The 144179-nt window shown below is 36.0% G+C and overlaps 1 protein-coding gene and 1 pseudogene across 1 annotated transcript; both read left to right on the forward strand.

The window, feature by feature from the left end:
• Window positions 1-5905: 5905 nt before the first annotated feature.
• PLCZ1 (phospholipase C zeta 1) lies at window positions 5906-77740 on the forward strand. Its single transcript, XM_043968214.1, has 11 exons — window positions 5906-5975; window positions 10054-10255; window positions 12159-12303; window positions 22195-22344; window positions 25106-25294; window positions 30188-30344; window positions 47352-47468; window positions 50310-50479; window positions 56168-56285; window positions 70951-71100; window positions 77064-77740. Exons 1-11 carry the CDS (start codon window positions 5921-5923, stop codon window positions 77147-77149), a joined length of 1539 nt encoding a protein of 512 aa, XP_043824149.1. The 5' UTR covers window positions 5906-5920; the 3' UTR covers window positions 77150-77740.
• On the forward strand, window positions 67026-69797 carry LOC122727948 (annotated as a pseudogene).
• Window positions 77741-144179: the final 66439 nt, after the last annotated feature.

The raw sequence follows: 144179 nt of genomic DNA on the forward strand, positions 1-144179 counted from the left end.
AGATAATTTTAGGTTTTATGTAAGGAGAACTTTCTCATAAGAACAACCCCATGATTGAATGATTGACCCTGGGAAATAATAGGCTCCCTCCTACGGGGGTCTTCAATCAAATTATGGTTGATCATTTGCTATGTATGCTACAGAGTGCATTTTCTTTCAGGATAGATTTATATGGCCCCTGATGTCCCTTCAGATTCCAAAATTCTATGATTGTGTGTCTGTCTGTTTTTAAAAAGTACATTTTCATTAAGCATCAGGCAAGAAGATTGCTTTTCTAAAACCCATTTACAACCCACCCCCCAAAACCATGACTTAAACTAATTTCATTGTATGCCAAATATGGAAATTCTTGAAAAATGAATAGAATCAGAATTAGTAGATAAAATTGTTGTCCTTTATGAACCTTAGCATCATAGTATTGATGAGACCATATCAAAATTTTATACTAGATCTTTCTTATTATATTTTTTCCAAGTTGTACATTATTATCTACTTTTGTTCTTTTGAGCTTAGAACTATTTTTTTATGTCTCACAGTGTAGTGTGATAGAACAAGAATGACAGAGTCAAGATAAAATTCTAATTCTGCTACTTCAGTGTCTGTGTGATTTGGGGGCAATATGTTTCATAGATCTGAGCCTCATTTTTCTAATCTGTATAATGGGAGTCATAGTAGATGCCAAGTCTATCTTGTAGCATTTTTTATGAGGACTGAATGACTCAATACATTAATTTTCATTAAATAGTTGGGAAGTTAAATGATTGGATACTTAGAACTATATTATAATTAACAGGACAATACACCTGCTATCTTCTATAATATTCCCTGTTTTTGTATATATAGTACTTGAGGGGCAGCTAGGTGGGACAGTGGATAGAGCACTAGCCCTGAAGGTTGAAGGACCTGAAGTTCAAATCTCACCTCAGGTACTAAGACACTGAGTAAGTCACTTAACCCCAGTTGCCTTAAACATTTGGGGCCATCTCCAGTCCTGATATCTTTTATCTTGCCACTGGTCCCAGACGGTTTTGGAGGTGAGAGTGAGGTTGTTGGTCTTGCACAGCTCTCCCTCACTTAAATCCAATTCACTGCAAGCCATGACATCACCCCAATGTCATGACATTACCTTTGATAATGAAGGACAAAAACCAATAATATATAGTACTATAATGAATTGATTTTTCTTCATTTCTTTTAGTTCTCCTCTCCCTACCTTCTTTAGGCTTCATTTTGCCTGTTGTGTTTTTATCCCCTTTCTTTTTCACTGTTCATCATTTTCCATTTTACTTCTCTCCATCTTTGCTATCTTTCTTTTCTCTGTTCCTCTTCGCTTCTCTGCGCTTGATCTCTTATAGGACTTATTTTTGCTCTGCTCTCTGTCTGTCTGTCTGTCTGTCTTTCTCTCTCTTGGTTCATCAACCAATCATTATGTTTCTTTGAACTCAGGGTCTTGGGAGTTATTGAATTGAACTCTCATAGAATTTCCTTCTGTTTTTTGAACTTTGAATCAGGAATCCTCAGCATTATAATTTCTCCGCAAGTGTCAATCTCGATTTAATGTATTTGTGGGAAAACCAGATTACTTGAGGGGTTTAGTTATTCCAATTAATCAAGATTTAACTTTTCTTTAACATAATTTTATATGAACCAGTCTTAAATATAGTGAGATTCAGATATTTAATAATTTACACTGGTATTCATATGAGTTTGTCAAGATTAATGAGATTTTATTGTACAGTGCTAAAAAAACAACCTGGTGGGAGTGGTGAAAAATTCAATATGAGTCAACAGTTTGATATTGTAGTTAAGGGAGCTAATGTCATTTTGGGCTTCATTAAGGGATGCATAGCATCTAGGAAAGAGAAGGTATGGAATAGCCATTTGTTCTTCATTCCTCTTTCCTCCCCCAATATTTTTCAAGTTTCTAGATTTTTGGGGGGCTACATATGAATTTCAATATTATTTTGTCTAACCTTTGGTAGCTTGAACTGTATAACACTAAATCTATAAACCAGCTTAGATAGTTCATAAGTTTTATTATTTTGGCACAGTCCAACTTCAAGCAAGAAATATCACTCTAATTATTGAAATAACCAAAGTAAAAAAGGAATAAGGTGAATACATAACAAAGGTATAGAAAATCATCAGATTATCTAGAAAATATCAAATACCCAAATTAAAACAACATGAAATAGAGAATTTGTTCCAATTTAGGAAAATGAAATTGCACAAGCCATGAAGGTAATTTTGCTAATTTGTCTAAAGACTGTTTGGTGATAGGTTGTTTGAAACTTCTGTTTCATGTCATGTTAATTTAGACATTTTATATTTTTATAGGTTCTAATAAACTGACAAGCACTAGTCAAAATAATAACAAAATCCACTGGGAGGAACAAAAGGTCTAGAATCTGAATGAATGAATGAATGAAAAAGCATTTATTTGCTAATTGTGTGCAAAGCATTGTGCTAAGCACTAGTGATATAAATAGAAAAAAAGCAAAACAGTACCTGTTCTCAAGGAATTAATTTTTATAGGGGAAGGCAACAAATGTAGGAGTTTTTACTTTCATGTCAGATTGAAAGACTCAGTGGTTCTTAGGGCACAGAAGTAAAGAAGATAGTAAGCATGTCCTTTAATAGCATTTCCACTGATAAAACTATATCCATTTCTGACATTTAAATCAGTGATAAAAATCATGAACTACTTGGGGAAGAATTTCCTATTGAATAGTATATCTGGGAAAAGTGGAAAGCACTTTGGGGGAGGGTAAATAGATTTAGATCAGAATATTATATCATAAATAACAAAAGCTCAAAAATGTATCTGTGTTCCAAACACAAATGGTTTAAAATTTAGGCAAGATCAGATAATTTTAATAACTATGTCTAAGGAGAATCCTTAATAAAAAAAAGGAATCAAGAAGAAATCACAAAAAAGAAGAATTCTTATTACCTGAAATTGAAAAGATTGTGGAGAAAATAAATGTAGTTAACAAATAAAATTAAAGCATTTATTGGGAAACATCTTTTAGTCAAATATTTCTTATAAGGATCTAATATACAATATATAGGAAATCAATACAAATATATTGGAGGCAAATGGTTAATCAGGAATTGATACCAGTGATTAAAAAAAAAGGAGATAGTGAGAAAGTACCTAGTTACTCTCGATGAGTTCAAGTCATCAAATCCAGGTAAACTATTCTGTGATCCTGAATTAGCAGATGTAATTGTTGAGCCACCATCTCAGAAAGATCATGAGTAATGACAGGGTATAATTTCAACATTGAAGAAGGGCAAGTTTCCAGACTTTCTAAAATAAGAGAAAGAGAAGGGGGAGAGAGAAGAGAAAAAGTTATAAATTACAATAAATTTGACTTTAATATCTAATATATTTTGAGAATATATAATGAATATGCAGAAATGCCAACAGTGATCACAAAGAACTTAATACGGTATGAACAAAGGCAAGTCATATCATACTAAACTTTATCTTTTGAAATAGCATACTGTAGATGAGTGGAATTTTGTAGATGTAATTCAACTAAATTTTAGCAAAAACATGTGGCAGTCTCTCATGCTATATAGTCTTTGAGAAAAAACGGGAAGAACTGAACTAGGTGTTGCAACCTTGGAGTTGCCTCACTCCTCTCCACTTCACATATATCCAATCTATTGTTACATTGCATTGTTTCTACTATCACAACATCTTTTATCCATGTCCTTTCTCCACTCACACAGTCACTCTGGTACATGATCTAATCACTTCACATTTGGACTATTGTTTCCCTGCCTCAAGTCTCTGCCCACTTCAGTTCATCCTCTACTCAACTGACAAAATGATTTTCCTAAAGCACAAGTCCATGTTCTCCCCTACTAAGTAAACTCAAATCACTTTCTAATATCTCCAGAATAAAATATGCAATTCTAGCTTTGTAATATAGTTTTATATCTGATATTGCTAGGCCACCTTCCTTTGCATTTTTTTCATTAGTCCCCTTGATAGTCTTCACCTTTTGTTCCTCCAGATGAATTTTGTTATTATTTTTTCTAGCCCCATAAAACATCACCTTCTTTTGACTTTCCTGGATTCCTTTAAGACTCAGTTCAATGACTGCCTTCTTCAAGAGGACTTTCCCACTATGACTCCCCCTCCCACTGCCAGTTATTGCCTTTTCCGTGAGATTACTGAGATTGCCTCCCATTGACACTACTATGTTTTGAATCCATGAAGTTGTTTGTGTATTGCTTCCCCCATTAGAATCCAAGCTTGTTGAAGCTGAGGACTGAACTTTTGCCTTTATTTAGATCCCCAGAATTTAGTACAGTTCCTGCCGCATATCAAGAGCTTAATAAATACTTGTTGATTGATTAACATGTGATAATACAGCTAGATGAACTCAGAACTGTTGGAATGATTGGATTCAAAGCCTAATTCATTAATGGCTATGTTTCTATTTGGACTTTCTAGCCCTATGTCATTTAACATGCTTACTTTGATAAAGGTATATATGCCATGCTTATCAAATTTTCAAATGGTACAAATATTGGAAGAACAAAAAAATTACATAAGAGATTCGGTGTCAAAGATAATCTCAATAGTCTAAAGTATTTGGCTGAATCTAATTTGTTCTGAAGTTTAGTAGGGATAAATGTTAAGTCTTATGCTTTGAAAAATCAGTTGTGTATAAGTAAAAAATCAGAGAAGTATAGCTTGATGATGTTTTATCTAGAAACAATATAGGAGTTCTCATAGACTGCTAGCTGATTATGAGTCAACAGTATGGCTGATAAAAAGCTAACATAATCTGCATTAGGAGAAGCATAGTATTAAATACTGGGGAGATGATAGACTCCCTGTATTCTGATCAGATCAAATCTAGAATTTTACTTCCAGTTCTGGGATCAAACTCTAAGAAGAAAAGTGATAGACTGGATGGTATCCAGAGGACATCAACCATAGTTATGGTTGTTCCTGCCTTCATAATATCATTCTTCTGTTCTATTCCTACCTATCACCCTGATCTTGTTCCTCATTCTTTCAAGTATGGAATTATAAAGAACAAGTGTCTCTTTATGCAACTCCTTCCTCTAACCTCATGCCCAGATGTTTTACATGTGACTATTAAATTACTTTTCTTAAAGCTGTTTTCATTATGTCATTTGCCTACTTAGAAAAGGCTACAGGGCTTCCCCATTACCTACAGGGTAAAGTACAAATTTAGATTGTCATTTAAAATCCTCTTCAGTATGGCTCCAGTGTGCCATCTGAACTTTATCATCTACTATGCCTCAACCTCCAGTTTTTATTTCTACTCACTGTTTCCTAAGTATATTTTGTACATGACTTCCTCCATGTCTTTTGTCATGCCACTGTCCCATCTGGAATGTATTCACTTTTCTTGTTTGTTTATCCATACTTTATTAGTTTTTCAAGGGTCATTTCTATACCCAACTCTTTCATGAACTTCCCTGACCACTCCAACTGATTCTTTGTCTTTTGAAAGATTTTGTCACTTATTGTCTTGTTTTTCTATTTATTTGAAACTTGATAATATACTAACTTCAATTGTTGTTTTACATAAGATGCTTCATATTTCTGTGTAGGTTTTTAACAGTAACATTTAATTTTCTTTAAAATTTAACACATTTTGTACATAAGATACATCAAAATATGCATTTTTTGTAAAAAAAAAAGCACATGTGACTCCATAAGTTCTTTTTTTTCTTTTTTTTTTTTTAGTAGGAAAATGACAGGCAAAAGAGTGGAAAAATAACCATAGAAGAATTTAGAGCCATTTATCGAAATTTTGCCTACAGAGAAGAAGTTGTTGAGATTTTCAATGCCTATTCTCCAAACCACAAAATTCTGTCTGAACAAAATCTGACAGAATTTCTCAAACAAGAACAACATGCTGATATGAGTAAAACCATTGCCTCTGAAATAATTCAAAAATATGAGCCCATTGAAGAAGGTATAATCTATGCTTAACTTGCTTTAGTGTTTACCCTGTGAAGATTTAAGTTATATATGAAATATTTTTATCAGTCAGTAGTACTGAACTGAAATTTAATGATGGCCCATATTTATTTGCATGAAAATAGTAGCATTGCATATTAAAATATTCTCCTATGTACAAAATTGACCATGTTTTATATATAACCTTTCTTCTCAAGGAATACCCTTCTTTCCTTTAACTCTTGCTTACAATACATACTTTCTTTTTTTCTCTATGTGTCTATTGTCTCTCTTGTTCCCATTTTCACCCTTTCCTCCTATTTTCCTCCTTTCTTTCCACTCTCTTTCCTTATCTATGACCACCACATATGCCTTATATTCAATGTATTTCCTTCTCTCAGGTATATCATTTTGGAGACCACCTATGATAGATAGCTAGATTGACAGTTCAGGGTCTCCCAAAGGATACTCAGTGGTCTGTTCCTTTCTTTTCTAGCCCATATTCAAGGGTGGCAAGCTGGATAAAAATGATATAGGTATATAGTAATATATGATATATAATGTTATTATTGTTGTTTGGTCATTCAGTCAGGACCTCATTGACCATACTCTTCCTGGGATTTTCTTGGCAAAGATACTGGAGTGGTTTGACATTTCCTTCTTCAGTGAATTAAGACTAATAATGGTTAAAGAACTTTTCCCAGGTTCATATAGCTAGTAAACGTCCGAGGCTGGGTTTGAACTCAAGTCTTCTTGACTCCAGGCCCAGTGCTCCTTCCACTAAGTCATCTAGTAGCCATGCTATATAGTAATAATATATAAATACTCTGTGTGCTCAAAATTATGTACATTCAAAAGTGAAGCTACAATATACCCATCTGAGAACATGTTTAATTACTTTATTTTATCCTGAACCATAATGTTTCCTTAATCATAGGTTCACGATCATTCTGATTCTTATGGACTATTAACATTTCTGCTGGTTGATAGTTAATGTGGACTATTAGCATATCTGATATTTGGTTCTATTTACCTAGTCTCTAAACTGTTCTATGACAGCACACTTCAAAGCCAAGCATTCCAGTTTGTGCATTGGATGGCAAGTCTCACTGTCAATAGATCTTCTACTGGGGAATGCTGCGGTAGATAATTGTTTCATAGCCTTACTCAGGACAAAAGGCTTCAATGGACTTTCGTGGACCAATCCTGATTTATGTATAATAAGGCAATTAACAAAGTCTTTGAAAGCTTTTTCACATTTGTCTGTCTAGTAATCTCTATATGACTTCATAGCATTTAGAAAAATGTAACCTTTCCCACTTTTTTTTCTGATTCTCTCCTATCACATATCTATGAGTGAGATTATTTAATAGTTTAGTCATAGCAGCAGACGGTAAAAACTTGTGATAATAGCCTCCCAAACCCTAGAAATGTTCATAAATCTTACATCATTTTGGATGTGGTCAGTACATTTTCTCAGTCAGTTTTATGTCTTGCTAATATCCTGTGATTTAGGGGCAGCTATATGGCGTAGTGGATAGAGCACCGGCCCTGGAGTCAGGAGGACCTGAGTTCAAATCCAGCCGCAGACACTTAACACTTACTAGCTGTGTGACCCTGGGCAAGTCACTTAACCCCAATTGCCTCACCAAAAAAAAATATCCTGTGATTTACACACTTAACAGAGGCTCTAAAAAACTGGCACTTGTCAACTGATAGCCTCACACTAGCCTTCTCTCTAGCTGATCTAACATTTTCATCAGAACATCCTCATGTTCTCTCAGTAGCTTTTCAAAAGCAATGTGATTATCTACATACAATGACATTTCCAGAAAATGAATATTTCTTGCTATTTTTTCCATTGGTCACTGGAAAGTATCCCATGACACTGAGATGCCTTGGTGCATACATTCAAATTGGTAATAATCAAATTGGGAAGATGAAAACTGTTGTCTTTATCATCTATCATAGGAATCTGAATTTATTCATGCTCTAAATCTAATACCAACATTGAAAGTTACTGGCAGCCTAAGAAATAATCTGGGGCACCTTGAACCCTTGGTGTAGTATACATTTTAATTTAAATTTAAATTTTAAAATTTAATTTAATTATAGATAGTGCTTTTACAATTGTCTTACCAAATACTTGGAGGCAGCATAATGTGTAGGTTGCAGGCCATAGAAGAGAAGAACAAATGTTGGGGGTGGCAGTAGGAGTTGATAGTTCAAGGATAGCCTTATATTTGCCTATTTAGCAATATTCAGATAATGTAGTAATCTTCAATTTTTGTTTTACTCTGACATCTACATCTTTGTTAGGTACCTTCAAATATAATATGTTATAATTGTTCTGTCTTTTTTTTTTTTTGAGGCAAAATAGATTGTTAACCGACCTCAAATCTGGGAAGTTCTGGATTCAAATATTGCAATTTTAAAATTTTTTTTGTTTTTTGTTTTTTTGCAGGGCAATGAGGGTTAAACGACTTGCCCAGGGTCACAAAGCTAGTAAGTGTCAAGTGTCTGAGGTTGGATTTGAACTCAGGTCCTCCTGAATCCAGGGGCACCACCTAGCTCCCCTCAATTATTGCATTTTAAGACAATAATGACTGTGTCACCCTAGGCAAGTCACTAATACTTTCATTGCTCTATTCAGTTCTTTAAGACTATAGTTTACAGAGAAGCCTGCATGGTTAGGAGGAATTTACTCCCTGAGAGTTTCCTATACAAATGAAATCACAGGTCCAGTTGCTATTGAATTTTTCACCCTTATTTTTGTCTATTCATTCACTGGAGAAACACTTATTATGCTCTTTTTATGTTTGAGACTTCATAAATAGACACTCTTAACACTCATCCCTTGGTTACTATACACTTTACAGGCTTACTAAAGTAAAAAAGAATTCTGGTTCTATTATCTAAGATATTGACTAGTCCCAATTTCACTTCCATTTTAACATCATCCACAAACAACAAATACATTGAATTCCTACTTTGCACCAGGAAACAACTATTGTTATTTATTTCCCCACATTTTGAAATATACTTAAATATATCAGTTCTACTGATTAGATGAGGACAAAGGGCTATAAACACTTATAAATTATAGCTGTTATGATTTATGTGTTTGGTACCATACAATATCATGTCCTTGAATTTACACAGCCTTTGACATAGAACTGTGCAAAATGAAGGTCTCATTATACTAGGTGTTATCAGTGGTTACAGTACATGAAGAAGAAACTACCCTTGCACTCAAAATGTTTATAAAAAACAAGCAAACTCTTCACAGTAAAGAAGATACCTAATGGAAGTGTGTATGTATAGTGGTGTACCTTTTTTTTTAAAAAAATTTAAAGTAAAAGAGGGGTTCCTGGAAAATTATGTTAGTTGATTTTCTTCCTTAATTATAATTGAAAATGCCCTAGGAAAACTTGCTAGATAATAGAGTCCCATGGCAAATACTTTTGAAAACTAAAAACTAAATAGTAAAGTAATACTTTAAAATAATAGTTTACCACTTGAAAAATAAAATGATCTTTTCTGGAATTTAAGTTAAGGGAGGTGCATATGGCATGGGGCACTTAGGTGGCAGAGTAGATAGAGGATCTGAAGTCAGTAAGAGATACTATCTAGGTGACCTTGAGCAAGTTATATAATCTTCATAGACCTAAATTTCCTCACATCTAAAATTAGGATAATAATGGCACCTACTTCTCAGAATTGTTGTGAAGATCAGATGAAACAGTATATGCAAAGGACTTTGTAAGCCTTAGATAACTATATAAATGCTAGCTATTATATTTTAAAATACTGGAACAAATTTATCTAGATTTTTTATACTTTGCTTCCTTATTATCAAATAATAATTAATCACTTGAGGTAATTAACTGAGAAATTTTATTGAATTAATTTTGGACTAGAAGATCTTAGCATTAACATTAAAATTTGTATACCAGGGCAATTGGAAATTCTAGCAATTTTAACTGAGTATTAATATTTTAGGGATAACATCCAGCACTAAGTATATTTGAAATAAACATTCTTTTCATTGATAAAAATAATTTTTGCTTTCTTTTTAACATTTTTTTTTGTAGCAAAAAAAACCCATCAGATGACAATTGAAGGATTTATAAGATACATGAACTCAGATGACTGCTTGCTATTTAAAAAGGGTTGCGCACATGTTTATCATGATATGACTCATCCTTTAAGTGATTACTTTATTTCAACTTCTCATAACACCTACCTGATTTCTGGGCAGTTAATAGGGCCAAGTGACCTTTGGGGCTATGCAAGGTATTTATTTTTTATTTAATTTAATTTGAAATACAACCTAAAAAACAGCTAGCTCCTGACCCATGCTCTTACCACAAGCGGACATTGACAGGCGTGCACAAAAGGAATGTGCTTGGCATCTCACTGGAGCAGGTAGGCAAGGAATATTACTATCTGTGTGCCTCATAACCACCTAGCTTCCTAGTGAAATATTTGACAAGTTTCTTACATAAGTCCTTGTCTATGCCCACTGACCAGTTGGGGGTTAAAAAAGTTATTTCTGGCTTAATAGTTATGAAGTTATTATGAAGAGAAAGGAAAGATTGGATTCCTACTTTGACTCCCTCCTACCACTGAAACTAGTTAGTGTTTAAGCCAGGGCCTGATATGGTTTATATATCATATATCAATATGTATGTATGTGTGTATATATGTATGCATGCATGTCTATAAAACCTTCTGTGAAATCCAGTGATTATGTAAAATTCTAAATTTTTAAATATAATCTCAGACCAATTTAATGAATAGAAATGTTTTCCATTTAGATAGCACATAATGATTTTTAGAAGTACATTCATGTATATTATTCTATTTGCTACCTATTGAAACAAATCTTTACAATTTTGAAAAATCCCTATTGATTTACACACTATCATCACAATTATGCCACTGATATGAAGAGGAATGTCAAATTGGAACCAATTTTCAAAATTTACATAAAAAGATAGGTATTTATAAAACATGCTTTCTAGTAGTAAAAGTGTGATGAATTCAAGTCTATAAAATACTTTGAATTTACAACTAGAATTCAGGTCTAGTGTAATGATACCAAGGGTTTTATTCCAATAAATAACACAAGCCAGTAATTGGAACCTTGCTGGATAATAGATTTTAGAAATTCAGTGGAATAGGAAGTGCTCTATGGCTCTTTGATGGAGCCCAAACCCAATACCAATAAAGAATGTCTAAACAAAAGCACTTACTAATAATCTCTTCACCTCCAGTTGCAGAGAATGTGTGAATCAGAAAGGTGAGAAAGTGAGCTTCAGAGTAAGCCTCTGATACATCATTCTTAGAGGTGATGTTTTCTAAAATCAGCCTGGAGTAGAAACAGGGCAAAATCATGACATAGATGAAGCTCAGCTTTGACTGTGCCAGCATCAACATTCTGTCTTTTACACTTTCAGTGGTCCCTAAAAACATTCCCCTTACCTGGCTCCCCTCCAGGATTCCTAACACCTCTCCATTTTACTTATGATCAAAATCTGCCTCCTGGGCAAAATTGGATAAATTCAGTTTCACTGAGATGTAAATGACTAAGGAGATAATCACAAAAGAGTAGAAAATTTTAGAGTTGCAAAAAATTATCTTATTTTGGAAGTATTCACAGTTTAACAAGAACCTTAAGCCAAAGGAGGAAAAAAAAATCTGACTATGGAATCAGCATGATAATAATATAACATAACAGTGGCAGAGATACTGGAGTGGTTTGACATTTCCTTCTCCAATTCATTTTATGGATGAGAAAACTGAGGCAAACAGGGTTTAATGATCAGATTTGAACTCAGGAAGATGAGTTCCTGACTCCAGGCAGGGTGCTCTAGCCATTGCACCACCTAGCTGCCCAAATGAAACCTAAGTAGAAAAAAATTGAACATCTGAAGAGGTGGGAGATAAAGGGAAATTTTTGACCTCATCCCAATTCAGGTCCTTCTAGTGTACCTTTGCTGATTTCCCAAAAGCCTTGTAATCCTCAGAATACCAGACTTGCCTAAATATTAGGACAAATGTAAAAATGCATTTATTTCGAAAGGAAAAAAAGTGTTCTTGGGGATGATCTGCTATTATAGATACTTTCTTACACTACTCACTTCCCTATAGTGTTGAGATAGTATGAGATGTATTTTGTTTTCATTTTATTCAGTGCCCTCGTGAAGGGATGTCGTTGTTTAGAAATTGACTGCTGGAATGGATCACAAAATGAACCTGTTGTATATCATGGGCATACATTAACAAGCAAGATTCTGTTTAAAACTGTCATCCAGGTGATCAACAAGTATGCATTTATGGTATGTATGTACTGTTGTTAAATGTAATTACCTAATCCAAGCTCTTAGTTGTAGTATTAGCTTTGAACAACAATGCTTAGGTTAGATTATTAGATAAAGAGGCAAGTATATTTTATCAACATTACAGATTCATGGACTCTGAGTAGGAAGAGACCGTAGAGAAGCCCTAGTTCAGCCTATACCTGAAATAGTAATACCCCTACAGCATATCTGACAGGTAGCAATTCATTTTTGCTTGAACATTTCCAGGGAGGGGGAACTCACCACCTCCTAAAGTTATGGTATTTCATTTTTGGATTACTCTAATTAGGAATTTCCTACTATTGAGTCTAGATTTTCCTCCTTGCAACATTTACCCAATTCTCCAAGTTCTACCCTATTTGAACTAAGCAGAAGTCCAATTTCTCTTCCATATGACAAGACCTTAAAATTCTTTAAAACAATTTTCATGTCCTTCTCTAAAACTTCTCCAAGTGAAAGATACTCATTTGCTTCAACAGACCCTCATATGAGATTTTTCTTCATCATCCTGCTTGCCCTGCTTTGAATGCTCTCCTTCTTATCAAAATAGTGGCCATTTTGAACACAAAACTTCAGATGTTGTCTGCCAAGGGCTTAGTATAGCAGGACTCTCACTTCCTGACATTTTGGGGTACTAAGCCTCTCTTAATGCAGCCCAAGATCACATTAGCTTTTCTTGGTTGCTACATCGCATTGTTGACACATATTGGACTTGCACTAAAATCCTATAATTTAATCTGTATCTTAATAATATAGTTTAATCCTACAACCTATAAGAGACACAGAGCTTGTTTTATTCTTTGTATTTATGTCCCCAGCCTAATAGACATCTATTACATATTTATTGATTGAATGCTTGATTAAGCACATCTCTTCAATATCTCTTGCACTGTTCCCTTTTCACTACTCTCATAACCACTCCTATAGTTCAGGGCTCACCATCCCTTATCTACAAGATTCAGTCAATCAATCAATCAATCAATCAATCAAAAATTTTTTTTTGTATTTGATCCTGGAGGCTATAGAGAGGCACTGGAATTTACTAAGGGGCAGGGCATGACATGGGCAGACTTGTTGTGCTTTAGGGAAATTCTCTTTGCTACCTGAATGGAGGATGAATTGGAATGGGGGGAGAGAGGCAGGCAGACCCACCAGGAGGCTTTTACAGTTGAGATGGTGAGGGCCTACACTAGAGTGGTGGTAGTGTCAGAGGAGAGAAGGAGGCCTAGAGAAGAGATGTTGTGAAGGTGAAATTTACAGGCTTAGCAACAGATTGAATATGGATGGAGTGTGTATGTGTGGGTGAGAGATAGTGAGGATCTGAGGATGACAAATAGGGTGCAAGCCTGAGGGATTGGGAGGATAGTGTCAAACTTAAATAAAAAAGGGGCCACTAAATCATACATAAGAATCTCTGAAGGCCATGTGTTGACTAAGAAAAGTAACTTTTTTTTTTTTTTGGTGGGGCAATAAGGGTTAAGTGACTTGACCAGGGTCACACAGCTAGTAAGTGTCAAGTGTCTGAAGCCAGATTTGAACTCCTGAATTCAGGGCTGGTGCTTTATCCACTGTGCCACCTAGCTGCCCCCAGAAAATCACATTTTTAAGAAAACCTTCAATATTATCTATATATGCTATGATATTTTTATTTATTTTGTTAAGAATTTCTCCATTACATTTTAATCCAATTTGCCATTCTGGAGTGTTGTGGTCATATCCTTGAAACCTCTGCTTTACAATAATAAGGAAGTTAGGAGGGAGGAGAAAATTTACAGGGGGAAACATTGAGTTCAGTTTTTTGAGATGGACATATAGTTCAAGATGGCTGAAAGGCAGGTGAAGGTACAAGATTTGGGTTGATAAAGAGATTAGGGCAAATAGGTAGATGTGAGAATCAGTTAACAATAGGGGTGGTAATTAAATCCATGAGAGCTGATGAAATCACCAAGTGAAATAGTATAGAGGAAGAAGAGAAAAGGGTACAGACAGAACCCAGTGGACACCTATAATTAGAGGGTGTGGTCTGGGAGATAATTCAGTAAAAGAGACAGAGGAGTGGTCAGATAGGTAGGAAGAGAACCAGGAAAGGGTGGAGCCCCTCAAACCTAGAGAGAATAGAATATCAAGGAGGAAAGAATGATCAACCTTGTCAAAGGCTACAGAGAGGTCAAGAGGATAAGGATTGAGAAGAGACCACTGAATTTGGCAGTTAACAGATTAATTAAGAGAACCACAATTCTTTATCTTGTGATCTAATAGCCATCTATATGCAACAGTAAACACACTGGTTTCTCCTACACTAATCAAAGCCACAAGAACAGTCTTAATAAATTTTGCAAAGCCAATTTATAAGGTGAGGCAGATTTCCCCCTTTTCATTTTCTTTCACTCCCTCTGCCAATTATAATGCAATAAGATAAAGTGCATAGCTTGGAGCAGAGGTAACAGAAAATATGTATCTCTATAATCACTGTCCTAAAGCCCCTGGGAAAAGAGCATCACGAATGTATATAATAGAGAGGATCTTTCTCAAACATAAGAGGAAAGCTGGAAATCATCAACTGATCTCACACCTCAACTCCATGCACATATAGATGGTGGAAACTCAATTTTACAGGTAGCCCCAAAGAATTGCACACAGGTCTTAAGCCCTCTACAGCCTCAGAGGACTCCAAGCAAAATTCTCTAATAAATGTCATTGGGATACATATTTTTTATATATTCTTTTCCTTTTCTGATCAGTCCCCTAGTTTACCACAAAATGAGTTATTTAGAAAAACATTTGCTGCCAAGTAATAATGAAAAATGATCAGAAAGCCTTGATTAATTTTTAGGTACTCCATAATTCTCAGAGATAAAACATCACTGGAAAAATAATGGTGTTTAACAGTATGTGGGGTGTGTGTGTGTGTGTGTGTGTGTTTGTGTGTGATCATGGAGTACTTTAGTTTCACTGCAAAAAATGCCCATTTAAAAAAATCCTATCTAGACCTTTTCTTCCATTTCTTTATTTCTTGGTATACCTTATTGCCCATAGGCAATTACTGTCTAAGATATGTGAACTGATGCACTAACTCAACAACTCTCCACCCAACCACATTTCATAATTTTTGTAATGTGCATTCTTCATCTCTTTGGTATTTCCTGTGCCAATTATTAGATCAGTCTCTTGATTGTCTATAGATCTAATTTGAGGGCCTATGCAATATCTTGAACTACATCAATCTTGACATTCTCATTATAAATAAAACCAGAACATGACCATACATTGTAGTTAAATAAAAGGGTAGCTCACTAATTTCTCCTGCTAGGCATACAAGGAGTTTGTATAAGTGTGTTCTTGTACTCAAAGATGACAGCTTTCATATGGATGTAAATACTATGGAATTCTTCTTTCAAGAATTATTGATTCATATCCTTTGTGTGTGTGTGTGTATGTATGTATGTATACACACATATAAATTTGGGTACTGGCTCTTAGTTTTACATGTTTGAGTAATTTTCATACATATAAAATGCATATATGTATATTATACTGGATACTAGACTCTTATTAGAGATAACTTCATGTAAAGATTTTTTTCACTTGATGGTTCTTTTTGTCCTAACTATACTAATTTAATCTATGCAAAATATTTTCAATTTTATGTAATTGAAATTATTTATCTTTTGTCATTATCCTTCTCTCTTGTTTAGGCTAGAACTCTCATTCTAATCATAGTTCTGGAAATCATGTGAGCTTATTTTCATCTGAATTCTTGATTCTGTGGCCATTACTATTCAGGTCACAAAACTACTTTGCATTTATTGTTGCATGTGGTATAAGGTACAGAGGCATTGTGGTATAATGAATACAGAACCAATCTTAGAGTCAGAAGAATATAAATTTAAACCCTACCTTTGATATATATTGTCTGTGTAAACCTGAACAAATAATTTAACCTCTCAGTGAGCACTTGTTCTTTAAAATTATAATTTGCTGTGAAGTTATTGACCTGGCTTAGTAGAGGGAGTTTTTGCATTGGGACTTCCTTATACTAATGAAATCATAGGTCTGATCCTACAAAATGTTATAATTTATTGGCCTTAGCCCAATTTTTGCCAAACCACTTCCCATATTTTCTAAATGTTCTTGCTGAATAGGGAGTTCTTTTTCAAGTAATTTTTTGTTCTAAGTAAATGAGTCAATTGTTTCTGATTCTTGTTTGTCTATTTGCTTTCACTGATCTACTTTTCCATTTTTTAAAAACCAATAGTAAGTAGTTTTAATGATTCCAGCTTTATAATATCATTTGAAGTCTGGAAGAGCTATTCCCCCTTTATTCCTAACTTTTCCCCCTTATTTTCTTTGAGATTCTGGACTTTGTTCCTCTGAATGAATTTTTTTATTTGTTTAACTCTACAAAGTACCTATTGGCATTCTAATTGGTATAACTCTAAACCCATAAATTAATTTAAGTTGTATGTTTGTTGGTATATCATATATTATGTATATCACTTATATATAAAATTGTCATGGCTCAATTATGCACAATGATTATTTTTCTAATTCCTTAAGTAATTTTATATGTCTTTAAAAAGTGCTTTGTAATTGCAGTTATGAAAGTCTAGAGTATGCCTTAGTAGATTGACTCTCAAAAAGTTAATGCATTTTGTAGGTGCTTTGAATGGAACTTCTTTTTTTATTATTATTATTTCCTTCCAGATTTGGTTATTGCTATGTCTACATGCTGATAAATTTCATAAATTGACTTTGTGTGCTACTACTTTACTGAAGATTAGATTCTTTGCTATTTCTCTTGGGTTTTCTAAGTAAATCATTATGCAATTTGAAAATAGAGATAATTTTGTCTCCATTTCCTATGTTTATGCCTTTAATTCCTTTCTCCTATTTTATTGCTGCAGTTAGCATTTCTAGAATTATGTGAAAAAAACCAATGAGGAGAGGGAGCTTTCTTGTTTTACTCCTGTGTTTTATTGAGAAAGCTTTTAGTATAGCTCCATTGCAAAATATGTTACTCTCTTCTAACCAGAGAACAATGCTTGCCCTCACCCTTGAATCTTCTATTGCACTCATCCCCCACCCTCCATTAGGTTGTCAAATCTTATTGATTCTATTTTCATTATATTCCTTGAATCCATCCTCATTTTTCCTATTCCTCATACTATCTTTTTTTAAAGTAATAAACATTTTTATTTATAGTTTTGGGTTTCAATTTTTATTCCTCCTTCCCCTCACCCTTCCCTGAGATGGTAAGCAATAAGATATAGGTTATACATGTATGATTATGTAAAACATTACTATATTAGTCATTTTGCATAAGAAAACTTGAATAAAAGAAAAAAAATGAAAGAAAGTGAAAAATAGCATGCTTCAGTCTGTATTCCACCAACATCAGTTCTTTCTTTGGAGGTGGATAGTATATTTCATCAATAGTCCTTTGGGATTGCCTTGGATCATTGTATTGTTGAGAAAAGTCATTCACAGTTCTTTATCAAACAATATTGCTGTCTCTGTGTACAATGTTCTCTTGGTTCAGCTCACTTCACTATACATCAGTTCATAAAAGTCTTTCTAGGCCTTTCTGAAGTCATCCTGCTTGTCATTTCTTATAGCACAATAATATTCCATCAGCATCACATACCACAGCTTGTTTAGCCATTCCCCAATTGATGGGCATTCCTTTGATTTCCAGTTCTTAGCCACCACAAACAGAGTTGCTATAAATATTTTTGTACAAATATGCCTTTTTCTCTTTTTGGGGATGTCTTTGGGATATAAACCTAGCAGTGGTATTGCTGAATCAAAGGGTATGCACAGTTCTATAGCCCACTGGCCATAGTTCCAAATTGCTTTCTAGAATGGTTAGATCTTATAACAACTCCACCAACAGTGGATTAGCATCCCAGCTTTCCCACATCCCTTCCAACATCCAATATTTTCCATTTTTGTTATATTTGCCACTCTGATAGGTATGAGGTGATACCTCAGTGTTGTTTTAATTTGCATTTCTCTGATCAATAATTATCCAGATAATTTTTTTCATATGATTATAGATAGCTTTGATTTCTTTGAAAACTTCCTGATCATATCCTTTGACCATTTATCAATTGGGGAATGACTTGTATTTTTATAAATTTGACTCAGTTATCTATATATTTGAAATGAGACCTTTATCAGAGATATTTGTTTCAAAATTTTTTTCCCAGTTCTCTGCTTCCTTTGTAATATTGGTTATATTAGTTTTGTTTGTGCAAAAACTTTTTAATTTTATATAATCAAAATTATCTATTTTACATTTAATTTTACTTTCTATATCTTCTTTGGTCTTGACTTTTTCCTCTGCCCATAAATCTGACAGATAAATGATTCCATATTCTCTTAATTTGCTTATGGTATCATCCTTTATGTCTAAATCATGTACTTATTTTTACCTTATTTTAGAATACATTGTGAGATGTTGGTTTATACGTAGTTTCTGCCATGCTGTTTTCCAGTTTTCCCAGAAGTTTTTGTCAAATAATGAGCTTTTGTTCCAAAAGCTTGGCTTTGGTGCTTATCATATACTAGATTACTATAGTAATTTACTATAGTATAATTTGTGCCTATTCTATTCCACTGATTCACCTCTCTATTTCTAGCCAGTACCAGATTACTTGGATAATTACTGTTTTATAATACATTTTGAGAACTGGTACTGCTAGACCACATTCTTTTGTAACTTTTTTCATTGATTCCCATGATACCCTTGAACTTTTGTTTTTCCGGATGAATTTTGTTATTATTTTTTCTAGATCTCTAAAATATGTTTTTGATAGTTTGATTGGTATAGCACTAAATAAATTAACTTAGGTAGGATTGTCATTTTTATTATATTGGCTTGGCCTACCCATGAGCAATCAATATTTTTCCAGTTGTTTAGATATGATTTTATTTGTGTGAATCATAGTCGCTATCTTAATTCAGGTATTTATTACATTTTATCTGGACTGTAGTAATTGCTTCCTATTTGAACTCCCTCCTTCTGTTTTTCTCTCTCCAATCCACTCTTTTTATTTTTTAATTTTTTTAGTGAGGCAATTGGGGTTAAGTGACTTGCCCAGGGTCACACAGCTAGTAAGTGTTAAATGTCTAAGGTCGGATTTGAATTCAGATACTCCTGACTCCAGGGCTGGTGCTCAATCCACAGCACCACCTAGCTGCTCCCTCCAATCCACTCTTTATAGAGCTGTCAAAATAATTTGTCTAAGGCACAAATCTGGCCATATCATTCCTCTGCTCAGTGTTTCCATATTGCCACTAAGAAAAATTCAAACTCTTCAGCTTTGCTTTTAGAGCCTCTACATTCTGGATTCAATTTAACATTTCCAAATTTATCTCATATCAATCCCCTTCACTTATACTATATTCTACTTACATCAATCAACTACACCAACTATTCCTGATTCTCAGCATTCCAGATATAACAGGGGTTTGATAACTGATTGACATTCTGAGACTTTTTTAAGTTCACAGGGAAAAACATTCCCTTGCATTCCTGAAAGTGATTTGACTTTTTTGTGCTTTGATTTGGGAGGGGGTAATTGAGTCACACTTGGGAGTTTTAAGGCAAATGATGATGAAGATGTCTATGACAACAATAATAATGATAAGCTAGCATTTATATAGCATCTACTGTGTGGCAGGCACTGTCCTAAGGGCTTTACAAGTATTTCATTTGGTCCTCACAATAGCCCAGGTAATTAGGTGTTATTATCTCTGTTTTACAGTTACAGAAACTCAGATAAACAGGGTTTAAATGACTTATCTGAGGTTATACAGCTAGTGCCTGAGGCTGGATTTGAACTCAGTTCTTCCTTACTACTTGTCCAACACTATCTACTATACTACCTAGTTGCCAAGATGCCTAGCTGCATCTCAGAAAAAAGAACTCAGGGTGAGGGCCTCCAGGAGCCTCAGTCCAAGTACTTTGTTCTGAGATACCTGGAGAAGTCAGACAATCCACTTTGACCTCTCCCTTTTCTTATTCTACTTTTCCCACTCCTTATGTATTCTCTTCTTGATGTTTTTCTGTCAGGTATTGCCCCTCTATAAACAATTACTGTTTAGATCATTATGTCCCGAGTAGGACTGGAGATGATATCTCCCTGTTGCTTCCCATCAGTCTGCTTTGTTATAGGCTGTATATGTCTATTAAAACTCAGGTGTGACGCATATCTTTTCCAGTGCAAAGACTGAAATAGTTAAAATCATTTTAAGGGCTTCAAGGGAATGCTGATTCCCCCTTAAAGTACAAATCTCAGTGTAGCCTGTATTCTGTGAACTCATTATTGCAAAGTGTATCTGGCTATATTAAACCTGAGTTCATTTTCTTTAATATTATAAGCTTGGGTACCTATTCTGGGTGTGTTTGCCACCAGTGCCCAGCTGCTCAGTTCCATTTAACCAATTAGCTTTTACAAAGGAATATTAACTTCTAAGACATAGCAAGAATAGCAGTAGAAATATCTCTTCCCCTCCGTCCCCCACCAAGAACCTTAGAGGCACAATTCTTCCCTTTATCATCTTTGTCACTGGGGAGAATGAACTCAAGTTTAATATAGTTTTTACATAGTATCGATCTTACCAAATTCATATTTAAATATGGCATAACTAATAGCTTAGTTCTTTCCTTAGCTATCATTGAGATGAGTTCTTGCTCCTTGAGGTACTGATGCTGGGTTGTCTGAAAAAACTCATCACGGACTCAACTCCTAGACTCCTAGATGACTTACTGTCCTAACCTCTTGAAACTCACAATGTTGTAGACTCCAGATTAATTTACTTCACCTAAAGTGAAAATTAAGGCAAAGGATCGATGCCTGTTTTCATGTTCTGTTTTCATGGGGCCACATGTTGGCCTCAGCTGGGGTCTCAGATAGGGGAGAAAGTCTGAGTCTTTTCCCATTATACTATGAAGAGGCTGCTATTAAAACATGTGGTTAGCATACAGTAATCACTTACAGAATGCTTAGTCATGCTCCAGTTTCTATAAAGAACTTCCTTTATATGTCATCCCAGCTGTCCCAGAAACAACTCTCCATAGCCTCTTTTTCTGTGAGGAATTGCATCAGCGGGACTCTGACTGTGCATTCAGGGACTGGGCTCATTGGTCTGCCCTCTGTCACACCAGAATGCTTATTAGTTCTCAAATGCCTACTGTCTATGCCTCTTCTCTATCCCTTTGGACAGATTGTCTCCTCAAACCTGGAATGACTTCTTCATCTCCACCTTGTAGAAATCCTGGTAGGTTTCAAGGCTCAACTTAGGTGCCAACTTCTATGGGAAACCTCTCCTGATTAGTGCTTTCTTTATTGGAAAATTACATTGTACTTATTTATCTATGAACATGCTATCATCTTCCAGTAGAATGTAAACTCCTGGAGAGCTTTGTCTTTATTTCTCTTTGTATCCCTATGAATTACACGTGGTACATGTTTAATAGATGTTGATTGAATTAACAGAACCCTCGAGAATGTCACCTTTACTTTAAATGAACCTCTTGATTTTCCCTTTTTGTTGTTGTGTGTGTGGGGGGTACTTTTATCTGCACATAATTATTTTCATCACTTGTTTCAATTCCCCATTATTTTGGAAGTTTATGTTTAAAAAAGGAAGTATCAAATAATTGTTTTCTCTTTATCTAAATTGTGTTGACTCTCTCTCCCCTCTTTTTTTGTTTGATCAAACCCACAAGAACTTCTCTTGTTCCCTTGTCCAAGGTACCCAAACTTTTAAAATATATGAAAAACCCAAAGTATTTATATGATTATTTTCAATAAAATTATTTTTTCTTTTTGGTGACTAATCTTAATCATAATCTCTTTTTAGGCATCTGACTACCCAGTGGTGCTCTCTCTAGAAAATCACTGCTCCCCTCAGCAACAAGAAATAATAGCAAATAATCTGCAAAGTATTCTTGGGGATACACTTCTTTCTGATGTGCTTGAAAAATTTCCAAATGAATTACCTTCACCTGAGGTAACTGTAGCATAGGTTAATAGAGCTTTGTAAATATAAGAATGCTTTCATTTTCTTCTCTCTCCAATCCTTCTTCCACACCACTGTCCAATGTGAAACGTTTATGATTCCAGCAATTCAGGTTTTTGAGCTAAGTTTGTGATGATTTGATTTACTCTTTTAGAATTTTAGACTTCTTATATTTTCACTGTGATCCTGATTATGCTGGCTATACTGATCGTAACTCTTCAGTTAGGATTTCAATTAAAGATATATTTATAATGTGAATATATACCTAACATCAAAATTATTTCAGTATAATAGAGAGAAAAGTGGTCCTCAACTTGTGTTCACACTTCTAAGTTATGTGATCATAAACAAACCACTTCACCCCAAGGTTGGGGCCTGTTTCATTTTTGCTTTTTGTCTGCAGTGCCAAATATAATTTCTGGCACTTAGTAAGTGCTAAACAAATGCTTGTTGATTAATAAATGAACTATTCTTACCCACTGCTACCTCATTTGTGAAATGGGGATAATAATACCATTGCTACTTAAATCGCAGGTTTATTGAGAAGATAAAATGAAGGTGTATTGTGTGAAAGCACTTTGTAACTATAAGTGCTATGCTACTATAAGTTAACTAATCATTTAAATTAATTATTAATAATGTTCGCCAGAACAAAAGTTTGAAATAAATATTATGGAGGGCATTCCAATTTCACACTATTTTTTTTGTCAAACAGACACAAAACCCATTTTGCCTCCTAGATATCCAGTAATTTATTGTCTAAATTTCATAAGCAATTTTTTCCTGTCTATTCTCTACCTTTATTATACAAGCTGCATTTGGTGCTAATTATATCTACACTAGGCAAAGATTTTCACAAATGTATATAGTTTGATTCAAGATACTTCCCTATTCCTGTTTTGATTATGTGGATAATTATTCATTTAATTTCATTTAATTCCACAAACATAATAAAATAAAACTCTTCAGTTTAGCATTTACCTTAGCAGTTTTTTTTAAAATCACATTAATGCCCTTGAGGCATTCTATTCCCTAAGCAAACTGTCTTATTTGCTGTTCCTCAAATTCAACGTTCCGTTTATCATCTTGATACCTTTTCATGTCTTTTGGTACCTGAAATGCAGCACCTCTTTACCTGTATCTCTTAGAATTCTTTTTCTTTTTTGAAACTCAGTTTATTTACATTCTCCTATGAAAAGGTTTTTCTCATTCCCCTTAGTTACTGGTGCTTTCTCCTTCCTCAAATTATCTTATAGTTACATGTTGAATTCTTCCTTATCCTCCAGGAAAATGTAAGCTCTTTGAGGATAGGGACTAATTTTTTTTCTTATATATCCAGTGTCTAGCATAATGCCTTATTACATAATTTCATTACATATTACTTGCTACATTTATTTATTTCACAAAAGGTAATGAATAAATGCTGCTCAAATAAACTGAATTTATAAAACCATAATAAACTATTGAATAGAATAAAGGCAAAGGAGGGAGGAGAACATGTAGTCCTCTGTAGTCCTTGGCTTCCTTGAAGGGAAACTGTCAAATAACTGTCAAGTCAAGGAAAACTTTTCATGCTGAGATTTTAGGTCAAGTCAATAAAAAGTGGTCAATTTCTTCTGAAAAAAAAAATGCTATTGGGATTTGTAGGAAGAAGAAACTGTGTCCAGTATGGGGGGGAGATGCATTAGGGAAACTTTCTTGAAGGAACTGATCATTTAGATTGATACTGGAGGATGTTTAGGATTTAGATAGGTGGACATGGGTGTAAGGCATTCTGGGTGAGGTAGAGACACAACATGAGCATATCTGCAGAGGTTCAGAAAGCCTAGGATTTGTACGGAAATCAAATTTGTTGAGATAATAGGGTACATATACAAAAGTAATGGGAAATAAATATGGAAAATTGATTGGGGCCAATACATGTAGGATTTTCAATGCCAAGTTGAAAAATTTGAATTTCTCGTGGTAGGCAATGAGGAATCACTGAAGAATATTGAATAGGGGTCTGACATGAATGAATAAATGAACAAATGAATCATTAAAGCTCTGCTTTAGAAGATTAATCTAGTAATAGTACCTAGGATGTCTCAGATTAGATTTCAAAGAGACAAGAAGAACATGGACTGATTCAGAAGCTACTTTAATAGTATTAAAGACCTGTACTAAGGGGAAATAGAACTAATTTGATCAATTGAGGAGAAAGAAGCAATGGGATTTGGTAAATGACTAGATACATGAGTGAGAGAGGAGGGAAGGAAACAAAGGTTTTGAGCCTGGGAGATTAGTAGAATAATGTCATTAATGGAAAAGGGAAAGAATGTACAAATAATCAGTTGCTACATCTCCTAGCTACATCTCCTAAAAATATTTTCTGTAAGCCTGTTGTTTAAGCTTTTATCCTCTCTCTTTATAAACATTAAAAATTGTCTTATTGACCCAATTTTTTCCACCACCAACTGACACTAATCCCTAGCAGCTTAGATTCTATTTCTGCTACTCTACTGAAACTATTCCCTCAAAATTTTCCACTGATGACCTAACCCTTACCTCAACAGGAAGAATGGAGTTTGTGACATAAGCTAAAGTATAGTGTTTACACAGGTAGCCTATACCAGCTATCATCTTTGTTTATATATTGCAAATTTTCATTATTTTAGCTAATTAAATATCATTAGATGCTTTTCAATTATTATGTTTATGAAGAATTATTAAAAATGAATTATTGTACCTACCATTCAACTTATGTCCACAGGCACTGAAGTTCAAAATACTAGTAAAAAATAAGAAAATTGGAACAATAGAGGAGACAGTTGAAAGAATAGGCAGTGACAAACATGGTCAGATAGTAGAATATGAAGAAGATGAAGAAGATGAGGATGATGAAGATGATTCAAAAGAACATATTAATTCACCTATTGTTAAAGAGAGCAAAGAAAAAGAGGTAGAAGAAAGACCAGCTCTAATGAAGCATTTCATTGGTTATCCTAAAAAAAAACAGGTAAGAAAAAAATTATCAATGAGCTGAAGATTTTTTCCTTACTATTCCCTTCAAATTATATATTGGTTTCAAACATAAAGAGGCGTTGAAGGCAGCTAGGTGGTGTGGTGGATAGAGTGTTAGACCTGGGTCGAAGAAGATCTCAGTTTAAATACTTTCACAGATACTAGCTTTGTGACCCTGGACAAGTTATTTAATTTCTTCCTCAGTTTATCCCAGGGTAGTCATGAGGATAAAAAAGTAAAGTGCTTTCTAGCATTGTATAAATATCAGCTATTATGATTTTGAAGAATTTTTTTTTTACCTATCAGAGGAACCTGAGTGCAATGGTCAAGTTTTATTTTGAATTAGTTGATATCAGAGAAAAGATTATGCCTCCTTTCCAAAGTTATGTTTCATATATATGTATATGTATATACATATATATAAAATGTATCATGTATGTAAATATTATACACATAAATATCTCACAAATAAATTAGATGTTATAGGAAAAAAATGGTTTGGGTTGACAGTGCACCTGGAATAAGAATTGAACAAGAGGACAGACTAGGTTGAACTTGTGCACTTCTTGTAATGATCTCAAGCTCTTCCCTAAAACAAAGATCCATTAAAAAATGTCCATGGTGTAGTAGATAGAAAACTGATCTTGGAGCCCAAAAGGTCTTCATTCAAGTCACAACTCCGTCACATAATAGCCATGTGATCTTGGGTAAGTCACTTAAGTTGCTCTAGACAATATTGCAGAAGATTCTGACTTGCAAGGGTAGAGGGGGTTTCTTCATTGGACAGCTCCCTATCTACTGAAATCACAGGTCTAGTCCCAATCTCTCTTATTTCCTGTAAAGTTAAATGGTTGTGAATCATGGAATACTAGAATATCAGAAGAATTAAAATTGTGGGTCACCCTAAACACAACAGGACAAGTACATTAAATTGTGAGGAGGCAGCGATGGATTGCCAATTTAAGCTTTTTGAGGGCAGGGATATTTTTGTCTTTGCATCTCCATTGGCCAACAAAGAATCTGATACATAGAAGTATTAATTAATGCCTTTTGAGTGATTGAATGAGAAATCCCACCAGAGAAATAGCCTAAAATATATCCACAGAGAAATATAGGACTGAAAAATAAGTTTAGCTTGTTATGTGGTGAGGATGAAGGAAAATTGATGGACAGCCTATATACTCCATGATATCTGTGAAATATTGAGAGAAAGAGAGTGGGAAGGAGGGAGGGAGGAGACACACACACACACACACACACACACACACACACACACACACATTGATTTTCCCAGTACATTGGCCAGATTCCTGGTGGAGAATTTGGGAGAGAACAATGCTAAGAGCCATGTAGGATGAAAGGATAGGGATGGATTGTGATTTGTACCATTTATTGGAGAAGATCAGTGATCCGATGAAAAACAAACAAAAATCTATCTAGCATGTTATTGATGAACTTAGGTACCAGGGCGAACACTTCTGAGGCAGATCTTCATTAGAGAATTAGGGCCTAGTGGATGACAGTGACAGGTGTGCTTCTCTGATATGCTTCCATTAAATAATGTTCTCTTTTCCATGTAGTTTGTGGGTGAAATCACTCAATTTTGTCTCCCAATCTCAGGGCAGCTTTCATCATACATCTTTAACTGTCAGCAATGAAAAAACAGAACTATAGATATTTAGAGTAACTGAATCATCTCAGCATTAGTCACAATCTTTGTCTAACTGCTTGATTTGTAAGATATTCACATCTGACTAAATGTCCATACTTCCTCCCCCTATGCCCATATACTAATCAGGCTTCTTCTTTCCCAGGTCCATTTCAACCCAGTTCTCTCAGCACCTGGTGTGTTCCCCTTACCTATGCTTTTTCCTATCCCGGCAAAATATTCCCCTACATCCGTGAAACTATTAATTCCTGACCTCCTTAATTCAAATGACCTCCATCACTTTATCACTTAAGATATATAGCTACGTGTTCATACCTTAAATCTCATCATATCTCCAAATGAGAACCTGGAAGTATGTATGTACAAATATACACATGAGCATATGTATATACACATGCAAACACACACATACATGTATATTATAAAAGCTTTCTCTCTTTCCAGTTCTATTCTTCAGATCACATCAACATAATATCCCATCCTGTACTGGCAGTAATAATAGTTTCCTCCCAAGTACACTAGAATAAACTCTTACCTATCCAACCTCTCCTTCTTAGTCTCCTCTGATGAATATTTATCCAGGTTATGTCCACTAATCCTATGTGTCCCCCAGGGCTCTATCTTCTTCTTCTTCTGTACTATTTTACTTGGTAATTTCATCAGCTCTCATAGATTCAATAATCATCTGTATGATGATGATTCTCAAATCTTCTTAGCTAGGTCTAACCTCTCTGCTGTCCTCTAGTCTGACATCTTCCAACTGTCTATTGGATATTTCAACGTAGATGTCCCATATGCACCTTAAAAATCAACATGCCCAAAACTGAACTGAACTTTTCCCCAAAACTCTGCCCCCTCCTAAACTTGTCTGTTGTTGGCCATCCTCCTCCTCCTCTAAGGTCACTACCTAGGTATCAATCTCAAGTCCTCACTCTCACTTCCACCTCCCCCTCCATCTCTTCATATCCATGTTATTGCCAAGGCTCATTCATAACATTTTATAATATCTTCTTGGGGCTGCTAGGTGGCACAGTGGATAGAGCACCAGCCTTGGATTCAGGAGGACCTGAGTTCAAATCTGACCTCAGATGCTTAACACTTACTAGCTGTGTGACCCTGGGCAAGTCACTTAACCCCAACTGCCTTACAAAAAAAAAAGAAAAAAAATCTTCTTGAATATATACTCTTCTTTCCTCTGATACTGTCACCATCTTGGTTCAGGCTCTAATTTCTTCAGCTCAGTTTATTACAATAGTTTGCTGCTTGGTCTTCCTGCCACAAATTTATCCCTACTCCAGTCCATCCTCCATTCAGTCATTAAAATGATTTTCCTAAAGCACAAGTATGACCGTCCTCCCCGCCCCCCCCCCCGCCCTGCCCCCCCTCAATAAAACCTAGTGGCTTTTTTTTTTTTTTTTTTTTTTTTAGTGAGGCAATTGGGGTTAAGTGACTTGCCCAGGGTCACACAGCTAGTAAGTGTTAAGTGTCTGAGTCCAGATTTGAACTCAGGTTCTCCTGAATCCAGGGCTGGTGCTCTATCCATTGCGCCACCTAGCTGCCCCAAACCTAGTGGCTTTTTGTCATCTCAGAATAAATATAAAATCCTTTGTTTGACATTCAAAGGCCTTCATAACCTAGACTTCCCTCCCCACTCTAGTTTTCTTATACTTTACAACTGCCCCTCCCCCAATCTGCTCTATGATTCAATGACACAGGCCTCTCTCGCTGTTCCTCAAACAAGACACTTTATTCCCCTGACTCTGGGCATTTCCACTGGCTGTCCCTTGAGCTTTTAATGCCCTTCCTTCTCTTCTCTGCCTCCTGGCTTCCCAACTAAAGACACTGCTAAACTCCTACTTTCTCCACAAAAGTTTTCCAATCTCTCTTAATTCTAGTACATTCCCTCTGTTGATTATTTCCTGTTTATATTGTATATAGTTTGATTGTAAATAGTTGTTTGCATGTCATCTCCCCCACTAGACTGTGGGCTTGTTGAGGGCAAGGGATGTCTTTTGTCTTTCTTTGTATCCCCAGTGCTCAGCACAATGCCTGCCTGACATAGAGGAGACTCTTAATCAATAGTTCTTGATGAGGAAGATGATGATGAGACAGAAAATGAAACATTAAGAACTTAAATGATTTGTCTATGATCACACAATTAGTATCAGAAGCAGATTCAAACTCAGGCCTCTATAATCAGTGTGCCATAACATGCTGCCTCTTGAACCATACAGATTTAGCCTGTAGAGAAATAAAAAGAAAATAACCAAGTGGCTGTTTCTTCAGGAATAATAATAGTAACCAATCTTGGGACACAGGAACAGAAGGAACTGAAAATAGTTTCTTTTATAGCTAGAGAAGTACTCTTTAGATATGCCTTGATGTTCTCAAAGTCATAACAAAATTACCTCTTATTTAGATAGCTTTAATATTTACAAAGTGATTTCCTTGCCAGAACCTTTTGCAAGTGTTATCCTCATTTGAGAGAAGAAGAAACCAGTTTCAAGAGGTTAAGTGATTGACTTGTTAATGATGGCACAACTGCTAATTATTGGATACAAGATTCAAACCAAGGTCTTGAATTCAAGTCCATTTTGCCACTGATAAAAGGAGAGAGCCTTGGAAAAGACCAATATGTTCAATGTCCAGGAAGCAGAACTACATTTTTTTCCTCATTACAAAAAAGAAAGGCCTCAGTGTTCTGCAATGTTATATAAGGTTACAAATATACCCTCTAATGACTGGGCATAAGGGAAATCACATGTCTTTTGATTCCAAATCCAGCTCTCTTTTTACTCTACCACGATGCTAGCTACTTCTCTGGTACCTACAAACTATCATAGACCCACAGGATGAAAAGGAAATTCATCTCCTTGATGAGAAGGAACATGACTTATTGGGGGAAAAAAGGAAAGATTTAGCATCTTTGGGTAACATCTGTTATGATGTATTATATAATGTATAATTGTTCTGTTTTATATTAACATTATTTATTTTATATTTGCAAAAGAAGTACATTGACTAAAATTATTTTCTATAGGATAATTTTTGCCAACAATCAAGACCACAGATTTGAAAGTGTAGTTCCTTGATTTGAAAAAAAAAAGTTTTTCTTTCAAAGAACTTATGAAACATTGTGAAATAATTGTATTCTATTTATAGACCAGGAAGGTAAAAATAGCATTGGAGCTGTCAGATCTTGTCATTTACACCAAAGCCGAGAGGTTCAAAGGCTTCCATCATGCTCAACTTTACCAGAAATTCAATGAGAATAATTCTATTGGGGAGTTACTTGCAAGAAAACTTTCAAAACAGAAAGGTAATATCAAATTGTTTGCCTTCTCAATGAGGGAGAGAAGAGGGAGGAAAGGAGGAAGGGAGGGAGAGAACTTGTAATTAAAATTTTTCAAAAATTAATGTTAAAATTTCTTTTACATGTTATTGGAAAAATAAAATATTGAAAAAAACCCCCAAAACCCCAGAAAGGAAATTTCTTTTGATTTAGCCATATTGTGTTTATAGTCTATATTTATTCATAACACATTTACTTAATATCTGGTTTTATTGCTAAATTATTAAGAGAGGTTTGTTTCTATGTATATATTTATGCATGAAATATTCTTAATTTCATAGAAGACACTATTTTTAATAAACTAATGTTTTAAAAAGCATGTGCTTTGAGTTAGGCCCAAATAATTTTATTTGGCAGGACTTATAGACATAAATATTGGCTTTATGTTTTTTTAAAATTAATAATATTAAAGCAAATAAATAAAGTTATTTTTTGTTGTTTTGTTTTGTTTTTTGAGGGGCAATGAGGGTTAAGTGACTTGCCCAGGGTCACACAGCTAGTAAGTGTCAAATGTCTGAGGCCACATTTGAACTCAGGTCCTCCTGAATCCAGGGACCATGCTTTATCCACTGTGCCACCTAGCTGCCCCCAAGAAAGTATTTTGATAACAATACTTCCTTTAATTATCTAGTGGTTTAAGCTTTCCTTAGAAAAAATTTCATTTTTAACTTCATTTTATCTCTATAATATTATACTATACTATGCTGTATTATACTGCACTATTAATATACCACTAATACTAATTAACATTTATAACATTTACTATATTTACACTGTGCTTTGTGCTTTATAATTATTATCTCATTTGATTCTCACAACAACTCTGGGAGGTTGGTGCTATTATTATCCTCATTTTAGAGTTGAGGAAATTGAGGCAAATAGAAGTTAAGTGACTTTCCCAGGGTCACCCAACTAGTATCTGAGGCCAGATTTGAACTGAGGTTTTATGACTCCAGGCCCAGTGCTTGCTCTGTTTGTTATGCCACTAGTTGCCAGATAGCTGAGGGATTATTAACCCATTTTTTTCCCTTTAAAATGGGGAAATTGAAAGAAGGGATTGAATAATTTGCCTCATTTCATATATTTCATACCAGAGTTCCTTTCTTCATACCACATTGCCTATTTTTCACTTCAGTATTTCCTTTTTAGTATCATAATATGCCACTCTCCCAAAGAAGGAAGATACCCCCACCTCCATTCCTTCTCCTTGAGATATTCCATTCCAATCCTGCTTATACTTAGGTATGGTTTGAGCAAATTGCTAATTCATTTAAAAATGGCAGTCTTAGAGGATGCTGGCAGACAGTTTTTCTTAAGTGCTTTCCCACCTACTCAGAAAATGATGAGTAGGAGGATAGATACCTAAGCTACTAATCATGTTTCATGATAAAAAAAAATAAGTGGCCAAGCTGGAATTTATTTATATAATGATGAAGGAGAGACATTTTCTTATTCTGATTTATGAATAAAGAGAGAGAATCAAATTCTCTGCCCAGAGTTAGGGATATCTTTCTGATTTCTGTTTTCACTATTCTACTAAATCTGTTCTTTCCAAAGGTCACCAGTGACCTCCTAATTGCTAAATGCACATTTGGCACTGTTGACCATTCTTTTTTCCTGGGGTACTCTCTTTTCCTTTGGATTCTGACATTGTTCTCTTCCAATTATACTTCTATATTTTTAACTTTTCCTTCTTTATCTCCTTTTCTGATTCCTGACCTCCCTCTTTCCCACTTAATGTGGGTTTTCTCTCAAAGCTCTATAATTGTCTCTCTTATTTTTATTTTTTATATTTGTTTGCCTGAGTCTCATACATTCTAAAGGTTTCAAATGCCACCCCCATGACGTCTAAGGGGCAGCTAGGTGGCGAAGTGGATAGATCATTGTGTTTGGAATGAGGAAGATTCATCTTCATGAGTTTAAATCCTGCCTCAGATACTTCTTTGCTATGTGACCCTGGGCAAGTTTGCCTCAGTTTCTTTGTCTGTAAAATGAACTGGAGAAGGAAATGGTAAACCCCGGTAGCATCTTTTTCAAGAAAACTCCAAATAGGTTCACAAGGAGTCAGACATGATTCAAATGACTAAAGAACTTCTAGAACCGTATAACCACTCCAAAAACTAAGTAGCTATTCCTGACCTTCCCCTAAAGCTCCAGTTCTACATTTTCAGCTGCTTACTAAACATCTACACATGAGAGTTCCAGCAAAACTCCAAATACAATGTATCCAAAAATCCCAACTCATTATCTTCCCTCCAAAACCTGTCCCTTTCCTTAACTTCCCATTTCTTTTGAACACTACCATGTTTTCACACTCCAGAGTCAGAAATATACAAGTATAATAACTTTAGTCTTCTGTTGGGTTCTGCACTCAGTCCCTGCATCTAATCACTTACCAAATCCTATAGAATTTCCTTCTGCTATCTCTAACATCTGCTTCCTTCTACCAGTTCCATTCCTACCACTTACAGTTCAAGACCTTGACTCTCACCTTGACATTTAAATTATAGTAATGAGATCCAAATCCTGCCTCTGTCCAGTTTCTCCTTTCTTCAAATCATTCTTCACACAACTGTGAATATCGTCTTTTTAATACACAGTCCACTGTCTTTAGAATTTCATTCTTGAGAGTTTCCTATCATCCCTGGATGTCATCCCAGTAGAATTTTAGTCAATGGAATCCTTCCTAACTTTTCCTCTGAACCTTTGGAAGCTGCTTATCTAAAGCATATGGTACATATCAGACTGTTTCTGGTTTTCCTCTTTTCCATCAGAAACTCTAGGAAGGAGTGATCATTTCTTCCAAAGCCATCCTTTACTCCCATTCCAGAAATCAGTTTCTTCATATTAGTGGTCATCAGAACAACAACAGAATTTCCTCTTGTTGATTCCTTGACTTTCTGAAGTATGACATTTTACTTAAGGTAAATGAAGAAGTTATTCCTTGATATGCTTTTCTTTTTGAGGGAGAGGGAAGAAAAGCATGAAGGAGAAAGAGAGAGAGAGAGAGAGAGAGAGAGAGAGAGAGCGAGAAAGAGACAGAGGGACAGGCAGAGAAGTAGAAACAGAGATACAGAGACAAACAGAGATAGAGAAAAGAGAGACAAAGATAGAGTTACAGAAATGTAAAGAGATAGGGATTGACAGTGACAGAAAGATAGAAACAAAGAAAAAGAGAGACAGATACAGAGACGCATAGACACAGAAAGACAGACAGAAAGAAAAGTGACAGAAATGCAGAATTACAGAGACAGAGACAGAGAAATAGAGAGACAGCGATAGAGGAGGGACTGAGAGACAAAGAACTACAGAGATAGAAAAAAGAAAGACAGAGATACAGAAAAAGAGACAGACCGTGAACTCTATGTCTTCACTAGTTTGATTTTTATGAAATATTTTTACCCCTTCTGGCCAGAGGAAAAAAATAATTCTCACTCCTTGACTTTCAGCGACTGAATAGGCTTCATAAACATTTTTAAGTAGAAGAGGAATAAAGAACAGCATATGTCTGAACCCAGCTTCTCTTCCTCTTCCTTGGGACTTTTAAAAAAAAAAATATGTATAGCTCTCACTTCAAGAGCTAATGCTTCGGGGTGGATCAATGGTATACAGAAATCCTTGCTGCCTGATTATTTGTCAATGTACTCTCTTTATCAAGAGTAGCATAAATAGACTCATTTCCCATATTGAGATGTGACATATAGCTTGGCACCTGGTACTACTGCACAAAATATTCAGTCCTGCTCATTTGTCTGTACTCTTTATGCTGACTGCCATGGATTGTATATGAAGGAGTTTTTGTGTGAACTTTGTGAAAGATGAGGGAAATTGTAGGGAATATGCTGGGCAAATATGAGCAAGGCTAGGCTGCTGCTTTGAAAATCATTAATGATTCTTTGGAAGATTATTTTATCAGATTAAAATTTAAATATGCTTAATAAAAATTCAAAATAATACTCACTAGTTTTGGAACTATAAACTTCAGTTTTGTTCATTAACTAGTCCCCTAGCTTCTTAGGTGATTTTTTTTTCTTTTTTTCTTTTCCTTTTCTTTTTTTTCTTTCAGGGCAATGAGGGTTAAGTGATTTGCCCAGGGTCACACAGCCAGTAAGTGTCTGAGGCTGGATCTTAGGTGATTTTTCAAGGAAAATAAATTATACATTTCCCATTATTATCATGCCTTTAATAATGGTAATTATTATACTACCCAACCTATGTGCATATTAATTTAGAATTTTTGTAATAATGGTTACAAACTAATTATCAACAAAAGAAACAGATTTGAATGCAGAAACAACAATAATAATGGTAAAAACAATAAGCTCCTCAAAGCCTAATCCATCATACATATTGTGAAGGGCAGGAGGAAAAATGGCAAGGGTAAGAGCATGTGAGTCAAGACAAAGTACAACAGGAGATCTCTGTGTCCTGGGACTTCCTGACAGGAATCCCTAAATTCTGACCAATTAGGCTCTGACAATACCAGCCCCCTGACCAGTATGACATAACTACTCCTATGAGCCCCCCAAATAGGATGGCATATGGTTTCCGCCTGACCCTATTCACAACTGTATTGATGATCAGATTGACATGGGGTGGAGTCATTGCTGCGCCTCTGTGCTCTGATACCCCAAGAAGGCAAGAATTCAAGAATATAAGGACACAAGGGTGCATTGTAACAGGTCAGAAATACTAATAACTTGTCTACTAGAAATGCTTAGGTACAGGTGATACTGTCCACTAAAGTAAGTGAATCAAAAAACCCCACAGAAAATAGAATGAAAATATGAATGTTTTTGTAATGTGTCGGTACTATATCATAACAAAATTGGAAAGAGCTTACTAGTTGTTGGAATGATTTTTATATTATTTTTTCCCCAATGATAGCTTTTATTCCACATTATGCATCAATATACTGCTGACAAATTCAGGAAAATGGTAAGAAGCTGCAAATTTTAAACACAGATTAGATGAAATAAAAATGAAAATTAAAGAGGTACTTAAATCTGAAGGACCTGAATGTGTTGTAAATCTACATTGAACACAAACTTCAGAATTACTACCTGATAACAAAATAGATGACAAAAATAAAGTTGATGCCTCAAATGATTTTTGAAAAGGAAATGGGCTTATTTAGAGTGGAATTTCAAAAAGTCCGTTTTGGATTTGATGGCACAAATCCTACTAATTGTCAGCTAGTGTTTAAGGGCCTGCTTATGTACCAGGTACTGGGCTTAGTTCTAGGAGAAAAAAAGAAAGGCACAAAACAGTACCTGTTTTCAAGTCTAATGGGAGAGACAATATGTAAGCCACTATGTACAAGATATATCCAGGATACATTGAGCATAGTCTCAGAGGGAAGACCCTGAGATTAAGGAGGACAGAAAATTTTTCAGAAAATGGGACATTTTCTGAGACTTGAATGAAACCAAGGAAATTGAGAGAGCCTCAGAATTTCAGGAATAGGGGACAGTCAGTCAAAACACATGGTGTTGGAAGATAGAATATTATGTATGGGGAACAGCAAGGAGCCAAGTGTCACTGGATCACAGAGTACATGGAATGAAGAGTAGAAGGCTGTAAGGTTTAGAATTAGAGAAGTTGAAAGGACCAGGTTATTAAGGGCTTTAAAAACCCAAACAGAATAATTCCCAAAGGGTGGTATCTGTGGTAGCTACCATAAACAAATGCATTTCCCCACTATTTGAGATTGTAAAAAGATTTTAGGACTTGTACAAGTATGTGTATGTTTATGTATGTGTACATATAGACACACACATATATATGCATACACAGACACATTATATGCGTGTGTATATATATGTACACACATACATACAGACATACACATATAATCATTGCCATGGTGAAAGCCATAGGAGTAAATGTGGAGCTACTTAGTAATACTACTTAGGACAGTTGTAAAATACCTGCCATTGCAGAAGTGTATTGAGAAAAACCACTGAAAACCTGCCATAATCATTGGAAGATTACTAAAATACCTAGTCAATACATGTAGTAAAAACACGAACACTATAATGTCTAATTAAAGGCACTGGAAAAGAAACATGTCAAATGGAATCTGGAAAATAAAACTATATTAGAAATTCTTGATACCCTTAATTAACAATTAAAAACAAAAGTCAAAAGGTAGCCCAGGGGAAAGGAAGGGAAGGGAATAAGAATTTATTAAGTGCCTATTTTGTGCTAAGTGCTTTACAAATATTATCTCATATGATCCTCACAAAACCCTGGGAACCAGGTGCTATTATTATCCACGTTTTACAATTGAAGAAACTGAGGCAGGTAGTAGATAAGTGATTTGCTTAGGGTTACTGAGTTAGGAAATGTCTGAGGCTGTATTTAAACTTGGGTCTTCCTGACTCCAGGCTCACTGCTCCATCCACTGCAGTATAGAGAACAAAATAAACAATTCAACATGAAACTCCATATATTTTGAAAGCTTAAAAGCAAAGGAATTAAAAGAGAGCCCCCCCCAAAGGATGTAAAATTGTGATGTCATCTTCATTGTCAAACAAAGCCCACCTGAATAACAACCATGTAATAGATGTACCAACCATGAAATAGAAATTTTGCATGCCATTAATATAATAAGTGATAGAATGGTTACTTCATGGGAGGCTTCTGAAACTTAGTTTTCTGTACAAAAATGGAAAACAGCATGTTCATATAAGATCCATAACTATTAGTTCAAATGTTTCATCATAGTGAATGTAGCCATGGCTGCTCATTGGCTGTACCTACTGTTAAAATCATTCATGAGGCAGTTCATGGCATCTAAAAGCTGAAGGTGGAAGACCATCACTGAGATAAAATATGGTTAGCTTGAAATATATGTATAATTCTAAATACATGTCAGGGAAGATATGAAACCAAAGGCTTTGGGTTTGAATTCAGAGATGAAATCAAATCACTGAATGAGGATAATATTTACAAATATCCTTGTCTTCTCTGGGCAAGACACATCACACATAAGACCATCAGGGAGAAAAGAAACTGACTAGCATTGGGCAAAATCAAAGCAAATAGTAAATAACACATTTAGAGCAATTAACATCTATATAATATCCATCTGAACATAGACTTTTGGTATGGTAAAATGAATGATAATCTTTGTGTTCAAACAAAAACCCATACAATGTTAATAAAACATAGGCCTTATCATCCTAAGGCAGTTATAGATAGATTCCTTGTCAGAGAGGAGATTACTAAATATTCTTACAGCAATAAGAAAAATTAAAAATTTACAGAAATACTTTGAAAAAACATACTTCACTTTCCCAAGAAACAATAAAAGCTGACATTCAATATATGGCAATGGAAGTTTATAATTTAACCAAATGTGTTTTATCTCTGACATATTCAATTCAAATTTAATAAGTTCCTACTATTTGCCAAGGCCTTGCTAAACACTAGGGATATAAATGCAAAAAAGAGACAATCCCTGCTTTCAAGTTGCTTACAATCAAATAAGGAAAGACAACACACAAAAGGAATCTGAAGAGCCTGAGATGGGCGAGCATCAAGGGCTACCTGGGCTGAGGATTTGTTGGTTCTTTTTAATTGTTTCATTTTCCAAATATTCACTGGCCATATCTTTAATTATCCATTCTAGAATTATCTTGGGAATTGAAAGGAAACTCACCATTATTTAGTTTACAGGTTACATTTTCTTCTTCTTCTTTTTAATTTTTTCTTTTTTTTTTTTGGTGAGGCAATTGGGGTTGAGTGACTTGCCCAGGGTCATACAGCTAGTAAGTGTCAAGTGTCTGAGACCAGATTTGAACTCGGGTCCTCCTGACTCCAGGGCTGGTGCTCTATCCACCGTGCCACCTAGCTGCCCCTTCTTCTTATTTTTGAAAATAAGTATATTTTCCTTTCCATAATCTTGCAGTATGGATACTATTTCAATGATCTTTAAAAGATCCCAGATAATTTACACCTGCCAGTTGTTTCATTACCCAGCATGTAATGTAATGTAATCTGGCCAGTTGACTTGGATGCTCTGTTTTCTTACAATCTCTCTACTTACTTAAGTATCAACTGTGTTAGTCATTTTTTCCCATTCCTTCTAGGCCAAAGATAATTTTTTTCCTTGAGTTGATGAACTCTGCCTTCTTGCTTTCATCAGTTATCATCATAAACCCATTTATCTTGAGTAGCCATCCAATGTCTTTGATCCTATTTACTTTCTCAGTAGAATTCCCCTTTTGTTATCCTTAGTTTTCCTTATTAGGGAAATTATTATTAGTTTTTGCACTCCTGACACTATTCTTGAAATAGTCTGCCACACGTTTATATCCATCCATTGTTACTTGCTATTGCTTTTATATTCCATACATGTCTTTTTAAAAATCTAAGTTGGTTGGTATGTGCCTTCACATTAGTCTCTTCAAAATATTCCCCCTTTTTCTTCTTACCAGAATTGTTTATATCTCTTGAATTTCATTTTTGAGAGGTTACCATCCTTCCAAATTTTAATCCAAAGGATCATCTTCTTTCCATGAACTCTTTGAAATTTTTTTCTCCCAATATGTAGGTTTTATGTTAGACTGTTTCCACCTATCCTCTCTTTGTCTAAAATTCTAAAATGCTATGGAAATTTATTTTGATATGGGTACCCTATCTTTGGGCTGAGATTAGAAAGCCTTAGGCCCTCAGGGTCTCTTCTGTGTGGGAGGTGCTAGTGCCCCTCCCCCTCTGCTTCAGATGAGCCAAAAAGCCCCGTGGGCTGTACAAGATGCTAGGTCAGATAGCTGAGGGGAGGGAGCCCCAGCTCCCTTTGCCCTAAGTGGATCTATCCCAGAGATCCCAGGCTCGTCCAGGCTAGCCTCTGGCATAGCCTGTGTAGAGGTCCCTGGGGGCACGGACCCCTGGAGCCCTGAGTGTGGTACTCATGAGACACCTGAGTGTCCCCTTCCCCCCAGCCACAGCCCGGGCTGGCAGATTAGCTTGGTGTGTGTGGGGGCAGGGTGCAAAAAGCCCCGAGATTTGAGTGGAGAGAAGAAAGATATATATAGACCTGGGAGTTAGATGGCAAGGGGACTGGTGGACAAGATTAAAGGAGGCTGACAAGATTAGAAGAACGGAGAGGGAGAGGGGCGGCAAAGGCAGCAGAGGGCAGACTGATGGAGCAGACAGACAGACAGAAGGTTGGTGAGAGAGAAACACAGGTTCAGCGGTGGCAGTAAGGAGAGGAAAGTTAGATGCATAGACAGAGCGAAAGGGGCTTGCACTTAGAAGAAAGTAGCTGAGCAGAGAAAGTGGAACATACCCTAAGGTAAGAGGCAGCAAAGGCCCTTATTGTATTAAAAAAAATTCCAGGCACTGCAGGTGGGAAAGAGACGCAGTGGAAAGAGATGCGCCACAATGCAGTCAGGTTGTACATTTTATTTCCCTGTATTCATAATTTTAAATTGTATCTCATAAATAAACTCTGCTTTGATTATTTAGTTAAGAGGCTTTTTAATCTTTAGCTTATCAATTTGGGAGCAGTGTGGTGGAACTTTATAAACTACCCATATTAAATTAATATCAGTCAGATAGCCAGTTAGTCAAAAGTCCTTAGATTAGTCCTCCAGTCAGATTAGGCCTCCAAAATGAGGCAAGTAGTTCAAAATATTTTTACAATGCAATGATCATGTCCCCCTCTCCAAGTTTCACTGTGATCACTTTTCAAGACTGGTTGATTCTGCTTCTATAATATCATTCATATGTGTTCCCTTTTTTAATATGCATTACCAAGATCAAGAAGTTTCGGTAGCTCCTTATTGATTTTGGGATAAGATATAAAACCCTTTAGTGTATAGACATTCATAACCTGCCTCTAGCCTATCCTTTCAGATTTAGTCTATATTACCTCCCATCATACACTCTGTTTCAGCTTAATTGTTGTATTTTCTATTCCCCACATGTGGTGTTCTATCTCCCACCTCCATGTCTTTGGAAAGGTCATTCCTCATTTTTGGACTCTTCCTCCTGCACTCCATTTTCTCTTGAAACCCTAGGCCCCTTCAATAATCAGTTCAAGTGCTACCTCCTATGTAAGACCCTTCTAGATTTTTTCATTTAGTACTCTTAAACTAATAAAAAATTCTTTGTTTTCATATAACTGTATGTGGGATAAAATATTTAGCTCTTGAAGGGCCTATAGAAGTCATTTAGTCCAAGCTCCTCATTTTGAAGATAAGGAGAATGAGGGCCAGAGGATGTAAGGAATTTGCTAGCATCACAAAGGCAATAAGTGGCACAACTGGCATTCAAAACGAGGTTTTATTGATGCATTCTTTGTACTGTACCACTCTGCCCCCATGTTATTTACCCTCCAATAACATGAGTGCCTTGAGATACTAGGACTGTTTCATTTTTGCCCCTTTATTTCCAGTGCCTATGATATTGCCTGGTCATAGGAAGTTAAGAATTTTTCCATAAATTAAATTAAAAAGGTTTCCATAATTTTTTACCTTAGCAACAAGTTCTTTCTTTTTAGTGTAAATAGATTCAAAATAGAATTTTCCTTTGTTCACTTCCCTATCTTTGTAGTAAGTGTTTTGTTGACTTGATTTTGAGGATATTGCCAATTCTTTGTGAACTTCATCCTTTGTAAAAGAAAAGAACACATAAGCTGTAATTATTTTCATGGTATTTCCTTTTGCTCATCATAAATAACCCAAAGCAAGATGAACAAGCATCCTATAAAATGATGTCATATGAGGGCAATATTGAGCCACCTCCACCATCTCTTATACTTGTCTAAGGGAAAATGTGTGAGCTATCATTACATTTAACTGCAATTTCCTACTGGTTTTATTTTGTTTTATTTCATTTATAATTATAATAAGAATGCTAAGATTAATATAGTCTAGTAAACTCTGTGGCCTCTTAAATTGTATCCATGTCCACTCAAGAGACTGATCCAATAATTCAAACAGGAATAGCCAGCTAGATGAAGATGCACATTGTACAGATTATGACATGCAATTTTTGATGAGGAGTGCATTGAGTAAGTCCAACAGTTCATATATCTTGGACAGGTATTGCACATGGACAATAAATTGCACTAAGAAATGAATATACAGAGAAGAGTGGGTTATATAGGATTTAGGAAGCTAGGCAATATATAAAGTGATTCCAAACCGCTCTATGATACAAAAATAAGATAAAAAGAGCAAAAATTTTCCCAGTGATGCTATGTGTCTGAGTTCAATTCTTGGTTGGGGATAAATTAGAATAAGGAAAACTGATCAAATTCTCCTGCCCACATTTCACTATCACTTAGAAGTGGATCCTTTTATAAAGGATTTTGTGATAAACCAGCAGCCTCACTAGAGAAAGAAAAGATAGTATATGTAAAAAATCTTAGGTGGACTAATGAACTTATCGAGGGCTGTTTTTGTAGCTATGTGGGACCTTGGAACAGCTGGAAATCAAGGTGCAGGTGAAGGTCTTCAGGGCTTCAACTGAATTTTTAGCCATCTGGACTGGTGCCTGAGGTGTCAGATCAGCTTCATGGTATGACAGCAGCCCAGATGGCCCATAGAGTTGGCAGCATCAAAGATGGCTTCCAAGCTTTCCCCTATAGATAAGAAAGATCCCATCTCTAACATATGTTGGTGACGTTTCACCAATTAACTTTGCTTCTCAAAATACATAGGTTGTTATCGGAGGGATGACAAAGTTTTATCTGTTATGTCTGCTCCAAAATTTATACTTTGGGATCTTTCAGTGTTGTAATTAGTTGGTGGCATGAAGGAAAGAGAAATGGAAGGTAAAGAGAGGTTGAATCATCCTATAGCTGAAATTGCAAATTGATTTGGCCTATTCCCATGACTTTGAATAGTGTCTGAAAAACTTTACCTGAAAGCATGGGTTTACTGTTCCACATAGATGATCATTAGATTGGGACTTCATAGCTCAGGGTATGTAAGGTTAGCAAAACAAATATTCTACTAGCCTTTTTTTTTTTTTTTTGTGAGGCAATAGGGGGTAAGTGACTTGCCCAGGGTCACACAGCTAGTAAGTGTCAAGTGTCTGAGGCCAGATTTGAACTCAGGTCCTCCTGAATCCAGGGCCAGTGCTCTATCCACTGTGCCACCTAGCTGCCCCCTCCTACTAGGCTTTTTTTATAGACTGAATTTCTTATTTAACTTTCTGAAATCAGTCTTTAGGCTCTGAAGAATGCTATGGGTACAATAAATAGGTTAACATTCACTTAGGACTTTTTGTTTAGTACAACATATATATTTCTGAAATGAACCAGAAAGCAATTATCAAGCACCAGAATACTCCCTAACTTACGACCACAATCTACAAAGTTTCAAAATTAAGGGTAACTCAGGTCATGAATACACACAGGTAAGTACATTATGATGTTGCCTATTGCCAATGAGGATATACGTGCATGAAGTGGCTGAAAAAAATCATAAGGGAAAGAATGTGGTCTTATTTGTGGTCAGAAAAGTACTACATAACACATAATGAGACAGACAGTTGGATAATACAAGTATTTCACTGGTACCCACATAATGTTAAAAGGCCTCAGATCGAGACCTTTAGTACACTAGTATCCAGAAGGGATAACCAAGATGATTAAGGTCATTGAGGTTATGCTATATGAGGGTCTCCTGAAGCAGATGCAGATTTTTAATCAAGAGAAGAGGAGATGTAGAGGAGAAAGGATCACAAGAAGGAGTGTTCAGGGTCTAGCTTATACTGGCTCTCCAGAGCCCAGTTAAATTTAAAATATGAATACTTACACTTCAGAAACTTGCAAACATACAAATTGGATTGGCTTATCGTTTTGTTGATTGTCTAGACCTAAGAAAGTGCTAGAGAAAATATTTATAATTCAGGTTAAATTTTTTGACAGCCAGTTGTTAAACATTCACTAGCACATTCCTGATCAAAGTATTTGAAAAATTGCCATGTAGGAGAAGTAATAGATTCCTAGGAGGTGGGTATCAGATTAGTGTCCCCTACAGTAGGCTCAGCACTGAACATAGATCCATGTAACGATTGGAATGACGCCACCTGCTGGAGACTTACTGTAGAAGAGTTCTGCCCATGAAGTGAAGGTCTTTGAGGACAAGACCAGGAGTCTTTTCTTTGGCGTCAGGAAGTGACGCAGGCTAGTGGGAGGAGGAAGGAAGAGACTGGCGCTCGGTCTCAAGCTCTTTCCTTTGGACTCTGGTGGATAGCGGAGCTAGAAATGTGCTCTCCCTTTAATAGATAGGAATCTAGGCCTTTCTCTCTCTCTTTACCAAATTCTTATTCTCCTTAATAAATGCTTAAAAGTCTAACTCTTGCTAAAGCTTATAATTTATTGGCGACCACTCATTAGATATTTTAGACAGTTTAGCTAGAATTTTAGCCCTTAACATCCACAAATACCAACTAGGTCAGCTCCTTATTATCTTTCAACTGGATAACTGCAAAAATCTTCCACTTGATCTTACTTCCAACCTCTTCTTTCTCCAATCTACCCTCCACTTGGTTGCTAAAATAAAGCTAATTTGTGTTAGTATGTGTGCATGTGTGTGTACTATATAAAGTTTCTGTTTTGTACTTAAAGCTTTACACAATCTAGCTTGAGCCTACCTTTCAAGATCTGTTTCATATTCTTTCCTTTCACACATTCCATATTCCAGTCAAACTGGCCTATTTGCTCTCTCCTCAGTTATTAGTGTTCTTTCCTTCCTTAAATTATCTTCTCAAATTTTTGTTGTTGTTAAGTCATTTCAGTCATGTTTGTCCATTCATAACCCCATTTGTGGGGTTTTTTTTGACAAAGAAACTAGAGTGGTTTGCCATTTTCTTCTCTAGCTCATTTTACAGATGAGGAAATTGAGGCAAATGGGGTTAAGTGATTTTCCCAGGGTCACACAGCCAAATTTAAACTCAGGTCTTCCTGACTTCAGGCCTGGGTCCTCTGTCCACTGCACCTCTCCTCAAATTATCTTTGAATTATTTCTTATAGAATGTGTAAGACAGCTGGGAAGATGAACATGAGCTGTTGTGTGAAACACATATACACATATTCTCCACATGTATAAATGACCCCCTTCAAATAGAGGAAATAGAAGTTCCCATGCAAGTGTAAAAATATTTTGACTGACTTACTGACCTAATTTGGGAGGACTAATCTATTGGGGTACTTAATCTGGGACTGTTGACTGACTGCTATCTGACTACTATTAATTGAATATGGGCCGTTTAAAAATTCCTCCACACTGCTCCCAAATTGATAAGCAAAAGATTAAGAAGCCTCTTAAATAAATAATCAAAGCAGAGTTTATTTATGAGATACAATTTAAAATTAAGAATACAGGGAAATAAAATGTACAACCTGACTGCATTCCAGCGAGTCTCTTTCCACCTGCTGCACCTGGAACTTTTTTAATACAATAAAGGCCGTTGCAGCCTCTTGCTTTAGGGTATGTTCCACTTTCACTGCTCAGTTCCTTTCACTAACTCCAAGCCCCTTTCACTTCGTTGATCCCTCTGCTTCTAACTTTGCTCTCTGTACTGCCACTGCGGAACCCCTGTGTTTCTCTCACCAACCTCTCCTTCTGGTCTCCTAGTGCTCCAGTGTTCTTCTCTGTTCCATTCGTCTCATCAGCCCCCCTTCTCTGTTCCATTCATCCCTTCTTGCTCTTAGCTTTTCCTCCTTCCCCAGTCCTCTTAATCTCCTGCATCCTTCTCTGTTCCTGTTCCTTCTCGTCAGCCCCCCTACTGTCTAACTCTCCGGTTTTATATATCTTCCTTTTCTCCACTCAAATCTTGGGGCTTTTTGTGCCCCCACACACCCCAAGCTAATCCTCCAGCCAGGACTGCGGCTGGGGGGACGGCCGCTCAAGTGTCTCATTCATACCATACCCAGGGCTCCAGGGGCCCATGCCCCCTGCTGTGTGCCTGGGACCTCAGCATGGACTATGCCAGAGCCCAGGATTTCTCAGATAGATCCGCTCAGGGCGGAGGGAGCTGGGGATCCCTCCCCCCGACTGTCTGACCTGGCATCTTGTACAGCCCATGGGGCTTTTTGGCTCCGCTAAAGCAGAGGGGGAGGGGCACCAGCACCTCCCACACAGAAGAGACCTTGAGGGCCCAAGGCTTTCTAATCTCAGCCCAAAGGCAGGGTCCCCAAAACAAAATAAATTTCCACACAAGCAAAGCTTGTAGATGATGAGAACTCACATATAAAATAAGCTTGAACTAGGTCCTACTTGAAATAAATCCATATGTGAAACAGGGATATTACTCTATAATGATGATGATGGTCTAGAGCAAAAGGATCAAATACACAACCTATTGTCTTCATTGTGGTTCACAATGTTCCCAAATGTGGCTGAAACAAATTAAAATGTAATTGGAAAATTTTTTTACGACAACAACAACAACAAAATGCAATACAACATTGTTCTTGTTTAGTCCTGTTTGGCTCTTTGTGACCCTGTGGACCATAACATGCCAGTACTGTCCATGGGGTTTTCTTGGCAAAGATACTGTAGTGATTTGCTATTTCCTTCCCCAGTGGATTAAGGCAAAGGAAGGTTAAAGTTACTTGCCCAGGTCACACAGCTAGTAAGTATCTGAGATTGGATTTGAACTCATGTCTTCCTGATTCTAGGCCCAGTACTCTATCCATTGAACCACCTAGCTGCCTCCAATAGAACATTGATGATATTAATATGTGGTTTTCTAAGTCAAAAAGCAACCCACAGGGATCCTTATATATGATTTAGTGGTCCTCATTTCTATTTGTGTTTGACCAAAAAACCTGGGTTCAAGTCTCATCTCTGACATATACTGGTTATATGAATCTGGGTAAGGCACTTAACCTCCCACTGCTCTAGTCAACTTTGTAAAACTGTAAGTTGTAGCAAAAGTACTAACCTGAATTCATAGGAGTTTCCTGAAATAGAAGTTGCTTATACAAAGAAAGTCATGGGTCTAGTGTCTTTCTTTTCAAAGTAGACAGTTATTATTTTGATTGGCATTGCATTTATTTATAAAATAATTTGGTTAAGGATCACTTTTAATTCTATTGTCTTGACCTATGGCTGGAACAAAATAGTAATAGTAACAATTTAAATTGATGTTAAGCTTTAAAGTTTATACAGTTCTTTCCTCATAAGAACTCTGCGAGGCAGGTTGTATAGATGAAGAAAATGAGTGGTTAAGTGACTCAGCTATCATCACACAAACAGATAATGTGCCCAAGGCTGGGCTTTAACCCAAGTTTCCTGATTTCAAGGCTAATAATCTATCCATTACATAGATATCTCTGCAGATATTTAATTCTTTCTTTATTTCTGTATTTGTCTCATGGTGAGTTAAGGGCCAAGTATCTAGTACCTATTGTTATAGTTCTTTAATCTGTATTTCTATTCTCATTATCTTCTGGTTTTTGTTAGTGATGTTTAGAAATGCTGATTATTTTTGTGCATTTATGTTATGTGCTTCTATCCTGCTAAAGATTTTTCTTCTTCTTTGACACTACCTGTATGACCTTGGGCAAATTTAACCCCTCTGGGCCTTAGACCCATCATCTGTAAAACAAGGGGTTTGAATCAATGGCCTCTAATAGCCCCTCCAGTTCTACTTCTAAGGTCCCTTAGCTATCTGGACATGACCGTGAAAAGTTGTTTAAATACTTAATCTCTCTAATTCTCTATTTTCTTATCTATGAGATGGGAATAACAACGTTTGCTCTGTCTGCTTCACAGGGTTATTATAAGGAACTCTTTTGATACTATAGTGCACTATCCAAATGTAAGGTATAATTATTTTCAATAAACATACTTTTACTAATATGACACGCTAGAATGATTAAAGATGTTAAAATATTTATGGTAGAAGAAAAGAATAATTCGACTCTTACAAACAAGATAATTGAGAACTGCTTTTTCACTTATTTCAAATACTTCACAATGTTCCAATAATACTTGTTTTTAGCTCGTGAATTTATCTCACATACCAACAGCTTCATTACAAGAATATATCCAAAAGCAACCAGAACGGACTCTTCTAATTACATTCCTCAAGAATTTTGGAATGTAGGATGTCAGATGGGTATGTTGGGCATTTGCTTCTTTATTTACAAAATATGAAATGAAGAATACTTAAAAAAATATTTTTGGTAATTGACTATATACTAATAATTTTTACTGAAGTGTTGATTCCCTTCTTCCCTTCTCTTAGAATTAGTAATATACTGGATATTTCATAATGTTGACAGAGTCTGAGTAGGAATATATTTTTTAAATCATATGCTCCCCAAAGTGAAGCAATTCTTAGATTAAAATAGGGATGAGGGAACTCTTAATCAGCTAGGTTGTGAGGGTAAATAAATGGTATTGAGGGGTGAGTCACAGAAACGTGAAAGGTCCAAGAGATAAAAAAAAATCCAAAACATTGAAAACAAGGTGTTCTGAACCCAGCCCTGCTCGTGAATTTATTGTTTCTTTGCTTCTAAATTCACTATTTTGGGCAGCTTATCACATCATATAGGTTCATTTTTCTGTGGGAAGTTCTCTAAACTTAAAATATTTCATTAAATGAGGTAAGAGTAGGTACTAGACCCATAATTTTATTGGTTTAGGGAACTCACTAGTGAGGAAACTTTCTCTACCAATGAAAGTCAGCCCCAGCGCTGACAATTAGAGACTTAGAAAGTTTCCCAGAGCTCTGAGAGATTCACTTAGTCAACAAGCATTTAGTAAATGCTCACTATGTGTGAGGTACTGTGATAAATGCTGAGGATACAAAGAAAGTAAAAAATACTGTCCCCTCACCTCAAGGACCTCATATTTTAATGAAGGAGATGGCAAGTAAATAAATAGGTATATAGAAGAGATAAGATAGTTCGAAAGTAATTTCAGAGAAGGTATTAGGAGGAGGTGGTGGAACAAGAGATGGACCAGGAAAGGCCTCCTGATGAATGTAAGATTTGATCTGAATCTTGAGGGGAACCAGGGAAGCTAAGAGGCAGAGGTGAGGAGGCAGAGCATTTTAGGAATGGAAAACAATCAGTGTGAAGGCATAGAGTTTGAAGATGGAGGGCCTCGTTCCAGGAATAGCAACTAGGTCTATTTAGCTGGATACTAGAGTATATGATAGGTAGTTGAATGTAAGAAGACTGAAAAATCAGGGAGCCGCTGGGCTTTGAGTATGGGGCGACATGATCAGACTTGCATTTTAGGAAAATCAATCTGGTAGTTGAATAGAAGATGAATTGGGGATTTGAGTAAGGGAGAGCAATAGAAAAGTGATAGCGATAGTCCAGGTGAGAGGTAATGAGAGCCTATACTAATGCTGTGGTTGTGTGAGTGGAGAGGATATGTATGTAATATTTTGTGAAAGTAGAAGTGGTAAGATTTCACAATGGATTGGATATGTGGGGTTAATGAGTTGAAGATGACACGGATGTTGAAACCTGGGTTACTGGGAAGAAGGTTTCCTCAATAGTAATAGGAAAATTAGGAAGAAGGGAGGGGTTGGGGAGAAATAATAAAATCTGTTTTAGATATGTTGAATTTAAAATGCCTATAGGATACCTAGTTCAAAATGTCCAAAAGGCTATTGGTGATGTGTGACTGCATAGCTCAGGAGTGAAACTAGGGATGGATATGTATAGATCTGGGAATCATCTGAATATAGATGATAACTGAACCCATGGGAGCTGATGAGATCACCAACTGAGAAAGTACAGAGTGAAAATACAAGGCATAGAACAGAGTCTTTGGGGACACCCATGGTTAAGGAGTGTTACTTTGATGAAGACTGAGGAAAGAAGATAAAAAAGGAGAGGTCATATAGGTAGGGAAACCAGGAGAGAGAACATTGTCATGAAAGCACATAGAGAAGATATACAGGTGGAGATGGTGATTAATAGTGTCAAAAGTTGCAGCAAAATTAATAAGTATTAAGACTGAGGAAAGGTCATTAGGATTTGACAGCTAAGAGTTCATCAGTAACTTTGGATGAAGCAGTTTTAGTTGAATGATAAGATTAAAAGCCAGAGATAAATTGTTGAGGGTTGAAAAGAGAGTGAGAATAGAGAAAGTGAAGGTACCTAGTAGAGAGGACTTTTTCATGAGTTTAACAGAAAAGGTAAATAGAGACAGCAGATAATACTGGTCAAGGATGATTGTAGAAAGTGAGGGTTTTTTTAAAAGGATGAAGGAGACTTGGAAAAGAATGAAGGTAGCAGAGAGGATGCAGTAGATAGGGAGAGACTTTCAAGGTCACTCAGTAAGTATATGTGAAAAATAGGACTTGAACCTGTCTTCGAGTTCCCAGAATGCAATAAATTTTTCACTTCTTGAGCTGAGAAAAACCACAACTAGGATTTTTAACAATTTACTTCTATTTGCAAGGTAGCCAATCAGAGCATTGTCTAAATGACTGTTACATTGAAATTAGAACTCATCTGCCTTTCTTGTCAAGGTCTCCGAGTTCTCCAGTTTATCAATTAGAGGCAATCCCATTTTCTCCTAAGAAATTCATAATTTTGATGCTACCTTTATCTCTTAAAGAGTGGAGAAATATCAGAAGAAATTAATCAATGAATCCTAATGATTATTTTCTTCTGCTATTTCTTAGCTCTTTCCTTTCTTATCTATTTCTCCTCTGCAATATGCACTGAATATGATTTAAAAGAATAACATTCTCTGTGATTTGTATCATCATTTATCTTAGTCATTAATCCTTCTAATTCAGGTTCACAAAAATTGATGAAGGCCTATGGATAACTGACAAAAGAAGAATATGCAACTAAAATAAGAATACTATTTCAATGTCATATAGTCTTTCAAAATGTAGCATGATTTATTTAAAATGGATTAATTCACTGGATATTTCTTAAATGCAGCTTCCATTTCGTCAAAACATAATAATGGATTTTTTTCACAGTGGCCTTAAATTTCCAAACTCCTGGATTACCAATGGATCTGCAAAATGGGAAATTTCTAGATAATGGTGGCTGTGGATATCTTTTAAAACCAGAAATACTGAGAAATCCTAAATTAAACTTCTCTCCAAATGAATTTAAAGAATATAATCCAACTACACTTTCAATAAGGGTACGTTTGATGGCAGTTTTCTGAATATTGGCCCATATTTCCCATTGGTAAAAGCTAACATTTGTATGGCATTTTAAAGCTTGCAAAGAGTTTTATAAACATTATTTCACTTGAGCCTCATAACTACACTGTGAAACATAATACATGTAATATTGGTTGCATTTTACACGTGAGAAAACTGGGACTAGAAGAGGTTGATGTTAAGTGACTTATCCAGGGTTAAGAGGCAGGATTTGAATCCATGTTTTCTGTGTCCAAGTGAAGCATTAAATCTTCCATGTCACATTTTTGACAGGAATATGTAAAAATGAAAAGATTTCAAAATAAAGATGATCAAGGTTATGGTCATTTTGTATAGATCTAAATCTATTAAAGATGTGAAGATTTATCATAAGCTAGTCTAAAATTAAAGACCCAGCTGGACCCAAGAGAATAGGACATTGTAACCACACTCTTATCTCAAAGGGCTCATCTGCTTTAGACCAATGAGAAACCAACTAGGGTGAGTTGAGGGAGACAGACCTTTAATGACAGTTGTTAGGCTCCCCTTTTTCTACTTTTTGAATCATTAAATACCCACCCCAACATCTCAGAGATGAATTGTTTAATTACTAGGTTTTGTTTCATGTTTTCTCAAAAGAGAGAATAAGAATCAATGTAAATAAAATATGGAACATTTATTTCCTGAACACAAAGATAAATGCTAAAAGACTCATAGAATGCATTGACAGAACAACTTGAACAAAGTTTAGTAACTTAAATTACAACTACTAGTACAGCATCTTGGGAGACTGATGTTTAAACCTCATTAGAACATGAAGTAGTTTGAAGGATTTCTGAATAATCAGTTATTCATGTTGATTCTGTACTGCCCAAACATTTTCTAGTCCTGATCTTTTGGCAAAATGGTCCCATCTTCTTGTTGGTGGTCATCTTCAAGTGGTAGACTAGTTGCTGGGGACTTTTCCCACTGTGGCCCCAGTCAACTGCAACCAGAAGGATCAAGGACCTGTAGACTTTTCTAACTTACAAGATTGCCTCCAATCCTAGACAAGTCCATCTCGGGTGCAAATACTTATTCATCAAAGATTAGGCAGGAATAAACACTAAAAAGACAGCTCAAAGTCCAGGGTCAAGATAGGACTTGTGCTCAAAGTCACATTACAGCCAGGCTAGGGCATAGGCAAACCATTGCTCTCCACAACCCCTAAATAGATCTGACAAAATCCAAAGCCATAAAGGAAAGCAGCACTAAGTTTGAGATTACTGTCTTCAATATCTACTGAGTCATCTCTTTCTGCTCAGTGGCCAGTAAGGGGACTAACTCATCATTTCAAAGTACCAAGCTCTATTAGCACTGAATCAGGTTAATGTACTTGGTGGAAAATGAAATATAGATTAGTGAAGCAAATACAAACCTGAAGGACTAGATGGCTTTGTGAGACCATAACAGGATTGCCTGGCTTTAATGCCAGTCACCTAGGCTAGAGAAGCATGCCAGAAAGGGACTGCATGGCAGAGATCTGGTTATATAAAGATTTGGGTAATGATTTTGGATGGAGTTTATTATGCCTGTGGTGTAAGAGTAGGCTACTCCTCTACTCACCTAATGTGTCTAGAATTCAATGTTTGCAGCATAGGAGTCATAGAGGAGAGCTATACAGATGCCTAGATATGCAGAAAGCCCTGCCCAAGACACAGGGACAATGATGTGTGAGAGCAGGAGTGGAGGGTGTCAGCCTCATTCATGGCACAATGGAAAGAACCTTGGCAATAGAGTTTGAGGACTTGAGTTCAAATCTTATCTGTGTGATTTTAGGCAAATGGCTTTGTGGTTTGGTTTCTTCATCTGTAAAATTTCAGTGTTATACTTGATAGTGTCTCAAATCCTTTCTAGCTCTGAATATATAATCTAATAATCCTTGAGACTTTGACTGTGGTGGTGGTGAGGGCAGTGAAGAGCTTCCTAACAAAAGCATGTGCGTGTACTTGATTTTAGGTACTGAAGTTTATCAATAACACGGGCAGAGTCCCCAAACATGGCAAAAGGTTTCCAGAAAAATAATAATAATTTGGGTATAGCTTCACTGTAGGTGTCTGATTTTATGTTAAAAATTCTTCCTTGTACAAGGGGCAAAGCTGACATTGACACCCAGTCTCAGTAAGTGCAATGACTTTATCACCAATGAGACGGTTCCTATATGGAATTTCAATAGTCACAATAGCCTTTTTAGCTAGTCTAGGGGATGATGGTTTAGGTGTGTAGCCTCTCTTTCAATTGAAGGGGTGGACTGTAGCTGGTGATGAAGCTGGAAGGATAGACTAGAAACCATCATAAGAACCTACTTATCCAAAAACCACTGGGAATGTGACTTCTCTGGGGAAAGACTGTCTCCCCCTTCCATCCTCTGAAGAGAGATAGGCCTGGGATAGCCAGTTGCTACACAGTGTACTGGCTATCACTGCTGTTTCAGTTACTACTTGGACCAAGAACTTGCAAAAGAGAGAGAATAGGGAGAGCAAGAGGGTATACTATTGCTGCTTCCTGTAAACCATGGTCCATAACAGTGAAATTCTCACCCAGCTGGCTTTGAACCTGTTTCCCATTTCTTTTTTTCTTGTAAAAAAAATTCTGTTCACTTTCTAAATTCTAAAATTCTACTCAAAAAGAAAAGAGGTTCTCTAAGATATTCCCTGCTTGTATTAAAAGGGAAAGTAGTGTAGATCTGGGGTTTGTGTGGGCAGGGGAGGGATTGGGAAAGAGAGAGGGGAGAAAGAGGGAGAGGGAAAGAGAGAGAGACAGACAGAGACAGAGACACAGAAAGAGTCAGAGGGAGGGATGGAGAGACACACAGAGAGAGAGATTCTCTTTTAAAAGTAGGGGCAGCTAGGTGGCACAGTGGATAGAGCACCGGCCCTGGATTCAGAAGGACCTGAGTTCAAATCCGGTCCTCAGACCCATGACACTTACTAGCTGTGTGACCCTGGACAAGTCATTTAACCCCAATTGCATCACCAAAAAAAAAAAAGTATTGGTGTATCTGGCTGGGGACTGGACCCAAACCAAAGAGATCTTTATTTAAGGGATATTATGTGAATTCAAATAATAATAATATTAATAAGCAATTGAACATCAAACAATTTATAATGAACTGGTTATCTTACTGGCTTGTAATGGGAAATAAAATAGATTCTCTTCCCTTAACTCCACCCATTTTGAGAGGAGAAAAGAAACTGAATGGTTTCTACAGTTAACAGAGGGCCATTCTTCTCTTCCCTTCAAAGAGTGGGGGGAACAGGAAAAGAAGATTTCAGAGACTTCATGTCTATGAGGTAGTTCTGTGTCACCAGTCCATTCCAGAATTTTTTGCTTCCACTTGCACTAGGATTGCTGCTCTACAGTTTGCTGGTGGTCTTGCTCTACAGGATAAGGAAAGGATGTATCTCTTTTACATTGCAACCTGGTCCTGAGTTTCTTTGCAGCTCACAGAATGGAAATGCTTCCTTTATCTCTCTCCAAGAAGTTTTTTTTTTCCTTTAGTTCCAAATCACTATACTAGTGAATTCTGGGAAAGGGTCTATTTCGTTATTTTCCTCAGTCTCATGTATCTGTGGAAAACATTCAGAAAAGGGCAACTTGGGAGGGGAAGGATTATACCAGAAGTGGCTAAATGGAGAAGTGGAGAATAACTTCATGGATATTATTACTCCTTCCATATGTCACCTGGGTTCCCCTGGAAAAAGTCAAGTTGGGAACTCAGCTTTTAAGGTAGGGAGAAGAAGATAGCACTGAGTACTGTTTAGCCACCCAGAATTTTAATATTGTATGTTTTAAAATTGGATTTCATTTAGTTAATGTGTTTTAAACTATAATGTGAGTATGTTTTTCCCTTGGGTCATGCAAAATTGGGGAGATAAGAATCTTGATGGAAAATGTGGAGAAGTACAAGCCAATTTGTGATGAATGTATGAAATACCATTTGCCAATGATTTTACATTTACAAATCTAAAACGAACCTAGAGAAATCTGGGTTAAGGAGAGAGAGGAAGACAAAAACTTCAGCATATAAGGAAACATTATACTACCTTTCAACAGTAGTATCAGCCCCTTATATATGGAGGGTAACCTACCCTTTATAATATAATGTGTATTTAAACTACCAGTCCAATAGGGTGATAAGTCACTAATATGGAGTTATAATAAACAATATTATGGTGTGGCTGGAATTGCCAGGACATAATTCATTATTGATGCATCACTCTAGGGCTTTCTATATGAAAAACTCTGTGAGTTGGATACTGCATACATTATTATCCTCATTTTAAAGATGAGGAGATTGAAGGTTAATGACTTTTTCAGGGTCACACATTAAATAGTAGAATTGAACTTCAAATTTAGATCTCCTGACTCCAAATCAAATGTCTTTTGGATTTCTGGTATACCACTCTGTGTTAACAGCCTAAAGGCTGGAACAGATGGTCTCTTGAGGGTCCTTTCAGTTCTAAATGAATTAAATATGAGTTAAATTTTTGTGATCACTTAAAAAAACCCTTTTAAAAAATCATTGATTCCTTTAGCATTCTGGTGAAGTCCCTTTCTGGTGAATCCCTTTCTAGAAATATTTTAAAATGCAACAAATAATACAAACAGAAATACAAAGAAACCAATAATATCAAAATAGTTACCAAAATATTTTTCTAGAAAAGTTTTTAGACCTCAGATTAAGAACCCCTGCTGGGGCAGCTAGGTGGCACAGTGGATAGAGCACTGGCCCTGGATTCAGGAGGACCTGAGTTCAAATCCAGCCTAAGACCCTTGACACTTACAAGCTGTGTGACCCTGGGCAAGTCACTTACCCCAATTGCCTCACCAAAAAAAAAAAAAAAAAAGAACCCCTGCTTTAGTTAACCCATTGGCTTAAAATTTATTTTTATTCTTATTCTCATTCTCCCTCTCTGCCTCTCTCCCTCCCTCCCTTCCCCTCTCCCCCTTCTCCTGGAGTTTTGGTTGCATATATATAAAAGTTATATTTTATAAGATACAGTTATATTCCAATTCTGGTATGCTTTCTATCAGTTATATGGAAATTAGTTAGAGATGATAAAGCAAAAAATCATTAATAAATAATTCTCATATAAATTCTGTTATCTGGATATTCTAAGATAAGAAACAGTGTTTTTTGGAATTTGAAAGGAGACATTCATCTGGTTTCATTGTCTTTGGGGGTCTATGATACATAAAGTGTTATCTGAACCTTAGCTTCTTGTATTACTGAATATATATATATATATATACATACATACATATACATATACACATATACATATATATACACACATATACACATACAAACACATATACATACATATATATATGTGTGTATATATATGTGTGTGTGTGTACATATATATATATATATACATATACATATAAAGGTTTTGGTTTTGGTTTTGGTTTTTTTGCGGGGCAATTAGGGTTAAGTGACTTTCCCTGGGTCATACAGCTAGTAAGTGTCAAGTGTCTGAGGCCAGATTTGAACTCAGGTCCTCCTGAATACAGGGTCGGTGCTTTATCCACTGTGCCACCTAGCTGCCCCTTACTGAATATATTTTTTATGTTGCAAATTAATTCTGATGAAAATTTTTATACTCCAAAATTATTCTTATATTTAAATTCCATTTGTGCAGCTCATAAGTGGTTTCCAGTTGCCTCTTGCTTATAGGAATGACCCACTAGTGCTGATAGAAATATATGGCATTCCAGATGACCAAACAAAACAACAGACTCATGCAGTTAGAAGAAATGGTAAGTTCTAAAGTAATTTTTTCTGGATTTAAAAAATGAAATCTTGCATTGATATTATTTGTGAGTTGAATTGTCATGATTTTATATTATACCTTTTGTGTTAGATTCAAGATCATTAAAATGTAATATGAGTTATTAATGAACAGATTTAAAATTTTGGGTAAACAGAAACTTTTTAAGACTCTTCATACAATCATTCTTTTTGGCTTACAGTGGTTTTTTTATTGATCATGACTGTGTTTTCTATTATTTAATATATCGTTGACAGTACTTGTTTACCAGCTGCAGAAAACTCAATTCTCAAGCTCCAAATAGAAAAGCACAAAATAAAGAATATTGAATGTCATGACAAAACATAATATATTTGAGATTCCTCACTTTTTCTAGGTTAGGGATTTGTAGATTCCAAGTTAGACTTGGCGGCTTGGGGAGACTTGTTTCTAGTCTAAATAATTCTTGAATGTCCAAATTCAGATATTTATAAGCTTGAGAATCCAAGACACTTTGGAGGTTAAATAAGAGTTTAGGAACACTCCATTACCTAGGGGAAGGATTTTGAGGGATCCTTATATGATCCTAAATCCCAAGTTATTCTGGAATGAACCAAAATGACTTTTAAGATGATCTTATCTCCCACTGATCCTTTGGGGGATTATTCTCCAAACCCCAATTGAAGTATCTTAATATATATCCTGTGGCCAAGCATGGAAACAATATGTCATGAAAGGTCACTAAAGTGGTCTGGTCCCTACTCCCTTCTTCCCTCAGAGGACACCTTAGTGCTTGGCCTTATGAAGTGTAGAATAAGCTTGGGTAGTACTTTTGGTAGCAGCTAGAGAGAGGAACTGGTGACATCTGAATGTTAGAATTGGAAGAGATCTCAGAAATTATCTCAATCATCCAAATCATGAAACCTCTATAATAAACATGATTTTTTTTTATCCAACCTTCAATTAAAGATTTAAGGTGACAAGGAAATCATTACTTCTTGATAAAGGCCATTATACTTTTAGATGCTTCTAATTGTTAGGAAGCCATGTTGAGCTGAATTCTTCCTCCTTGTGTAGTCTACTTACTGATTTTAATTCAAGGGCCATATATAATGAAATATCTCTTTCATGTGAAAATCATTTAAACATTTCAAAATAGCTACCAGGTCTCCCTTTAAGCCTTCTTCAGATTATACACTCCCATTTCCTTTAATCATTTTATAAAATATAAATGGTTTCAAGTTTCCTCATTAGTGTCCTCCCCTTGGCAAACTCTAAAACATATAAATATCCCTTCTAAAACATGATACTAAGAAATGGACACAACAATATAGGTGTGCTATAAATAGGAGAGCTTATGGGAGTTCTCTGTCTCTCTGTCTCTGTCAGCCTCTCTGTCTCTCAATGGGCTTTATATACTCTCTCAGATACCCAAATGGATCTTTGATCTCATCAATTCAGGCATTCCCTTCAGTTAGACATATCACAGCCCATCTATTCATAACCATAATGTGGAACTCTCATTCATTTCTTCCCAAAGGTTTACCACAAGGTGTCCATACAACATTCTGGATACCTTTGCTGTTTAGCTGTCATGTCTCACTGTTACTATTTCTTCTGTTATACAATCCTTAGATGACATTGTACACTACTGTTCTGCTTTATAGGTCTTTGCTGGTTTTATATAGTAGGCTGCTCATATCCATTATGCATCTTTCCATTGCTCTTTGTAGGATAAGTATCATTTGTTCTTTGGAGGTAGTGAAAATAATGGCAATATTGGTCAAATGCTGGCATTGAAAATATGGGCCTAGGTTGTTATGGAAATCTTGGTGCTAGTAAAAGTGCAATGCAGTTTCCTGAAAGCAATCCAATCAATTTTCCTTCTTTTTCAATTATGAACCCAGTTCATTGTCAGTTTATCTTGTCTGTTCCGAATAAACATACCATTGGACAAGCAATATATGTGTCAAATAATATGCATGCTGAAATCTGAAAAATAAACACTTCCCATCCATTTGGTCTTTCTTCTTTGGATAGACCAGTCAAACTCTTTTGAATAATCATAAACATCTTCCTGGAGACTCTTCAGTATCATAGTGCTTAATGCAATCAATACAATGTCACCCACAAACAGAAGTATCTGAAGTACTTCATTACCTACAGAGAATCCTTTCTTGCCCTAGACTCTGTGTTGGATCTCCTTCATTGCTGTAAATACTTTTCTTGATCATATATCTCTATGTTTTATGCCTCTTCTGGTTTTTAGTATCAGAGAGACACAACGTGGAAGGAATCTCATATGCTATTGATTCATGGATAGGAGATGCCTTTTTATAAAAGAGCCTATAAGGCATTGCACTAAGTCTTTATATTTCTATCTCTATCTCTATAGAGAAAACAATTTAGTCCCAGGGGTATGATTGGAACTGCATTCTTTCCTATACTGGCAAATGATTGAATGTCTGGATTCTGAGAATAGTCTGAATCAATTCCTTGAATATTTTGAAAATTAGACCTTTATCAGAGTAACTTTTCACAAATATGTTTCCCAATTACCTGCTTACCTTCTAATTTTAGCTGCATTTGTTTTATTAACAAGCATTTGCAAAAGATGGCTCTCTTCTTTACTATCTCATAATTGACCAAAAATATTGAGAACATAAGATATATTCACATACAAAGATGCATGCATATATAGATATACATGCATATAGTTGCATTTACATGTTTTTCTATATGTACCATGATGTTTAAAATCTAAATTGTGGTCGCCTTAAATTAGAAGCTTTAGCACCAGTCCTTGGGCATTAAACATTTATTAAAGCATACAGATATACCCATGGAGTTCAGAAAGTTAAGAAAAAAGCCTATTTAGCCTAGAGTTCCAGCCTGGTCTGGTTCTTCCTCAAGTCCTCTGCCACAAACCTGCTTCAATCACGAACTCTCTCCAGCAAACCGATTGTGGAAGGTTTTTATAGGTCTGGAACAGAGGTGGTCCTTACACACTGCTTCAAGCTGATTGGTTGGCATCATCCAAATCCATTGGTTCTGAAGGTGTTCTCAAGGTGTGATTACAATCCAGTTAACTTGAAGTAGGCTAATCAGTAGTTAATCAGTCTCACTTGATTCAATCAGTCTAGATTAATCTCCAGGTGGGTCTTTGAGGATCTGCTAAATCTCATTATTTCATCACAGTACATAACCCATGCATCATACATGCATTGCATTGAAATATATAATAATTAATATATGTACATTATATGTGTATATAATCACACAGTGAATAATATGTATACACATAATTAATATATTATATGTATATATAATTAATATACATGCATACATAAAATTAATATACACATGTATAGGCATATATATGAATGTATATCTGTATATTCATACATCTATGTCTGTGGATAGGTTTTACATTATATTTTTGGTCAATTGTGAGATACTAGAGATGATATCCATTGTTTGCAAAAGCTTGCTTGTAAACTAAACAAATATAGTTAAAATTATAAAGGAAACAGGTAACTGGGAAACATTTGCAACCAGTTATTCTGATAAAGATTTAATTTTAAAAGATATAAGGAACTGATTCATATTACCTCATAATCTGGTCATTCAGTGATCTGCCAGAATAAGAGAGAATGCAGTTTCAACCAACACCCTTTGAGTAAATTCCTTCTTTCCCTTGCCCTTGACCAGTAGAGAACCTTGTGAACTTTGGAAGGTTTGGAGGATTTAGACTTCTCATTAGTATCCTAGCAGCATTTATAGGACTGCAATAACTATCTGCAGTGTGTGTCTGCATTAGGATTCAAGTACAAATTAGACACACTGGGGGAAAGGCAGCTTCAGGACTACAGAAGGATGTCAGAGAAAAAGCACACTATGATGTGCCTTAATGAAGGCTTCACAAAGTGGAGGAGGAATTCTAGCAAAAGGAATTCTAGGAGTTGTGCTACCCCTTTTCCTATTATGTAATCTAGATTTGATTATTTTTCACGTTGGCTCTTCATTAAGTAACAGAAGTAAAGATTGGGGTATGTAGAATATTAAGAATTAAGTAAAGTTATATTTGTAATTTTGGATGTCTGTCACAAAGTAGAAAAATTTGGCTTAAAAATAGCAAAGATGGCCCCTTGCATGGAGTGATTTTCTATTCTTTAGAAAGTAATACTTGGATATGTAACTGGAACTCTCTGATATTATAATTAGATCTCTGATTTTGTTAATATACATATTCCTTCCAATAGTTCAGATCCCAATAGATACATATCTTCTTACCCTTTTGGGATTCCTATCATATACATCTGTGAAATCTTCTACACATCATTCTACCTAACATTCTAGGATGTCCTCCCATTACATGAGTCGTAAAAAGCATGTTATACTACTTTCATGACACTCATTGATATTACCTTTTATATTGCTTCTTGCAAATAATTCCTCAGTGGTACAACCTATCTATGCGTATAGGTAGCAGCTAGGTGATATAGTAGGTAGAGCTCTGGACCTGAAGTCAGGAAGACAAGTTCAAATCCAGCCTCAGTCATTTGCTACTGTGTGACCTTGGGGAATTCACTATTTGCCTCAGTTTTTTAAACTATAAAATGGGAATAGTAATAATACCTACTTCCCAGGGTTATTGTGAGAATTAAATGAGATAATATTTATAAAGTGCATAGCACAATGTCTAGCACATGGTAGGTTTTATATAAATGCTAGTTATCATCTTCATCACTATAATAATGAATAGCAGTAATATGCCCTTACCCTACCATGCATCTATTTATTGATCAGTGATCTGAAATATTGATTTTTGGAAGTTGTTTTATTCCATGATTCATAGACATTCATAGCTATCATCATCAGAAGACATAGATTTTTGTTTTGAGGGATGTACAGAATCATTAAAATACTTGATAGTTTCCAAATTGAAGAGCAATATCAATCATTTAAGGTGACCAGAATAATCACTGGGTTAAAGGTCTGGAGAAAAGGGTGAATCTACCACTAACTAGTTACATGACTTTGGGTAAGTCGTTTAAACATTTTCATTCCTCAGTTTTTCCAATGGAAATGATTTAAATGATTCAAAGGAAATAATTCAAATACAAAAAATGACAGGGAAATTTCAGATCATTTGCCCAATAAGATGAAGGATTAGACATTTTCTCTGATCCTTACCTCTCAACCATCTCTAATGCAGAAATAACACACCAAAGATAAAGCAACTCCAGCTGTCTTCATGGTTTTGGGCAGCAGGAACCCAAAGGAAGGTAAAAACCTTCATGAACTAATGCCTACCTCGTGCTCAGTCAGTATCCTCTCAAATCCCTGGGACTGACAAAAAACACAACTTCACAGCTCAGTCCACCTTCTGCTGAGGTCTTAATGGCCAGTGCTTTGGAAGAGTTGGGTGTTGCAAAAAAAAAAAAAAAGCTCTTTGAAGGAGAGTGGGTGGAGGAACAGAGTGAAAGGAGGTTGAACAGCTAGGGAGTACAGTAGAGTACAAGACATGGAGTCTTTATTTACTTCATTAAATGTTTCACAATTATGTCTAACATTTTTAACATCTATTTAAAAATTGAATTCTAAATTGTTTCCCTTCCTCCTGCCCCTCCTTCACCCAGTGAGAAGGCAAGCAATATGATATTAATTATAAATTTGAAGTCATGCAAAACATATTTCCATATTAGCCATGTGGGGAAAAAAACAAAAAAAGCAAGAAAGATAAATAAAGTGAAAAAAAAGTGTGCTTTAACTTGCACTCAGGGTTCATTAGTTTTCTGTGGAGGGAGATAACATTTTTTCATCACAGGTCCTTTGAAATTGTCTTGGATCCCTGTCTTGATCAGAGTAGCTAAGTCTTTCATAGTTGATCATTATTATAATATTGCTGTCACTGTATACAATGTTCTTCTGGTTTTGCTCACTTCACTTTGTATCAGTTCATATCAATTTTCTCAGGTTTCTCTCAAACCATTCTGTCACAATTCTATACCACAACTCGATTAGCTATTCCCCAATTAATGAACATCCCCTCGATTTCCAATTCTTTGCCATCACAAAAGAGCTGCTATAAATTATTTTGGCTCTACTGGATCACTGCTTGTTCATGGAAAAGGGGTTTGTGCAGCTTGATGAATCTATGAGCTATGCCATACAGTATTACTCAAGATGAACAAGTCATAGTGCAGATTTCTGGCAAAAGGTGATTGACTGGAGAAGAAAATGTCAAATCACTCCAATATTTTTGTAAAGAAAACCTCATGGACAGTATTAGCATGATAAAAGAAATGGTATCAGAACATGAGCCTCTCAGACCAGAAGGTATCCAATACCTTAAAGGGGAAAAGTATAGGGCAATTACAAGTAACTCTACAAAGAGTGAAGCAGCTGTGCCAAAGCCAAAAGGAAGTTCAGCTGTGGATTTGTCTGGTGATGAAAGTCCAATGCTGCAAAGATCAATATTGCACAGGAACCTGGAATGTAAGATCTATGAACTAAGGTAAGCTGGATGTGGTCAAACAGGAGATGGAAAGAGGCAACATCTTGGGTGCCAATGAATGAAAATGGGTAAATTTAATTCAGGTGATTATTACTACTGCTACTGGAGGCAGAGATCCCTTAAAGCAATGGAGTATCTTTCATAGTCAATAAAAGGTGAGAAAAATAGCCCTGAGTATAATCTCAAAAAATGGCAGAATGATATCTGTTTAAATCCAAGACAAACCATGCAATATCACAGTAATGCAAGTCCACACCATTCCAACCATCAATGCCAAAGAGACCAAAGTTGATCAGTTCCACGAAGACCTACAATGTCTTCTAGGGCAGCTAGGTAACATAGTGGAGGACCTGGCTGTGTGACTCTGGGGAAGACAATCCTATTTGACTCAGTTTCCTCATCTATAAAATGATCTGGAGAAGGAAGTGGTAAACCATCTCAGTATCTTTGCTAAGAAAATTTCAATTGGGGTCATAAAGAGTTTGATATGACTAATCCACTAAAGAACAACAACAACATCTTCTAGAAATAACACCAGAAAAAGAGGTCATATTCATCATAGGGGATTTGATGCTGAAGTAGGAAATAAAAAGATAATTGAAATAACAGTTAAGTTTGAACTTGGAATATAAAATGAAGCAGGGCAGAGATTAATAGAGTTTTGTCAACATAACTCACTGGTCATAGCAAACACTTTTTTCAGCAACCCTTTGGTGACTGTATACATGGACATCACCAGATGGTCAATATGAAAATCATAATGATTATATATTTGTAGTCAAAAGTTGGAGAAGCTCTATTGAGGCAGTTAAAGTAGACCTAGAGCTGACTGTGGGTGAGATCATAAGCTTCTTATTGCAAAGTTGAAATTGAAATTGAAAAAAGTTGGGAAAACCACCAGACTACATAGCTATGTCCTAAATAACACTCCTTATGAATATTCAGTGAAGGTGATAAACAGAGTTAAGGTATTAGAGCTAGTAAATAGAGTGCCTGAAGAACTATGCACAGAAGTTCACAATATTGCACAGGAGGCAACAAGAAAAACATTCCAAAGAAAAAAGAAGAGCAAGAAAGCAAAATGGCTGTCTGATGAGGCTTTACAAATATCTGAGGAAAGAAGGAAAGTGAACAGGAAAGGAGAAAGGGAAAGATATACCCAGCTGAATGCAGAATTTCAGATAATAACAAGGAGAGATGAGATTTTATTAAATGAGCAATGCAAAGAAATAGAAGAAAACAACAGAATGGGAAAGAAGAGATCTCTTCAGGAAAATTGGAGCTACCAAGGGAAAGTATCGTGCAAAAATGGGCATGATAAAAGACAGAATTAGTAGGGACTTAACAGAAGTAGAGAGATTAAGAGGTGATAAGAATATAGAGAACTATACAAGAAATATCTTAATATCTCTGGTAACCACAATGGTGGAGAGTGAAGTCAAGTGGGCCTTAGGAAGCGTTGCTAAAAATAAGGCTAGTGGAGGTGATAAAATTCCAGCTGAATTATTTACAATCTTAAAGGACAATGCTGTTAAGGTGTTGCACTCAATATGCCAGCAAATTTGAAACTCAGCAGTGGTTACTGGACCAGAAAAGATCAGTTTAGATTCTAGTCCCAAAAAAGGGCAATGCCAAAAAATGTTCGAAATTACTGAATAATTATTCTCATTTCACATGCTAGCAAGGTTATCTTAAGATTCTTCAAGCTAGGCTTCAGTAATATATTACCAGAACTGCAGGCTGTTTTTTGAAGAGGCAGAGACCAAACTGCTAACATTTGCTGGATTGTGGAGAAAGCAAGGGAGTTCCAGAAAAAAATCTACTTCTTCACTAACAACATTAAAGCCTTTGAGTAGATGACAACAAAATGTGGCAAGTCCTTCATTCTCAAAGAGAACTTCAACATCAGGATGATGTCATGACTTGCAGTGAATTGGACTTAACTGAGAGAGGGCTGTAGGAAGTCACCAACCTCACTCTCTCCTCCAGAGCCATCTGGGTCCAGTAGCAAGATATATAATCAGGATAACTGGAGATGGCCCCAGATGTTTTTTTTTTTTTTTGGTTGTTGTTGTTTGTTTGTTTGTTTTTGCGGGGCAATGAGGATTAAGTGACTTTCCCAGGGTCACACAGCTAGTAAGTGTCAAGTGTCTGAGGCTGGATTTGAACTCGGGTACTCCTGACTCCAGGGCCGGTGCTTTATCCACTGGGCCACCTGGCTCCCCCCCCCCCCCACAGATGTTTTTAAGGCAATTGGGGTTAAGTGATTTGCCCAGGATCACATAGATAGTAAGTATCTGAGGTCAGATTTGAACTCAGATCCTCCCAACTTCAGGGCCAGTGCTCTATCCACTGTGCCACCTAGCTGCCCCACCCGACCCCCAAGCATTCAAACTCTACAGAGAGTGCAACTCCAATGGGGTGGCTACATTATTCAAATGCCAAAGATATGTTTGCAGAGAGAACTATTTTAAAGAGGACTCAAACAAGGCAGGTGCTCACATGGTGGTCAGAAGAAGCAATTACAAGTACACTCTCAAGGTCTCTCTGAAGAACTTTGGAACTGATTGTGTGACATGAGAGACACTAGCAAAAGACTGCCCAGCACGGCATGCCTGCATCAAAGAAAGTGCTGTGCTCTATGAGCAGAACAGAATTGCAGTAGCTCAAAAGAAATGTGAAATGTACAAATTTAGAGATATCTCCACTCCAAAAGTTCAGATAGACTATTTTTACCCAACCAGTGGTAGAGCCTATCAAGCTCATATTGGTCTGATCGGCCAGAGTCAGTCATACTGTACCTTGATTCCAACATAATAATGTCATTTTTGTTCTCTTCAAGAAAAAGAACAACCAATTGTCTTTTCATAATTTTCCTTTCATAATCTCTCATTTCTTTTCCCAATTTTTGCTCTACCATTCTTATTTGATTTTATAAATAATTTTTATTTTTAAATTTTTATTTAAAGTTTTGAATTCCAAATTCTATCCCTCCTTCCCTCCTTTCACTGCCCCCTCCCTGAAGCAGTAAGCAGATATAAGGTTATGCACGTACAATTATGTAAAACATTATCATATTAGTAATTTTGTATAAGAAAACTTGAATAAAAGAAAAAATGAAAGAAAATGGAAAATAGCATGTTTCAGTCTGTATTCAATCAATATCAGTTCTTTTTTTTTGGAGGTGCATGATTTGCTTTATCATTAGTTCTTTGGAGAGAGAGCTTGGCAGTAGTTCTTCCTCTACTTTACCATCTTTACTTCACCCCCAGAAGTCCCTCAAGAAGATCTCACATTCAAATCCTGCCTCTGACTCTTACTAGCTATGTGATCTTGGGTAATTTACTTAACCCCTGTTTGCCTCAGTTTCCTCATCTGTAAAATGGGGATACTCAGAGTTGTTATGAGAAAAAAATGAGTTAATCTTTGCAAAGCACTAAAAGTCCTACAAAGTGCAAGCATAGAGAAATTTTAATATCATAAAAATCATTTGTCCAAAACCAAAAGCAAACATATCAGGTAGGAATATAACAAAACCTCTTCTGATAAATATGGGTGCAAAGAAAGGATGCTAATTCTCCTTTCTATTGTTTGATATAGTCCTATAAATTCTAACAACAAAAATAAGACAAGAGAAAGAAATTAAAGGCATAAAGACAAAGAAAAGACATAACTCTCTTGTTGGTAATGCTTAGAAAAGCCTAGGCAATCAGCAGAGATACTAATAGGACAATTAATAGCTTTAGCAGAGTTGCAGACTGTAAAATAAACCCTCAATGAAATAAAAATAATTTCTACATAATGGCTACTGCCCTCGGCCCGGTTTGGCGGCTCCTTCGCTCATCCAGGCCCAGGATGGGGATTTTTGGTCCATTAGCCTACGGGACAGACCAAGGACACGGCGGGGTTTGGGGGGTGGAGTAGGAGTAGGGGGAGGCACTCGGAATGGCACAAGGCCTGATCCTCTCCACTCTCTTTTCCAGTACAGTTCCTCCTAACTCACAATCCTTCCCCCTCTTCTCTGCCCTCCTCCCTGCCCATAAGAGATGCAGAAGCACCGCAAAACGCCGGGTCGGTGGCTTTGCTGCGCTGTAAAGTAAATCAGAGCCTTCGGCTTGGGGTGGGGGTGCGATTGTTGACGCCATTCCCGAGTCCAGGTTCTTACGGAGCCTTCAGTAGACACGGCATCCAGATCTCAGAGAGTTGCTTCATCATCGTCTTCATCGCCTCCTCTAACCCCCTTTGGTGTTGAAAATGTTTTACATGATTGGTCTGGGCGATGCGGAGGACATAACTGTGAAAGGGCTGGATATGGTCAAGAAATGTAACCGAGTGTACATGTACACCTCAATCCTGAGCGTAGAGAAGGAAACACTGGAACCCTTTTATGGAAGACCATTGATTACTGCTGACAGACAGGTAGTGGAACAAGAAGTAAAACGCGGTTTAAGGGATGCTGATGACAGTGATACTGCCTTCCTTGTTAGTGGGGATCCATTTGGGGCCATGTCACGCAGTGATCTTCTAAGAGTGGTAAAGATGGGGATCCCATACCGAATTGTTCATAATGCTTCCATCTTGAGTGCTGTCGGCTGCTGTGGTTTGCGGTCGTGTAATTTTGGAGAAGTAGTTTCCGTTGTTTTCTGGACAAGGACTTGGAAACCAGAAAGCTTCTTTGACAGAGTAAAGACCAACAGACAAAATGGCTTGCATACACTGTGCTTACCGGACCGCCAAGTCAGGGAAGAGTGTTTGGAAAATATAATAAAGGGAAGGTCTATGAGACTCCACGATTCATAACTGTGAATCAAGCAGCCCAGCAGTTTCTGGAGATTGTTCAAAACCAGAGAACTCGAGGAGAGGAACCAGCCATCCCTGAGGAGACAATCTGTGTGGGCCTGGCCAGAGTGGGATCTGAGGAGCAGAAAATTGCTGCTGGCACCTTAATGTAAATGTGTACTGTGGACCTGGGCGGCCCTTTGCATACATTGATTATAACGGGAAGCTTCCATCCTCTGGAGGCAGAAATGCTGAAACTGTTTCCTATTCCAGTAGAGGAGTCTGAAACCCAAGCATCGATAGCTCCTGCCCATAGCTACTGTTCTTACTGGATGTACAACTTCAAAAGACAAAACAAAATGAAAACAACCCCCCCCCCAAATTCTATATAACAATAACAAAATTTAAGAAGCAAATAAAAATGGAAAGGGAAACCTCATCCCAAATAACTACAAAATGCATAAAATATCTGAGGATGAATCTGCCAATGCACACAAAAGACTTATATGGATTCAATTACAAAGTACTCATTAAAGAAATAAAGAAGAGCTTAAATACTTAGGACTATTTAGTGCACGTGGCTGGGCCATAATTATAATAAAAGTGACAGTCTTACCAATGTTAATTTATATTTTCAATCCTAGGACAATCAAATTACCAATGGGATACTTCATAAAACTTAATAAAATAATACCAGAATTCATTTGGAAAAAGAAAAATTCTATAATATCAAGGGAAAATAATGAAAAGAAATAGGAATGCAGGAGGAAAATACTTTCAGACCTCAAACCATATTATAAAACAACTCTCATCAAAACTATATGGTATTGGTCTTAAAATAGAGATATAGATGAATAGAAAAGATTTAACAAAGGAGAATCAGAAGCAATGGAACTCAATGACTGTTTGATAAAGTGGAAAATGCAAATTACCTAAGAATAACTTATTTGACAAAAACTGCTTAGAAAACTGCAAAGCAGTCTGAAAGAAATTAACCTTAGATCAACATGTCATACTATATTCCACAATCGATTCTAAATGGATGTGAGACCTTAATATTAAAGATCATATTATAAAAATAGAAGAGTAGATATAGGCAGTTGCAAAAGAGAAAATATTTTAACTCTGATTACATGAAACCAAAAAGCTTCCATATAATCAAAATTGAAGCACCTAGAATTAGAAGGGAAATAGTTGAATGGGAAAAATAATTGTATCACATTTCTCTGATACTTTAGTTTTGGGATCCAAGATATATTAATAATTAACAAATATATATACACAACACACACATATATATGACTAATAGACATTTCTAATATATATGAGTGATCAAAGGATATAAACAGTTCTCAATAGAAGTATTGTAAAGTACTCATAATCATTTGAATGTTCCAAATCACTATTAATAATAGAAATATTAAAAAAAATAACTGAGGTTTCACCTCATTCCCTGAAAATTAGTAAAGATGACAAAAATGACAATGGTTAATGCTGGAGGGGTTGTGGGATAATTAGCAAGCTATTATGATGGATGTGTGAAATGGAACAAACATTTTGGAAATCATTTTGGAACTATGCAAATAAAATGACTAAAATGTTCATTCCCTTTGAACCAAAGACTGTATTACTGGGCTTATACCCCAAGGAAATGATCCTAAGGAGAAAGTTCCCATAAAATCTTGTTTTGAGTGAATTGATAATAACCAAGGAAACAAAGTCTGAGCTATGCAGTTTATTAACAAGTCATGCAATGGATCTTTTTTAGTTTCCTTTTGTATATTGTCTTCCCTCATTAAATTGTAAGCTCTTTGTGGGTAAGGATTGTCATCCCCCCCCCCCGCACATATTTGTATCCCTAGAAATTTGCACAGTCCCTATCACATAGTATTTTTTGATGGACTTAAATGAAAATTTAAAGAATGTTGTCACCTATCAGATAGGTAAAGATAAAAAAGGAAAATAAAAATTGTTGGAGGAGATCGAGGAAAACAAGTGTACTGGTGTACTTTGGTCTAGTCACTCTGGAAAACAATTTGGAAATATTTCCCCAAATTCACTGAACTGCAAACTCATTGACCCAGCTATACCACCTCTAGGCTCATACTCCAAAGACATTAGAGAAAGAATTAAAGGATGCATATATATTTATATGAAAACATTTAAAATAGCTCTTTCTGTTGTAGCAAAGAATGGGAAACAAAGAGAATGTTCATTAATTAGGGAATGGCTGAATAAAATATGAATGTAATAGAATTTTATTGCGATTTTGTTGTTGTTCAGTTATTTCAGTCACGTCCAACTCTTTGTGACCCCATTTGGAGTTTTCTTGGCAAAGATCCTGGAGTGGTTTGCCATTTTCTTCTCCAGTTATTTTTATAGATGAGGAATGGAAGGAAACAGGGTTAAGTAACTTGCCCAGGATCACACAGTTATTAAGTGTCTGGGGCCAGATATGAACTCAGGATGATAAATCTTCCTGACTTCAGATCTGGCACTCTCTCCACTGCACTACCTAGCTGCCCTTTATTATGATAAGATACATTAAATAAGATGGTTTTAGAGAAATCTGGAAAGGCTTGTATGAACTGATGCAGAGTTAATTGAGTTACTATTTAGATAGTAACATAATATTGTAAAGATAAACAACTAGGAGACACTTAGTCCCCTCATTAATTGAGTTCCTAATTATGACTCAAGAGAATCAGTGAAGAATGAAGCATGTTACCCACTTATGGAACATTATGATAATGGCCTTAAGGTACAGAATGAGACAAACATTTTTCAACATAGCAAATATCTGGATTTGTTTGATTTGACAATTTATTATAAGGGTTGTATTTTTCTTTTTCCTTGGGAGGCATTTTAGGGGCAAGAGGGAAACTAACAATAGTATTGCCCCCAAAAAAGAAGAAAAGAAAAGTGCTGATCATTGAAATATTTTAAAAATAAAGCACAGAGGAGAACAGAAAGAAGTTCAAAAGGAAACAGATAAGCAGGACAGCTTTGAAAGAAACATGTTGAAATTCTCATATTCTTATTTTTAAAGTAAGCTTAAGTTTTTTCATATATAATAAAATATGAATAATAACTTGAATAATATTCATAGAATGATCTTTTTCTGTTCCTTGTGTATGAAAATATTCATTTTTGGAGAGAGTATTTGTTAAAAATATTTCAAAAATAACAGTATAGACATACCAGCCACCCTAAATTTGATTAAGATGATTAAAAGGATAATAGATGAGATTTAACAAATTTTCTTGACATTAGTTTTATAAGGGGATAGAGGAAAAGGTATAAACACAAATTAACCTCTTATTTTATCTAAAAATTAGCCTATTTCTTTGGCTATATCTGTTATTTTATATTTCAGCTTTTAGTCCACGATGGAATGAAACTTTCACATTTACCATCCATGCCCCAGAAATGGCACTAGTACGCTTTGTTGCTGAAACTCAGTCTACTATAGGTTCAAATGAATTCCTTGGACAGTATACATTACCACTGCTATGCATGGATAAAGGTAATTCTTCTAAAACTAATATTTCAGTTTCAACCATCATATATAATCATTACACATGCCAATGTTTAATTCAATATATTAAGCTCTAATGAAAGACAACTTGGTCCCTGCAGGCTAATAGAGGAGATAATCTGTGTAGTAAAATAAGTACGACATAAGGAGGAATGTTATGTGGCTAAAGACTAGTCCAGTCAAAATGCTCCAAGAAGTATGGTAAAAACCACTTTCACCTTTAGATTAGGGAACACTTCATAGAAGAAAAGAAATGTAAGCTGAATCTTGAGAGCAGATCAAGGTGGTGATGTGGAAGAAATGTACCCATAGATATGGGGGACAGCACCTAGGTAGGAGAGGATGGAGATCTAGAAATTCAGTGTGACATGAAGGGAATGATGTGTAAAAGTACTATAAAGGCCAGAAATGTAAGTTGAAGGCAAATTATTGAGAGTCTTAAATGTCAGGCTGGGGATAGATTTTATCCAGGATGGAACTTCTTGGATATATTTCACCAGGAAGTGACATAATCAGATTCCTTAGGAAGTGTAATTTGTTATCTGAAAGCAGGATAAGATGGAGATAGGAAAGCCTAAAGGGAGGGATATGAGGTAGAAGCCTATTACAGTTGTTTAGGTAATAAGTGATATGGTCTTGACTTAAGATTATTGGAGAGTGGAACAGAAGTAAAAGATGTATAAATATTTTGAAATGGTTGGACTTTTCTAGTATTATATCTTGATAACAAAATATCCCTATAGAAGAAACAATAGCGGAGCATGGAGATAGTAATAGATGGAATAGGCATCAATTTCACAAGTTCAAAATACTCTGATAGTTTAATTTTAGTCCTTAACAATCGGTCAATATTCATTTATTAAATATTTACTAAGTGCTAGGCACTATGCTAAGCACTGGGGATACAAAGAAAGACAAAAAAGACAATCCATGTCAGTAAGTAACTCACAGTCTAATTTACTGCTCCCACATAGGACAACCTTCACTTCTTACCTGTATTTGAGCAAATACTGATAAATCTTGGCATTCAATTCAATAAACATTCAAGTGTTTATGATTTGTCAGTCACTTTTCTTGGTGTTGGTGATACAAAGACAAAAAGGGAAATATTGCTTATATTTAAGGAGTATGCAGTTTAGGTGGGGTGGGTAGGACATGTATACAAATAATATATATTTTTTGTAAATAGTATTTTATTTTTCCAATTACATGTAAAGATAGTTTTCAACATTGATTTTTAATTATAAAAGTATTTTATTATTTTCCAGTTACATGTAGAGATAGTTTTCAACATTTGTTTTTATAAGATTTCTAGTTTCAAATTTTTCTTCCTCCCTCCCCTCCCTCCCCCCCAAGACAGCAAGTAATCTGATATAGGTTATATATATGTACAATAACATTAAACATATTTCTGCATTAGTCATGTTATGAGAAGAATCAGAGCAAAAAGAAAAACCTCAAAAAAGAAAACCAAAAAAAAAAAATGGAAATAGTATGGTTCAATCTGCATCTAGATTCCAGAGTGTTGTTTTTTTTTTTCTTTCTGAATTTGGAGAGCATTTTCCATCATGAGTCCTTTGGAACTATCTTGGACCATTGTATTGCTGAGAAGAATCAAGTCTATCACAGTTGATCAATGCATGTCAACATTCATTTTTTAAATAAGATTTTGAGTTTCATTTTTTTCCTTCTTCCTTACTCCCTCCCATCCTCTCTCCTCAAGATGGCAAGTAATCTGATAGAGGTTATACATTTTTAATCATGTAAACATATTTCCACATTAGTCATGTTGTGAAAGAAGGAACAGAACAAAAGGGAAAAGCCACAAAACCAAAAAAAAGTAAAAATAGTATGCTTTGATCTGCATTTGTATTCCATAGTTCTTTCTCTGTATATGGATAGCTTTTTCCATTATGAGTCTTTTGGAATTGTCTTGGATCATTGTAGGTATGAACATTTCAGAAGGAGAGATTGTCTTTAGTGGGGCTAATCAGGAGAGACTTCATGGAGAAGATGGCAACCAAATTAAACCTTGAAGGAGAGAACATATTTCCATAGAGATATGTAGGGAGTCAGTTAAAGGGATGGAACACAGAAGAAGGACAAAGTAGCATGAGGCCAGGAAATGACTAGCAGTTTAGTAGGCTAGGTTAAACAGGAAAGAACTTAAATGCTGTAATCTAAGAGTTGGTATCCTATAGACTGGAGGTCTGAGGGCCACAAGCTTCCCAGAAAAAACTTTGAATTTAATGGGAAGCAGATTAAAAAATAGTTGGAAAATGTTTAAGAAAAATAATTACAAACACCATGTTACGTAAATAATGGCAACTTGTGATTTCCTAAGTCAACATGCTGCCTGTAAGGATCAATTCCTCTTTAAGTTTGACACCATTGCTATAAATAAGCAGGGGACATTAGAAACATTTGAGCAAGGGTGTGACTTGAGCAAACCTAAGAATCAAGAAGATTACTTTGAGTTTTGTGTGAAAGATTTATCAGAGAGGGAATAAAGTGGATCAGTTATGAAAGGAGGATGGGGTGCATTTGGGGGCTTGGAAAAAGAGTTGGGGGAGACTTGGTGGGAGGATTTATAGGAAATCCATGTCAGTACATTGAGGACTTATGCTTTATGTCAATATAAGGTGGGAATGCTGAAAATGTAGGTTATATATATGTTCACATGGGTTGCCCAAATGTGACTCAAAGGGTAGAAAGAATAGAAATCTATGTGATATCATTCATTCATTCTTCAAAGGAGAATCATACCTGCCAGGAATAGAGAAAAAGAATGGGGTCATGAAACTAGCCTCTCTGCTTTCCTCAGAGAGGGAATATCAGGATGGAATCTTGCTAGTCTAGATTGGCTAATTAAAAAAAAAACTAAACATTTTTAAGTAAAATTTTGGGTTCCAAATTCTATCTGTCCTTTCCTCTCTCTCCTCCCCCATCCCTGAGATGGTAAGCAATCAGATGTAGGTTATACATGTACAATTATGTAAGACATTACCATATTAGTCATTTTGTATAAGGAAACTTGAATAAAAGAAAAAAATGAAAGAGCAAAAAATAGCATGCTTTAGTCTGTGTTCCATCATTATCATTTTTTTCTTTGGAGATGGATTGTATGCCTTATGATTAGTCCTTTGGGTTTGTCTTGGATCATTGTATTGCTGAGAATAGTTAAGACATTCACAGTTATTCATCAAACAATATTGCTATCACTATGTACAATGTTCTCTTGGTTCAGCTCACTTCACTATACATCAGTTCACAGAAGTCTTTCTAGGCCTTTTCTGAAGTCATCCTGCTTGTCATTTCTTATAGCACAATAATATTCCGTCATCATCATATACCACAGCTTGTTTAGCCATTCCCCCAATTGATGGGCATCCCTTTGATTTCCAATTATTAGGGACCACAAAAAGAGCTGCAATAAATATTTTTGTACAAATAGGTCTTTTTCTCTTTTGTTAGGATGTCTTTGGGATATAAACCTAGTAGTGGTATCCTGGATCAAAGAGTATGAACAGTTCTATAGGCCTTTGGGCATAGATAGTTCTAAATTGCTCTCCAGAATGGTTGGATACTAATGGCTAACTTTTAATGAGAAAGGCATTTCCAAGGCTATATCCAAAGGTTTGACTTGCTTTCTACCAAATTCAAGTTACACAAAGACTGCCACAAATATTGCATAGCAAATAAATCTATTTATCCAAGGTGATAGCAAACAGAAAGTAAAGTTTTATAGATTAGAATTTTCCAGAGCTATATAGTTACTGAATTCTCCCACTGGAAGTGAGATATCTTATCTCAACCAAGAGAAAGATAGTCAACTTCACCCATGCAGAAATTCCCTGAAGTCTCTAATCAAGCAAGCTGAATATAAGAACATGCTCAGGGTACAGGTTCCTCTATATGTTGGCTTCTTCCCAAAATCTTTTTCTTCCTCTAGGGACTTCTCTGAAGAGAGCTGGGATAATCAGTGTTCTCTCTAAAAGCTGGAAACCAGAACAACTCTCTTCTCCCAAGCTCTCATGAACTCTGTCCCTCATCCAAGCATACAGCATAGTTATCATTCTCTCTGACAATGAGGAAAATCTTATGCAAATACCTATGCTTGGGACCTGGTTTACAATAGTATGATAACTCCCTCCACAATGTATATCATAACTTGCCCATAACTTTTTTTGTGTGCAAGTTGCTTGAGAATCAGAGAAATGACTTACCCATAGTCTTCTAGTTCAATAAGTTTCAGAAATGGGATTTAATCTCAATTCTTAATACTCATTATCAATTACTACACATTATCCATTATAAAATACCACCTTTTAGAAATCAATAAAAGATTAATAAAGTGATTATTTGCATCAGCACAGTGTTTTTATTCTTTTATCAGTTTTTGGCATCTCAGGAGTAAGTTTGGGACAGAACATGAATAGAAGAAATTCAGGGGGTAAGGTAAACATAAACTGGAGAAGAATGCACTGACATAGCTGACCTTAGAGTAAATGGAAAGAAATATGATGAGAAAAAAATATGACAGACTTGTAAAAGAGAGATTGAGGGACTGGAATTCTCAGTGAGAGTGAAGAGGAGATTTAGAAGAAGTGAATCTAAGGGAGAATCTTTTGAACAGAAAACTGAGGTTGGAGAGGAATTTCAGCATGTGGTCTTAGAAGTGGAGATTTTGGGGTGATGATGAGGAGTATGGTGTAATTCTTGAATGGCCAGTTTAGTGTGAAGATGGTGATCATGGGACTTTAAGAGATTAAGGAAAGAAGAAGCCAATTAGAAGGATCATTAGTAAGAATAATGAAGTTATTAAAAATGTTGTTAGAGTATGGTATAGAGATAAAGATCATAAATTAGGTGGTAGAAGCATTGAGGAATATATGTCCAGGTAAGGATCAAGGTAAAATGAGCTTTAAGTGAAGAGAACTTGTCAAATAACAGTGACAGAGAATCTAGATATGGCAGTGGGGAGAAAAAAACATATTTTCCTCCTTATTGTTTTATTTTTGGGGGGATGGGGAGATTAATGTAGAAAGGACCGAGATTGGAGAAGGTTGATGAGGGGAGTTTTTTGCACACAGGAAAGGTAGGTTTCAGTTAGTACTAGGAAGTGAAAGGAGTATAAGAGGAAGAGACAAATCTTTGGTGGAAAGAGTTTATGCCTGGACAGGCAGTGGTTTGAGATCACAGAGATTAAGGTAACAAGAGGTTGGAAAACAAGTTGGAAATATTGTTGGCCATTTATCTGGGGTAGTTGTATAGGTAGAAAATAACAGAAATCAATCAATACATCAACAAAAGGTCTTTGTTATATTACATTGATGGACCCTCTACTTATGGTATTGCTTGGTGATATTATGCTCACTTGATTATAATTGATAAAGGTCCAGTGGCTTTTATGGAGGAATGGAGGTAGTGGTAGAATCTGGCCCTTTTCCCCAGGATTAGATCATAGACACCATATAGCATTTTTTTTTTTTTGGTGAGGCAATTGGGGTTGACTTGCCCAGGGTCACACAGCTAGTAAGTGTCTGAGGCCGTATTTGAACCCAGGTCCTTCTGAATCCAGGGCCGGTGCTCTATCCACTGTGCCACCTAGCTGCCCCCACCATATAGCATTTTACAGTAGCTTTAAGTAAGCATCTCAATATCAACCATTTTTGATACCCTTCTCCAATAATTAGGTTACATCATTTCACTTTAGTATTCAACTATAATTGTCCTTGTTCTTTATCATTAATAGATATCAGAATTATGCAAAACACAGGGCTATACAAGAATAGAAACTGACTTTTTTGGGGGGGAAATTTAAAACAGTCATTTTCTAATAAGTTTTTATTTGTCTAGCAAAAATCAGATTATTTTTTCTGTAGCAGTACTGTAGCAACCTTTAATTTACTTATTTTAATTATTCTAACCAATTATGATTTCATTCACAGGTTATCGCACCATTCCTCTGTTTTCCAAAACAGGTGATAATCTTGACCCCGCTTCACTATTTGTTTATGTGTGGTACCATGAATAGCATTTACAATATTCTACATGCTGTGCATCTCAATAAAGCAACCAAAATGAATGTCCATATCCTTATTATTGATATGTAATTAATTTTTCCATATTTTGATCAATTATTCAACAGTAGCCAATAAGTTGGCCTGAGAATCAGGAATATATGAGATAGCATCTCTCTGACACAGATTGTCTGTGTTACACTAGGTAAGTTAGTTAGCATATTAGCTCCCCATGTAATTATCTATGTTCAGAAGTTTCAGAATAGTTGCTGAACTGCATTAATAGAGAGAGTTTCCTCACTAGAGTTCCCATCATTAGTAAAATAATAAATCTGGACTAAAAGAGAAAGAAAAGAAAAAAGAAATTAAATGGTTGTAAAATATTTACCAGTATAAATAGAGTGATGAATTTGAAAACTTCTGACTTTTATATATTTAGTTGTTGAAATTACATTGTTAGATTCTTTGTGCCCTATTCTCTAGAGTTTAATTAGCCACTACATTTCCAACATAAATATGAAGCAGATTTGCTTCTTTAATTCAAATTATACAGACATTTTGTGAAGATCTATTAAATTGATTTTTCATTATAATCTTGTACAGTTGCCTTGCATGTGGTATTTATATATAGTTCTGTTTGGTCTTGCTGAATTATCATTTTATAAATTTTAAAATTTTTACAATGTATGTACATATTGCTATTATTCTCTTTTAAATATAACTTCTTTTCTACTTCATATTCTGACCTTCCTAACTTCATTGAGATTATGCCTTTCAGAATGTCATATACCTCACATACCAGACTGTGGAAACTTAATAAATATCCTGCATCAATGTGAAGGGTGACAATAATGACTTTTTGCATAAGGAGAACCATCTGCTGCTGCCTAGCAAAATGTGAAATGAACTATCCAGCATGATAGTATGTTAGGTATTTACATTTTGTAAACCCACAACTCAAAGTTTTTCTATTCAAATTCCACTGCTAATATATATACATATATATATATATATATATATATATATATATATATATATTGTTATTTATTTTTTGGTGGGACAATGAGGGTTAAGTAACTTGCCCAGGGTCACCAAGCTAGTAAGTGTCAAGTGTATGAGGCCAGATTTGAACTCAGGTCCTCCTGAATCCAGGGCCAGTGCTTTATCCACTGTGCCACCTAGCTGCCCCCGCTAATTCATATTCTTGAATCCAATGTTAGAAACTTCTAAGATTGTCAAATCAGCTAGGTGGTTCTGTGGCTACAACACTGGACCTTGAATCAGGAAGACCTGAGCTCAAATATGGCCTCAGATATTTACTAGCTTTATGACTCAAGTTAAATCGCCTAACCTATGTTTGCCTCACTTCCCTTATCTGTAAAATGAGTATAATAATAATACTTGCCTTGTAGGGTTGTTAGAATAATATGAGATGGGGCAGCTAGGTGGCATACTGGATAAAACACCGGCCCTGGATTCAGGAGTACCTGAGTTCAAATCTGGCCTCAGACACTTAACACTTACTAGCTGTGTGACCCTGGGCAAGTCACTTAACCCTCATTGCCCTAAAAAAAAAAAAAGAATAATATGAGATATTTGTAAAGTGCTTAGCACAATGCCTGGCAGATCTACTAATAAGTGCTTCTTAAAAATATTTTTTTTTTCAAAAGTCTATCAACTCACCATTTTTCATTCTTGGGAAGACTAAGATGAATAAACTGTTACTATCAATACTATACATCATTGCTCCTAGGTTCTCCTGTTTCAATCTCTTATTGCTCAAATGTTTGGTCACTTGCTGGGCTACTTTACTTGGCTAAATGATCTTTAATTTCTCAGGTTGTTCAACTTGATTATCATTTCACTTGCTGCTTATCTACATAGCCCCTAAGAGAACCACAAACCCAGCTCATCCATGTGTTCTTTGAAGGAGAAAGAGCAAAGGACCAGTGTCTATTCATGGCTATAATTTATGGTACCAGAAAGGAAGAAAGAAGGGTGGGGATAGGGACTATAACTATGATTTCATTGATATAGAGGACATTGGAATGAGGATGCTTCCTCTACTGATGCAAATGAGCATCTTCTCTGAAATTTATTTTTTTAAAATTTTAAAATTTTAAAATATTTATTAATTTATTTGTTAGTGAGGCAATTGGGGTTAAGTGACTTGCTCAGGGTCACACAGCTAGTAAGTGTTAAGTGTCTGAGGCCGGATTTGAACTCAGGTACTCCTGACTCCAGGGCCGGTGCTCTATCCACTGTGCCACCTAGCTGCCCCTCTGAAATTTATTTTAAAGAGTTGTCTGTAGAACTGAGGGACTCCGTGATCAGGAGAAACAGAATATATGGATTTTTCTCTCTTACTTTCCTTTAGACAAATTTTTATTGTCTACAATGTCTTTTCACTATTTCTCAGCACCCTTTAAGAAAATCTTACAATCACTATTCCCTTTTGCACATACTACTGCATTTTTGGAGCATAATTTTGAGGAAAATCTGTAATCTTAAAGTTGTTTATCTCCTTCACTTTTAATTTTCTGTGTCTTTTTTTGTATATTATTATGTACCTTTTATGCTTTTTTTTTCAACATGGGAAATCCTTAAAGGGAACCTCACTTCCTAGAGAAGATTGAGGATTTTAAAAAACTTCCTCTCAGATACATGAGGAGAAATCTGCTATGTATTCCCTATGAGTAGTTTCTGCAACCTGGGTTCTGAGGGATTGGTGGTAGAGATATGGAAATAGAGCAGGAAGCTTTTGTCATGAGGAACTTCCAGAAAAAATATGGTAGTGAATGGCTTCTTACAAATTGATTAATCAAACAACATACATTTTAAAGTGCTTATTATGTGCCAGGAATTGTGCTAAGTGTTGAAAATTCAACAAAATTCAGGCAAAAACAGTCCTTTCCCTAAAGGGGCATATATATAAGTATGTATATATGAGATATATACAAAATAGATGGAGTACAGAAAAATCTGTAAGATTCTCAAAATGAAAACTTTAAAATGATAAATTATTGCATGTGCATATTCACATGTACTAGAGTTATTTCTAACTTCAGTGGCACAATGCTTTCATATCCTATTGGGTTAGCTGGAGCCAGAAATATCACCTACAAGACCACTCTGTAGAGCTAGAGTCAGATTTCTTTGAAAGATAATTATAAAACAAAACTGAAGAGCAATGGGATGAGTATCATCATATGAAGAGGTCAAAGGGAAGCAGGCAAAGTGATGAAATAAATGAAAAAAGTAAAGAAGGAGACACTGGACAAACTGGACAAACTGGACAAACTGTGCTCATAGTCTGTCTAGCCCATGTCTCTTCTATCGAAATGGCACTAAAGGATACGATGTCATCCTTAACATTAAGTTCAAAAGTCAAGACCATACCTCCATATATTCTAATTTCCCTTGATTGATGAATAATGGGTCAGTTAGTTGTCAATTTATCTATACTGTTTTTGAAGTTATGTGCATTTTCAATGAGTATCATCTCTTGCCCTATTAAAACAGTTTAACTTTTTAATATCTCTCATTATTCTCCTTTTACCTTTTTATACTTCTCTAGGGTGTTGCATTTGAAAGTCAGATTTTCTATTCAGTTCAGGTGTTTTCATCACAAATGCCTGAAAGTCCTCTTTTTCATTAAAGTCCCATTTCTCCCCCTGAAAGATTATACATCAGATTTGCTGAGTGGGTAGTTCTTGGTTGTAATCCCAGTTCCTTTGCCCTCCAGAATATCATATTTCATGCCTTCCTGTCCTTTAATGTAGAAGCTGCTAGATCTTGTGTTATCCTTACTGTAGCTCCAGAGTACTTGAATTGTTTCTTTCTGTCTGCTTGCAACATTTTTTTCCTTGACCTGGGAGCTCTGGAAATTGGCTATAACATTCCTGGAAGTTTTCCTTTTGGGATCTCTTTCATGGGTGATTGGTAGATTCTTTCAACTTCTATTTTACCTTCTGCTTCTAGAATATCAGGGCAATTTTCCCTGGCAATTTCCTGGAAGATGATGTCTAAGTTCTTTCCTTGATCATGGCTTTCAGGTAGGCCAATGATTTTCAAAGTATCTCTCCTGGATCTATTTTCCAGGTCAGCTGTTTTTCCAAGGAGATATTTCATATTGCTCTCTATTTTTTTATTCATTTGGATTTGCTTTATTGTGTCTTGATTTATCATAAAGTCATTAGCTTCTATTTGCTCTATCCTAATTCTTAAGCAATGGTTTTCTTCAGAGAGTTTATGTACCTCCTTTTCCATTTGGACAATTTGGCTTTTCAAGCTACTGACTTTTTTTCATGACCCTCCTGCATCACTCTCATTTCTCTTTCCATTTTTTTCCTCTACCTCTCCTACTTTTCCTTCTACCTCTCTTACTTTATCTTCAAAGTCCTTTTAGAGCACTTACATGGCCTGAGACTATTTCATATTTTTCTTGGAAGCTTTGGATGTAGGAGCTTTGACTTTATTATTATTTTTTTCTGAGGGCATATTTTGATCAACCTTGCCACCAAAGAAACTTTCAATGGTCTGCTGCTTTCTCTGTCTGCTCATCTTTGTCACCTATTTCTTGGCTTTTAACTCCTTCTTAACATGTAACATTGCTTCCAGGATTCACTGTCCCAAGCTACAGGGGTTCCCAGGTGGTATTATTAGGCTTGTTCTCAGCCCACCTTGCCTATAAGTAACCATGGGCCTGCTTGCTCTTTTTACCTGGAAGCAGAAATCTGATTAAAATCTCATTCTCTAGGTCAAAAGCTTGACATGCCTGTGCCCATCCCCACTGTCCCTCTGCCACTCAAGTCTGCTTCCTAGGCAATGTGCTCTTCCTCTGCTCCTGCAGAGATCACACTATTTTCCCCTGGGCAACCACTGGAGCCCTTCACTGGTCTGTGAGCCGAGGTTCAAAAGAAGCTGCTAATGCTGAAGATTATGAGGCTCCAGAGGCATGGCATGCCTGGGGCTGGATCTGCACCACATGCTGAGCTCTTCTCTCACCCTGTATAGCAGATGATCTCTGCTGCCTATTTAGGCTGTCTTCAGCTGACAAATAGTCTCACTCTGTTCTTTTGTGGGCTTTGCTGCTCTAGGGGTTGTCTTATGACATTTTTGGAGGTATGTGAATGGATTTGTTGGGAGCACAGAGAGTCACAGCTTTTCCTCTGCCATCTTGGCTCTGCCCCAATGTGAACAAATATAAAGCAGAGTGATATACATAGGGTAAATATAAAGAGTTGAAACAAAATCTATTATTCTTCAACGGAAGCAAAGAAAGCAGGGGTAATAATTATGATTTCAGACAAAGCAAAAGCAAAAACAGATCTTGTTAAAAGAGATAAAGAAGGAAACTATATTTTGCTGAAAGTTACCATGGACAATGAAGTCATATCAATGCTTAACATATATGCACCAAATGGTATAGCATCTAAATTTCTGAAGGAGAAGTTGAATAAGTTGAAAAATCTCCAGGACCAGATGGATTCACAAGTGAATTCTACCAAATTTTTAAAGAACAATTAATCCCAATACTATATAAATTATTTGGGAAAAAAGGCTTCAAAAAAGCCTGGAAAGACGTATGAAATGATGCATTGGGAAGTGAGAAGAACCAAGAGAACACTGTACACAGAGACAGCAATATTGTTAGATGAAAAACTGTGAATGACTTAACTATTCTCAACAATACAATGATTCAAGACAAAGAATATTGATGAAATATACTATCCACCTCCAGGGAAATAACTGATATTGATAGAACAAATTGAAGCATGCTATTTTTCACATTCTTTCATTGAGTGACAAATTTGGTGATGTTTTGCATGGTCATATATGTATGGCCCATATCAGATTGTTTGTTGCCTTGGGGAGGGGGGAGGAGAGGAAAGGAAGAAGGGATAGAGATTGGAACAAAAAAAATATAAGTACAAATGTTTAATCTGTAAAGGTAGGAAAGGGGTGTGCTGGGAAGGGTGTAGAAAGTATATATGTATTCATATACACAATAAATATATATGTTGTATATTTATGAGTTATTTATGTCTTATTTATATAGTAATTATATTTAAATAAATATAAATTATCTATATAAGTGTATATGTGTATGTTATTTATAAAACAGTTATTTAAGGATTTAAAATACTAAGTTATATGTATTAGAATATATCTAGGTAAATCTAAATGTAATGATATAGAAAATTTACATTATATATGTCATATATGTGTGTATATGTATATTATATCTATGTTTGGTATATTTATAAAATATAATTATATATCAGAAATAAAATTAAAAACCCCATAGCACTTTCATTTATTTCCATTTATCCTTATGTAGACATTAAGTAAATTGTTTTCCTGCTTCTTCTTTCAACCTACACCAGTTCACATTAGTATTCTGTTTTTTCTGAAAATTTCGTATTTTTCATTACTTATGGTATAATAACATTCTATTACTTCCATATTCCATAATTCATCATATTCTTAATTTGTGGATCTTGCTTTCAGATCTTTGCTATTACATAAAATACTGACACCAATGTGTTCGTGTAAATGGTACCTTTCTATCTTTAATATCCTCAGGGTATATGCCTAGTTATGGGATCTCTAGGTCAAAAGGCATAGACATTTTAGTTACTTTCTTTGCACAATTCCAAATTGCTTTCCAGAATTATTGTAAGACCTTACAGTTCCATCAATCATTGCCTATCTTTCCATAGACTCTCCAAATTTGATAATCCTGAAATTTTGGCATCTTTTTTTTTTTGAATGATGTAAAACTTCAGAGTTGTTTGACTTTCATTTCTCTTAATATTAGTGATTGTGATTGTTAATAGTTTGAAATTCTTTATTGAATTTATTATTTACTTATATCCTTCTACTACTTATTCAATGGCTCTTGCTTATATATTTCTGTTAGTTTTAAAATCTTGGATATCAACCCTTCCCAGAAATATTTTATGCAACTATTATTTCCCAATCAATAGTTTTTTCTTATACTAATTGCATTGATTTTGTTCTGCAAAGCTTTTCAATTTTATGTAGTCAACCCACACATTTAAAAATGTATTCTACTGTCATAAGCTCATCAGAATTCTTAAGTTGCAATCCAACTTTTAAAAAAATATGGTGTTTTGTTATTTCTTTTTGCATTCATTACCTAAAACATGATTAGATTTAGTGAAGGTACTATTTAATGTTGAAAATAAGTATAATCCTAAACAATCTTATTTAATAGTTGCTAAATACATTAATTTTTTCCTAATATTTTTGTTCAGATTCATAATTGCTTTAGTCCTCAAAGAACTTATGTTTTCTTCTAATTTTTGCTATCTTGCTACTTTGACCTGATATTTCTTTTTTTAATTCTGAATTTTTCCATTTTGTCCTTGCTATCCAGTTTTTCAACAGGTTCACTATATTTCCCACTGTCCATTCTAAACTATCAATTATTTTGTTTATGTTTTCAAATTATTTTTAAGAGCTATAATTTCTTTCTTAAATGTCTTCCTTTGAGAAACAATTAGATAGAATTTTGGACCTGGAGTCAGGAAGAGCTGAATTGAAAACCCATTTTTGACACTTAATTACTACATGGGTACGGGCAAGTTATTTAACCTCCCTGAATCTCAGGTAATTCCCTAACACTATAAATTACGTAGAGATTACAATCTGTGACAGTGGAAGGAGTTAAAAATACAGATCAATTGCTGTTTTTGTGGTGTTTAAGGGGGATAGTTTAGGCCATTTTAAAAAGATTATTTGTAATTTTAATTCTTACAAGATCATGGCATTCCATGACGAAGTTTCATAGAATTTGTTTGAAACAAATTTTTGAAAGCATTGCACTATTTTATTTTTCTTGTAAATTTTAAATTCATTTTAAACTTAAATGCAAAACGATCAAAGAAAAAAGAGAACATTGCCATGTACACAGCAGAACATGAGGATTCAATATAAACAATAAATTTACATTTCGAGAAAACCTATATAATAAATACTACACATTGTTTTCAAATCTGACCAGCTTTTCTTTGCTTCCTTGTTCATTTTCTTTTATTCTCTGCTGTGTAATTTTTACTTTATTTTTTCCCTTTCCTTCCTATCCCCTGCCCTAAAGAAGGCTATAATTAAATGCATATGCGTGTGTATGTGTGTGTGTGTGTATATATATTTATATGTATGTATACACATATACATATCCACACATACATATCTATGTATCTACACACAGATACATAGATATTTATTAGCATAAATAAATATATATATATATATACATATGCACTCATCTACATATAAATAAAACCATACTATTTTACTTGTCATCTCTTTCTCTGAAGGTGGATAGCTTCTTTCTTCATAGGTTCAAGTCTTTCCATGTTTTTTCTAAATTATCCAGCTCATCATTTCTTACACCACAGCAATATTCATGAAGTTTTCCAAATTTAATCCTGCTCAGTCTACTACTTCTATTCCATTCTGTGCTGAGGTCATTGTCCAACAGCAGTTCCTATCTAAGAGATAAATATTGATCAATGTCTAAGGGATAGTCATAGCTTAGGTAATATTTATTTTCTTGTAAAAGTTTTTTATTATGAACTTTACAAATATCAAGAAACAAAAACATTAAGAAAGTCAGAGATCATTGACATTTCTCATGCTTTAGTTCTTTGATTAAACTTTTCAACAACTTTGGGGATTCTTCTGAATTTCCTTTATGCAAGTTACACTTCCATCTGTTCCATCCTAGTTTCTGGAAGGCATAGCTATAGTTTTTGTTTCATTATTTTTTCTTCTGGAGAGTTTTCCTCCAGTCTTTCTCTCCATGGAATGTGTTCTTCCTTATATGAGTGAATCTTTTATATTTATTCATTTCTTTAGTTTCAATGTTTTATTTTCTGTTGGCTTCTTTTTGGTAAGATCTTATTTCCTTTTCCCTCTTTTTTGTCATTCTCTTATTTTGACATGAATCATACTGTTTGGAATGATGAAGGGGAGCTAGGTTAGCCAATATTCATCCATTTAACTAGAACACTGCCACACTAATTCAACAACTTCTTTAAAAAACCATCTTCAGAATTTACTGATATCAGGAGTTTTCTGCTCTATAATTTAAAATTCCTTTTTCTATCACAGATTACAATATCTCCATAATTTATAGTCTTAGAGAATTGCCCCAGGGTCAGAGAGGTTAAGTGACTTGCTTATACTCACACAGCTATTAAGCATCAGAAGTGGATTTTCAATCCAGCTCTTACTGACTCCAAGTCTAACATTCTATCTCCTATGTACATTGCCTCTCAAAGGAAAGAATTAAAGAGAGAAATTATAGCTTTTAAAGATGAACTTGAGGGGCAGCTAGGTGGTGCAGTGGATAGAGTACTGGCCCTGGAGTCAGGAGGACCTGAGTTCAAATCCAGCCTCAGACACTTAACACTTACTAGCTGTGTGACCCTGGGCAAGTCACTTAACCCCAATTGCCTCACCAAAAAAAAAAAACAAGTAAAGATGAACTTGAAAACAAATGTGATAGAAATGTTATTTTAGAATGGAAGGTGATAAATAAATCAAGTCCCAAAAGAGAGTGCTACCTTTATGTTCAAGATCAACAATTTTCCACTGCACATCATTGTCCAGTATCCTTCTTTATGGTTTATGATTACTTGTAGTTTAAAGTATATATGCATGTACAGATAAACTACTTTTAGGATCTAAGTATAAAAAACCAGGGACAGCTGGGTAGTGCAGTGGATAGAGTGCTGGGCTTGGAGTCAGGAACACTCATCTTCCTGAGTTCAAATTTAGCTTCAGACACTTAATAGTTGTGTGATCCTGGGCAAGTCACTTAACCATGTTTACTTGTTTCTTCATCTGTAAAACAAGCTAAAGGAGGAAATGGAATACTACTCCAGCATCTCTGTGCTCAGAAAACCCAAAATGGAGTCACAGAGAGTTGGACACAACTGAATTGACTGAGCAACAACAACAAATAAAAAAACAAATCGATGAAGTCAAGGATGTTTATTTGTTGTTTTATTTTGTTCTTCCCTTGTTCTCTTACCACATCATTGCTATACTAAAATCATTTTCAGCACCACATGCCACCAAAAGAATCAGAGACAAAAGAATTAACTGAGATTTGATATGCATCATTTTAAGATGATAGGTTGTAAGCTATCATCTTAAAATAATCAGAACACTTCTACTAAGCAGGATATGCAAATCATTGCAGCAAAAAAAAGAGTAACAGTGTTCTTGAGAGCATTTTCTCTCTCATACTGTAAAAAAAATTGGTATTTTTATCACATAATTATTCAGGTACTTCTAAGAGAGGGGACATTCAGTTTAAATACACTAACTGCCTTGTACATATTCTCTAGTGGTAAAAATGCATTTAAATTTTAAGTGATTTTAGGACAAAGATGCAAGAATATGCCATAAAATAATGTGTGTATGTGTGTGTGTGTGTGTGTGTGTGTGTGTATAGAAGAGACAGTAAGGTTCTGTCCATCATCTCCCACCCCCAGGGGCTAAAATAGAGCACCAGAATTCCAAAGCTGAGAGGATTCTGCTGCTGACGGATAGATACTCATAATAAATTTAGGTTGAGTGGGTGGAGAACAGTGACCTTGACTCTCTTTTTTGTCCTGGAAAACCAGAGAGGGTCTTGGGAATTTTTAATCCTGTCAGATAGTTTTTTTGGAACAAAGTTATTTTGATCTAAACCTTAGATATAGGAGTAAAAGCAAAAGACTTATTTCTGATCTCAGGCCATTCTACCTGGCTTCTATAAATTGGATGGGTTCTGGCTATGCCTAAAGAGCTATCAGCTAGTCCTTATCAGGCAGTTATTTTTTAGTTATTAGGCTGAGGTGGCAGCTGGCCCTGCCGAGTTGAAGCCCAGAAGGTGCTGGCACTCTGCAGCAGGTACCATGAGACCACAGTAGTTACTTGCCTATAAGAGAACAGGGAGAGAAGGGTGCAGAGAAGCAGAGATATGGTATTCACAGGGGAGTAGTAGAAATGCAATATGACACCTAGGGGTAAACGCAGGAGAAAGCACTACAAGCCAAGAGGAAACACTGTAATGAGATCACCAGAAGATATTGGTGTCTCTGAAGTGGCAAATTCATGAATTGTGCCCTGGCTACATGTGTTCCCATCATGATGACACCTAATGTGTGCCCTTTATTCCCATTGATGATATGTGTATTTGCTGGAGAGTGTCCCAAGTGTTACAGAGGTCTAGTACTACTTTTCTTATTAGTATATTTTATTATACCTTTGAAATAATCATGTCATCTGACTAATTAGAAAAGAAAATTAACACATAGGGAGGGAAGAAGTTGTGAGCTATTATATTGAGTGGAAGACTACCCACAGAGTACTTTAAAATTTGGGTAGTGATTCTGGGAGCCTCATGTTTGAGAGGGAGGTGACACAGGTATATATAATTATAGTTATGATATAACTACATTGATATATCATATCCAGTTCCTTGATAACTTGTTTTCATGAGATTCTGTGGTGAAACAAAATCACTATCTGATGGCCAGTCTTCTGTTGAATTTATTGGTCTTAAGGCAGTATATGTCTGGGTCTATACCCTGAAGTGTTTCCAGCTTGGAAACTGCATGCTAGAGTGTTGTACTCCATTGATATAGACTTTGAGAACCTTAAGTCAACTCTGTGCCTTGATGAAACTTTAGGGAAGGGGCAGAACAATTACAGAATATACGCTAATATTTTATAGACCAAGAATAGCTATTCCTTTAAAAAGGATTTTAAAAAGGAGAATCACTTTGTTTTTAGCTGTCTTAGTAAAAAGAATCCAGGATCCCCAAAGAACTAGATATCCACTGTATCATCAGTTGGTATGTGGGAAGATCATTTAATTTATATAGCTGCACTTACATTATTTAGACTTGTTTAATGGCCTGTTATCAACCAAAGTGCTCAAGCACTTCCTGCATTACAACGCATGAAAAAAATCATGTTCTCCTTTTCCTCAAACTTGAACCATCTCCCATCCCATAGTACTACACACACACACACACACACACACACACACACACACACACACACACACACACACACAATATTACAGAATTTAGAATTAGAAGGGATCTCACCAGACATTTTATAAAACCAATATATGAAAGAAGTATTCACTATAACATACCCAAAGGGTCATTTAGCCTCTGCATAAAAACATCTAAAAAGAAAGAACCCACCAATTCTTGAGACAACCCATTGGATAAAAATTATTGCTAGGAAGTTTTTTTTTCTTGATTTCAAGCTCATCCATCCATCCATCCATTTATCTATCTATTTTTGTAATATCCATCCAGTGCTTCTTGTACTGTCCTCAGGGGCCAAACAGAACAAGTTTAATGCTTCTTCCACAGGACAACTTTCCATATACTTGACAGTAATTGACATTCTTTCCCCCACTTAAGACTTCAATCTAAATATTCACATTTGCTTCAACTAATCCCCGTATAACAATGGACTCAAGACATTTCATAATGTTATCTGCTCTCATCTGGATGTTCTCTAGTTTTCCAATATCCTTCTTAAACTCTGGTGCCTAGAACTAAGCACAATACTCTCGGATGAGGACTGATGAGAGTAGAGTACATTAGGAATCTCACTCCTTTATTCCTGCAAGATTTCTCTTCCTTAATGCAGCCTGAAGTCATTAGTCATTGTCATTGTTGTTTTGGCTGCCATATCACACTGCTAGCTTATAGTGAGCTTACAGAGTCCACCAAAACTTCTAAATGTTTTTCAGGAAAAAAACAAAAAAACACCTGCCTAGTCATGTTTTTAAAATCTTTTGCACATGAAATTGATTTTTCTGGGTATTTTATAAGACTGCATTTATCCTCATTGAATTCTACCTAATTAGCTTTGTCCCAATGCTTATTTTGAATCCTGACTTTGTCATTCAATGTGTAACTACCTCTTTCTTCTTATTATCCCCTGAAACTTTGGTGAGAATGCAATTTAAGCCTGTATTCAGGTCAGTGATAAAAAGTGCTCATTTAAACACATAATGCCAATGTGGCTACTAGAATGCTAGATACAATTTTCCCAGGTTTTACGCATTATCAAAAAAATAATCATGGTGAGTCATCAATAAATCAAAGGATAATGATGGTAAATATAGTGGAATATGATAGAAAAAGGGAAAAACTCCTCCTTGGCATCTTATTTATTCAAGCAGCAGCATTGAATAGGGCCTGCGGTGGTGCAAATTTGTGTATGTGTATGAATACCTTTAAATAAAGTGTTGTGAATACCCTGGATAATTTATTACACTACTTATGATATTCGTTATAATTATTTAGTGCTAAAGGCATCATTGAGAATTTTTGTGAATCCCTTGGCCCACCATTAGAACCCCCAAAGAGTTTGTAAACCATTAAATGGGAATCACTGGAGTGAGAACAAAAGGTTACATCTGTGGTTAGAAGGACATGAGCTCAAACCCACTTCAGATATTATAACTATATCCAGACTAATTGACTATACATAAGCTAGCCAATTAATCTTTCAGAACCATTATTTCTCCTTCAGCAAAATCAAGAAATACTTGTAGTTTTTACCTCACCAGCTTGTTGTGAAGCTCAAATGAGATAAGATATGCAAACAGCATTGGAATCTTTGAAGTTATTGCTTTATTGTTACTACTTGTGATTATTATTATTAAGGTAATAATGGATATAATGGTATGTATTTACAATTTTAGATATATTTAAGCATAGCTATGGTCAGAAAAATCATTGTATATATGTGCATATATGTATATGTATATGTAAGTATATCTCTATCTATCTATCTCCATATCATTTATTCTTGTGAATTTTCTCTTTAATTATGTCCTGGTATAATATGTCTGGTTTGCAAAGCAAGGTATGGTAAATGCCCATAGATGTATAAATATCTTGAAACCTAAAAGCCCCCCCAAAACAGCTTCTTAGTTTTTTTTTTCTTTTTCAAAATCATCAGCAAAATGTTTACATACCTTGGGACAAAACATGTTCTACCATGGAGGAGTAAAGATAATCGTGGACTTGTGTTATTAAACACTCAAGTTAATACTACATGGGTTACACACTGACATCAATTGATAAGAGTACAGGGGACAGCTTTCTTTGAACAGAACAAAGAAAGGGAAAAGGGAAATAGGGAGATAAGTTTGCTAGTGAATCACCTGTGAATAATGATGAATTTTGTCTTGTTAATCATATATGACAAAATCACTCTAAGGCTTCCTGCAGGAGGTGGAAGGGATTGAAGTACCAAGAATGAAGTATCATTTTGACTTTGCCACTAAAAAATCAACACTAGGAAAATGATCCTCGTGCATGGGTGGTTGTGTGTGTGTGTTTGTGTGTGTGTGTGTGTGTGTGTGTGTGTGTGATAGTAGCAGTAGTAGTAGTAGGGGATAAAAAGAAAAATAAAATGAAAAATAGCTCCATTAAATTTAATTTAATTTTAAAATGGGGCAGCATTTAAAAATATCAGCATATATAGGACAGTCCATTCTGTTTCAGTCGATGTGTTTTTAATGGAGTAAACTATCACTGTATAATTAAAAAGGATATACACACATTTGTTATTGTTTGTCCTTTATATCTGAAGATGACCAATGACATCATAGCTGATGTCTTGACTTGTGCGTGAATTAGATTTAAGTTAGTCATAGTCACACAAAGTCTTCAGCCTTGCTCCGTTTTCCAGAGTTACTGAAGCTCAGTGGCAGGACAAAATTCAAGATGACTGGTGATGGCCCAGGATGCAGTGGATAATCTTGGAGTCTTAGATGCTTGACCAAACTCCAAGCACTCCACAGTGCCCGATTTAGCCACTTTCATGGCCTTTGGAACAAATTGTTCTCATCTATCCATTCCACTGGGGACAGTCTTCACATACTTGGGGTAGACATCCCTCTAACTCAACAACATGTATGAGGCCTGTCTGTTAACCTCAGCCTCATTTAGGCTGTTTGTGAGATGGTTTACTGGGGGTATAGTTGCTGTGTATGCTATAGCTTCTTGAAGCCACAAATGAGAGTTGATGAATCAGGTAGACACCAAAGGTGGATGTGCAGCTTGAAAAGGGATTGGCAAGCCCTCACACCAGAGGTGCCAATTCTCTTGTATACCTTATACACTCCAACTATTATGCAGGTATATTCTGTTGTTGTTCACCCTTTGTTCTCAAAGAGGTCCATGACATTAGGAGGTGATGTCATTACTTGCAATGAATTGGATTTAAGTGAAGGAGGGCTGTGCAAAGTCACCAGCCTCACTCCTCCAGTGCCATCTGGGTCCAGTGGCAAGATATACATCAGGACAACTTGAGATGGCCCCAGATATTTGAGGAATTAAGTGACTTGTTTAGGGTCACACAGCTAACAAGTGTCAAATGTCTGAGGCTAGATTTAAACTCAGGTCCTCCTGACCCCAGGGCCATTGTTCTATTCTACACCATCTAGCTGCTTCCAGGTATAGTCTATATTTAAATGTATATACATAGAGTTTAAAAATACACTAAAACCTCTGTGACACCCTCAATATGTATAGATAAATGTATCATCCATTTATCTACTTATCTATCTTAAAAAAACCAAAAAACATTTGGCATTTACTATATACCAACCAGGCACTGTGCTAAGTACTGGGGATACACAGAAAAGAATCCTTGTTTTGTTTATTTATTTTTTCTTCAAAGGGTAAATGGGGAAGGAAGGAGAAAAGGACTAAGGTAGCCCTCCCAAAATGAAGAAAATCAGGGCATTGAAGCATTTCTAAATGCACAGGAGAGAATCAAAGGAAAATCAGAAAAGACAGACAAAAAGGACAGCTTTGAAAGTTACAAGAAAAACATACTGTTCAGAGCAGAAATCCAGTCTCAAATTCTCTCATCTTTTTTATTCTTTTTTTTCTAAATAGAAATGGGTTTTTTGAGTTAAATTTAAAAAAAATACAAAAACTACAAAATAGAAGATCATATTTCAATTAGAAGATACAACACACAGTGGAGGTAATAGGCATGGTGGCTGGGGTTATGTGTTTTGTTCTGAGAAGTCATAGGGAGTGGTGAGAAATTGATTGATGCACTCTTTCTAGAAGCAAAGGTACTATTAGTTTGGTTACTATTCCAAGATAAAGAAGTAGACAATAGAGGGGATTACAGGTACAATAGCATGGTAGGATGATGATAGTGAAGCTTGGTTGGATAGGTAGGGTTGGTTAAACCTATCTCAAATGTCCTTTGGTTCCCTCTGCTCCCACCCCCTTACCTGAGAGCTTGTCTCATTTTTTTTTTTTTGAGACAACTGGGGTTAAGTGACTTACCCAGGGTCATACAGCTAGAAAGTGTCTAATGACCAATTTGAACTCAGGGCCTCCTGACTCCAGGGCCAGTTCCAGGGGCAATGAAAATATTTAAGGCTATTATTTCAGAGCTCCCTGTTTTCATCTTGTCTTCTCATATCACTTAACTGCCTTTTCCAATTACCTCCTCCATCCCTGCCTCTGGCATTTGACCTAATCACTCAACTGAAACTACTTCCAAAGTTGCTAATGATTTCTTGATTCCCTAATCTAATGGATTTCTCAATCTCCATTCTTGATCTTTCTGCAGTGTTTGACAATGTCCGTTCACCTGCTTTTCTCCTTGACATACTCTTTTCTCTAGATTTTTTTTTTCCTGCAGAACTCATCATTAAACATTTGTCAGTACACCCTGGTCTTTCCCTTAACACCCTTGTCTCTTTCAAACTTTCTTGAAGAGGACACCACCATCTTCCCCAGCCCCTCAGGCTCAAAACCTAGGTACCATCCTTGACTCTTCACTGTCTCCTCCTACCAAATCCAAACTGTTGCTAAATCCATCCACTTAACTTTCATAATATCTTTTGTATATGTTTCCTTCTCACTTATGACTGGTTTAGGCACTACTGGTCCATCTACCTGCCTCAGGTCTCTTCCCTTCTGCCATATTTTCCCTCTCAGCTTCCAATACTAATCAGACTATGTCACTGATCTACTCAATAAACTTCAATGACTCATTATTTTTTCAGGATCAAATAAAAACCCTCTGTTTGACTTTTAAAGTCTTTTGAAACCTGATCTTTTCCTACCTCATTTTACTCCTTTCCACATACTCTGGTAGAGTTACTCTGGTGTCTTTGCTGTTCCTTTTACAAGACACTAAGTCTCAACTATATTTCTACTGGCTGTCCCTCATACCCAAAATGCTTTCCTTTGTTTCTGGAACATGACTTCCCCTTTGAGATTACCTTTATTGAATATTCAAATATATATAGTTTAAACTTCCTATCTCCTACAAACAGAATTAATAACAGACAACCAGTCACCTTCCACCTGCCATGCCATCCTGCCACTACTACTCCCCCTTCCCAGCTCGCTTCCAACTCCTACAGCTTTTTAATGTATATACACACAAATATGCTGAAGGATAAATCTGTTATCTACCTGCAATCATAGTAATAAAGATATACAAAGAAGTGTGAGATTTTAAATCTTAGCAGTCCAGGAATTATACATTTATCACTTCAGGTGGAAGAAACAGTAAACCTTAACATTAATAATACTCACTGTTGCTAATAATAATAGTTCACATTTATATAATGCTTTCAGTATTTAAAAAGTCCTTTATTCACATGAAAATGAACTCCTGTACCAGAATTAAATGGGGGAGTTGCAAAGAACATTTGCTTCGGAAAGAAAAAAAAACAACTTGATTTAATAATTAAATTTCAGTAATTTTTACTGTGATGATATAGGTATTATTATCTCTGATTTTACAGGAGTAACCAAGTATCAGCATGTTGAAGTAACTTAAAATTATCATAGGATATTAATATTTGAAGCTTAAAGGAATGAATACACACACACACACACACACACACACACACACACACACACATTCAGATGATCCATAGGAGTGACCTTCTTTCTTTCCTCTCTTCCCTCTCCCCTACCCTCTACAGTAGCTTTCTGGCATCCTACCTCCTCCCCTCCCCACTGAAGGCTCCTCTCCTGCCTCTTGCCTCAGGACTAAAAATTTCTATGCGTGGCTCTGGAATCTTTAGCATAATGTAAGTGTTTGATCAAATGAGATAATATGTGTAAAGCACCTAGCACAGTGCACACAGTGTTATGTAAATGCTAGTCATTATTATTTATTATTTTACCCTTACTAATTATATGTAGGTGTAGTGAGTAGGAGTGGAAAGAATGTTGAATGAGTCTGAGGACCTAAATTCAAATTGCATCCCTTACCCCTGCAAATATGCAAATATAATGGAGATATCTGATCTAATCCTCTCATTTTAAAGCTGAAGAAACCAAATCTCAGAGACTTTAAGAGATTTCCTTGTTACACAGTGAGATAATCTAACACCATCATTTCTAGGTGAGGAAACAAGTCAAGAAAAATGAAGTGATTTGCTTGTGGTCAATCTTGTGGGCAAGGATACTGGTGGAATTAGTGAGGCTTGAGTTGATTCTCTGACTTCTATACCACTAATTGGGGCTCTTGTGTGCCAAGAAGCAATGGAGTAGACCTGGGGCAGTTTGAGTTAACTTCTGCTTCCCCATCCACCCCTCGTCCTCCAAGGTGGGCTGATATGGTACCTAGCTGTGAGCCCTTTGGACAATGAGGATATAAAAACAGTTTAGGATGTTGGCAGGGAGCTCCTGACACCACAAAGAATTTCCTTGCCAGCTTTTAATCTCTTTTCAGCTGCTTTGACTTTCTTGTGGCATGCTTTTTTAATGCCTGGTGGATTGTTTTGTACCTGGAGATTGTTGTCTGTGTTTTTGTTAAAGGTATTGTTTATTTGAACACTTCAGCTTTGAATGACCCATTGCAGGAGACATGAAACCATGCCTGTGTTATGGGCCCAAAGCACCCCAGAAGTTCTCTGAGGTACATCAAGGAACCTTCTCCTTGAGAAGCTAAACCAAAGGACAGACACACCTAAAGAGATAAGTGGAACCAGATTGGATTGAGCTAGCTTTGGGACCTCCATCCTTCATTCTAGTTTCCCTCAACCCTGGGAGATAAGTTTGGGTTTAGGGAGTAAAGTACTGAGTTTTCTGTGGGTCATGTTGGGTTTGAAATGTCTAAGGGACAGCTAGTTAGTGAAAGCCAACAGTAGTAGGAATAATGGAACAAGGTCTAGCTCAGAAGAGAGCTTCTATTAGTTATATAGACTTAGAAGTCAGCTGTAAAGAGATGATAAACCCTAATGAGCTTATGAGATCACCAAAAGGGGAGGATGAAAGAGAATTAAAAAGGGCACTCCAAGGTCAGAACCCTAGTGGACATCCATAGTTAGGATGTGAGGAATGGGTGATGCTCTAGTAAAAGGGAGTCAGATTGGGAAGTGGACAGCAATAAGACTAGGAAAGAATTCTGTCACAAAGACTAAGGGAGAGAAGATTTTATAGGATTTGGAGTAATCAACAGTGTCAAAAGCTGAAGAGAGGATAAAGACTACTGATAAAAGATTGTTTTTAGCTTTAGCACATGCTTAAAGTGCTACTCTCCTAACTCTCACGGGACATGCAAACTGGGACCCCAGAGCGAGGTTGTTATATCCAGGGTTATCCTTCATGGCAAAAGGGGTAAACCTGAGGAATTGTGGTTGATTTTCTCTACTATTATAGTTCAAAACATCCACCAGGATACTCCCCTATTGATCACTAGTTGATATCAATTAGCAAGCCAAACTAAATTAGCTTTTAGAAACAAATATTTTCTAAGGTGGTAGAGTTAGACTAGCTAGTAAAGAACATCATCCTAAACTCCCTCTCCCCAAATCCCCCCTCCTCTCCTCTTCTCCCCCCCTCAGAGAGAGAGAGAGAGAGAGAGAGAGAGAGAGAGAGAGAGAGAGAGAGAGAGAGAGAGAGAGAGAGACCCAGGGAAGGTGTATTTTTTAGAGAACACAGATGGCCAAATGGGTAACTCACAGTTCCTGGGTGTTAGAAATGGTCTTCTCTTTTGGGGGTCCTCATTCTGTTTCCTTTAGCCATGGCAAAATTTTCTGTGGGTTCCTTACAGAGTCTTGAAACTCTTTTTTCTCAGTAAATTTAATTTGGTCTTGGATCCCATTACACAAACCAGGTTTACCAGGCACTGCTGTTCCAGGAACACTACAAGGATACTAATGGAGAGTTCAGATCTTCCAAACTTCCAAGCTTATCCTTTGCTCAAGATGCGGTGTAGAGGAGACAGAAGCTCTCTCCTCCACCAAAGCCATTTTTTTCTGAGGTTTGTTGGAAATGTTTTCTCCACCAGACTAGTCTACTGTTTGAAATGTGGGTTTCAGACTGGCACACTATTTTATCAAGAGTATGACTGACCAACTCTCATCAAGTGATCACAATACTTTTCTTATGTAATGCCATTTCATTTCATCCAGTGGCTTTTACTCCTTCAAAGTGATTAAGGACTTTTGGCATCTAATTTAATACCTTTGATTGATTGACTGTTTCAAAATAAATATTTTCACCTGATAAAAGTATCATGGCAAGAGCATACTGTTAGTTATTTTAAGTAGTGTGGATTGATTGATTGATTTGATCCACCCTACCCTTATACAGTTATCAAGAGATCCTTAATTACTTTGGGAAAAAAACAGTTTCTGTTGAGTAGGGAGGTTAGAAGCCATATTACAAGAGATTGAGAAGAGATTGATGGGAGTGGAAGAGGAGGTAAGGAGCTTAGAAGGATTTTTTTTAAAGGAGTGCAGGAGAGAAATAGAGCAATTGCTTCTTAATTATGCCTTTGTTTAGCATCTAAAGCTCTTCACAACCTGGCCTCTTGCTACTTTTTCAGTTTTCTTATACAGTATTCTCCTTTACATATTCTACAATCCCTCTATACTAGCTATTTACTATTTCTCCTACAGAGTACTCCACCTACTATATCAACTTTGCAATGGCCAGTCCCCTTACCTGGAATGCTTTTCTCCTTACTTCCATCTCTTAGATGACCTGACAGCAGCAACCACAACAACCAATTAACCAACCAACAACCAACCAACCAACCAACCAACCACCCACCACCACTACCACCACCATTTTTAATAACTAGCTTATTCCTTTAAGGTTCACAAAGAACTTTAAAAAATACTATCTTATTTTATCCTCACAATAACTTTGTGAAGAAGGTGTTATTATTCCAATTTTATAGAGAAGAAAACTAAGGCTGACTGATTTTGAGTGATTTGTCCAGGATTATACACTGACAAACAGTTAGTGTCTGAATGAATCTGAACTCAGGTCTTGAATCCAGGTTCAGCATTTTGTCATCCTACTAGACCCAACTAACTGTAACCCTCCTGGAGGATGAGTAGAATAGTAATTGGGAATTGTGTCAGTAATGGATCTGTACTGAGGACATTTCAATTTTGAAGAAGCTCTGGCTATTTTCACATTATAGTTGGTTATATCTGCAGGTTGATTATATGCTCATGTGACTTGTGTTTTTGATTTCTCCAAGAATGAGCTCAAATGCTGGAGGTTTCTGCCAGTTTTACCACATTCTAAATCCTTCCCCTCTATATTTCCTTCTGCTCTCTATCTTGTGTGTGCCCATTTATTTTTGTTTCTCCATTAAAATGTAAACTGAGGGGGCAGCTAGGTGGCACAGTGGATAGAGCACTGGCCCTGGATTCAGGATTACCTGAGTTCAGATCTGGCCTCAGACACTTAACACTTACTAGCTGTGTGACCCTGGGCAAATCATTTAACCCCAATCACGTCACTTAAAAAAAAATGTAAACTGAGAGCAAGGACTTTTTGTCTCTCTTTATATCCCAATCATTTAGTACAGTGCCTGGCACCAGTAAGTAATAAATTCTTATTGGTTTATTAATATCTGTGATAGTTAGACTAATCATGGCTTATGTAAACTGTATACCCAATGGTGTTTTAGCTCCACCATCAATATTTTTGTCAACATGCAGACTTTGAGAAAGCATCATATCTTCTTCCCACTGATAATGAGTGAGGTCTAGACCTAGGCAAGGGATGGCAAAGAGTTGAGATCAGGCAGTGAAATCAATAATTTACACTTTCTACCTGACTCAGACTAAATAGCTAAGTGCATAGGAGCTCTCATCCCAAAGAATTTGTTTTTTAGGGAAAAGGGGTAGCTATGAAGAATGACTTATGAAATGGAAATGTGACAAAAGGAGCATATTATCTGGGGTTCCCAGTGCCCATATCAGCATGGGCACTAGTCTTTACCTCACATTGTCCAGATTCCATGGTGCCACTGTCCATCAAGTCTAATGGGAAGATTTAAAGTAATTTCCATTTCCATGTTTCCTTTCTAGCCTCAACTTGGGACAGAGATTTTTTTTTTTTAAGGAAAGAGGAAATGATGTTTAGTTCTCACTTCCGCTAGACCCTGATGCTTTGAAGAATAGAACCTAGAGTACCTGTGGGCTTAGAGACTAATTCTGCACCCTCTACATTCCTGTACCACCAATTTATCACTCTCTAAATTTTGCTATTCCTGGTTCAAAGCCATGTTTACCCTATACTATTTTCAACTCAGAAGATCCTAAATAGGTGAAAAAAGATTGAAGAGTTGAGGCTGTTTGCTTAATAACTCAATAGATACTGGGTAACCGTTGAACCAATGGAAAAAAAAATCACTGGAATTATACAATCTAAGAGGTGCTTTAAGAAGATTTATTTGGTGACCCTTCACACATTAGGGGACATAGGCTGGACATAGATAACCAGTTCAGAAGCTGATATAATAGTCAAGACGTGAAGCCATAGGATTTTGACTTGAAGTAGGAGTAATGAAAATAGAAAGGGAAAGGGAATTGTGAGAGACATTGAGAAGGAAGAATTGGTAGTTTGGGTCATGGTATCAAACCATTTTAATTTATTCTGTGGCCATTCACAAACATTTTACTTACTGAAAAATCTGTTGCTTTTAGTGGATGAGCAGTTTCCTGATGAAGAATAAAAAAATTAATTTAGTTATAGCTTATGAAGAACTGAAGCTGACAATGCTAGTGAAAAACATGAAAAAACCCTCAAATCCACCCAATGCTGTAATATTTCAAAATATCTGGATTTCATCACTGTTGGTGCTTTTAAAAATGTATGGATATCTTTTGTTTTTTACATTACCTTCATTTCCTAGTATATACTTCTCCCCTCCTCCACTCAGTCATTCCCTATAAGAAAGTCCAATTTATGGCTATGTCAAAGTCCTCAAAACTTCTATATGTCCTCAACTCCACAAAGGAGGAAGGGAGATACATTCTTATCTCCTCTTGAGGTTCGAATTTGTTCAATATAATTACACAGCATTCAATTTTGGTTTTTGTTGTTATTAATTTCATTTATGTGGTCATAGATGTTATATATTCTTTTCCTAATGTTGCTTACTACACATTTCACCAGCTTATATGTTATCTCATATATCCCTTTATTCTTCATTGTAATTTTTTTACAATAAATTGATATTAAAATCTTTTGTTATGTCATCTGAATTTCCCAATATATTCCTTCTAACAAAGGATGAAAAAATTAGTGAGCTCTCATTGGTCAGAGAATGACTAAACATATTTTGGTATATGATTATGTTATATAATACTAAATGCTGAATATGAGAAAAATTAAACATTAGAAGACTAGCATAAATTGATACAGACTGAAATAAGCAGAACTAGGAAAACAATACACAGAATAATTCCACATTAATTATTAAAACAAAATCAAGCTGAATGCTTTAGAATTATAATGATCAGTTTTGGTCCCGGAGAAGAGACTATGGTATGGAAAGTTACATATAATGTCAGACATTACTGTATTGACTGTTTACTGAACTGTTTTCTTCTTTGTTATAAGGGAAAGTTTGTTTGGGTAATGGTACAATAGAGAGATATATTTAGAATGACTGTGATGTAAAAATGAAAGACATCAATAAAACTTGGAGAAAAGGAAAGAAGTAAAACTAAAATAGAATCAAGGTAAACATATCTGTTGCATTCCTATGGTCTACCAGTAATGTACTTCATATAAAAAATAAGTTGAGCTTTGTGTAACCTAATTTTTTTTGAAGTTATAAGCAATTTGTTTTTTAGAAGTTCATTGATTGTTGCATTAATAATATATTCTAGAATTTTTCTAGCAACTAAATTCAAACTTCCTAGTTCTTTGAGAACTAGTTCTTCCTAGTTCTGTTCTCTTCCCTTGTTCGAGAACCAGGATGACATTTATTCTTTGGTCTTGGTGTACCTCTTTCATTTTCCATTGTCTTTCAAAGATCACTAACAGAGGCTCAGCAATCACATTTGACAGTACTTTATTTATAGTTTATTTGGTTCTGGTGACTTGAAAATGGTAAGGGCAGATAAGTGCTCTCTTACCATCTCCTTACCTATCTTGGGAATCAGCACCCTATTAGTCATTTTTGTTCTGTTCTTTCCAATCCAAAGATAATTCTCCTTGGCAACAAAAATGAGCATAATGAGCTGTGCAGCTTTGCCTCTTCAGTCATTAGTTATCATTGTCCCACCTTCTTTGAATAGGAGTTTTTCTTTGATATTCCCTTTTTCTTTAATGTAGCTTAAAACAAAAACCTTTTTTGTTTGTTTGTTTGTTTTGTTTGGTCCTTATTTTCCTCACCAACCTCAACTTATTCTTCATTTCCATTTCATTTTCACCGAGGGAGCTCATGGTGCAATAGACAGAGTACTAGGCATAGAAACAGGAATACATGAAATCAAATTCAGCTTTGAATACTTTATGAATCTTTATAGCTATGTGACCCTGGGAAAAAATTGCAACCTCTGTGGCATTAAAAAAATTTTGAGAGATATGATTTCTAGGTAATTTAATTATTTTATTAACAATGCCAGAATTTTAATAAAAGGATAGTTATTTGGCCATCTCTCTCAGACCAAAGACAATCATGGTGGCAGGTTCACAGTTCATATACCTATTAGAAGAGAGGTGGTGGCAATAAACTCTAATTGGTCAACAATTAATGAGAAAATGAATATTACAATAAGGGGATGAACTTAATCAAATCAACTTTGATTATGTCATTCACTTTTAAGTTACCCCCAGCCTTGGACAGTCCATTTAAAGAATTTATCCCCCACATAAACCTGAGTAGAAGGTAGTTTCACTTTAGATTTGAAGTCTGAGCTAGAATGAGGAGAATGTTAATGTTATCTTCCATCTGCCCTGTCCTTGAAAGATTAGATGAGGAAATAGGGGAAAAAGCTAATGTTTCCTCAAATTTAATAATTGCTTATTAATAAGAGAAAGAAATAATAATTTCCCTCACCTCTGCTTGCCTCACTTTATTCAATTGTGAAAAGTGGGACTAATAAAAGCAACAACCTTGTAGGATTATTGTGAGGATTGAATGAAATATTTGTAGAAGTGCTTAGTACACTGCATGGCACATAGTAAGTATTATATAAATACTTATTCCCTTCCTATTTAGTTTCAATGTAAATTTATTAAATGCCAACCATGTGCAAGATTCTATTCTGGGTACTGGGAATATGAAGACCAAGATACAACAGTCTCTTTCATCAAGGATTTTGATTTTTTACTGGAAGGATACAGCATATACACAAATATGAACAGTACAAAATAAATTGAGGTAGAAAACAAATTGGAGCTATTAAGGGAGGCTTCACTGAGAAGATGACACCCAAGCAGAGCCTTAAAAAAAAGTCAAGCATTTTGAGAGGTGGAGAAGAAAAGGATGTTCATTTCAGAATGGAGAGCAGAGTGTTCAAATTTAGGGAGATTGAATGTCAGATTGAGTGTTCTTAGTCCAGTTTGCCTGGAACCTAGAGGAAAGGTAGGAAGAAGAGACAAATCAAAAAATATGGGCAAGACCAGGAGTATGCTGGAGGTAGCTCACTCTGTTCCATGAGAGCCAATTGTTAAATTTTCACGAGTATTTACAGCTTGGAAATCAGTAAATGTTACAAATCAGGGTTTGATTTAATTTTTTGAGAACTCATTGTTAAACACTTACCAGCATACCCTAGAATAGTGTGTTTAGTCTTCTAGAAGGAATGGTATGTTTGAAGTCAGTTAGCATGGGGACACCCACAGTTTGGGAAACATATTTTGGCAGTTGTTTAAAGAAGAGATTGGAGAAGGTAGAAAATGAAAGAGGGGAAAACAATTAGAAGACTACTACAATGTCAGAGATTATGAAATCCTCAGGGGAGTAGTGGTGTAGAGAGAAGAAAATGGATTTGGAGATGGTGAGAGATGGTACAGATGAATCAATAAGACTTGTCAGTGCTTGGATTGGGGAACAGGGAGTAAGGAAAAGAGGAATCAAGAATGGCTCCAAGGTTGGGTATATAATTGACTAGAAGGATATTAATGCCTTTAACAGAAATAGGGAATTTTATAGGAGAAACAGATTTATGGGGGAAATAATGGATAAGCTTCAGACATACATAATTTGTCAAATTTTGACTAATGTTAAGTTTTGTCCAATGAAATTTGGTATATGATATTCTATTATTAGTCTATCAAGTGTCTGAGGTCAGAATTGAATTCAGATTCTCCTGAATCCAGGGATGGTGCTTTATCCACTGCACCACCTAGCCACTATTTAAAGTTGTGTTAAGATCAATTTTGTAGGAAACTTTCTAGTTGATCATCAGTACAACTACACCCAGATGACTCCCAAGAATCATCTGAGAAAAGACTTCCAAAGACTTAAATGGACATTTTCCTGTTTTCCTTTTCCTATTTCATATACTATTTGCAATATTCACCTCCGAAAGGTGACTACCCCATTTAGTTTTTCTTTGTAATATCCATCTACTAAAGGGGACCCTTTATTTTTTGTCAATGCGTCGCTCAATTTCTTTTCTCTCTTTTCATTCCCTTTACATTGTTAGTCACAAGTATCTGTAATGTTATTGCTTCATTTAAGGAAACTATGTTTCTTAATGAAGTACAGGGGGCAGCATGAGAAAATTATTACCAGGGCACCCCCTGCTAAGAGAGCCTGGTTGACCTTAAGGTCAACCCAGAATCAGGAAGTTACCTCACAAAGCCTTGTTCCTGCCAGAAGATCTGAACTCTGACCTTAGCATATTCTGTTCATAGACTGCCTTCCAGTCATGTCAATCAATGGACTTTAATGCTATCAGCCAATTAGCTTGGAGCAATGTGTGGTGATCACCTATCATCTGGATCTGTCGGGAGCTTCTACTCTGACAGGCACAGGATTTTCCTCTTTGTGGCCTGGGACTCGTGGGTGAAGGCAGATTTTTCTCCTCTCTTCTCTCCCTCTCTCCCTCTCTCCCTCTCTCTCCCTCTCTCCCTCTCTCCCTCTCTCTCCCTCTCTCTCTCTCTCTCTCTCTCTCTCTCTCTCTCTCTCTCTCCCTCTCTCTCCCTCTCTCTCCCTCTCTCTCCCTCTCTCTCCCTCTCTCTCCCTCCCTCTCCCTCTCTCCCTCCCTCTCTCTCCCTCTCCCTCTCCCTCTCCCTCTCCCTCTCCCTCTCCCTCTCCCTCTCCCTCTCCCTCTCCCTCTCCCTCTCCCTCTCCCTCTCCCTCTCCCTCTCCCTCTCCCTCTCCCTCTCTCCCTCTCCCTCTCCCTCTCCCTCTCCCTCTCCCTCTCCCTCTCCCTCTCCCTCTCCCTCTCTCCCTCTCCCTCTCTCTCTCTCTCTCTCTCTCTCTCTCTCTCTCTCTCTCTCTCTCTCTCTCTCTCTCTCTCTCAGATCCTAGTTGTCTTTCTGAGCTCCATGTGTTCTCTCTCTACTCTTTAATAAATGCTTAATACCCCAAACCTGGTGCTAAGGCTTCTAATTTATAAGTAAACCCTAGCTAGATTTCCCTACACTGGGGACAGGAATAAGGTGACCATACACTTAGTTTTACTCATCACACAATATAATTATCCAGTAAAACAGGAAATAAGGTTAGTCATCTTGTGCTATTCTAAAATAGTGATCAAATTTTGCTTTCCAATAATGCTTTTAATAATATATTCTAAGAGTTTATCCAGAATCAAAGTCAAGCTTATTGGCCTATAGGTTTTCTGACTACACAGTTTCACTTCTCGGAAGAATTTTATCCCCCACCCCCAATACTCCCCAAGAAATCTTTAGATTTGCTTGATTGATTTATTGTTGCCATTTTGTTTTTGTCTGTATTTAAATGTTCTGAGTGATTTTGTGTTGTTTCCTGAATTATATATATATATATTTTTTAATTTCCCTTATTCTTCTGTGAGACTTAGGGTTTTCAAGTTATCTCTAAAAATCCTGTCTTAAAGAAAAAGCAGTCTGTCTTATGTATAATTCATGTGTTCTTTGAATATTGTTATCTTTTGCTTCACTTCTGCCAGATTTTCCTACATTTCAGTATTTCTGTGGTCCAAATATGTTAATCTTTCTTTCTCCTCTTTAGCAAAATTTCCCATTTTGAATTACACTTTTTTCTAATTAGTCACTAAATGACTTATAAAATTCTATATCAAGAGCTCTAAAGTCTGACCTACATACATCTCCAATTTATTCTTTTATGGATTTTTATTTCTCTTTTGAACCATCATGGATTTTCTTCTTTTTGTTACATGCTGTCTTGGGGGTTTTCGGGATTTTGTGTATTATTAGGCATTAGTTAACTTTTCTTTGTTTTGTAGTATGTGAGCCCTGTATTCTCTTTAAGGATTAACTGCTCCTTTGTGTTACTTTTTTTGTGTTGCTTCAGCTGTTTACATAGTTTTTATTGAAGGCTGTTCTCTTAGAATCTTTGATGGTTTAGGTTTTTTTTTTTTTTCAAAATTCTCCTGTCATTCATTTTCTGGATCCTTCCTCTTTGGTGGCAGGTATACACCTAAGTCTGTGCTATTGTCTTAGCCTCTTCACATTGAAACAAAGAGGAGTTTCTTTAGGTTCAATGCTCTGAACACCCTCTGTGGGGACAAGATTGACTCCAGATAGGTTTGAGTCCCAGAGCACAGCACCTAAATTATATTACTGTGAATCCTTCTTCTCATTCTGTGCCTTTCCCTCTTTTTTTGTTTGTTTGTTTGTTTCATGGAAACGCAGTTTATTAAGAACCTACTATGTGCCAGACAGTGGTGCTAAGCACTGGGGACACAAAGAAAAAGAGAAAAGTAGTTCCTGTTCTCAAGGAGCTTACAGTCAACTTAATCTTCCATAAGGCCCAAATATGTAGTACTCTTCCATAAATATTGGTGGTCAACATGAACATCCAAGATCTTGAATAACCCAAATAAATGAAGGCTTGGAGTCAGGATACTTATATTCTAGTCCCAATATAGTCTGACATGACTATGTGATTATGAGCAAGTCATTCTCTCTGAGCCTCAGTTTCCTTATATATAAGATAATGGTTTTGGAATAAATTGTTTCAAAGGTATCTTTCAACTTTAAACCTATGATCCTATATTTCCCTCCCACCAAGAATACAAGTTGATTGAACTTTCACCCTATGAAATCAGCCTGCCTTCCATTAGATAGCTTCTCCTCTCCCAGTACAATTACATTTTATATTTATTAAGAACCAAATGTGGAAGACAGTTTGGACAAGTGATGAGAGTGTAAGCAATTATGATAGTGCCTCAAGCAATTCCATTGGACTTCTCTGCTAAATCATAAAGTGGTTGTAATGCTCACTGATGGAGGGAATTCCTATATCATGAGTTTTCCTACAGTTATATCAGAGATCCATTTTCATACTAGTATCCAAGTATAAACAAGACAGTGCTTGGTTTAGAAAAAAATGAAACCGATACTATATGTTTATAGTCTTCTCCAGGGATGAGATCTGATAAGAAGTCAATCTGTGGTCTACCTTGCCTGGCTGGGCAGAGGTGCCTCCTCCTCTTATGGGATGGATGGGTGGGGTGTTTGCTGGCAACTGAGAAATCCTTGTGGTAACATTTTGGAAACATCAAAATCTTCCAACAGCCTTTTGTAAGTCTATGTAAATCCTGGGAGCAAGTCACATGCAGGAAGTGTTAGTGAGAGTTAAGAGTTAAGGCACACCCCACCCACTCACTCCCCAAATTCTGTGCTTCTAAGATCTGTTGTTTTTTTTTTTTTTTTGCCTTAAACTTTGGGGTAGTTATGTGCTTCAAAAGCCTAACTGAAAAAATTCCATATGGTAAGAAAGGCAATCTGGTGCTTTAAGTAAAATGAAGGTGTCTTTTCTTTCTATACAAAGAATTTGCTTTGAATCTTAGAATTAGAGGTTGTAATACAGAACTTAGGGTCAGAAACACCTGATTTGAAACCCACCTCAGATACTTCATAACTGAGTGACCCTGGACAAGTCAAACAACCTCTCTCAGCCTGTTTCCTTATATGCAACACGAAAAAATATAATAATGGTTATGAAATCTATTGCTTAGCTTCTGGAAGGATTGAGTGAGGCATGCCAACGAACAAAGATGAAATCCATTCTCTTTCTTTGAGGCATTCTTTTTAGAGATTTCTGCCTCTTTCTTTACAAGCTTCAGTGTTTAGAAAGACAGTTGCCATCTATTGTGCATTGGAAGGAAGGAATTAATTTCCAAATACCTGGGCTTCGTGACAGGCTAAGTAGATTACCCTTATTTTTCATAGAGTCAGTGTCCTCCCCAGGTATGTAAACAGTGTTTTGCAAATCCTAAACAATTTAACTACTCATATTATTTTCACTATTCATGAGAAAATGGTTCCTGTCTTGCAGAGGTTCCATGGTTCTTTGGGAAATGGATCTCAAGGGTTGTTCATCTGTAACCTTTTCATGCATCTCTTGAGCCTTGTATTTGTAGATTGAATTTTCTGTTCAGTTCTGTACTTTTCATTAGGAAAGTTTTAAAGTCTCCTATTTCATTGAATGTTTATTCCCCCCCACCTCCACTGAAAGATTATTCTTAATTTTGCTGGATGGTACATTCTTGGATGTAATCCCAGATCCTTTGCCTTCCAGAATATCATATTCCAATCCCTCTGATCCTTTAATGTTGAAGCTGTCCTGTGTAATTCTGATAGTTGTTCCTTGATATTTAAATTGTTTCTTTCTGACTGCTTTGCAGTCTTTTCTCCTTTACTTGATAATTTTGGAATTTAGCTATGATATTCCTTTGAGTTTTTCTTTTGGGGTCTCTTTCAGGAGGTGATTGGTGGATTATTTCAATGACTATTTTATCCTCTGATTCTACAATATTGGGGCAATTCCCCTTGATAATTTTCTGTAATATGGTATCTAGACTCTTTTTGTGATCATGACTTTCAGACAGTCCAGTGATTCTAAAATTGTCTCTCCTGGATCTGTTTTCCAGATCAATTGTCTTTCCAATGAGGTATTTAACACTTTCTTTTATTTTTTCATTCTTTTGATTCTGTTTGACTGATTCTTGCTGTCTCACAGAGTCATTAGCTTCCATCTGCCCAATTTTAATTTTTAAGGCATTATTTTCTTCATTAAGTTTTTGCACCTCTTTTTCCATTTGACCAATTTTTTAACCATTTGGCCAATTGTTTTTTTGGGGGGGAATTGTTTTCTTCAGTTAATTTTTGTACTTCCTTCTCTAAGCTGTTAACTCTTTTTTCATAGTTTTCTTGCATAACTCTCATTTCTTTCATTTCTTTTCCCATTTTTTTCTTCTACCTTTCTCATTTGATTTTTAAAATCCTTTTTGAGCTCTTCCAGGAAGGCTTTTTGGTCTTGAGACCAATTCATCTTCCCCCTTGAGGCTTCATATGTAGGCGTTTTGAGAGTATTGTCCTCATCTGAATTTGTGTTTTGGTTTTCCCTGTTGACACAGAAGCTCTCAATGGTAAGGGCCCTTTTCTGTTTCTTACTCATGTTATGGATTATTTTTTTACTTTTAAATTTGAGGTCTGCTCCTGGGGCACAGGGGCCACTGTTGCAAGGTTATTGTGATGGTGGATAGGGGCCTGGTCACTGGCTTTATGCTCTGAGGCTTCTGTGGCTTGCAGTTTCCTCACCCCCTAGACCTGCTCCCTGTGCTGGGATGGCTTGGCCTAGTTGTGCCTATCCTGTGGGTGGTTCTCTATCTGGCTGTTTGCCATCTCAGCTGGGGCTGTCAGTTCTCCCAACTAGACTGCTGTGCCACCAGCCTGGTGAGCCAGGACTAAGGGGCCTCAGTTGCTGGTCTTTGCTGTGGTCAAAAGCCTCCAGCTAACTTGCCCAGACACCCTCTGCACTGTGCTTCACTGTGTTCCCTTTTTCCCAAGTGAGACCGACCTTTCCTGAAGTCTTCTAAATTATCTCAAGTTAGAAGATTGTGTCTCTATGTGTTTTTGTAGGTTCTATAGTTTCAGAATCTGTTTAGAGGCTTGCTTTAATATTGTATTGAAAGAAACTCAGGAGAGCTCAGGCAACTTCCTGCCTTCTCTCCTCCATCTTGGCTCCTCCTCCCTGACAACACCTTTCCTTCTTAACTGAGCTAAATTGATATCTTCTACTTTTAGGTAGGGAGAGAAAGGAGAGGTATTTTGGGCAGAGTTTCTTCCGCCTAAAGTGTGTGTGTGTGTGTGTGTGTGTGATTTGGGAGTTTATAACTTAGAATCTATAACCTTGGGAATCTTTGCCTCAGTCAAAAGGCATCACTTTTGAAAAAAAAAAATCAGCCCCCTTCTTCCTCTTTTTCAGCTTTGTGCGAATGAGAAGAGTCAGTGTCTTTCACTTATTGCCTGGTGGACTGAGAACAGGCTTATTTCCACAGTTATCTGCAGCAGTGTGTGATCTTAAGAGTAACAAACCTCTAAGTTAACTTGTGTTTTTGTTTAGGGCTATTGGAGGCTATGGGGGGAGGGGTACTGGATGAATAGTTTATGGATTTGTTTTCCCTCAAAAGGATTTTATGTGCTCAGGGTTGTATTCCTTCTCTTATGGATTAGGATATAATCACTCTACATCTGGTGCAAAATTCCTTTGATAAGGATGGGGATGGGGCCTCAAGGTGAAAAATGGTTTGAAGAAAGTAACTAATTCATCCATCATCTTGCTGGTCAGCAACCCAGAAAATTTCACTTTTTTGAAAGCCCAGGGTATATTTGCCTATTTCCAGTCCTATGACAACTGTCCCATTCTCTATTGTGTTTCAAAGTCTCTGGCAGTGCTGTGGCAATCATATTGGCCAGTTTTTTCTAGGAGTCAAAGATACAATTTGTACAGGCCCTAGTAGAAAGAGTATTGTATTCCAAATAAGGACACTTGGATTTAAATCCTGCCTCTGTTCATTACTACTTGTGTGACACTGAACAAGTCACTTTCCTCTTATGGGTCTCAATTTCGTCATCTGTAAAATAGGAGAGTTGGACTAATTAATATTTAAGGTCTCTTCTAGCTATAGCACAATGAATTTGACACAGATCAATTGAAGTATTTTAAAATCAAACCCTGTAATATAGCTACCTCAAGTGTCTGATACTGAACTTTATCTTTAGATAGTCAAGCTGCTAACATTCCATCTTAACATCTGTCTGACAGAAATAAAGTGAATACCTGCTGAGGACTATTTTTCTGAATGTTCAACAACTTTGGAAGCTTTCCCTCTTGCCAGCTGACACAACCATAAATGTACAGATCTCCACATGACTGAGATTACATTTAATCACTCTGTTCTTTTTTGATGGGCTTTTGCCTCTAATCTCTGTTCTTTAACTACATAACTCTCTCAATTCCACATTCTGACCTAAAAAAGATGTGAAAAAATAAGTTGAGAGAAGGAAGAATAGACTAACTTTGAAAGACAGATAGAAAAGTAAAAATCCACAGGAAATAGAAACTTAAGAAGTTTTAAGTTTTATATAGGTTATAAGTTTTATATACAGAAAAATGATTTTTTATTTGATCCCTTTTAAAAATAGGAAAAAGAAGGAGCTTTGTTTTATAAAAACAGAATTTAGGAATTACATGATATTGTAATAAAAGGCATTTTTAGTTTCTAATGATGGTCAAATAACTTAAACCTCCCTGTGCCTCAGTTTCCTCATCTGCAAAGTGAGGGTGTTGGATTTCATGGCCCTTAAAGTCTTCACCAGCTCTAAATCTGGCTTCCTATGTTATGATCATCACTTCTTTCATAATATGTAAAAGTGTTTAAAATTCTTAGATTAAATGATGAAAAGTCTGCAGCCATATTAACAAATAGCTAAATTGAAATTGAAGGCAATTCTATTTGACATAGATTTTCTCTTCATTTAAAAAAATTCAATCCTTAATGTATAAAAAATTTTTTTGTCAGCTTTTCCTTTCTGGAAACAATGCTGAATACTCTCCTCTGCTGGGGTATTGGATTCCCTGTACATTTCTCTTAAAGGAAGCTCCCTCCCTGACTCCCTACACCTCCTGCTGGAGCCAAATATATTCACTTTAGGAGAGCAGTGTTATAAAAAGAATTAGCATCCCCTCACTTATTTTTGTACTACTGAAAGGATGTTAGGTTATTCTGGTTGTTTCACTATTAGCAAAATAAGTAGGTAAAGAGTAGTCCTTTGACATGACAGTTTTTTTAAACTACTAAAGCTATTCTGAGCTAAGACAACTTTGAATTTAAAGAGACAAAAGACACACAAAAGAAATAAAAACACTAAGAAGGTATCACAGTGTTCTCTGGTTTGTATATATAACTCCTGGGGTCCTTTAACTTACACTAGCTTTTAATCAGCAAGTGATTTTTGTGTATTATTTTTAGTTTGTCTTTGCTGAGAACTGAGGATAGGAAACTACAGTTTCCTTTCTCTATCACTGACATCCTAGGACCTATATCATACAAAATCCAGAGTGCAAATAGTGTGTGTGTGTGTGTGTGTGTGTGTGTGTGTGTGTGTGTGTGTGTGCGCGCGCATGCGCGCATGTGACTTTCTGTGAAATATCAAGTAACTCTTCTTCAGTAGTTGTGATGACCAGAGATAATTTCCTTCATTCTTTTTGTGAGTTCAGGTAGCAATGCAAAAATATTAAAAAACAAAAAACAAAACAAACAACAACCCAGGGGCAGCTAGTTGGCACAGTGGATAAAGCACCAACCCTGGATTCAGGAGGACCTGAGTTCAAATCTGGCCTCAGTCACTTGACACTTACTAGCTTTGTGACTCTGGGCAAGTCACTTAACCCTTATTGCCCCACAAAAAGCCAAAAATCCCAAACCAAAACCAACCAAACAAAAAAAATCCACAACACAAACAAAAAAAACCTAAACCACAACCACCAACAAAACTCAAACAAAACCTCCTACTATATCTAGTACTTCAGCTACTGTCAAGTAGCTTTAGTAGGAATGCTTTTTAAAAAATTGATCAACATGATAATGACCTACAAGCCCTTTTGCACTCTGGATTTTATATGACATAGCTCCAACAGTTCTTAGCAAATACAAACTAAGAATAATAGTTAGAATTTATATAACACATTAAGGTTTGCAAAGTGCTTTACACATATTATCTCATTGGATTCTCAGAACAACCTTGAAAAGCAGGTGCTATTGTTATTGCCATTTTGCAAAATGGGCAACTGAGGGAGGCAAAGGTTGAATGATTTGCCCATTGTCACATGGTTAGTAAAGTGTATGTGTCTGGATTTGAACTCAAGTCTTACTGACTTTAGGTCTGGTACTCTATCCACTCTTTATACCTTACTTCCAACTATCAGGGTAAAAATAAGCAACATACAATTGCAGACAAAGCAGAATGCAGAATAGATACACATTTTTCTTGTAAGTCATTGAGACTCAGTGTAGATGAAGATATTCAAGACAAGTCCTCACATGTCACTCAGATGATAATAATTCAACAGGACTATCTTCTACTTTTTTTTTTTAACATGAAGTGACCTGCTTAAATGAAAATCCTAGCTAGCATCTTCCCACAATTGGCTTCATCATGTCCTAAAACATCCTTTCAGGCTTTTTTTTTTGCTTAAAAGTAATGAAGCATAATAAAATACTTATTTTTCTTTCATTTTCTTTTCCTTTTGGAGTAAAAAAGCATCAATCCATTTTATAATGAATAGGTCCTAGGATGTCAGTGATAGAGATAGGAAACTTTAGCCTCGCTCTACAGTTCTTAGCAAAGACAAACTAAAAATAATACACAAAAATCACTTGCTGATTAAAAGGTAGTGTTAGTTAAAGGACCCCAGGAATTATATATGCAAATCAGAGAACACTCTGATACCTTCTTAGTGTTTTTATTTCTTTTGTGTGCCTTTTGTCTCTTTAAATTCAAAGTTGTCTTAGCTCAGAATAGCTTTAGTAGTTAAAAATTCATTAGAATTTTTACTAATTAATTACTAATTTACTAATGAATTACATACTTATGCAAATTGTCTAATAAAATTGTTTGGTGTCTTTCTCTTTTAAGTTCAAGTTTTTGAACTGATCGAGAGGCAATTGATAAGATACCTGCTTTGTGCATAAATGTAACTACCTCTGACTATTACTGGTGATGACCAAATATTTGACCAAATTAAATGGGGATTTTTTTATTCCTAAAGTACTCATAATGCAGGAAACCAAAAGGGAATAAAGTTAGAATCTTTCAAATTTTGTGAACACCATAACACCATACTGAAATACTTTCTTGTTTAGTTATATGCTTTTAGTCCAGTTTGTCAATGGAGACCTTGTAAGCAACTTAAGGATAGCAATTAGGGAAAGAAGGCCCAGTGTTTATCTCTTGATGAACCAAGTAGGAGAAAAATGGGGATGTCTCAGCTTCTCTATTATTATCCCACTGATGGTTGCTCTTTTTCTTACCTACCCCTACCACTACCATTTGGATTTCCATAAACCTTCTGTAATACTACACAGTGTTAGAAAAAAAGGAGGTAGCAGAAGCAAGGAAAGAAATGGCTGCACCATGTGAGAATTGGAGCACCACCAACCTGCTAAGAAAGACATTGCAGGGAAGCTCTGCCCTGAGGAGAAAGCATGAGGTGACCTTTCTAGGGTTTTGAAGGTCGAATTGCGTCTGGAAGTTGTTTCTGCCTTTCAGTCGTGTCAATCAAAGTTACCAGCCAATTAGTTTGGAGCTGTGTGTGTGGATGGCTCTGCTTCCTGTTTCACAGGGGTCCTCTGGGAGAAACAGTGAAGGGGCGCATTCTTTTCATGCAGGAACCAGCTGTTGGGGGGAGGGGATGACTCTCTCTCTCTCTCTCTCTCTCTCTCTTAGATAACTAGATGAAGGCTGTTTTTCCTCTCTCTCTCTCTCTCTCTTTGTTAACTCCTAATATACTTTAATAAACGCTTAATGCTCAAAGACTGGTGCTAAAGCTTTTCTCATTTAAGGTGACCACACATTAGATTTTAAACATCACAGACAGAATTTTAGGCTTTACAACCAGTGATGTGAAATCTTATTAATTTGATTTCTTTTACAAAATTAGCATAAAGTATATACTTTGCTTTACCATTATATTGTGGCAGAAACTTGTAGTATCATTGTAAGAATACAGGAAAAATACATTTAAAGAAAAATAGTTTGGATTAGGCCTTTTGAGAAACTTCATATTCAAAATACTTTTCAGCAACTAATATGACATTAGCATTTACTACTGTGCTTCAAGGATCTGTGGTTTCATAAATAATGTCTCCATATGTACAAATTGCAACTTCTTTACATTTTAGCAGTGAGTGCTCAAAAATTGAGTAGTAATAAAAACAGAATAAAATAAAATTCTTCACCCTGTAATCAACCCTTCTGGTGATAGTCACCTTCAAACTTACTTTGAATGGTCCTCAGGTGGCAGATGCATAATTCAGTGTGGTACACAAAATCCTTCTAGTTTATTAGGACTCATCAGAGTTTATGATTCACTGACATAGCTTTCAAGTCAGTTAGTAAACATTTATCAAATACCTACTTTGTGCAAATGCTTTGTATTAGGGATACAATGAAAGGAAAAAGACAGTCTCTTCTCTCAAGGAGGCTACAGGGTCACCCACAGACGTCATTGAGGCATCAGAATTGGACATAAGTGGAGGATCTGAAATTTAAGTCAATCTTATTGCTTAGATAAACTGGAATGGATATGAGTCATGTACTACTGGTTTATGGGGGGAGGGTTATGGTGAAAGGTGGAAAAAAAAGGAAGGTTGTTCAACCTAAGTCAGTTGTCTTAATAAAGATGTGGAATTCTGGGGAACAGAGGGGAACAAAGAACATATCAAGCCCATATGAAAGATCACAGAGAATTGTAGAGGTAGCAGAAGCTTACCAGTTTGACTTTCAGGAAATATAATGGGTGGGGGTCCATTATTTTTCCTGTCCTCCTCAGTTCTGGACGTTGGGAATGAGAAAACATTGCGCTTCTCCAAAAAAAGTAAGGAACAAAAGCAGTTTGTGAAGAAAGGGGAAATAAAGACATGAATTTTTGTCTTTTAATGATTTAGAGGTCAATTTGGTTCAGAAGTTATTCTTTTTCTTTTTTTTTTCTTCAAAAAAAATTTTTTTAGCAAGCTGCCAAATACAAGAGAAATGATGAGGTTAGAGATCATATTTTAGTCTCTGAATCTTGGAAAGAAGCAGACAAGTGCAGTAAGAGAGAGGAAAATCCTTCACAAAATTCTAGTGAGCCAGAGCAGAAGAGGGAGGGGGAGGAGGAGGAAAAGATCAGGAAACATTCACTTTTCTCAGTAAAGATACAGAATTCTCAGGGAAGAAAGGGGACCAAAGAATATATCAAACCCATATGAAAGATCACAGGGAATTGTAGAGGTAACAGAGGCTTGCCAAGTTGACTTTCAGGAAATTTAGTCATAATGGGTGGGGGTTCACCACTTTTAAGAATAGAAAATCTAGCTCACATTGGCCACGTAGAAATTAGAATCACTAAGTATCTGAGTCAGGAGCTGAGAAGATTGAGTTGAAGGTGTAAACATTAGCAAAGCTTATTTACATAAAAAGAAATGGGAAAGATTGGCAGTCTCAGCCTGAGATATTAGGAAAGGAAAGATTCAGAAATAACAGTCCTTCCTTATTTCTATTTCCTGGAAAGATACAGGCAAAGAATGGAAAAGGTAGTAATGTTTGCCATAGATCTAAGAATCATTTTTACTTTTTGGCCAGCCAGAAAAACAATTTCATGTTCCCAAATGTATTTGAACAAAGAAAAGCCTAACTCCAATGATCATAAAAAGAATATAATCATATATCATAAGAATATATGTATATCTTTGTGTATATATAGTTATATGTGTTATGCATATATAAATGTTATGTATTTATGTATGCATATGTATATATATATATACATATATATGTATATACACACATATTACATACAGGGAAACCAAGGGATATCTGAATCTGTTTGCAGTGGGATGCTGTTCCTTTGAAGTAATTTTACAGGTTTCCTCGAACTTGAATAGCAGTATCTAGATTGAAATTGTATTTTTGAAAATGGATGACAGCAGGGAAGGGATTATACCAGTTCCTAGGGGAAAGTGGAATTTTATTCTAATATAGAAGACTATGATGTGCCCCAGGGATTGGTATGTATGGGGCAAAGACAAGAACCAATTTGGGAATTACAACATACCCAAATCTCCCTCTTGGTCTTTTACTACTAGGCAAAGGTGTTATTTGTAATAAGACCCTTCTATGGAATAGTAGCCATCTCCTTGTGGGGGGTTGTGAGAACCAAAATTGCATATACTTAGAGCTATTTGGGTGACTTGCCTTAATATTGGGGTCCCGGAAATATGAGGGACCTTTTTTAGGTTTAATCTCCCCTCTAAACTATTCTTTTTAGATACTTCTCCTAGGCCAATAAGAAAGGAGCCTCTAAGCTTTAGTTCACAAAAGGATTAGATTTTATTACTCGGGAATTGATTAAACAACAAAGATGAAACTAATAAAAATCGAAGATAAGGAAATGGGAAAATAGAAATACAGATAGATGCTCTTAACTTTAAACTTAGCCTAAGCTGGTTCAAAGGAATTTAGGGTTTTCAGTAGGGAACTCACCAACCTGAACAGCCAGTCAGTCTAAGGTTGCTCACACACCACTGAGACCTCAGTCAACCACCAGAGAGAGAGCCTTCCACATTCAGGAAGTGCCCGAGAGCTTAGCCTACCATAAGTGCCTCGCCTCCCTTCAGGTCCCGTTCAATCTTTCCTCCCCCAAAAGGGGAGGTCCTTCAAAAGCTGCTCATGGAGAGTTCTCCTTCTGACCTCAGTAGCATATGTAATCTCAGGGTGGGCCAAGTGTGGTCCCTCCCAAATGACTCAGCTAAAACTTGTGATATTAATCTTTACCACAAATAATGTTTACCACAGGGTGAGGGGGTAGGAGTAGCCTTTAACTATAATGGATGTCATAACTGGGCTTTGCATGTCAGTTGTAACTTTAAAAATGATCTAAACTGTTTTGGGGAAGATTGACTTATTCAAGCTGTTGTGCTCTCTTATAAAACTTGCATTCAGATCTTCCCTCTGATGCTTTCTAATTCTATTCACAAGGAGGTCATCTGGCATCTTGGGTTTCCTTGACCTCATTTGTTTTATTAAGATAATAATGGGGGGCAGCTAGATGGCGCAGTGGTAAAGCACCGGCCCTGGATTCAGGAGTACCTGAGTTCAAATCCGGCCTCATACACTTGATACTTTACTAGCTGTGTGACCCTGGGCAAGTCACTTAACCCTCATTGCCCTGAAAAAAAAAAAGATAATAATGGCCATAATGCCCCCTTACAGGACTATTGTGAGGATAGAATATGGTGAAAATATTAGCAATTCTTTACTTATCCTGAAACATCATATCAATGCCAAATGTTAGCGTTTTATGTTTACTGTGCTTTACTTGAACTATTTCTGGAATCTTTATTGTATTGGGAGTTATGTCTTTAAAACTAGGGCATGCAAACTTTGGTTCTGCTTTCACATGAGACCCCAAGTAGAAATAAGGGCCAAATGGCTATATAGAAAGAAAAGTGATAGAGCAGATGTGGAAATGAGGCTGGATATTATCCCTCTAAGTGAAATTCTGGAGATGGATTATACAAGCTCATAAAACCATAAGACTCAAAAAGAGCTTAGAGTTAATTTGGTAGAATCCCTCTGACCTTATCATTATTATTATCACACTCTGTTATAAAGTGCTAATAATTTACAAAGCACTTTCCTCAGAAAATACCCGTGAGATCAGTAGTAAAACATAAAATGGACATATCATGTTACATATTAGGAAACTTAGTCCCTAAGAAATGAAATGACTTGCCCAAGGTAACACAACAAGATAATTCATTATATTATAATGCAGGAACCAAACTTATTATTTTGGGACATAAGCACAGCTTGGACAAACTAGGCCACTTTCTTATCTCTCAAATTGAAAGATTCAACAGGCCACCGCACTACCATTTTCTCTCACTTCAAGGATCATGCTCAATTATTTTAGGAAGAGATCATGTTCTTACTTGGCTAGCCAGAACTTAATAATTGTAATTAGGGAGGCATATGGATAGGGAAACAAGGTTTATTGTGGTGGTGTTTTGTTTTTGGCATTGGGCTCAGGTTTCTGATGGCCCTGTCAGATTTAAATCATCCTCAGATAATTCCTATTAAAAACCTATGTTCCCCTGCAATTGGAAGAGTATTTAAATAGAAAAAGTTGCCTGTGAGTTCTCATAAATGATTCATAAAAAGAGAATAACCTATTAAACATAATTATGCTCTGGATTAATCTATAGCAGTCACTAAAATGTCTGATATTTTAAAACCGTGTATATATTTTAATCATATTCCTTAGAAATAGTCACTATAAGGTCACTAAAGGTAGATGTGGCCTAGGACAATTCTATCTGAAGCACATTTTCTTAGTCTTTCCTGTTATTTTAAAATATGGACAGATGTGAGCTTTATCCTTCAGACTGGTCAGTCCAACAGGGCGGGTAAACAGTGTCTGACACATAGTAACTGTGGACTGACTGGTATGCTATATGGCTTCTATATGGAGGGAGTGGTTTAATTTATTAAAAACAAAAAGAAAAGAGTTAATACTACCAATTCACCTTTTTTGAACTCCTTTTCTAGTCATGTTAAGCAGTTTTTCATTGATTTACCTGCAATCTCTCATCCCATCCTTCCTTGACCAGACAGATTTTTAAGACGGTAGGGGCAGAGATGAAAGTTGTAGTAAACTTTGGTCAGAAGACAGATTTCCAAAGGTAGGAAGCCTTAATTAGGGATATCTACTTAAGAAAGAGAGTAACAGCCTTTGGGAACAACTTGGGACGCAAGTGTGCAGGGCAAGGGTTGTGGTCTAGTTACCCCTAAATTTAAAGGCAATGCCATTTGGAGATTAAGTAGATTTTCAAATTCCTGCTACTTCTACTAAAGGCAATCTTCAAATTTTGCTGCTTCTGAATTTCACTGTAATGCTCTTATGAATAGGCCTAATTAGCACTTATTCTTTATTACTCAACTGCCTTTCCCTAATCCATCTATGATTTCTCCTAATGAGGCTGAACTTGCCTAACCAGATGAAGGCAGACATGCCCTCTCACCTTTTCCATAACAGTAACAAAGAGAAAGAGCTGGTGCCACCGGCCACAGTAGAAACTCACATGTCTAAAATCAGGTTATATAAACCTTCCATCACCCTACCCTAAAAGCACCATAGGATCTCATTTCCCTTCTACTGGATACTCTTTTAAAAAATATATATTTTATCTTTTTCTCCTATTACATGCTAAGACAAATTTTTTTCTTTTTATTTTTTTAGGGCAATGGGGGTTAAGTGACTTGCCCACGGTCACACAGCTAGTAAGTGTCAAGTGTCTGAGGCCGGATTTGAACTCAGGTACTCCTGAATCCAGGGCCGGTGCTCTATCCACTGTGCCACCTAGCTGCCCCCTAACAATTTTTAACATTAAAAAAGTTTTGTATTCCAAAGTCTATCCCTCTTTCCTTCCTTCCCCTCGCTTCTCCCTGACATGGTACTTTTAAGGCTCTTTCTCTCTCCATGTTTGTGAAGGTTCTGCCATCATCCTTAACCCTACCCAGAGATGAGAACAGAATATAACATTTCATATTCCCTCCATTCATAATTTGATGAGAAATTTTCCAGTTTATATTTCTTTAATTATGGTGAATGAGGAAAAATAGTGCTTTGAGTTCCCATATTTTAAAAATACCACCACCACATGTAGATGTGTTTGCTCAGTATTAAATCAAAAATAAAAGAAATGGTAAAAGGAATGATGAGACAAGTCATTACTCTGGGTTTTTCTCCTATTGCTTTGATCAATATTGTTAGAGACACTTCAAGAATCCATGATTTTATCAGGCTGCTACTCAGGATCAACTAAGATATATTACTTTTCTTTGTATCCCTAACATTTCTCATAGTACTGGGGATACAAAAAAGGCTGTATGTATATATGTACAAATGTTTGTAAGTGTATGTATATACACATATATGCCCCTATGGTGATATATATTTCTAAACTTAGCCAGGCTTATCCTAAGATGATTTGGCCAGAGAGTTGTTGGGTCAGTACTTGAAGCTTTTGTGTAGAGGACTGTTGGAGTTTAGACTCTTTGGGCATAACTTTTGGGAACACAGGTTCCTTTCCATAGTTTGATGCAGAATTTGGAAAAGACTTTCTAGTGGAAGAGTTGCTTGTTAAGGCCAGAATTATTGAAGAAAATAAACTTGCTGTTCCAATACAACCTAGAATAACAGGAGAGGTAAAAGACATTTCTTAGGTGGAGAAACTTCTCATTGTTTGAACATCAAAGCTCTTATTGGTGTATTGGAAAAATCACATCTTGAAGTTAGAAGACCTGATGTTTGAGTCCCAGCTCTGATACTTAAGAGCCTTTTAATGTTTTATGTGTCATTTTTCTACTAATGTCCTCATCTGTAAAAATAGGCTTAAATACATTCAAAACTCCAAAGTGATATAGAATGTGGGCTCTTATTATTATTACCCCCAAGTCTTACAATACCCTAGGGTGAGGATTTATGGATCTTTTTTTTAGGATCTAAAACAAACAAATAAACAGAAAAAGTGCAAGATCCTTGGATGAAATATTCCAGACAAGGAGGATTACTTCTCTTGTAATAAAGAAAGACTTAATTTGCATTACATAAGGGGGAAGGAGAAAGCAAGTGCTGATGAGAAGGAAGCCAGTGATTTCCCTAATAAATTAGCTGAGATTATTTAAAAGGGAAGATGTTGTACCAAGTAAATTTTCAATGTTGATGACATAGCTCATAGCTATTTCTGGTGAAGGGGATTGTGGAATGAAAAAAAAATGTTCTTAAAGGCTAACATTGCCAAGGAGGAAAAATCGATGTCTGAATTTAAAACTTCTGGGCTCTGTTGCTAGGATCTAAAACTGCCAGAGATTTCAAATAGAAAACTGAGCTAGACTAGCTATCATTCTGAAAGCCCCAGGAATCTTAAAAGCTATGTGAAGGAGAAACTACCAGTGATTTGAAAATATAATACAAAACTTTGGATTATTGCATTCCCTCTCACTCTCTCTTTTTCTTTGCTGAATCACTTTTTGATGTCTGGTTTCCTAGCTCCTTTGCTCACAATGGTTTAGAAGAAAGTAAATAATATAAATAGTAAGAAGACCTAAGTTTACTTCTTATTTTTACCTGTATAACCCTGGGCAAATCAGAACCCCTCTGGCTCTTAGTTTCTTCACTACTAAAATTGGAGGAGGGGTGTGGATCTCTAAGAGAGATTTGAACATCTATATCTTATGATCACTTGATTCCCAGAGAAATATACTAGTGATAATAACTTTTCATTCAAATGATCATCCCATATTTCCTTATGACTTTTGTTCTAACATCAAGGCCATATTGCATATTCACACAGTGCCACTGACCTAATTTATGGATCAAGAGGTCATCCCAAATCTTCATTCAGGTTATCAAAAGAAATAACTAGGAAAAAGTATAAATCCTAAGAGTTTTGGAAGTGCTGACATATTTTGCATGCAACAAAGAATATTGTGGAATCCTGGGTTGGAACTGGACAATCAAGTGTTAAAATAGAAATAATGATAATAGCAAGGATTTATATAGTGCTTTAATATTTGTAAAGAAATTTACATATATTGATTCATTTGATCAGATGTTTTATTATCTCCATTTTACAGATGAGAAAACTGAGGGGAACAAAGTGAAAACTGAGGCAGAGAGAGGTCAAGTGACTTGTGATGGGTCACACAGGTAGGAAGTATCTAAGGCAGGATTTGGACTCAGGGCTTCCTTACTCCTAGTCCTGAACTCTATCTACTGTACCATCTAGGTGCCTAGAATAATATCACTATATCAATGGTATGCTAGAGTTGGCTCATATTAGCTCATAAGCTAGTTTTTACATTTTCATTTTATACCTTGAAAATACTACAGATCAGAGCTTGATTTATTGTTTTGTTCTAAAAAAGTTAATAATATAGTTGCTATTCAGCTGTTTTTAGTCATGTCCAACTCTTCATGACCGCATCATAGATTTTCTTGGTAAAGATACTGTAGTGGTTTGTCATTCTCCAGCTCATTTTACATATGAGGAAACTGAGGCCATCAGGGTTAAGTGACAAATAAGTGTTTGAGTCTGGATTTGAACTTAACTCTAGGCCTGGTACTCTATCCATGTACCATCTAGTTATTTTTTTGGCAAAGGTACTGGAATAGTTCGTCATTTCCTTTTATGGCTCATTTTATAGATGAAGAAACTTAGGCAAACAGTGTTAAGTGACTTGCTCAGGGTCACACAGCTAGTAAGTGTCTAAGACCAGATTTGAACTCATGTCTTGCTGACTCCAGACCTGGTGCTCTATCCACTGAGCCACTTAGCTGCCCTCAGTAATATAGATTAAACTTAAAAGTATGTAAGGCAAAAAAAAAAAGTATATAAGGCATACATTATTTCCCCCCACATATCCAGTTATTAAAAATTTGCCCCCACACTCCATTGAGAACATGCTGGTTCTTGAAGGAAATTGTTCCAATTTTAGATATTAAAAATACTGTAGCAAAGGTGACTATAATTGTGATTAATATGACTCAGTTATTAATATGGTAATATTTGTAAAGAGCTTAGCACAGTGCTTGGTACACAGTAAGTACTTAATGAATGCTTGTTCCCATTCTTTTCCCATTTCACTTCCCATCAGCAGCTAGAGCTTAAGAAGAAAAGACATTATGAAGAAGAATAACAAGTGCTCAGTACATCACTTCTAGAATTGACAGAGAGCTGGGTGAATGGTGTAGAGACCTACACTGTGTGATTTTTATATTTTTGCCACTGTCAAATGACTGCTATTTCTGTTTATAGAGCAAGCTTGTCTCCCTACTTGAAAAGAAGGTAAAGGGGCTTAAGAATTGTCCCTGTTCTCTCCAAATTCTTTTTTTTTAAATTCTGAATAGAATTTTAATTTCCAAAATATATGTAAAAACAATTCCTTAATCTGAAGTTTTGGGTTTTTTGACTGTTTTCTCTCACAACTAGCTAATATGGGAATTTTTCCATGACTACTCATGTATAACTTATTTTGAATTGATTGAAATATTCTTTAAAAACAAATTAAAGATGAGCTACTAGGTGAGAATAACAAACAAATCATACATAAAGAGGCAGAGAGGAATCCTTACTTGTGAAAAAATGTCATGCAGAAGAGAAAGGGATGAAGATCTACCGAAACCTTGGAGCTAAGTTACAAGTATGAAACACTTTCTGAAAAGGAGGTAGCATGAACAGAGTTTATGATATAGGCATGACAGATTCCTGGACATGAATGGAGTGAACTTTACAAGGGCTGTAAAGTCTGTCTTTGTCTGGATTCTTGCAATCTAATGAGAAGGACATTGAAATGGAAAGGGGTTATGGAGAAAAGAAGGGGTTGGCTTCAGGGAGAGAGAGAGGACTATTTAAGTATGTCTACTAAGTCAGATGCATTAGGGAAAGCTACAATATAGGAAGAATAACAGTAGGGATGCCCAGAAATTCACAGGATAAAAAAAATTCAGGAAAGAAGCCAGTCATGAAACCCATGACCTCAGATGTCTATACACAAATCCATAAAATATGAGAGCCAAACATGATGAAATACAGATCCTAATTCAAGGAGACAAATTTGACATCACAGATATTATGACTCAGTGGGATAAAGTTTGTGACTGGAATATGAGTTTGAAAGTCACTATATTATCAGACATTATATTTTATTGAAGCAGCTAGAGATGTAATGGATAAAACTCTAGGTCTGGAGTCAGGAAAATCTGATTTCAAATCTGGCCTCAGACATTTATTAGCCGCGTGACACTGGGCAAGTTATTTAACCTCTGTTTGTCTCAGTTTCCTCATCTGTAAAATGAGAATAATAATATCACTTACCTTATAGGATTTTTGCGAAGATAAAATGAGATATTTATAAAGTGATTAACACAGTGCCTGGCATGTATTAAGGACTATATAAAGGCAATTATTATTGTTGTTGTCATCATCATCATTAGTGATGTGTTAATTTGAAACATGACTTTGATGTTAGGACAAAGGCACAGTATAGATAGAAGATATGGGTGTGGATTGGAGCAAAGTAGTATTACATATTAAGGAAATATATTCATGTAAGGAAATACATGAACCAGAGGAGGGAATCATGGTGTATAGCATTTTGGTAAAAAATCAATGGAAGCATAAAGCAATATTGTCATTGAAAAATGCTAGAGATAAAATGGGCATAAAAAAGAAATAAATGAGGAGTTTTGTAAACAGATCCCAAATCTGTTAGGGAGTACAATAAAGTAGTGTTGGGTGATTTGAATTATTTCTAATTATTTCCCTGAGTAGAATATAACTTTCTTGAGAATAGGGACAATTTTAATTTTTATCTTAGTATCCCTAGTTCCTAGTCCAGTGTCTGGCAAGTGAAGCCACTCAATAAACGCTTGTATGGCATGTAAGGGCACACCTCTACTCACAGAATAGTTCCTCCAGAAAACCTGGAGGCACACAAAGTAAATGTGAGAAAATAATGGGTTTTGGAATGCCCAAAGGCCCCACCTTAAGGGGATTGATTGGATTAAGATTGATTGGATTGACTGACTTCACTGATTAGCTCATTTAATGTTAATTCAATTAAAACCACACCTGTCTGGCCCTCAAGAGGGTGTGTTCTCAGAGGGTATGAACTCTGACCTCAACATAGGACCACCCTCAAGTCCAGTGAACCAATGGATTTGGCAATTAGCTTGAAGCAGTGTATAAGGACCACCTCTACTCTGGATGCAGAGAGAGCTTCCACTCTCAGTTTGGCTCTTGAACAGCCTAGTGGTAGAGGACTTGGAGGAAGAAGCAGGCCAGGCTGGAGCTCTAGGCTAGATAGGCCTTTTCTTAACTTTCTGACCCAGTTTTTCTCTATTTACTAATACTTGGTATGCTTTAATAAATGCTTAATGCCCCCAAACTGGTGCTAAAGCTTCTAATTTATAAGTAACAAATACATTAGAAACCCCAGCTAATTTTCCCCAAACTTGGGACAGAAATAAGATGACTGCATTTAATTTTACTCATCACAATGTACACTTTGAGTCTGCGTTCCCTAAAACCACAGATCATGAGCTCCTACCAATGTTTTATCTTTATAATAGTCAGCCAAATGACACATTTCATTCAAAGGAAAACCATTTAGTGAAATAGTGTGGTAAGGAAAGTAGACATAGTATTTTCCATATACACCACTCATTCTTACAACTAGATGTAACAACAGTGGGAAGACTAGACACAAATAGGGACTGCAAATAATAGGGTACAAGTAAGTCCAAGGAGTATCTATGGAGAGATTGTTCACATCTCCAAAACTGAAGACTTATGGCAAGGTCACGTCTTATTTGTGTCATTACATTAGTTGCACTAGGCCCTCTCCCCTAAGTGATTTTATACTTTCTTCTGGAGATGTTGGACTGGTTTTGTAGTATCTACTGGAAACTGCTCAAAAGGGAAATAGTATCAGAGGGCTATTTCTCTGTAGTGGTCTTTCCATTTGTTTCTCCAGTAGATACTACTCCACTGTAGTGTTCACTGGATGCAGCTCAACTGTAGTCTCTGTTATCTCCAGCTTCTGGTTCTGCTGAAATTCTTATCTGTTATCCAACCTGGTTTGGGGAGCTAGGTCACCCAAAGAATCAGAGGCTTACCATGCATCTTGTAAAATTAAAAAAAAAAAAGATTTATTAGGAGAGAGGAATATATGGCTGGGAGACATAATCACTATGGAGACTGTTTCCATGAGTAAGAGAAGAGTTGGGTTTTTGGTGTGTTTACAAAACAAAGAAAGTGAAACAAATGGGGAGGGAATTACAAAGCAACTGGGATGGAAATGCAAAAATACTGTGAAGGGCAAAACAACTAGGAGGGGATTTTTGAATAATGGGACATCTGTAAGACATGTAGCACCATATCTTGCATATTATCTTGTGTGTGTGTGTGTGTGGTTTTTTTTTGGTGAGGCAATTGGGGTTAAGTGACTTGCCCAGGGTCACACAGCCAGTAAGTGTCAGGTGTCTGAGGCCAGATTTGAACTCAGGTCCTCCTGTATCCAGGGCTGGTGCTTTATTCACTGTGCCACCTAGCTGCCCTTCTTGCATATTGTCTTAAAGACCCTGGTGTTGCTTATCAGCATACCAGGGTCTTTCTTGGTCATATCACATTCCTTGGGAAAGTTTAAGGATTCCTTGAGGGTTGGGGTCTTTGTGTTTCTTGGGGTCTCAATACATATCTTTTTGTTCTTCTGGAAAGAATAGCTGCTAACATGAATTTTCTTCTCTTAAAGTCCATAGCCACTCTGCCACTGCCAAATTCTTTTAGAAAAGATAGAAACCCTTATTTGGGTTTAAAAGCATAAAGGCAATTTATTCCTGCCTAATTGATCCCATACCCTGCTCTCCATGAAAATTGTTACAAACCTTTTCTTCTCTTTTCAAGTCTCCCCTACCTCTCCTTCATTCCATCTTCTCAGCTTGCTTTTTTTCTGAGAACATTTAGGCCATTTAACATGAGCTCCCTCTTCTCCCTTTTTCTTCATCTCAAAATATCTTGTCATAGTTTCGTACTATTTTTCCCCTTTCCTACAGTCTCTTATAAGAAAGCAGCCAACCCCTCTACATGTGTCTGCCCCAAATGCCTAACATATTTTTCATCAGGTTGCACTTTTAATCTCTGGGGCTTATTTTTACCCTCTCCTTATCTATTGTTCCCTTTTCTGCTGCCTTTAAACATGCCAAAGTCTACTCATCCCAAAAAACAAAAAAACAAAAACCCAACAAAAAAAAAAAATAGATCCTTCACCAGACCCTGCCATGCCCTCAGGATCCTATATATCTTAATTCTTTTTTTTTTTCCCATCAAACTCCTGGAGTTGGAGGTGGATTTCTGTACTGTTTGTCACTTCTCCTTTCACTCATTTTTCAAAACTTTGTAATTTGGCTTTTGATTTAATCACTCAATTAGAACTCTTCTATCCAGAGATATCAACATTCTATTGATTATTAAAGCTAATGGTCTTTTCTTAGTTTTCACCCTTCTTTTCCTCTCTGCTGCATTTGATACTTTTGTCCTCCTAGAGATGTGTGTATGTGGTTTTTATAAATCAGTTTTGCTCACTCACTATCCGAATAATGGCCCCTAATTGTGGGTGTATCCCCAAGATTTAATCCTTGTCCTCTTTCCTTTCTATGCTCTCTCTATGACTTCATCACATCCTGTGAGTCAAATCATATCTCTATGCAAATCACACAAAGATTTATATGTTTAACCTTACTGTCTCTTCTGAGCTCCAGTTCTGCATTATCAAGTGCCTGTTGGACAGTTCAAATTCAATTTCCCAAATCCCAAATAAATTCATTATCTTTCCCTCTAAACCTACCAATCTACCAAACTTTATTCTTTCTCTCAAGGATATCTCCATTCTTTCAGTTCCCCAGGTTCATAACTTTGGCAATATTTTGTACTCCTCACTCTCCCTTAATCCTTGGTTTGTTTTTTGTTTTTCCTTTGTGGGGCAATGGGGGTTAAGTGACTTGCCCAGGGTCACACAGCTAGTAAGTGTCATGTGTCTGAGGCCGGATTTGAACTCAGGTACTCCTGAATTGAGGGTCTGTGCTTTATCCACTGAGCCACCTAGCTGCCCCTCCCTTAATTCTTCATATCCTACCCATTCCCATATTTTGCCCTTTTTACCTCCATAACACCTCTTATGATATCCTTCTCTCCATGCATACAGCCATTGCCTTAGATTGGGCTCTCATAACCTTTCACCTGAACTATTTCCAAGAGTTTCTAATTGGTCTATCTGCCTCAAGTCTATTCTCATTTTCACCAATCTTCCACACTAATATATTTTCCTTTATTAAAGATCAGACCATCTCCTAATCAACAAATTCCTGTTTTACATTGTGGTAAAAAGTTTTAACAGTCGGTTCGATAATGGAGAGATGCCAGTTTTTTTTTTTTAGGACCACCCTTTTGGGGAGGAGACCAACAGCATGAGCTACACACACCAGTCCACCTGCGACGCATGCCAGATTGCCTGCTGAGCACTCGACTTCCGGGGTGCGAGCTTAAAAGGCAAGGAGAGAACGGAAGTGGGGCCTTTTTTCCTGCTCCACTGGTCTCCTGGCTGCACTGTACAGACAGATGCTGACTGGAGTTTGACTCGGCCCGGCTCTCGGTTAACAGCAAGCGCTTGACTCGGTCTCTCTCCCCAAAGGTGGCCTTGGGTTTTGGTGAGTTTTATACGGAATATAGACTAAGCCTAGACTTAAGATGATTGGTATTGTATTTCTACTTTCCTATCCTTCTAATCAACATCACCTTGTGACTACCAAACAATAAAAGCTCTAACTAGAAAACCAGAAGCTTCTTCCATTTACTAGTCTGGGAGATAAATTAAGGGAAAGGTTAAGTAGGGGAGATTTATGATCTAATATCCAATTTTAATCTCACAACATGACTACTTCTAGGACAAAATATAAACTTCTTTCTTTAGCTTTCAAAGATCTTTACAACTTGGCCCCAGTTTATCTTTCAAGCCTCATTATACATTAATCCCTTTCCCACACTATACTATCCAACCAAATTGACTTTCTCTTTCTCTCTCATTCTATGTTCCATCTCTGGACTTTTGGATTAGTTGTCCTCCATGCTTGAAATACTCTTTCTCATAATCTCCACCTCATAGATTCTCTCATTTCCTTCAAGATATAGGGAAAGAATAACTTTCTGCACACTTCCCTAATTACTTTGTATTTAACTAATTTTTTTTTTGTGAGACAATTGGGGTTAAGTGACTTGCCCAGGGTCACACAGCTAGTAAATATCAAGTTTCTGAGGCCAGATTTGAACTCAGGTCCTCCTGAATCCAGGGCCGGTGCTTTATCCACTGTGTTACCTAGCTGCCCTGTATTTTTTTTTTTTGGGGGGGGAGTGATCTTGTATATGTTTATTCTGTTTATATTTATTTATGCACATGTTGTTTCTCTTAATAGAATGTAAACAATCTCTGAGACTAAAGATCATTTCTTTTATATGCCCAGGGCCTAGTATAGTGTGTGACATACAGTAAATACTTAATAAATTCTTGTTGATTAATAGATTGACTCCCTCTTCACACATGCCCTGATCATACATGTTTCCTCTGTGTTTGTGTATTCACAAATGTACCTGGTCCATAAATGTTCACTCCATGTGTACCTCATTTGTAAGGCATTTACCATTGCTTTACCAGAGAACAATTTGCATTCTCATTTTTTCTTAAATAGTAGAACTTTTCACTTTTCAGAACTATAATTCAAAATAGTAAGAGTTCAGCAGAATTAACCCATTTTCCCCCAGGATCTAAAGTGTTAACTTTAAGATATTTTTTTCTTTCAAAAACACAATTTCTTATGCCATTTTTAGTATTTTACATTTTCATAAATATTTTCTCTATTTCTAGGTGGCATGGTTATAGAGTTCAAAGGATGGGCATTAATAATTACTGTGAAATGCAAAGGCACATTTGTGATAACAATTAGTACGCAACTGAGAGATTGTTCAGTTCAACAAAGAAAATGTTATCTACCAGGAAACAGTTTAATCTGAATAGGTTTGGACAGATTATTCATTTAATTTTTGTTTTTATTTACTTAGGGCCACTTTGACATATGAAAGATTACCAGACCATTCTTACTTTAAAAAAAAAATAGAAGAGGCTATAACAAGAGTCTATAAGAAAAGAAAAATTAGGCTTTTATCATGTTATCCTATTTTTTTTTTTTGGTATCTTCACTGACCTCTTCTCACTTATCCAAGCTCCATTATGATGTATCACAATTTTAAAATATGGAATTATTTTTTAACTTATCTAATTCAAGTCTGGATGATTTTCTCATTATCTTTGTTTCTGGCTACATTTCATAATAATATTTCATCTCAGTGTTTACTCTAGGAAAGAAATTAAAATAACCAAAGTTCATCATGAACTATGCATATTTATTCTAGAATCTCAACCTTTTTGTTTTATTCTTTGTTTTCCTTTTTGTGGCTTTACCACCCAATATATCCTAATCTACCTAATATTATAATGTGGAAAATATTAAATAAACATATTTAAATCTTATGTTTATCTTACTTTTTATGAAGAAAGCAATTGATTTTTGTATCCATATTTTGATATGCTTAGTAATTTCAAGAAGTCAAAAAGAATAATATTTTGACCCCTTTTTATTTTCTTTTAATCTTGTTTTATTGATATAATTATTTTAGTGTATATGAGATCTTTTGTTCTGTCCTTGATTTCCTTGAGGTATATGCATAGGTGTGAGATCTCTGGGTCATGTGATATGGAAATTTAGTCATTTTAAAGTCCTAATTCCAAAATGCTTTGCAGAATGGTTGATGATTCTTGATTTTATATATGTTTTAATTCCACATAGGTGTGGGAAAATAGACCCTTTTCAGATATATTTGGGGTAAAGATTTCCCCCCAATCTCCAATGCCTTCCTTCTTGCTTCACTGACATTTTTTTTTTTTGCAAAAGGATTCATTTTCATGTAATTGAAATATATATTTTTTACTTTTAGGGATGCATTTTGTAGCTATTTTGGATGTCATTTCCCTTTTTATTGTTTTCCCTTTTTTGGCTATTATTATTTTTTTAAGCAAATCTTCAACAAACATTTATTTTATTTTTTCCAGTTACATATAAGGGTAGTTTTCAACATTCATTTTCATAAGATTTAGAGTTTCCAATTTTTCTCATTCCCTCCCTTTCCTTCCCCCTCCACAAGACAGCAACCAATCTGGTATAGGTTTAATTTGTTAAATCCCAAAGTGCTCTTTTTATCAGTTCTTTCTCTGGGAGTGGATAGTATGCTTCATCATTAGTCCCTTGGGATTGTCTTGGATCATTGTATTGCTGAGAGTAGTTAAGTCATTCAGAATTGCTCATTGAAAAATCCTGCTGTCACTATTCACAATGTCCTCCCAGTTCTGCTCATTTCACTATACATCAGTTCATATGAGTCTTTCCAGGTTTTTCTGGGATCATCCTGTTTGTCATTTCCTATAGCACAATACCATTATACTACAATCATATACCACCACAGCTTCTTCAGTCATTCTTCAATTGATGGACATTGCCTTGATTCCCAATTCTTAGCCATCACAAAGAGTTGCTATAAATATTTTTTGTACAATTACCCCCTTTACTCTTTTTCACAATTACTATTGTTAACTGCTTCCTTCCATCCTGTTCCCTTCCCCATGATATTTACTTCATTATTTATCTTCTCTCACCCTATCCCTCTTCCCACCCAATGTGCCCTCTCTCCTTTTGCCTTCTCTCTTTATCCCCTTCCTCTCCTATTTTCCTGCAGGATTAGAGAGATTACTCCACCCAACTGAGTGTGTATGTTAATTCCTCCTTGAGCCAATTTTGATGAGTGTTAGGCTCATTTACTGCCCAGATTAAATAGATTACTCCACCCAATTGTGTGTGTGTGTGTGTGTGTGTGTTAATCCCTCCTTGAGCCAACTCTGATGAGTTTAAGGTCTTTGAGCCTATTCTCATGAGTGTAAAGTTCATTTACTGCCCTGTTCCTCCCCCATCTCTTCCCCCACTCCATAAACCATTTCCTGTTTCTTTCATGTGGGATTTCATCCCCTGCTACCTCTGCCCTTCCCCCCCCCCAGTGCATTCCTCTCACCCCTCAGTTTTACCCTAAAGATGTCATCATGGGGCAGCTAGGTGACACAGTGGACAAATCATCCACCCCAGACCCAGGAGGTCCCAGCCAAAACCCTGCCTAAGACACTAAGACACCCGCTGCATGACCCCAGGTATGTCCCCCAACTCCTATTTTTTATGGTTCTCTAGGGTCTTGCATTTGAAAGTCAAATTTTCCATTCAGTTCAGGTCTTTTCATCACAAATACCTGAAAGTCCTCTTTTTTATTGAAGTGCCATTTTTTGCTCTGAAAGATTATACTGTTTTGCTGGATAGGTGATTGTTGGTTGTAATTCCAATTCCTTTGCCCTCTAGAATATCATATTCCATGCCCTCTGATCCTTTAATGTAGAAACTGATAGATCTTGTGCTATCCTGACTTGGGCTCTACAGTACTTGAATTATTTCTTTTTGTCAGCTTGCAATATTTTTTCCTTGACCTGGGCACTCTGGAATTTGGATATAATATTCCTGGAGGTTTTCCTTTTGGGATCTCTTTCAGGAGGTGATCAGTGGATTCTTTCCATTTCTATTTTACCTTCTGTTTCTTGAATATCAGGGCAGTTTTCTCTGACAATTTCTTGGAAGATGATGTCTAAGTTCTTTCCTTGATCATGGTTTCCATATAGACCCATAATTTTCAAATTTTCTCTCCTGGCTCTATTTTCCAGGTCAGCAGTTTTTCCAAGAAGATATTTCACATTGCCCTCAATTTTTTTTTTATTCATTTGGATTTGCTTTATTGTGTCTTGGTTTCTTATAAAGTCACTGGATTCTATTTGTTCAGTCCTAATCCTTAGGCAATTATTTTCATCAGAGAGCTTTTCCATTTGGCTTTTCAAGCTGTTGACTTTTTCTCATATCTTTCCTGCATCACCTTCATTTCTCTTTCCATTTTTTATTCTACCTCTCTAACTTCATCTTCAAAGTCCTTTTTGAGTGCCTCTATGGCCTGAGACCAATTCATATCTTCCTTGGAAGCTTCAAATATAGGGGCCCTGACATTGACATCTTTCTCTGAGGGTACTCCTCGATCTTCCTTGTCACTGAAGAAACTTTCTATGGTCTTCACCTTTCTCTGTCTGCTCATCTTGTCTTTCTTTTACTTGATTTTTTAGCTCCTTACAGTGGGGCACTGTTTCCAGGCTGCAGTATCCCAAGCTTCAAGACTCCCAGGTGGTATGATTTAAGGAAGAGCAGGTTCTTCACTTGACTGGGCTGTTTCCTGGTCCGTAGATGACCTCAGACCAACTTGCGAATCAACCAGCTTTGTGTGCTGTGGTTGTCAGCTCTGACAAGCCTGTGCCTTTCCCCCACCTGGGCCACTGCTACTCAAGTCTACCTGCTGGTTCCCAGCATGGGTGAAAAACCCACGTTCTGCCTCAGAACCAGAGACCCTTATAATCTCCTCCCTGCCAAGGGCTCAGCCCTCTCACCAGACTGTGAGCTTAGTTTTAGATGACACTGGTGCTGCAGCTGATTCAGAGGCTTTTGGGGTCTCCTTCTCTGGTGAGGCCTTCCTGGGACTGGATCTGTGTCAGTGTGACTGTGGGGTTGGGTTCCATTCCTGTCTCAGCACAGCAGCTCCCTCCTCCTGACCTTTCAAGCCAGCCTTGGTTGGAAAATGATCTCAGAGTGTTCTCCTGTGGATTTTGCTGCTCCAGGAATTGTCCTATGGCATTATTTGATGTTTTTTGGAGAAATCATGTAGTGAATTTCAAGAGCTCACTGCCTTTCCTTTGCCATCTTGGCTCCACTCCTGTAAGCCAATCTGGTTCTTCTCCCAAGTCTTCTGCCACCACCACGAGGTTCCAGCAACGAACTTTTTTTTTTTTTGCTATTATTACATGGAAATGTTAATTTTCAAGAATACATTTGGCATTCCATCACTTCACTGGTACTACCTATTTTCTCAAAATATTTTTTCTGTTTCTCTGTCATTTCTAAATCTAAGCTTCTTAAATTGTGGGTCATGACCACATAACTGAATATGGGATTTTCAAGAAATTTGGCAACAGTAAAAGTTATGTATGCCTATTTTATATACCTATATATCTGAGTTGCATAAAAATTTCTTGGGGGAAAAGGGATTGTGAGTGTAAAAAGTTTAAGAAGCCTTCTTATAAATGAACTATCACAACATCAGCAAATAAGAATATCTCTTCTTTAGTAGTGCTTATGCCTTAATTCTTTCTTGTCATATTGCTATCACTCATTTTCAGAATTGAATCAAGATAAGACTGGTGGAAAGAGCCATCCATACTTATAACAGTATTTATTGGGAAAACTAGTGTTTTTCTATTATAAATAAAGCTAGCTTTTGGATTTAGATGTATACTTTAAAAAAATGTTTGCTCCCCTGGTATGATATTCCAGTGAGACAAAGTTGTAAGGACAGAGTACTTGCATATCCCTTCCTCCCCTTCCCCTCCAACCCCCAGTTTGATGCCAATGTGCTCCAATAATATAGGTCTCTCTTCTTTGCCACTTAATATTCATTCTCTAATAAAAATTAGAGTAGATTGGAGATACATATGATATTGAGAACACTTGGACTAGGGTTTTCCCTGCCCCTGTCTTGTAGTTCTTAAATGATTTATTCATTTTTCTCTTCTGAAATTGGGTTGCTTGAGATCTCTATTATGTGTTTATTTATTTTATATTTTTGTTTATAATTCTCCATTTCTCTAAAATTTTCAGTTTTGTTATATAAAGTTGAGTATAGTAGTTTCTGATAATCATTTTGATTCCTTTTCAGTTATTTGTGATTTCAGATTATTCCTTTTTCCATTTTGTTAATGTATGTTTTCAGAGATAAAATTTTTCTCCCGAGGAATTTTTAAAAATCTGTCATGTTACTTCATTAACATTATCTTTCACAAAGCTATCAATTATTTCTATTATTTGTTTTCATCTATTCATTATTCAGGATAACTTTATTAAGTTTTTATTTCCATATATTTTGCTTATGTTCCCTGTATATATTATTTTAAAAATTGTGTTGTGGTATGTAAATATGATAAGCATTTTTGACTTTTCAAATTTATTTAAAATGTTTCTGTGTTAATATAACATTTATTTCTGCAAGGGTAACATTTTATTATGAGAAATATGTACATTCTTTAATATTTTCATTCAGAAGAGGTCATGAGTCTTTCAGGTTTAACTTCTCCATCAGTTTGTTCAGTTCTCTATTTTTCCTTTTATGTTTTTTTTAAAAAAAGTTATTTGTAGTTTTGAATTAAAAAATTTATCTCTCCTTCCCTCCCTTCTCTCTCCCTTTTCTGAGATGGTAAGCAATCAGGTATGGGTTATACATGCGTGGTTATGTAAAACATTAGCATATTAGTCATTTTGTATGAGAAAACTTGAATAGAAAATGAAAGAAAGTGTAAAATAGCATGCTTCAGTCTGTGTTCCATCAATATCAGTTCTGTCTTTGGAGGTGGATAATATGTTTCATCAAAGTTCTTTGGGATTGTTTTTGATCATTGTCTTGCTAAGAATAGTTGTCATTCACATTTCTTCATCAAACAATATTGCTGTCTCTGTGCACAATGGTCTCTTAGTTCTGCTCACTTCACTATACATCAGTTCATACAAGTCTTTCCAGGCCTTTCTGAAATCATTCTGCTTGTCATTTCTTTTAGCACCATCATATGCCATATCTTGTTTCCCCATTCCCCAATTGAGGTACATTCCTTTGATTTCCAATTCTTAACCACTACAAAAAGAAATGCTATAAATATTTTTCTACAAATAGGTCTTTTTCTCTTTTTGGGGATGTCTTTGGGATATAAACCTAGCAATGGTATTGCTGGATCAAAGGGTATACACAGTTCTATAATCTTTTGGGCATTATTTCACTTTTAATTTTCCTATTTTATTTGTCTAGCTCTATGGGTAGAAAGTCTCCTACAATTATTTTGTTTCTCTCTATGTCTTTTTGTCATTCATTTAACTTTTCCATTATGAATTTAGATGTTATATAACTTGACATACACATATTTGGTTTTGATGTTGGCTCATTTTCTATGGTTTCTTTAGGCATAATAGAATTTGATTTTATATCTTGACATTGTCATTTTTTTCTGACAGAATTTCTCCCTTTTATACCTAGTTTATTATCAGTGTTCTGGGAATTATTAAACAGAATTGTCTTTTTGGTACAATCTACCAATTAATTTCATATGATAACAACATATACATTTTTCATTATTCCTTTCCTTCATTGAGATAACTATGAAATTTTCTGTAGAAAAGAGTTTGTGAATTCCTGTTTGTTCCCCTTTTTCATTTTCTTCAAAACATTATACATAATATATTTCTATATACACATATTCCCACATATAAAATATATATATATATACATATATTTTACTTTCATTTAATATTTGAGAATGTGAGCTAATGGGTGAGTACTTGTATCAGTAATTTGATTTGTTATACTGTAAGAGTAATAAGATTAATATCTTGAGAAATATGTTCCTGTTCCATAATGCTCTAGGAATTATTTGAGAAAGAAGATTAGCAATATAAAACTACTGATGATTTGAATGTATAGCAATCTAACTATTAAGAAAAAAGAGGAAATGACTTTTATCAGGAAATGGAGGAAGAAAATGAAAAGTTCTATTTATCACACTAACTTTCTTATTCATTTTAAGCTTGGACTTACCTAATTCTGACAGGGGGAAATTGAAGTTTAGTTTTACTATTTCTTTGTGTAACTCATTTGACTTTAAGAAGTTGGATGTTATACCATTTGATGAATATAGATTTGATAATGATATTACTTTGTTGTTTATGATACATCTTAGCAAGATGTAGTTCCCTTGCTTATCTCTTTTAATTAGACCTTTTTTGTTTTTGTTTTTTCCCCGAGATCATGATTGCTGCCCTATCTTTTTACTTTAGTTGAAACATAATAGATTCTGTTTGGGCCCCTTATTTTAACTTCATTTATGTCTTTCTGTTTCAAGTGTGTTTATAGCAAACAACATAGTCAAATTCTGGTTTTATAATCCATTCTGCTATCCATTTCCATTTCATGGGTGAATCCATCCCATTCACATTCACAGTTATGATTATTTAGTGTGTATTTCCCTCTATCTTAGTTCTTCTGTTTATCCTTCTCGCTTATATTATATGTTATATAATTATACTTTACATAACATATTATATAATCATATATCACCACATAAATATAAAATTATACATTATAGTTATATTATATAGAATTGCATATTAAATTATATTATGTATAATTATATGTGCTATAGAACTATATATATTTCCCTCTTTTAACCAGTTCAGATGAGAGTGAGGCCCAAGTGTTGGCCACCCTCCTCCCTATTTCCTCTTCTACCATAAATATTCTTCCTTATGCATGTCTTTTATATGAAATAATTGCCCCTGCTTGTCCTTGTATTTTTCTCCTACTCATAGTGTACCCCCTTTTCTCATCCTTTCACTTTTTTTGGGGGGGAATAATTCAAATATAATCAACTCACACTCATGCCCCCTATGTAAAATCCTTCTAAAAGCTCTATATATTATGATAAAGCATGTATCATTATATATAGGCATGGAAACAGCTTAACTTTATTGAGTCCCTTATAATTTCTCTTTTGTGTTTACCTTTTTATTCCTCTCTTGTGTTTGAATGTCAAATTTTCTATTCAGTTCTGGTATTTACATTGGGAATCCTTTAAAGTCCTCTATTTGATTAAATGTCCATGCACCCTCCCTACCCTACCCCCACCCCCAGCCTGAATTATTATATTCAGTTTTGTTAAGAAGGTTATTCTTAATTGTAATCCTGGGTTTTTTGCCTTCCAGAATAATCCCTCTGCTCCTTTATCATGTTATTGATGTTCAGTCATTTCAGTCATGCCTAACTCTTTGTGACCCCATTTGAGGTTTTCTTGCAAAAAATGCTGCAATAGTTTGCCATTTTCTTCTTCAGCTCATTTTACAGATGAGGAAACTGAGGTAAATAGGGTTCTGACTTGCCCAGAGTCATTCAACTTGTAAGTTTATGAAGCCAAATTCTAACTTAAAAAGATGAATCTTCTTGACTCTAGGGAAGGCACTACCTAGATACTTGTATTTTATCATGCTAGCTGCCAAATCTTGCATGATCCTCACTATGGCTCTAATGTATTTGGTCTCATGGCTATTTGAAGTATTTTCTCTTTGATCTGAGAGCTCTGGAATTTGACTATAATATTTGTGGGAGTTTTCATTCTGGGTTATTGTTCAGGAGGTGATTGGTGGATACTTTCAATTTCTATTTTGCCCTCTGGTTCTAAGATATTTAGGCAGTTTTCCTTTGTGATTTCTTGAAATATTAAGTGTATGCCCCCTTTTTGATCATGGCTTTCAAGTAGTTCAATAAATTTGAACTTCTCTTTCCTGAATCTATTTTCCAAATCAGTTTTTTTCTTCTTCCCCCCCTCCATAATTTTGTTTTGATTCTATTGTTTATTGCTGTCTCATGGAGTCATTAGCTTCTACTTGCCTAATTTTAATTTTTAAGAAATTTTTTTTTCAGTGAAGTTTTTTTCTTTCTTTTTTTATGGGGCAATGAGGGTTAAGTGATTTGCCCAAGGTCACACAGTAAATGTCAAGTGTCTGAGGGCAGATTTGAACTCAGGTCCTCCTGAATCCAAGACCAGTGCTTTTATCCATTGTGCCACCTAGCTGCCCCCCTCAGTGGGGTTTTATATCTCTTTTTCCATTTGTCCAGTTCTGGGTTTTTGCTTTTTTTTTTAGGTGTATTTTTAAGAAGTTATGTACTTCAGAATTTTTTGTGCCTCTTTTTACCAAACTGTGAATTCTCTTTTCATAATTTTCTTTCATTGATGTCATTTCTTTCCTCAGTTTTCCTCTATTATTCATTTTATTTTTAAAAACATTTTTTGTTCTTTATTTAGCTTGTCTAGGAATTTTCACTGGACTCATGTCCAATCTATATCATTTTATGAGGCCTTGTTTCTGAATGTTTTCATGTCATTGTCTTTTTCTGATTTTGTATCTTGAGAGTCCCTGTCACCATAGCTTTTTATGATAAGGTTCTTTTTAAAAAATATTGCTTGCTCATTTCCCTAGACTATTTCTTTACTTTGACCTTCATGTTAGAATTGTGTTCTGCTCACCAATGTGGGTTTAGCTCATTGTCCCAAGATTCAGGCTTTTTTTGCCCTACTGTTTTCACAGCTAGGTCTGGGGTTCTATAAGTTTTCCATGCTTCTAAGATGGCATGATCTGGGGAGAGGTGTGGTCACTGCTCTCTTGGTCTACATTCTGTTTCTTATCCAGGTAGGGATCCTGTTTCCTTGTGACTACAAGTCCTAGTGCTCTTCTTTCTACAATGGAACTGCTACCAGGAACTAGGGCTCTTATTCTCTATCTGTCCTGGAACTGGGTAATGGTCAATGGAGTTGCCAAGAAATCCATGGTAATTCATCCAGGGCTTGCACAGGGGTCCCCTGAAATCTCTTTCTACCAGTTGTCTAATCCTTTTACAATCTCTGAGTGGAAATGTTATTGTAGCTACTATTGCTGTTTCAGCTTCCAAGCACCATAACTGATGGTACTGCCATGCTACCTTCCAGTCAGCCCTAATCCCAGTATTATAGACCTTTCCTTCTAATCTCCTAAATTGTCTTGGGATGGAAAAATATCTCACTCTGACTTTTTGTTGACTATCCAAATCCACATTTGTTTTGATGTAGTATTTTAAAGTTGTTTGCAGGAGAATGTTAAGTGAATTCTACTGGAATACTCCATCTATTCTGCCATCTTAGTTCCTTTTCCAATGTTTTCTCATGCTTTAAATTCAGTCTCTCACACACCAACTCTCCATTTTCCTCTTCAGTGCACAAATCACTTGGTGTTTCTTCAGGTCAGAGTTGTAAAAAAAATAGCTGGACTTTACTGTGTGCACACTGTCACTGTTTTTCTAGCAAAAGGTTGCTTTTGTCTCTGTTCCCAAGTTTTTTTCTTTTTCCAAAAAGAGTGACTCTTCCCCTGATTCCATTTCCCTGTAGAACATTCTCAGTCCCTTGTCTTAAAGGCTGGTTGATTCTGAGGAACTTCTCTCCAGGCCTCAGTGGCTCATACCTGAGAACAACTTTTTTGACTCCTTTGTGATAGCTATCTGTTGCTTAAGTATGCTCTTCCTATTTGTAGACTTTTCTTCTCTTTGGAAGAGTAATTTTACTTGTTCATTACTATCCTCAGTATGGTGGATATTCTCAATGTGGATAGGATAGCCACACTTTCCTGAGGATTTAGCCAGTTTGGCATGATCCATGTTTTTTGTTTGTTTGTTTAATTTTGTTTTACTACAGTCTTGATCTTATGCTTCTTTAGTAGCCACTCTGCATTTTACACAAAATGAAGACCTTCTCTCTTTTCTTCTGGAAGGTAGTTAGAAAGTTCAGGTAGGTATTATCAACATTTTCTGCATCACCAAAAACTGGTTACCCAAATCTTATAAATATTCAAATACAGTAGTTTTAGAACACTCTATATTCAATATGAATACTATATCATAGACTGGTCCCCTAAAGCTTTTTGATAATTACCCATATTTCTCTTCTTCAGTTCTGTGCCACCTCCTGTGCCAGATCAGTGATGTGTTCTACACAGGACCCCAAAATATTCCTCGTTTTGGTGGCCAAGTTTTATCCCCATAAAAGAAATATAGTTTTCTGTATTACCTTCTGTATTAGACCTAATTATACTGTGGTGAGAAAGATAGAGTCAACACTGTGTGCTGTGGATCATGGAATCTTAGCAGCCTTTGTAGTTGCTACTTTCAGGTCAGTTCTGCTTTTCTGTCTCCAGATATTCCCTCATTAATTAACAAAGCTTTAACTCTATTCATTAGCCTCCCAACCTCGGTCAGAGGCCTAGCAATCAGTTTTGTTGACTTAATGAAACCCCCTTTTTATCAGAAATTTAAGAAGTTTTTGAATTTTTAGGTAATAAAAATGCAATGTTTTGTCTTTTTTCTCCTTAGTGTGTACTTTACATCTCTCCAAAGCAATACAGCATTTAACAGAATGCTTCCAATATCCTTGTCTCTTAAATCACAAGACACTCCTTTTATTAGAATTTTTAAGGCCCTCTAAGTACATTGCTCGGCAGCAATATAAAGGTGCTTATTGCTTATATGCTTTTATACTCCTAATGGATACAATAATACAACCAATGGTAGTATTTAACTATTCAGTCATGCAAAAATTATCCAAATATATCTGGTCTGACTTGGAAACATACAAGAAAAAGCATCTAAACACAAAAGAAAAGGACTATTTTTTCCAGGGTATCCCTACAAAATTAGTTTCCCATATGGAAATCATGGATAAGTCCTCATACTCTAGACTAACTTCCTACTCTCAGCATCTTGTACTCACAGTTTGGGTTCCCAGGAGATGGCTACCTGAGCTTCAAAGTACTCAGTAAGTCCAAACTTCTAAAACTGTCACTCACAAGTTAGTTGAATTCCAGGCAGAAGAGGAGTTATAGGTGCATGTTAGTGGGGAGAAATGCTTGGGGCCATATGTCTCTTGATAGCACTTTCCCTATCCTAATGGGGGGTGGTAACTAAAAGATCGGAGTTTCAGAGATGGTTTGGTTTTTGGCTTAAGTTTTGGGTTCTTTAGATTTGTCCTTAGGGTTTTCCTGTGCTGCATATAGCTCTACTTGTAATAATTTATGTCTTATCATATTTAGTTATTCTTTGATCTTAAAGAGAGAAAACATATGGCACACTTTACAGGGTACTGGACTTGGAGTCAAGAAAATGATTTCAGATCTCACCCTAGATATTTAATGACTGTGTAAGCCAGGACAAGTCACTTAACCACCCTATGCCTCAGTTTCCTCATCTGTAAAATGAAAGATTTGGACTTGATGAATGAACTATGAAATTTGCTCCATCTCTAAATATATAATTCTGTGATCTCTACTAGATTTTGAACTTCTCCATAGCATGATTATTACTTAGTTATGTAGTATATGCACTGGGCTTTAACATTTTTAATTAATTAATTTTTTGGAGGTAATCAGTGTTAAGTGACTTGCCTAGAGTCACACAGCTAACATGTGTCTGAGGTCATATTTGAACTCAGGTCCTCTTGACTCTAGGGCTGGTGCTCTATCCACTGTGCCACCTAGCTGTCTGAAGCCCTGGGCTTTTGATCTTCCTTCTTAGGGTACTGTGATAGTGGATGCTGCAGTGACTTTTAAAAACACATTCATATATGTTTATAAAAATACATATTTCATATATGAATTAATACCTATATATACATTGAATATATATATACATATATGTTTTTATTTGTGTGTCTAAAAGTTGTTTCACTAAACTATCCCACAGAGACTACATATCTTTAGGAGACAAATGGAATATTCAGAAAGGACAGCATAAGCTAGCAGTATAGCATTACAGTTGTAACTATCTTTCTATGAGATGTTTTTCCCTATGGAGTCAGACTGAATGTTTGTGAATGAATTTTGATCTATAAGGATCTGTGAGAAATCTGTGGTAAAGACAAAGAGAAAGACAGTGAGGAGAAATTTCTCTTAGAACTTTCTTTTACTGCTATTTTATGAAGAAACATAAAGAGAATTCTTTGAAGGGCTTGTGAGTTTCTGGCAATATACAGTGTGATTCTGGAGAGATAATTACCTCTGATGGCTGGAGAGAGGAGAGAGAAAAAAAGGCCTAAAGTAACATTTTCTGAGATACTGAATTAAACTCTTTTCTTGAGGAGATATATGGAGAGAATTCATGAAAGACTTAAATTAATATTATGAAATTATTGGTAGAGTTGTATTTATAAAAAATAAAATCACCTGTTATTATAGGGGTTTGAAGTGACTGTGTGATACTTCATCTGCACAATTGTAAACAATTATGTACTAATTTTATTATTGATTTTGTTAATAAATGATACAGTTAGCATTTTTTTTTTGGTGAGGCAATGAGAGTTAAGTGACTTGCCCAGGGTCACACAGCCAGTAAGTGTTAAGTGTCTGAGGCCGGATCTGAACTCAGATCCTCCTGAATCCAGGGCCGGTGCTCCATCCACTGTGCCACCTAGCTACCCCTACAGTTATCAATTTTAATAGTTATATAAAAACAGAAGGTAAAGAATTTAATATGTAGAAATCCGAGTGATAACTATTGAGGAAACATGTTTCTTTAATTAGTTTAATAAATAATATAATAAACTAGGATGGAGTTCTGAGCAGGTCAATAATTAATTAACAAAAAAGGAGCTTCAATTTTATTATCAGGAAAACATTCAAACATACCTCTGGATCACCACAGAGCTCTGAGTGATAAGATTAAATATGGGAATGAGTCAAGTAGAAGATTTGTGTGGACTATATTTGAGTGTTATTGTGTTTATATAACATAAACTTTGCTAGTCAGCCAATAAACATTTATTAAGTACCTACTATGTGCAGGGTGTTGTGCTAAGCCCTGGGGATAAAAAGAAAGGTAAAAGACAGCCCCTCTTCTCAAGGAACTCACAGTCTAATGTGGGAGATAACAGAACAACTCTGTACACATAAGATATACATAAGATAAATTGGAAAAATACACAGAAGAAAGGCACTACATATAAATATGTATATCTGCATACAGACATGTTTATACATACATATTTATATGTATATGTATGCAGATATGATGCAGATAGGTAAATGTGAGCTTGC

The sequence above is a fragment of the Dromiciops gliroides genome, chromosome 5, assembly GCF_019393635.1.
Source record: "Dromiciops gliroides isolate mDroGli1 chromosome 5, mDroGli1.pri, whole genome shotgun sequence".
In the NCBI taxonomy this organism is placed as follows: domain Eukaryota; kingdom Metazoa; phylum Chordata; class Mammalia; order Microbiotheria; family Microbiotheriidae; genus Dromiciops; species Dromiciops gliroides.

Bases quoted from the DNA above. Each gene is read 5' to 3' on its own strand.
- PLCZ1 (XM_043968214.1), top strand. From the start codon at position 5,921: ATGAGTAAAACCATTGCCTCTGAAATAATTCAAAAATATGAGCCCATT. The intron at 22,345-25,105 runs GTAACTGTAGCA...TTATGTCCACAG, and splicing joins ATGAATTACCTTCACCTGAG to GCACTGAAGTTCAAAATACT. The intron at 71,101-77,063 runs GTAATTCTTCTA...TTTCATTCACAG, and splicing joins ACTGCTATGCATGGATAAAG to GTTATCGCACCATTCCTCTG.